This window comes from Sciurus carolinensis, chromosome 13, assembly GCF_902686445.1.
Source record: "Sciurus carolinensis chromosome 13, mSciCar1.2, whole genome shotgun sequence".
Lineage (NCBI taxonomy): Eukaryota > Metazoa > Chordata > Mammalia > Rodentia > Sciuridae > Sciurus > Sciurus carolinensis.
Window position 1 is genome coordinate 88,133,554 of NC_062225.1, and position 141,579 is coordinate 88,275,132.

General features: G+C 42.0%; 5 protein-coding genes and 2 non-coding genes across 17 annotated transcripts in view; 3 read left to right on the plus strand and 4 right to left on the minus strand.

The window, feature by feature from the left end:
• The first annotated feature begins 9,069 nt into the window (after positions 1-9,069).
• On the plus strand, positions 9,070-63,630 carry Adam17 (ADAM metallopeptidase domain 17). 3 transcript variants are annotated; one of them, XM_047521890.1, is made up of 19 exons: positions 9,070-9,366; positions 24,183-24,315; positions 31,376-31,506; positions 32,654-32,742; positions 37,305-37,473; positions 40,621-40,754; positions 42,708-42,797; positions 45,005-45,118; positions 47,679-47,823; positions 47,996-48,084; positions 49,646-49,798; positions 53,342-53,541; positions 54,515-54,618; positions 55,259-55,393; positions 57,755-57,885; positions 58,680-58,758; positions 59,570-59,658; positions 61,271-61,321; positions 61,836-63,630. In XM_047521890.1, the coding sequence occupies exons 1-19, from the start codon at positions 9,270-9,272 to the stop codon at positions 62,184-62,186; spliced, it is 2,484 nt and encodes an 827-aa protein (XP_047377846.1). In that variant the 5' UTR covers positions 9,070-9,269; the 3' UTR covers positions 62,187-63,630. The 3 variants fall into 3 exon arrangements, with proteins under 3 accessions (XP_047377846.1, XP_047377847.1, XP_047377848.1); XM_047521891.1 differs by lacking the exons at positions 9,070-9,366; positions 24,183-24,315; positions 31,376-31,506; positions 32,654-32,742 and having other exon boundaries at positions 37,339-37,473; positions 40,601-40,754; XM_047521892.1 differs by lacking the exons at positions 9,070-9,366; positions 24,183-24,315; positions 31,376-31,506; ... (1 more) ...; positions 37,305-37,473; positions 40,621-40,754 and having other exon boundaries at positions 45,000-45,118.
• Trnag-acc (transfer RNA glycine (anticodon ACC)) lies at positions 17,675-17,747 on the plus strand. The gene has a single exon. It is a non-coding gene; the product is annotated as a tRNA-Gly (tRNA).
• Positions 52,031-52,136, minus strand: LOC124963784 (U6 spliceosomal RNA). The gene has a single exon (XR_007104820.1). It is a non-coding gene; the product is annotated as a U6 spliceosomal RNA (small nuclear RNA).
• An 89-nt stretch (positions 63,631-63,719) lies between the features above and the next one.
• Positions 63,720-76,416, minus strand: Iah1 (isoamyl acetate hydrolyzing esterase 1 (putative)). 4 transcript variants are annotated; one of them, XM_047521895.1, is made up of 6 exons: positions 76,223-76,416; positions 73,972-74,064; positions 69,998-70,146; positions 67,680-67,841; positions 65,304-65,425; positions 63,720-64,089 (listed from the first exon to the last, which is right to left on the minus strand). In XM_047521895.1, the coding sequence occupies exons 4-6, from the start codon at positions 67,783-67,785 to the stop codon at positions 63,907-63,909; spliced, it is 411 nt and encodes a 136-aa protein (XP_047377851.1). In that variant the 5' UTR covers positions 67,786-67,841; positions 69,998-70,146; positions 73,972-74,064; positions 76,223-76,416; the 3' UTR covers positions 63,720-63,906. The 4 variants fall into 4 exon arrangements, with proteins under 4 accessions (XP_047377851.1, XP_047377849.1, XP_047377850.1 ...); XM_047521893.1 differs by lacking the exon at positions 76,223-76,416 and adding an exon at positions 75,377-75,487 and having other exon boundaries at positions 74,012-74,064; XM_047521894.1 differs by lacking the exon at positions 76,223-76,416 and adding an exon at positions 75,377-75,391.
• A 3,423-nt stretch (positions 76,417-79,839) lies between these two features.
• Positions 79,840-113,552, minus strand: Cpsf3 (cleavage and polyadenylation specific factor 3). 3 transcript variants are annotated; one of them, XM_047523499.1, is made up of 18 exons: positions 113,357-113,551; positions 109,794-109,857; positions 108,580-108,677; positions 107,309-107,437; positions 105,305-105,482; positions 103,667-103,756; positions 102,219-102,369; positions 99,096-99,271; positions 97,872-98,030; positions 96,666-96,812; positions 93,334-93,486; positions 91,705-91,813; positions 90,026-90,124; positions 88,882-88,976; positions 87,075-87,162; positions 85,116-85,185; positions 82,275-82,371; positions 79,840-80,148 (listed from the first exon to the last, which is right to left on the minus strand). In XM_047523499.1, exons 1-18 carry the CDS (start codon positions 113,404-113,406, stop codon positions 80,047-80,049), a joined length of 2,055 nt encoding a protein of 684 aa, XP_047379455.1. In that variant the 5' UTR covers positions 113,407-113,551; the 3' UTR covers positions 79,840-80,046. The 3 variants fall into 3 exon arrangements, with proteins under 3 accessions (XP_047379455.1, XP_047379458.1, XP_047379457.1); XM_047523501.1 differs by lacking the exon at positions 79,840-80,148 and adding an exon at positions 80,538-80,595 and having other exon boundaries at positions 113,357-113,552; XM_047523502.1 differs by lacking the exons at positions 108,580-108,677; positions 109,794-109,857; positions 113,357-113,551 and having other exon boundaries at positions 105,305-105,354; positions 107,309-107,360.
• Positions 113,553-113,641: 89 nt separating this feature from the next.
• Itgb1bp1 (integrin subunit beta 1 binding protein 1) lies at positions 113,642-124,348 on the plus strand. The gene is made up of 8 exons (XM_047523503.1): positions 113,642-113,799; positions 116,848-116,957; positions 118,047-118,148; positions 119,232-119,310; positions 120,974-121,110; positions 122,949-123,041; positions 123,498-123,647; positions 124,068-124,348. The coding sequence occupies exons 3-8, from the start codon at positions 118,077-118,079 to the stop codon at positions 124,137-124,139; spliced, it is 603 nt and encodes a 200-aa protein (XP_047379459.1). The 5' UTR covers positions 113,642-113,799; positions 116,848-116,957; positions 118,047-118,076; the 3' UTR covers positions 124,140-124,348.
• A 381-nt stretch (positions 124,349-124,729) lies between these two features.
• The window catches only part of Asap2 (ArfGAP with SH3 domain, ankyrin repeat and PH domain 2), a 126,975-nt gene continuing 110,125 nt past the window's right edge, over positions 124,730-141,579 (minus strand). For 2 of the 4 annotated variants that reach the window (XM_047523496.1, XM_047523495.1), the window contains 7 exons: positions 139,343-139,595; positions 137,089-137,223; positions 135,207-135,372; positions 129,634-129,683; positions 129,190-129,281; positions 128,700-128,822; positions 124,730-127,138 (listed from right to left, as the gene is read on the minus strand). In XM_047523496.1, coding sequence (XP_047379452.1) covers positions 127,064-127,138; positions 128,700-128,822; positions 129,190-129,281; positions 129,634-129,683; positions 135,207-135,372; positions 137,089-137,223; positions 139,343-139,595 — 894 coding nt within the window. In that variant the 3' untranslated portion in view covers positions 124,730-127,063. The remainder of the gene's footprint in view (positions 127,139-128,699; positions 128,823-129,189; positions 129,282-129,633; positions 129,684-135,206; positions 135,373-137,088; positions 137,224-139,342; positions 139,596-141,579) is intronic. The other 2 variants (XM_047523497.1, XM_047523498.1) reach the window with 1 other exon arrangement.

Sequence of the window (141,579 nt, forward strand, 5' to 3'; positions counted from 1 at the left end):
CTCAAGGGTGCTTAATATTATTAGAGTCCAGGTCAGCTTTTCTGCTAAGAAATCTTGTGGGTTGTACTGTACTGTTGTTTCGTAGTGTGGCACACCGCCTCACGCAGTATGCCTCAATAAATGTCTATGATAACTCTACCTTCTTTTTCTGCTTAGCAAATTCCCAATTTATCCTTCAAAGTCTCGTTTCCTTAAAGTAAAGAACATTTAGCCTTATGCTAGCTGGTCATACTTATATTCAGTATTGCCACTAAGATGCAAACCATCTAGTCATCAGATAATTTTAACATCCTGAGAGAAAAGAAAGGATAGAGGTGAACAGTATATCGCACACCGAGGAGAGTCACATAGCCCAGGGCTAGCAGTCAGGGTCATTTGATTTTCCTGGAAATGTTGCTCTAGGTGAGTGTTAAAAGGGGAGTAGAATTTGGTCATCAAAGAAGTGAGCAGCGGGGAGAATTTTCAAATAAAAACATAAATGCCTGGGCAAGGAATTTAAAGAGGGAATGGCAGGCCGTTGAGTGTTACCGGAGGAGAGGGGAATAGTAATGGGGGGAGCAAGTTGGGGAGAGCCCTGTTGGCAGGCAAAACAGCTAGAAATGTACCTTATGGATGATGCAGAGCCAGGAAGGGCACTTAACTAGGGTCTGGAGAGCTCACTAGGATGCGCAGAGGGGCCACACTGGAGGTAAGAAGACCACTCACGTGACTGGCAGGTGAGAGAAGATGGTCCCACCTGGGACACTTGCCTCCTTCCTCGCAGAAGCCCATACCCTGTTGCTCCCACAGTTAATCACCCCCCACCTCTTGTTGTGGTTCTGGGCATTGAGCCCAGTTCCTTGTGCTTGCTAGGCAGGTGCCCCAGCCCCGAGCCCCAGCCCCAGCCCCCGTTTTGCTCCCAGGCTTTCTACCCACACCCACCCTTGTGGCTGTCAGTTATCATGCGAAAGAGTTCAAGTCTCTCCCGCATGAGTGAAGAGTTTTTTAAGGATGGAGACTGTGACTTTCTTCTCTGTGTCCTCGACATGTACCATGATATATGTTCGGTAATTTTATTTGCTGAACGGAACAACATCCTGAGCTATGAGATGCTGCTTCAAAGTGGTTGACCTAAGAATCTTGTATGTATAAGGTGCCAAATAAGAGCACATTGATAAAAATGACTGAGAAAAAAATGCTCAAAAGACAAAAGAGACATTTTCTCAATGGAGTGTTTTTTTTTTTTTTTTTTTTTTTTTTTTTGTGGTGGTGCTGGGGATACAAACCCAAAGAGACATTTTCTGATTCAGACATTCTGTAGGCAGCCAAGTTTCTTTAGAGACTTCTCTTTTCAAGCTGTGAAGGCAATAAAGATTCTCTTATCCAACAGGTTGTTTTTAGCTTATGCACAACAAGTTGGCATGGAGGTTTGGCATCCTGGCCCCTTCTTAAGTAGCTGCTCACTTAAGTCCTTTTCAGTTCTGGATGCAGATCTGGGAGTGCCCTGGAAGGAGCCAGTGCTGTCGGATTTACAAGAGGAGCTCATCTGTCTTGAGGAAGTTGATGGGGAAACTTCATTCATTCAAAGACAGCTAGAAGTGCGCAATTCCTTGTGTAAAAAAAATGTCCAAGAAATGGATTCTTATGAGATTTCATCTTGACATTAGTCTCCCTTGGTGTTGGAATGGTTTTGTACAATTAGACCTTTGAGAGATGGTTGTGAGACAGTCAGGGACTATGACAGGGTCAGAGGGCACTCCCGGGGCCTTAACTTATGCCCTTAAAAGTACCACAAAACTAGACAAGCCCAAGCCCTGGCTTATAACAGAGACTTAGCTGCTTTTGCTAAAAAGTACCAACTCCTCACTGGGGCCTGCTGATGCCCAAGAGGTAACTGAAGAAGGATGAAAACTGGCACTGCGGTCTCCATTTTGTACCTGTCTCCTTTGTCCTAAACTTTAGGTCAGATTCCTGCTTAGCTCTGCACATAGGCATGCTAATGTAAGGAATGTTTATCTTTAAACTGGTCATACAAGGTTTATTAGTCCTAAATTTATCTGACCTTTCCCCTTCAAGACTGAGCACACCAAGATAAGAGTGACTAAACTATTTTCAATATTTGCAGGGACACTCAATTGCCAGCTTTGACAGTGCCCTGTTCCAGACCCCATGGAGTGTGCCTAGAAGTCTTCAGTCATTGTCTCATGCCTTCCAGGAACAACTGAAATCTGCCAGCAGACCACCCCGGGAAGACACTGGCCTCCTCCCCAAGCAGGAGCAATCACCCATGACGGGAACGATGGATGCCCTTCCTAAGCAGAATCATCTCACAGGAACCAGATTGCCGCCTTGAGTCACAGGACTTCTCCCTAGCCCACCCTAGCAACCTGTTAAAAGTCATGTCCTTGCTGGGCATGGTGGCACATGCCTGTAATCCCAGTGGCTCTGGAGGCTGAAGCAGGAGGATTGTGAGTTCAAGGCCAGCTTCAGCAACTTAGCGAGGCCCTAAGCAACTGAGGAGACCCATTCAAATAAAAAGTAAAAAGGGTTGGGAAACTTCAATCCCTGGCAAAAAAAAAAAAAAAAAAAAAAAGACTTGTCCTTCCTTTGTTCCAGGAGCAGCATGATCTCCCCCTTTTTCCCCCCTCTCCCCATATCCCTCCCTCTCCTTTTTTCTCTCCCTTCCTCTCTTCCTCTCTCTCTCCCTCCTTGAGTTAACAACTCTCCCCACCCTCACCAATTAAAGCTTTGCCTGTGTGTTCTTACTTTCTGGCCTAGTTTCTGCTGTCACTGGGTCAGAAGTTCCCCTCTCTGGCATTAGTTGGAGGAATTCACTAGGGCAGGATTTTACTTCATAGTTTGGTCCCAATGGTACTAGTTAAGTTATTTCTGGTTTTCCCCATTTTCAGATCAATAGGCTGTGAGACTTCAAGGTAGAAGTGGGCACTGGTCATAACTGCCTGTTAGCATCTGAAAACCCCCTATGCCTCACTGTATGGATCTTGGTAGGAGATGGAGCCAGAATTCTCTTGGTTAGCTGCTGGAGCACAGGCTTGTGACCTGGGTCAAGACTCATGATCCAGAATCCTGCAGAAAAGCTTAGGGATTTGTTCTTGGTGGCTTAGATGGTCCAATGGTGACATGAAGGTCATGTTTTGTAGCAGCAGGTGGTGATGTCCTTTCATCTGCTGGGCATGGCTTTGGCTGAGTCACACTGTCCATTTCCCTTGATTTGCAGGGTGAGGTGGTACATACCTGTGATTCCAGCAACTCAAGAGGCTGAGGCAGGAGGATCACAAGTTCAAGGTCAACTTCAGCAACTTAGTGAGACCCTATCTCAAAATAAAAAGTGCAGGGGATGACTGGGCAATGTAGCTCATGGTAGATCACTTACCTAGAGCACTTGCCTAGCATGCATGGACCCCTGGGTGAAGATTTTTCTTTATTCTTGTTTTCTGCATCTGACTTTTCAGTCTTCTCATCAACTAGGTGAACTACTAGATGGTCAATAAACTCCTCTTCTACTTAGCCTGAGTGGTACCTCTTGTTTTCAACTAAAAGGCCTAACTGATAAAGAATTTGGAAGATTCATCCTGCCTTTGACTTCTCAGTCTTCTCTAACATCCTTCCTGTTGCCCAGACAGAATGAGCAGCTTCCTTAAAGCTAAAGAAAACGATTACTAGTTTGTTCAGTTCAAAGTGAGGAAGGCACCTCACTTTTTACTTTTGTTGTTGTTTGGGGATTGAATCCAGAGGGGCTCTGCCATTGAGCTACATCCCTAGCCCTTCTTATGCTTTGATTTTTCTAAATATACATTAGTTGTAGATGGACACAATATTTTATTTATTTGTGTTTATGTGGTGCCTCACGTGCTAAGCAAGCAGCTCCACTAGTGAGCCATGACCCCAGCCCTTAGGCTTCGTTTTGAGACAGTGTCTCATTAAGTTGCTGAGGTTGAACTCAAACTTGTGATTCTGTTGCCTCAGCCTCCCAGGTAGCTGGGATTTCAGGCATGTGTCACCATGCCTGGCCATATATTACATCTTAGGTAGAAATTGGTACTAATAATTTTTCCTGTCCTTCATGGGTTCAAATGAGATAAGATTACGTACCTGAGTTACGTTACCCTCTCCCTGTTTTTCTCTTCTTAAGAACAATCTCAAAGGCAATTATTTCTTCTACCTCTCTAAGAGTTAAGAGCACTCCACTATGTAAGAGAGCACTGTACTCCCTTCTCTCTTCCAAAATAGATGTCTCATTCCTTTGAATGTTTCCTTAAATGCTCAGCTTGAACGTCCTGCTATTGAGGCACTGGAGGTAGCAATTAGGGAACGACTGGCTTCCCAGCTGTCATGTATTAGTACATTGTACTGGGTAGATGATCCCGTTATCACCAGCTGTTGGATACACACTCACTGGTCAGAAGGCAGTCAAAAACTAAACTTGCTGTCTCCTCTAGGATACATTTTCAGGAACTGTCTGCAGAGATGTCATGGTTTAGGCAGAGGTTCGCCAGACTGGGATCAGAAGTCCTGGGCTGTCATTCCTGTCACAAACGTGTGTGCTTTGGGAAAATATAAACTCCAGGAGGAAGAAATGATTCTGCAAGATGATCCAGAAGTACTTCAAACACAGTGGTTGTGCTTTACCTGATTTTATGCATTAAGACTGCAAAAGATTTCTTTTGGACATGGAAGTGCTACAGCCAAAAATGACATTAATAATAAAAAAAAAAAAAAGAAAGAAAGTAAGTACACCTTAAAAGAACTTGAAAACATCACTGAACTTGAAGACAACCACATTCCTTTGTATAGTTCAAATTCACACCTTTAGGCTGTGGGTATTGCTCAGTGGTAGCAGGTTTGTATAGCATGTGTGAGGGTCTGGATTTAATTTCCAGTACTGCCAAAAAAAAAAAAAGGGAAAAAAAAAGAAATTCTAAGCCAGGTTCGGTGGCACTCACCTGTAATCCTAGCAACTGGGGAGACTCAGTGGTAAAGCACCCTGTTAAAACACACACATACACACACACGTAAGAAAGAAAAATATAAAAGAAAGAATTAGGGGACTCCCGAACCAGACAAGAGCAGAGAGAGGCACTACTGGATGGGATATGTGCACAGTCTCCACAGCATGGAAGCAAGAGTGATTTATTTTTTCTCTACTGTTAATTCTGAAATTTTCATAATTTTCATAAGCATATCTCATTGGTCAAGATTCTGGGCCCTGACTTTTGGGCTTCCTGCAGGGATGCCACACTTAGCTTGTAAACTGCACAGGTCAGGGGACATTATCTACAATGCGATCCCCCTCCCTCCCATTGAGCAAGGGAGTCTGCAGCACCAGATATCTCACCTCCGATCTCCTCTTCTCCTAAAGTCAACTTAGCAGCAAATGATCCACTCTTGTGCAAGATGAGTGGACTTGTCAACATTAGTCTAAATCTAAATTTGTTTCCTTGTTTAATGAGTTTATTGAGCACTACCTATGGGCGGAGCATCGCCTCTCTGTTTCTAAATCAACATCTCTGAAAAATTTCTGAGCCATGTCAAAGATAGAAATCTACTCCCCAAAGATCCTGACACGTTTTTGTTCAGCGCATTCTTACCTAGGGTTTTGCTACTATTTTTTGGATCCTCAGTGTCTCAGCTTATGACACAGGAGAGGCTGTCTGACAGCGGGCAGGACTGGAAGAGAAGGGGAAGGAGGCCAGATGCACAGTGACTTGATAAGAGACTTGGCAAAGAGTTAGAGGTTAAATGGCTGGGGCAAGGTGACAGTTGGACATTACTTGTGGGTTTATTGTTCTCCTTTAAGCAAGAATAAACTGAAATTTGCCAAAAAGCAAAATGCAAATCTTTCAAAATTGTTAACCAGTTATTTTATATTCCCAGGACAGATTCATGAAATAACACCCTTTAAATGAAGTCAGTCCTTGCCAGGCATGGTGGCACATACCTGTAATCCCAATCAGGAGGCTGAGACAGGAGACCAGCCTCTTAGCAAGACTTTAAATAACTTAGCAAGGCCCTGTATCAAAATAAAAATATTAAAAAAAAAAAAAAAAAGAAAGGGCTGGGGGATATAACTCAGTGGTTAAGAACACCTGGGTCCAATCCCCAGTACCAAAAGAAAAAAAAAAAGGTGTATATAAATACAATGGAGTATTATTCAACTATAAAGAATGAAATTAGGCCCTTTACAGGAACCTGGATGAAATGGGAGGACATCTTGTTAACTGAAGTCACCCAGACTCAGGACAAGTCTGTTTTCTTTCATACGTGGAAACTCAAAAATAAAAGAGAGAGAGAGAAAGAGAGAGAGAGAGAGAGAGAGAGAGAGAGAGAGAGAGAGAGAGAGAGAGAGAGGCTTAAAAAAAAAGGGAAAAGAAAAGAAAAGAAAAAAAAGATGACCTTAAAGAGGAAGAGGGACTTTCCAGGGAAGAGGAAGCTGGGGTGAGGGCTAGGTTGGATATGAACAAAGCACACAATACATGCATGTATGCAAATGACTTGCTGAAACCCATTAATTTGTACAATTAATATGTATTAATCATTATGATTACAAAAATCATTTGGGGGCTCAGTTGTGGCATATGAGGCTCTTGCCTGGATCCCAAGCACCACACATACAATCATTACAGATGTTAAATGAACCTAGGATCTAGATAACTGTTTATAGATTTTTTTTTATACAGATGATAATGGTTGCGTTACAAATTACCCCTAATTTTGAAGTTTAGAACAACAACCACTTCTTATCTCCTATGGTTTCTGAGGGTCAGGCTGTGGGGTTGGGGGCTATTGTGATCTCCATGTTTGCCTGGAACTAGAGAATTCCTTCCAAACTCATGGTCTTCTGTTCCTATCAGCCTCTCCACAGGTTTCTCATGACATGGAAGTTGGCTTCTGCTGTCTGTGTGAACTGAGAAAACAGTCAAGCCAGAGGACACCTGAGATGGAAGATGCTGTCTCACAACCTGATCTTGGAGGTGATCTACCAATACTTCTGCGGTGTGTGTGACTATGGGTCCCACAGACCAACTGTGGTCCATTGTGGAAGGGGACTGACTATACAGAGGCTGGGTTATCTTGGAGGCTGCCACAGAAGCTATGAAATCCTGAGGTATTTTTATTCCTTTGGAAAAATGTTAAAGAATGATGTGACCGTTTAACCAAGTGTGTTTACATTATGCTGGAAAATATACGCTTTGCAACAACTTAAAACTTACAATGAAAAAATTTAAAAATCTATGTAGGGGGTACTTTTTTTTTTTTTTTTAATTGATTGTACTGAGGCTTGAACCCAAAGCCTGTGCATCCTAGGCAAGCCCCCTACCACTGAGTTGTATCCCCAGACTGTGGCACATATTAAAAGAAAAACAAAACAAAAACACCTTTTGATAGTAAGAGAGTTTGAAGACCAGTGACTTAGACTGCCAGTTAGCTCTACCAGTAGTCTTTACTAGTATGTCCTTCTTAATATGTTCCCCTGGCTCTTTTTGTTTTTTTTTTTTTTTTTTTTAGTTGTAGATAGACACCATACCTTTATTTTACTTATTTATTTTTATGTGGTGCAAAGGATCCAACCCAGTGCCTCACACGTGCTAGGCAAATGCTCCTCCACTGAGCCACAACCCCAATCTCTTCTGGTTTATTTTCTCCCCCAGCTCTTTATCTCCCCCATGTGGTTTTCTTTTATCTTAAAGGCCAAAACAATTGATAAAGGGAAGATGACTTCAAGCTGGAATTACAATGTGGGTCCTGGTTTGTGAATGGGAAAGATTACCTGAAATTCACATTGCCCCTAAAAATCTGGGGCTTCTGGTTATGAGAAAATGGATTAGGAGTGCCCCCCGACCTCTACTCTTTCGGTACTGGGGAATGAACCACATTACATTCCAGATTTTTTTTTCCTTTTACTTTAAAACGCGGTTTCGCCAAATATCCCATGCTGGCCTAGCACTTCAGATCCTTCTGACTCAGCCTCCTGGGTTGCTAGGATTACAGGAATTCACCGCCAGCCCACTGTCAAGTGGAAAATGTTTGACCCTACTTGGGCCAAAGTGAAATAATAATTAGCCCCAGAGCGGTAGCACAAGCTTCTAGACCCAGCTGCTAGGGAGGTTGAGACAAGAGAATCACAAGTTGAAGGCCAACCCGCGCAACTTAGGCCGACACAATCTCAAAACAAAATAAGGCTGGTGGTGTAGCTCCGTGGTACAGCACTTGCCTAGTAAGTGCAAGGCATTGGGTTTGATCCCCAGTACCTCAATCAAACAAAAATTTACAGCCAACCTTTTTAGAATGCTTTATTCAGCTGTCTAAACACTAAACTTCAGAGGTAAAATTCTGCAAAGGATTGTAAACTGCCCGTCCAAACTAAACAAGTAGAGGACTGAACTGTAAGACTTTTGTGGATGGATTCTGGCCCCTGGAGTCACAAGGCTTAGGATTCCAGCTCCTGAAAATGCTGCAGATCCTTGCCTGAGCAAATGTGCACCCAGAAAGCGCTCAAGACTCTCCCCAAGACTTTTTTGAGACAGCGGAGGCACGGAGCCCTGGGCTCCGGCAATGAGACCCGGAGCTGGACACCAGAGTGGGCTAGTGGTGAATGCCAGGCGCCGCCTTAGTCCCTAGGGCACTGCGGCTGGTCTCACGCTTCCGCCTCCCTCCCGCGCACTCCGCGCGGAGCCTGCGGCGTCGAGCCAGCCGCATCCCGGTCGGCCTCTGAATGGACTTTACGGCTCCTTTCACTGAAGGACTGACAGGAGCCCTAAGTACACGTGGGCAGCACGGTGAGGGCAGCGGCCGCACGCGCCTGAGGGCGTGCTCGCCAACTCCTGCCGTCCTTCTCTGCAGTCGCCCGGGTACGGGGGCTGCGTCGAGTCAGGACGTCGCGGGCCGCGGCCAGTCAGGCCGACCTCCCGCTCGATGAGCCAGGCAGGCCGCGAACAGGGCAGGCAAGAAACCCGGTGGCTCGGAGCCGAGCCGGGCCGGGCGGGGCGAGCCGGAACTCCCGGCATGCCGCGCGGCGCCCGCTTCCGGCTGTGGGCGGTGCGGGGGTCGGCGGGGCCGGAAGCGGGCAGAGCCGGCGCTCCGAGCGCCGCCTGCACTTCCGGGGGCCTCGAGCCTGGCTCTGGAGTCTTCCCGGTAGGCGGCGCGGGAGGGGAAGGAGCACTGAGGCGCCGGGCCGGGTGGATCCCTTCCTCCCCCAATGTGAGCAGTTTTCCGAGTCCCGTCAGGCGGAGGCGGCCGACAGTGGTGCAGCCGGTGGCCGGACCGGGAACATGAGGCAGCGTCTCCTCTTTCTGACCAGCCTGGTTCCTTTCGTGCTGGCGCCGCGACCTCCGGACGATCCGGGCTTCGGCTCCCGCCAGCGACTCGGTGAGACCCGGGGGCGAGCCGGCCTCGGCCGCCGAGGAAGCGAGGGGAGCGGAGCGGTCAGGTGTTCGGGGCGGGGTGCGGGCGCCGCGGCGCGTTCCCGGCGGTCCGGGTGGGAAGGGGGTGTGGCGCCGCGTCCGGGAAGGGATGCCGAGACGGGCTCGCCCGCCCGGGCTGCGAGGGGACAGGCCCGCAGGAGCGTTGCTGGAGGTGAGGGTCGGCGGCCGGTTTGGAGCAGAAATCGGGTGTGTGGTGCGCGGCCACCGGAGGCAGGCCCGGAGCCCCAGGGTCCCTCGGCCCTCTGAGCAGCGAGCTGGAATTTCTTCTGTGGGAGGCCCGGAGTGCAGGAATCTCGTTGGAAGGCGGCGACTGGAGTGGTTTCGATTGCAGTTTCTGACGGAATTTGGAGTTTTGCAGCTGGGTTTTGCCGTCATCCTAAGCTCGTTCTTACTGCAGTTGTAGCTTGTTGGCGGCGCTTGGGGAGCAGGGGGGAGCCAAGACCTGCCGGACCAACTGGGAGTCTGCCGCCGGGAGTGCTCTCTTTACAAAATTAAAAGAAATGATCAGGGAATGACCCGTTTGATCAGTTTTGAGCCCATAAAATGAAGGGCCCCTATTAGGTTTTCCAGAAAGATTGGATTTCAAGGAGGGGTGCAAGTTAGTTTGTGTGACTTTATACTGTCTTAGTGTCCTTTATCTCTTAAAAGTTGATGCAATACCATTCGGTTAATTAATAATAAGAAAATGTGAAACCATATGTTTTCTTATTTCATGGACAGAAATTATAATTGACTGATGGCATTTCCCCTCTGGTACTGGGGCTAGAACCCAGGGCCTCGCATGTGTTGGGCACTGCTCTGCCATCCCAGCCCCTGGTAGGGGTATTAAAGGTGTTGAGTGTTCTCCCCTGAATAACCTTGTGGTTGTCTCATACGAAGTGACTGTTTAAGAAAAGGAGCGAGGGAGCCAGTTAGGAAGTGCTAAGTCAACACAAGTTGAAGGAAAGTTTTGAAGTATGGGTGATCAGGATGGACAGGGTAAGAATCTGCTTAATTTTAAGGATAAATGTTAATAAAAAGGAAAAAACATACATTTTGAGATACTAAATTTATATTTTCATCTGTCTGACAACTTTTTACTTTTTATTCTCCCGTTCTCAGGTGTGAAAAAATAAGCATACAGTATAGAAGAAAAGGCATTACTTCTGGAGTGATTCTCAGCAACATTTGCAGATTTTTTTAACCAAGTGGGTTTTTTTAATTACTAAAGTGCAGACCATCTGTGCCAGAAAACTGCACAGACTTACCCATTTTTTTCATTAAATGTTTGAAGCACTCATACTGTTGGCCAAGTATTATGCATGACATCAGAAATACAGATATCAGATTATGTTCATCTTTAAAAACTTATGGCATAGGCTGGTGTGGTAGAACACACCTGGGAAGCTGAGGCAGGAGAATTGCAAGTTCGAGGCCAACCTGGGCAACTTAGACCCTGTCTCAAAATAAAAAGGACTGGAGCTATAACTCAGTGGTATAGTGCCTCTGAGTTTCACTTCCTCCTACCGAGGGGAGGAAAAAGCTTATGGCATAGCAGAGTAGAGACTCATACAGAGATCTAAACAGACACTTCTAAAACAACATGGAGGAGAGTGCAGGGTACTTTAAGACAGATATTATCAACGTGAAGAGGGTACTGGATGCAGTCTAGGAAGGGAGGCAAGGCTGCCTGGGGTAGGGTTAGTTGAGCCAGGACTTTAAGGTTAAATAGGTGAGGAGGAAAATAAGGGCACTCCTGATAACAGAATGAGAGACTGTTAGAATTTAGAGACTGTAATGAAACTTAGAGATTGTGTCTAGTTTTTTTAATAGGTAGAAAAAATGGGTCTTAGAAAGTTATAGGGACTTGTCAGATTTACATAGTGATGAACACATATGCCTTGTGGGTATTTGAAGAATTGATTCTTGTGTATGTTGGACAGCACAAGATGTTTGACTGCTCAGGATGACATTTTTTGCTTAACTCAAATCTTACTGAGATTAAGTTGATCAAGACAAGAAGCTTCAGAGCATGGCTTATTGTTTATTAGCCAATTGTCTGCAGATGTTACGTACTATAGCACTCAGTATTGATTAGGTATATAACATTTTTCTTTTTGTAAATTTCTCTATTTACTTATTTTGTGGTACTGGGGATTGAATCCAGGGGCTTACCACCAAGCTGTATCCCTAGTGATTTTTATTTTGACATAGGGTCTTGCTAAGTTACCAACACTGGCCTTGAAGTTGTGATCCTCCTGCTTCAGTCTTCTGAGTTGCTAGGATTTCAGTTGTTTGCCTCCATGCCCAGCTTATAACATTTTTCAGAAGGGCAGAAATACATATAATAAACAGAAGCCATTTGTAGTACTCCATAGGTCACCAAAAATGATTTCAATCGAACTGTTATGAATTGCATAATTTAGGAAAGTTATGAATCATATGAGCTTAGTCATGATGATATCTTGTTGAAGTTGCAGCTGGGGTGTATAAGTCTTACTTTGATTTCAAAATTGTTTTCTCTTTGTGTTACTTTGAATGAAAGAGGATGTAGTGGGTGGAAGGAAAAAATATAGGTCACAGATGAGGGATGAACATTTGTATTTGAAACATATGTTTTGAAACTTGAGGTTATTGGCTTGGTGATTCTCCATATAACAGTGCTCATTAACAGCTCAGTATTCTGACATCTAGATTCCTCTTTTCATGTTAATTTTGCTTATAAACTGCATTCTTTTGAAATCTAAACATTAACAATCCTAACTGATATGAGAGAGATTAATATAACTCTGTTTTGTACTATCAAAGAAATAAACTAGGATAGAATGAAGAGTTGAGCAGAGCTGGAATAGGGAAACTGGAGAAATCTTTTTGACTTTCACAGAATATTCCAGAACATTAGGTGTGTCCTGCAAGGCCAAGTTTGGTTGATTTTTGGATCCTTCATCATTTTCTATTTGTGAGAGAATCTAAGTTTATATAACTGGAACTATAATTTGAAGAAAGCCTGAGAAAAGTTGGTAGGGAAGGAGGAACAGGGATAGGTGTCACGGGGGTAGGGAAGTGAAATGAAGGACTTTTCATATACTGTATTTCTTAGTTCTGAAATCATCCAATGAAATGGGTACCTCAGTATCCACATCTTTCCTCTTTTCTCCCTTTTAAAATTTTTTTTGTACTGACATTGAACCCAAGATTGCTCTATCACTGAATTACTTTCCCATCCCTTTTGTTTTTTATTTTGAGTCAGTTTCACTAAGTTGCCAAGGCTGGCCTTGAACTTGGGATACCCCTATCTTAGCCGCCCAAGTCACTGTGGTTACAAGTGAGTGCCACCATACCCAGTGGTCAAAAGCTCTCGATGGGGAATTAATTAGTGGAGGCTACTGAAACTCCATTTCCCCTTACTGGTAAAAACCCATAAAATTACATTTTTAGTTCCCAGGCTCTGGGGCTCCTGACGTAGAAGAGAACACTTCTCTGTTTTTCTTATCCCTTAAATTCAGGGAGGGATTCATGTGTGCTTAGGGCTTATTTCATAACCTGGTCAGTCTGCTTCCTTTCCTCCTCTGTATTTTCCGGGGTGCTGAAGAGCTGGTCTCATTGTCTTCTCCACAGGTTCTGTAAATACTTCCTAAGCAGTCCTTTTCCACTTCTGACATCAGGAGTAGATGCATGACAATTATGGTGTCATTTGGGGGGAATCTTTTGTATTTCATACAGCAGAGCAGTTGGAGTGTGAGCAGAGTACTATAAGGGTTCTTCATTACACTTGGAAGGTTGTATTCTAGGAATATGCAGTTTGCTGCAAAAAAGAAAATGTAAAAGGCCCACAGATGTTTCCTTTTAACAATTTATTTACATAACTCTCAAATACATGGGGATAATTATCTGTATGTGTATATGCATGTGTATATGTATAGCTATACCTGTATTTATGCTTATATACTCACAAAAATTTATATCCTTTTGAGGTTTAAAAGTAAGTTTTAAGGGACTGGGGAGATAGCGCAGTTGGTTGAGTGCTTGCCTTGCAAGCACAAGGCCCTGGGTTCAATCCCCAACACCACCAAAAAAAAAAAAAATTAATATCAACTCTAAGTTCAAAGAAAGAAACTTGGCTGTACTTTAGGTCATCAGACTATGGTCCTTGGCCATAAAAACTTATCCCAGATACAGAACAATTCAGGTATAAGAAAAAGATGGAGTCTCAAAGGTTTATCAAATCTCTTGTAGGCAACTCCACATGTGCATCCATAGAGCTGGTTATCACAGCCCTGAAAATCCTAATCCTGCTTTTTCTTTATTCTTCTTTCAGAACATTTAGAAGAAGCAAAGTATTAGCTGTTTTTTACCACTGATGTCAGTGTTGAGAATCATAGTATAATATAGTTTTGCTTTGCTTTCTTCCCACTTAAAATTGCTGTATGACTTATCAAGTAACACAGATGAAAATACATGATGACTTAACGCAAAAGAAGTCCTATGTAAGTGAGCAGTGTAGTTGAGAATTATATATAATGAACAAGATAGACTCTGCCACTCTAGTCTTTCAGCATCCAGTTGCTGACCCCGCAGTGGCGCCCCCACCACCCCAATATCTACCTAGGTACTCAGGCCAGAAACCTAGGAGTCTTCTGGTGATCTCCACCTGATTTCCTCAGTATCTTACGTATTGATTTCCCAGATTCCAGTTTTCTTCCTCTCTGGCACATTTTCCACACTGAAGTTCTAATGATATTTTTTAACAACTGTTGTCTTTGTCCAAAGTCCAAAATCCTGGATTTTGTTCCATGGTCTTTTTCTACAAAATATTTTTTAGTTGCTGAGGGACCTTTATTTAATTTGTTTATTTATATGTGGTGCCGAGAATTGAACCCAGTGCCTCACACATGCTAGGCAAGTGCTCTACCTCTGAGCTACAACCCCAGTCCTGTTCCAGGGTCCTTTAACCTGATCTCTGCCTGCCTCTCTAGCCTCATACCTCATCTTCTTTTATTTTTTCTTTTTTCCTTTTTCGATACTAGAGACTAGAGATTGAACCATTGAACTGCATCCCCAGCTTTTTATTTTTTTTATTTTGAGACAGGGTCTGGCTAAATTGGCAATACTGGCTTCCAACTTGGGATCCTCCTGCCTCACCTTCCTGGGTTGCGGGGATTACAGTAGTGCGCCACTGAGCCCAGCCACCTCATCTTATTGCTGTGTTTTTCTGCACAATGACTCACCGAGTTGCTTTCACTTCTTTAAAGTATTATGTTCTCCCTTTCGTGTGCAGCATATGTGCTTAGAATCTCTTCTTTTTTTCTTCTTCTCTAGACTGCAACCTTATCCTTTTGATTTTAATACAGCTTCCCTGGGAAAGCATCCTTGGTTTACCAGGCAAGAACCCTGCCCCTGCTGTCCTGTAACTTCCTATAACTGCTCTTTCATGGCAGATGACACACTTTATTGTAATTTTGTGTGATCTCTTCCCTAAGTGTGAAATACTGGAAATATATTTCTGTTTTATTGCCAGTGCCTGAATAATAGGAGGTTCTTAAGGTATTTGTTGAATAAATGCATAAATGGAATCTGTTGGAAAAGAGGAAAAAAGTGTAGAACGTGGGTGTAGGAAAGGAGAAGTGAAGGTGGGGTGATAAAGATACAAAAGCAGTAAGGAAGGGTGGGATCTCTAAGCACCAGTAGATAGGAAGGCAAGCAGGGAAACTATAAACTGGAGCACTTGACAGAGAAGAACAGGGAGGAGTAGATAGGGGACACCTATGTAATAAAATTCTACAGTCTGATCTTTTCAATTAAATTGTCTTTTATTTTCTAATTTGTATTTGTAGTTGACTGAAATGAGGAAAATCTCAGTTATTTAGGGTGATGGCTGAGTCAACTTGTAGAAATTTATACTGCTCATTCTAGAGAGTAATCAGCAGCCATTGTAGAATTTTTAAGAGTCCATGACCAGATGCTGAGCAAAGAAAGATCATTTGGTAACATAGTATTTAGTACTAACTGTAATAAACTCTGTTGTAAGAAGTCTGGTTGTTTATACTTGTTTGTTGAGAGATTTAAATATAGAAAAGAGAATCTTTGGGGAAGTACAGGGAGGAGGGACAAATTCTTTTGAAAATACTGTAGAAAATTGTGATTACCAATGGTTAAAATTTTGAAAGTGAAGTGCAGTGGAATATTGAGTATCAGAGAGGGTCCTTGCTCATGAAAGAAGACAATATCAAGAGCAATAAGTAGCTCCAATTTAGCTCCAGAGACATCTGCTTTTACTAGGTTGTTTTTGATGGCTCCAGGACATCCAATTTGAGATCTCTACTTATTAAAAGAGAATACATTGCAATGCAGACATACTTGTTAAGTATTTTAAAGTGTGTTTGGAAGCTACATTTAAAAAGTGCTTATTATAGAAAATACAACCAAAATAACTAGTAATGTTACTATTGTGTCTTTTTTTTTTTTTTTTTTTTTTTGGTGCTGAGGATTGAACCCAGGGGTGCTCTGCATCCCCAGCCCTTTTTTAATAATGTATTTAGAGACTGGGTCTCACTAAGTTGCTGAGACTGGCTTTGAACTCATGATCCCCCTGCCTCAACCTCCCAAGCAGCTGGGATTACAGGCGTGTGCCGTACCTGGCTCTTGTCATTTTTTTAAGGCTTGCTTTTTTTTTTTTGGTGGTGCTGGAGATTTGAACCCCGGGCCTTGTGCTTTCAAGGGAAGCACTCTACCAACTGAGCTATATCCCCAGCCCCAAGGCTTGTTTTTATAATTAAGGTATGCAATATGAACAGTTTTTTTTTTTTTAAATATCTCTTTGTTTCATTAACATAGCATAAGTATTTTTCCTTTTTTTTTTGGGTACAAGGGATTGAACCCAGGGTCACTTTACCACTGAGCCACATCCCAAGCCCTTTTTATTTTTTTATTTTTCAGACCTTAAAAAGTTGTAGTAACGGGGCATGGTAGTGCATGCCTGTAATCCCAGTGACTTGGGAGTCTGAGGGAGGAGAATCACAAGTTTAAAGCCAGCCTCAGCAACTCAGTGAGGCCCCCAACTTAGTGAGACCCTGTCTCTAAATAGACTGTAAAAATGGGGATGTGACTCAGGGGTTAAGCGCCCCTGGATTCAATCCCTGCTACCAAAAAAAAAGTTGTAATGTACAACATTTTAAACGGTTGCAGATTTTTCTCCATCATTTGAAGTTGTAGAACTTATCCAGTTATTAATTTCTCTTTTTCTTTGTTTTAAAAAATAATGCAAAAATGAATAATGAATATCCTTGTGCTTAAAGGTTTTTTTCCTTCACTTTGACCCGTTCCTTACTTTAGCTTAGTTAACTTATTTAAGTGGTTTTCTTTCTTTTTCTTTTAATAAGAGAGTGTCTTGCTGTGTTATTCAGGCTGCCTGGAAGTTCTAGATTCAAATGATCGTCCTGCCTTATTCTCCCAATTAGCTGGGGCTTCAGGCAGGTGCCAACATGCCTTGCTTGTACTGTGGTTTTCAGACTAGAGTGCATGAGACTCTCCTAGAAGTTTTTTTTTTTTTTTTTTTTTTTTTTTTTTGGTACTGGGGATTGAACCCAGGGCCTTGTGCTTGCGAGACAAGCACTCTACCAACTGAGCTATCTCCCCAGCCCCTAGAAATTTTGTTAAACAGATTTCTGAACCCCATCCTGAAGATTTCTAACCGAGTGGGTCTAAGGGAAGACCTTAAAACTTGGATTTCTAACACATTCCCAGGTGATGCTGATGCCACTTGTTGGGGATTATATACACTTTGAAAACCACTAAATCATGTTATGATAATGAAACTACAATACTGAGATTAAGTTTCTAAATCAGTAGAAGTGATTATGATCTTGAATGAAACTGAGTTCATGTACCAACTTGTGTCAGGGTGGTTGAAGGGCTGAAGGATTGTCCCAGCGTCTCAGCCCTGAGAATTGGTGCAGTTTGTTTGTGTGAGTGTGGGTAGGCGTAAGGTTCTGTGCTGGGTGTTGTGAGGCAAAGACACAGTGGTGGATAAAACACAGCTCCTTTTTGGCCAGTTTTAGTCTGATGATGAGATAAGTATGTCATGACCACAAAACACCAGAAGAAACGTATAAACAAAGGGATTTAGAATTCAGAGGGAGGGGGCTAGGAATATGGCTCAGTGGTTGAGTGCTTGTGTTGCTGGGTTCAATCCCCAGTACTACAAAAACAATTCTGAAGGAAGCAAGGTCATATTTTTTTTGACATTTTTAAAAGTAGGATACCAGGGCTGGAGTTGTGGTTGTGGCTCAGTGGTAGAGTGCTTGCCTACCATGCATGAGGCACTGGGTTCGATTCTCAGCACCACATATAAATAAATGAATACAATAAAGGTCTGTCGACATCTTTAAAAAAAAAAAAAAAAAAAAAAGTAGGGTACCAAAACGTAGAAAGTTCCAGGAGAACTCAGTGTTTTTAGAGGAGTTTCAAAAGTATCACATCAGTAGAACTTGAGGAATTCAGTCAGCAGGATAATGTTCAAAACCTAGTTCTGTGTCTGATTAACTTTACGAAATTAGATAAATTACTTATCCTGTTAAATGAGGATAATATCTCAGGGAAGATACTATATTGAAATACCCAGCATGGTACATTATAGGGAACACTTAGAAATGGGCGAATAAATGGTAAGCTCTTGAAGATTTTCTGTTCATGCCACTGAGCATTATGACTAGCTGGGTCATCAGATGCAGTGGTGCCTGCCTGTAATCCCAGCAGTTTGGGAGACTGAGGCAGGAGGCTTGCAGGTTTAAGACCAATCTCAGTAACTTAGTGAGAACCTGCCTCAAAATAAAAAAATTTTTAAAAGGGTTGGGATGTAGTTCAGTTGTAAAGTGCCCCTGGGTTCAATTTCTTGTACCAAGAAAAAAAAAAATTCCTAGCAGGATTGATTCACCAACAGTTAGCATTGGTAGAAAAGTGATTGATCCCTTCTGAAACAGCTTTCCTCTAGGTTAAATTTTAAGAGGAAAATTTGTTAATAGAAAATGGGTGGTATCGGTCAGTTGTGGTGGTGCATGCTGTTAATCTCAGTGACTTGGGAGTCTGAGTCAGGAGGATCTCAAGTTGGAGGCTAGCGTCAGCAATTTAGCCAGCCCTATCTTGAACAAACAAAAAGGACTAGGAATATTAGTTCAGTTTAAAGTGCCTTTGAGTGCAATCTCTAGCACCAAATCAAAAAAAAACAAACAAAAAAACCCTAAAGGGTGGTATCTAGCAAGTGTAGAAATTACTGCTACTTTATTTATTAAGTTAGAAGCTTGAATAAACTTTTATTAAATTGACTTCCGTTCGGTAGCAGTGAGTCTGTCCTTAACTTTCTTCAGTGTGTTTAAGTATTGTGCAGTGGCGAGGCACTGTTCTGCCCTTGACCACTAAAGAAAACTGGCCTTACCCATTTCTCTCTTTTATCTTGCTTTAGTGTCCTCAACAATGCCATATTTTTTGTGTGTGTGCATTGTCTGGGTCTCCCACCCTAAAATGAGCTGTTAGGCAAGGACTTTTCTGTTAATGTTGTTTCAGCTTTTGGACAGTGTCGGCTGATAGGGAATGAATGAATGAGTGAACTGATTGAGAATATTTAGCTGAAGGGAATACTATTGAATTGATTCTGTTTTTGATTTTTTAAAAATTTTAAACTTTTTATTGACATAAAATAATTGGACATGTTTATGGGGATGATTCTGTCCTTTAAAACTTAAAAAAATTTTTTTTTGTTTGTTTGTGGTACTAGGATTTGAACCTTGAGGGCCTGTGCATGCATTGTGGGCAAGCGCACTGCACTGAGCTGCATTCCCAACCCTAAAACTTTTTAAAGCATATTTTATATCAGTCACAATAAAGATGTATTTTAAGTTCCTGCTGCTGTTTTTGAGAACACTGAAATAATTTTGAATACCATTACTTCTGCAGTGATATTTGTTGAGAGGAAAGGAAAACATCATCTCAAATATTTCTAGATAGTTTTTTAGAAATTCTTCTATCTCTTTTTAAAGAGATATTGTCTTCTAAAAATCCTGATTTTGAAGGAGGTAACAAAGTTTCTGTTGATGAAAGATCATTTATAGGTGTAGCATGTACTTTATTGTAGTTTCTTTTATTTTTTAAAAAATATTTTTTTAGGGCTTGGGAGATAGCTCAGTTGGTAGATTGCTTGCCTTGTAAGCACAAGGCCCTGGGTTCAATCCCCAGTTGTTGATGGACCTTTATTTATTTATATGTGGTGCTGAGAATCAAACCCAGTGCCTCACACATGCTAGGCAAGCATTGTACCACTGAGCTACAATCCCAGCCCTCTTTGTTTTTGAGCCAGGGTCTCACTAAGCTGCTAAATCTGGCCTTGAACTTGTGATCCTCCTGTATGAGTCTCCTGAGTTGCTAGGATTATAGGTGTGTGCCATCATGCCCAGCTTATTGTAGTTACTCTTGCTTTGTATTGAAGTAAAAACTTATTTTTGCTTTTACTGATGTTGGGGACAATGTGTCTTTGCTTTTTCCTACATGATGACTAAGTCTGGTAAAATAATTCATGTTGAGTTTTTTCTAGGGATTAGTATAGTTTTATGGATCTACTTCCTAATATCAATAGATCTATACACTGCAGTGATAGGGATACTTCTATTTTTTTTTATCTTTAATTTGGGATATATGGTTTTTCTGTATAAGATTCGCTTTTCCAGTTTTGGTTTCTTAGGCCATAAATACATTTATTGCTCTTTTTTTTCCCTACTTACCAGCTGATAAGGAATTGATGTAGCACCATTTAGCAATGGAAAGATTGAGTCAGCCACTGTGTGTGTGTGTGTGTGTGTATGTGTGTGTGTGTGTGTGTGTATGTGTGTATGTGTAATAACATAGAGCTTTTTATTAGCCATATTAATAGTTAATCAAATTAAGAAGATATGAGAAGCGGGACTGGTGTTGTGGCCCAGTGGTAGAGCGCTTGCCTGGCATGTGTGAGGCACTGGGTTTGATCCTCAGCACCGCATGTACATAAATGAATAAAATAAAGGTCCATCAACAATTTAAAAAATTCTTAAAAAGAAGATGGTTTAAACATTTTACATAGTAACATGATAGCAACATATGTGTATCTTACTGTGCCAGTTTTTAGTATTCTGGATAGGGACTTTGGATGGCATATTAAGCATTATAATGTTATTTAAGTTGGGAATTAGGGGAAATTCACTCCTCCACTTAAGGTTTTCATAGGTACTGATCCATAACTTTATGTATGAGGAAAATGCTTCCCCTTTTGTCTTCATCTTCATAACAGTATTCTTAATATTTGAGTATCACCATTTTGTCCCTGTATTGCATGTGTTTTGAAGAAAGTGGTCCACTCATGGAGGCAGGTCATAAGGAGCAGCATATCCCATTTTCCCCTAGAAGCAACACGGCAACACACCTTCCTCTTGCAAGTGGTTCAGCAGTAACGAAGCATGCTATTGTGATAAAACTGTTTAGAAATAGGGTGCTGTCCCTTGAAGCAATTTTTCTGTTTGCACATCAAGTTCCACAGTGAAGGGAAAATCCTTCTTGTTACATTAACAGAGGAGGGGGGCTTTGCATATGTCAAGGGTCATGTACTTTAGTTTTGTATCCATTCTGCTATTAATGATCCTTTTTCTGATTGTGTTGGAGAAATTAATCATCTTTTAAAGTCAAAAATTTTGTTTCTAAAATGCAATTCAATGATTTCACTATCCTTTATGAACAAAATATTACTCGTCTTTTAAAGAATAATGAAAATTGAAGTTATATGTCTTTGTCTTGATAGGCTATTTGTTAGAATATTTCATATCATAATAGAAAAAGTAGTTTTCCCACAGGAAATCATGAGACCTGTGTTAAGAGTTCAGACTCTTTAAAATTAACATTTATAATGCATTGCAATATAATAGAGGCTTGTGGGAGGGATGAGTGAAATAGTGTCTCAGTTTTCCTTCTGTAAATCGAGAGGGCTGGGCTATTTTATTTATAGCCTCTATTGGCATTTAGGATCTAGAAATTCTAATTTAGGGCTCAAATATGTGATGTTGCCATTTAGAGGAGTCAGCATCCATGGTGGTTAATAGTAATTCTTCTATTGTAGCTTATATATCAAAAAGAAAAAGATACAATAAAACTCATTTTAATGAATAAAAATTAAAAATATTATCTTTATGCATCATATAGAATTACCTGATATTTTTATGATTGAAGTAGAATTTTTAAAATACTGTACTTATATGCTGTCCTTTCTTTGGCATTACTTGCCTTGGCAATTTTACAACTGTAGGGATCTTACAAGTATTCTTTTTTTTTTTTTTTTTTTTTCCTGAACCCAGGGCCTTGTGCTTGCAAGGCAAGCACTCTACCAACTAAGCTATCTCCCCAGCCCTACAGGTATTCTTTAATAAATAGAAAAGAATAAAAGTGTTTTTGAAGTTTGAACAAATACATTCTCTCATAATTCATCCAGATTATTTAGCTCATCAATTTCTACAGAGTTTTAAAGAGCTGAGTCTGATACTACACAATAGTACATCAGTGCCCTCTGATAGTACTACTAATACATAATTTTAAATTCAGCAAAGAAAACCTTTATTATAATGTAAAATGATCTGTAGTTTTATGAGCTATAGAAATATAAAATAAAGAGAAATTCAGCATTTGCCTGTAAATATTCATTACTAGGTTATAAAAATATATAACATTCTTCACATAAGCCCTTCAAATGAATTTTCAAGATTTTCTGTGATAATCTTTTTTTTTTTTTTGGGTGCTGGGGATCGAACCCAGGGCCTTGTGCTTATAAGGCAAGCACTCTACCGACTGAGCTATCTCCCCAGCCCCCGTGATAATCATTTTGAAGGCACTGAATCTGTAAGTTTAAGCAAAAGTTTTTATATGTATTGAAATTCAAACAGATACAAGGCTATGCAGCACAACTATAAGCAGCTAGGTCATTTTATAAAGGAAGGAATTATGATTGCAAATTTTAATATTAGAGATGTATGTAGGATTTTTACATGTCATGTGTATATACCATTTAGATCTGTATATATATTTTTAGACCTGTACATATTTTTTGTGGTGCTGGATCTTGAACCTAGTCCCTCACACATGGTAGGCAAGCACTTTTTCCACTGAGCTACACCCCAGCCCTAGATCCATATTTTAACTATGAAAAAATAATAAATCACTTCTTATAGGAGAGCAAACATAGGAAAGTAAGAATTTAACGAAAGGTCTGACTAATTTTTAAGCTTGAAAATCAAGTTTTTCCAACGTCTTCAGTATGGATTTGGCACTGCACTTAAGGGCTCTAATATTACAAAGTTTGACTCTTCCTGTATTCAAAGAGGAGAAACTAAGGAATTACATTTGATTGCAGATGTTGAACAACTATTGACAATAGACTCTCCCATTCATGTTATACTTTATGAAACTGTCCATTTAAGACCACTTGCTGGTAGAGGCCCAGAAGTGCTGATTTGTTTTACTATTTTTGCCTTTTTCTTTCTCTTTTCTTCCACAAATTGGACATTCAAAATTCCCTGAGATGCAGCCTCCTTTTGTCTTCTCTCTGCAACCTTTGCAATATTTGCTCTTTTCCAGGTTGGACGTGGGAGGAGAAGACTCCCTGTCTAAGGGAAAATAGCCCCATCGGAGACACCCAAGGGGGCTGGGGAGATAGCTCAATTGGCAGAGTGCTTGTGTTACAAGCACAAGTCCCATGGTTCGATCCCCAGCACCCCCCTGCCCCCACAAAAAAAAAAAAAGAAAAAAAAAAAAGACACACACAGTGGGTCCCAGAACAGGCAGTGCTAAAGTCAAGTCAGCAACTTTTATCTTAGAAATTCTAAACATAGGGCTGGGGAGATAGCTCAGCTGGTAAGTACAAGGCCCTGGGTTCGATCCCCAGCATCGCAAAAAAAAAAAAAAGAAATTCTAACATACAAGCCAGAAATGACTTATCTAGAAGTTACCTCATTGTATAATATCGTACTCTTTGATCTATCAAAATTAGTATCTTAATATGCAGTTCATGTTCAGATTTCCCTAATTGTCTCAAATATCTTCCCACAGTTGACTTGTTTGACCTAGAATCCAAAAAGGTTGACATATCATGATTGCTTGCTGTGTTCTTAAATCTTTTTTGTCTCTACCCCTCCCTTCTTTCTAAAGTCATTTATTTCCTTTAGAAATTGGGGTCATTTGTTCTGGAATTCTGCATTCTAGGTGTGGCTGATTGCTTCCTCCAGTTGTTCTTTAACTTGGCAGCATTTAAAATCTCTTTATGTCCTAAGAACTGGAACTTAAGCTCTTCATTATATTCAGGTTTAGTTTTGTTATATTACTCCAGGATTAGGGATGTAACTCAGTGGTAGGGCTCTTGCCTAGCTTGTGGAGTACTGGGGGAAAACAATACGTGTAGTGGCTCAGGACACTGAGGCAGGAGGATCTCAAGTTCAAACTGGCCTCAGCAACAGTGAGGTGCTAAGCAACTCAGTGAGACCCTGTCTCTAAATAAAATACAAAATAGGGCTGGGGATGTGGCTCAGTGGTTTAGTGCCCCTGAGTTCAATCCCTAGTACCAAAAAAAAAAAAAGAAAGAAAGAAAGAACACACTGTTGGTTGTGCAGTACATTTAGTTGCTTCATAATGTATCAGTTTATTTGGCATTCTCATTTTAGTGATAATGTAGCCAAATGAGTAGGTTTAGGAGCTAATAACCTTTTTACCTTTTTTTTTTTTCAGAGAAGCTCGATTCTTTGCTCTCAGACTACGATATCCTCTCTCTAGCCAATATCCAGCAGCACTCGGTAAGGAAAAGGGATCTACAGGCCTCGACACATTTGGAAACACTACTGACTTTTTCAGCTTTGAAAAGGTAACTTGAATTATTCATAGAAAAATATTGGGACGGTGGGGGGCTTGGTTTGGCAAAAGCAGAAAAGATTTCTGTCAAAATCTTAGGAAATTATATCTTAAAGATTTGTAATTGATGTAATTATAGTCCATCATGTATGATTCTTGTTCTGAAATTCACACTGATGAGTATTTGTTTTAAAAAGTGAGTGTTGTAAAGGTATTAATGATGGTATTAATGTTTATGAAATTCTAACTTAGGAACTTTAATTAGGATTTTTTGTTGTTGTTTTTCAGGGGAGGAGTTTTTTTTTGTTGTTGTTATTTGGTACCAGGAGCACTTAACTACTGAGACACATCCTCAGTCCTTTTATTTTTTATTTTAATACAGGGTCTCACTCATTTCTCACTCAGTTGTTTAGGGCCTTGCTAAGTTGCTGAGGCTGACTGTGAACTTGTGATCCTCCTGCCTCAGCTTCCTGATTGGAGCTAGGATTAGAGGTGTGTGCTACCATGCCCGGCTAGGAATTTTAATCAATTGAAAGCTTATAATAATAATACTTTACATTTTTGGTACAACTTTAGCACCATCAACCAGGTACTAAATATATCTTTACTTTATGTGTGAAGACACTGAGGTTTAGAGATTAGGACTCCACACATAGTCTGCTGTTGCACTAGGTCTAAAATTGAGCTCCCCTTCATACCATAAATTGTCGTGCTTGATTTGGCTAGTGATTTTAATTCATGTTGTTTTGCAGATTTAAACTAGTTCAGTAATTGTAGACCTCCTTCTAGGGTTGTTAGGAAACAAGTATTAAAAAATCCAATATTAAAAAATAAGTCCTAAGAGAATGTAACTGGGCTGAATTATGGTTTATTCATAAGACAAACTTGTATCACACTTTTTAAAAAAAGTAGTATGTGTGCCTGGTTTAAAAAAACTGCATAGGTGCTGGGCATAGCTGTCCATGCCTATAATCCCACCAGTTTGGGAGGCTGACACAGGAGGATTACAAGTTTGAGGTCAGCCTCAGCCACTTAGTGAGACTCTGTCTCAAAATAAAAAATAAAAAGGTGTGGGGATGGAGCTCAGTGATAAAGTGCCCCTGGGTTAAGTCCCCCATGCCAAAAAAACAAACTAAACCAAAAGCAAAAACAAACAAAAAAACACAACCACATAGGGGCTGGGATTTATTTCAGTTTTAGAACACTTGCCTAGCATGTGTGAGGCCTGGTTTCTATCGCTGGCACTGACAAAAATTAAAAATACTAGAGAAATTTTATTGTTTTCACTCTTTCTCAAAACATTCACATTTCTGTAACCATAAGGGTGTTCTGTGTAAACTTCTAATAATTTTTTTTTTTTTTTCGGTACTGGGGATTGAACTCAGGGCCTTGTGCTTGCGAGGCAAGCACTCTACCAGCTGAGCTATCTCCCCAGCCCTCTAATAATTTTTATTGCATGTTTTTATGTATGTGGATCTTTTGCACATGGTATGTGTAGGTATAACTGACCTTCCACATCTGAATTCTGCTTGCGTGGATTCAATCAACTATGGATCAGAACTCTTAGAAAAAAATTTTTCTTTGTATTGAATATGTACAGATTTTTCTTGTCATTATTCCCTAAACATTACAGTATTGTATTATTTGTATTTCTATGTTTTATCTATTTATTTTTTGTGGTGTTGGAGATCAGACCCAGGGCCTGTGTATGTTAAGCAAGTTTTTTGTCACTAAGCTACATCCCCAGCCCTTTTTAAATTTTATTTTGTGATAGGTTCTCCCTCCGTTGCTCAGATTGGCTTCATTCTTGTGATTCTCTTGCCTCAGCCTCAGGAGTGTCTGGGATTACAGACATGTGGTACCATATCCAATTCATTTGTTCTATTTTTCTGTGAATTGTACAACTATTTATATAGAATTTACATGTATTCGGTATTATAAGTAATTTAGAGATGATTTAAAGTATCTAAGAGTTTATATATAAACACCATGCCATTTTATATTAGGAATTTGAACATCCACAGATTTTGTTATCTGCAGAACCTCCTGGAAACAATCCCTCACAAATACTCTGGGGTACTTACTATATGTGATATCCACAACATAGATTTATATTACTATAAACAGTCACATAATTTCCAGTGCATAGAATTATAACAACTTTTGACTAGTACTTAACAAATGGATATTTAATTAAAAAAAATTTTTTTTTTCTATAACAAACAATGCTCTAGTGAATAGCTTTGTAAATATACCTCTTATGGTGTTGTTTTTATTTGGGATGGGTTGGGGAAATTGAACCTAGAGGTGTTTTACCACTGAGCCACATCCCTAGCCCATTTTAAAAATTTTAAATTTTGCTGGGCATGGTAGCACATGCTTGTAATCCCAGCAGCTCGGGAGGCTGAGGCAGGAGGATCACTAGTTCAAAGCTAACCCCAGCAATTTAGCGAGGCCCTAAGCAACTCAGCAAGACCCTGTCTCTAAATAAAATTCAAAAAGGCCTGGGGATGTGACTCAGTGACCTAGTACCCCTGAGTTCAATTCCTGGTACCAAAAACATTTTTTTTGTTTTAAATTTCGAGTCAGGTTTTCACTAAGTTACTTAGAGCCTTGCTTAGTTGCTGAGGCTGGCCTTTAATTTGCAATCTTCCTGCCTCCGCTGCCCAGTTGCTGGGATTACATGTGTGTGCCAACATGCCCAACTCTTTTGGGTGTTTTTGAAGGATACATTCATAGGATAATTACTCAGTCAAGGATGTGAATGCTATATTTATTGATAATGCCATGTTTTCTTCCAAAGAGATTCAACTCATTCTTCCAGTAGCAGTATATGAATTTACCTGTTTCCTGCTACCCTTGCCAATATTAGGTTTTATTAACCTCTTGCTTTTGCCCTCTGAAGGGATGGTATCTCAGTTTTGATTTTCATTTTATGTGAAATTGAGTATCTTTTCATTTATTTTATTTTTTAGCGATTGACTTTTCATATTCTTGGACCATTTTTCCATTGGGTTATCTTTTTGGCTACTGAATTGTAGTAGTGCTTAGAACATTAAAGAAATTGGTCCATTATTGTGCATTACTGATATTTTGTGCAAAATTATTTTGCTCTCTTTTTTCTGGTTTTTGCCATAATCCTTATATTAGTTTGGAATACCTTCTTTTTATTAGATTTTATAGCAAAATATTACAATATTGATTATCTAGTGTCTAATTTACAGCAAATTTGAGCAGAGTGGTAGTAATAGCTATAGTTGCTAGTAATAATAGTAATAGCAGCTGTAGTCCATCACATGCTTATTTTGTATATTCTGCTAGGTGTTTTGCATAATTTATCTCTAATTCTTACCATACACTGTGTAGTTATTCCCACCCCTTGGTACTGGAATTGAACCCAAGGGCACTTAACCACTGAGCCACATCCATTGTCCTGTTTCTTTTTTTTTTTTAATTTTGAGACAGGGTCACACTAAGTTGCTGAGTCTGACCTTGAATTTGTAATCCTTTTGCCCCATCCTCCTCAGTGCTGGGATTATAGGCAATTAGAGGCACGTGCAACCACTCCTGGCTGCTGTTATTCCCCTGCGCCCCTCCCCCCCTTTTTGGGAGGAGGTACCGGGTACTGAACTCAGGGACTCTCGACTACTGGGCCACATTCCCAGCCCTATTTTGTATTTTATTTAGAGTAAGGGTCTCACTGAGTTGCTTATCACCTCACTGTTGCTAAGTCTGGCTTTGAACTTGAGATCTGCCTCAGCCTCCCAAGCCACTGGGATCACTGACTGTGTGTGTCACTATGGTCAGCTCCTGTTACTTCCTTTTTGAAGACACAAAAAGAAAAAAAATAAAAGGTTTGTAGACATTAGGTAATGCATCTAAGATCACTCAGCTAGTAAATGGCTGATACAGAATTTGAACACAGGCCTGATTCCAAAGTTTGTGTTGTTTTTGCTGTACTGTTGAGAGCTCAAGAAGAAGCGGATATGATAAACTGCAAGAAATAAATAAAAGCAAGGGAAGAGGAGAAAAATAAGAACTCAAAATTTAGCTTTCTGACTTTCTATTAAAACTTGATTTGGGGTGACCTATAAAATCCTTTCCATAGGGGCAAATACTTGTATACCTCAGATATTTCTCTTTCATGTCTCATAGATGACACTTATTCATTAAGAAAATGTTGGGCTGGGGATGTAGCTCAATGGTAGAGTGCTTACCTAGCATGTGTGGGGCTCTGAGTTCAAACCCCAGCACCACAAGGGAAAAAAAGAAAAAGAAAAAACATTAAATAATATGTGGAAGTTTGTAATTTGTTTTCTATAGTTTTGATCTTAAATGTTTAATGGGAAATATGTCTGCCAATTTATGAGAATTTTGTGCTAGGTTCTTTAAAATAGGTTATTTAACCTTCAGACCAGTCATTAGTAGATATTTTTGCCATTTGTAGATGAATGCTTAGGTTTGGAGATTAAGGCCAAAGTCAAAAAGTGAGAAGTGGAGAAGATGGAATTTGAGCCAAGTTTTTCAGACTCAAATCTGATAGCTTTCCTTTTTCTATTATATTGTGTTACTGAAGCTTAAAAAAATAATAACTGAGGAGTTGAAATGATGCGTTTATATTATGGCTACCCTCACCTTTGTGAATCTACTTATTACTTGGTGGTAATGGTAAAGAGATTATTTTTAAATAGTAATGGAAGGGAAATAATTAAACCAAGGTTACATGAAGTTAGAGGTTGGAAAGCACGAGATGCTGAGGGACTGTATGAGTTAATTTTGTGAAGAAAGGAAATGCTTAAAATTTGCATTTAAGTTAGCTTTCCTGGGCTGGGATTGTGGCTCAGTGGTAGAGCACTTGCCTAGCATGTGTGAGGCACTGGGTTCAATTCTCAGCACTGCATAGGAATAAATGAACAATTAAAAATGGTAATCACCATCATTACTATCAACAATTAACCATCAACAATTAAAAATATATATAAATAATTTTTTTAAGTTACATTTTCTCTTTGGTATACATCAAGAAATACTTATCTAAAGTAATGAAAAAGCTGCAAATATATTTTTTTAATTTATATTTTTAGTTTTCAGTGGATCTTTTATTTTATTTATTTATATGTGGTGCTGAGGATTGATCCCAGGGCATCACACATGCCAGGCAAGCACTCTAGCACCAGAACCACAACTCCAGCCCAGGTTTTGTTATTTTTTTGATAATGTTATCAGAATTTTTTTTTTTTGTAAAAAGCTTAATGTTTTTCCTAAAGGTGAAATATCTCAAATTATTTGAGGAGGGCTAGGACTGGGGGAAAAAAATGAAAGTAATATGCATGACAAGCTGGACCATTAAGAATATAAAAATAATGATTAGCACTAGTCTGTTATCATAGTAAATTCTGAAATGAAAAGCAAGATAAATGTGAGGTTTTTGTCATTGTTGTTACTGGTTTTTTTTTTTTGGAACCAGGGATTGAACTCAGGGACACTTTACCACTGTGCCACATCCCCACCCTATTTTGTATTTTATTTAGAGACAGGGTTTCACTGAGTTGCTTAGCACCTCACCATTACTGAGGCTGACTTTGAACTTGCAATCCTCCTGTCTTAGCCTCACGAGCTGCTGGGATTACAGGCGTTGCGCCTCTGCGCCTGGCTATAAATGTTTTTAAGTAAATAACTTTACATAACTTTAGGAGGATAAGTTAAGATAAATTTTGATATTTCCTGTTGGAGTTTTTATAACTCAAAAGCTACGATTGGAAAATTTGTAAAAACCATAATTTTACCATTACTTGACCTTTAAAATCTTTACTCTAGAGCAGATGTATAACATTGAAAATGAAAAATGCATTTTTTTTTTTACTTTTTCAGAAAGAACTTTAAATATATTATGATTCATAGAGAGCTTTAAGTAATAAGGTATTTATAATAGGAATGCTTTTCACAGTTCTCAGCATAACTGAAGACAAAAAAAAATCATTACTGAGAAGGTGTGGGAAGATACAGTTTTGGAGAGCAGGAGAAAATGTTCTAAAGTTTTAGGAAATAATATTTCGTTGTATCTCTTTCACTCTAACCACTGAAAACCACAAGCAAACTAAAATTACCTCATGTGCGCAAAAAGTTAAAAATATTTGTTTCCACGGAGACTGTTCTTGGCTACATTTCTTCCTGGTAGTTCAAAGACTTAAACAGACCCATGGGGAAGTAACATTTCATATTTTCAACACCACAACTGACAAAATTTGTTCCTGTGGCTTAGATGAATAACATACCTTTCTTTGCCTTTGGTGTTCATGGACACATTGAAGGGCTCCCTAAATAACATTGAAAAAGTCTTGTTTGCCATCCCAGTTTTTATGTCCGAAGAACAACTGTAGAAAACAAAAAGCCATCTCTAAGATCTGGAGAGCATATTTTAATGTTTGCATTGGAGGCTTTGTATTTATTTTCCTAATGGAATTTCGGGTACATATTTTTCAAGATACGTTCCTTTGAAGTGGAGGAAAACATGAGTGCTTTTAAATATTAATTTGTACAGCAATAGCAATTTTCCTGTAGGACACCCAGCTTGATTGCTAGAGGCAGCAGAGTACAGGGTTGTGAAATAAATGGTCACTTTCCAGTTTCACTGTTTACTAGCTGTGTAACCTTGTGTTTGTTACACAGTTTGTTGATTAACCTCTATGCCTCAGCTTTGACTTGTGTGGAGATGACAGAGTATGTAACATTGAGTAGTTATTCAGTTAATGATATATAATATTGGTCTTTAGTAGTAATTTTTCGAGGTAAGCAAGACTTCAACTTCAGGTATCCACATGCATATTTCCTTATTATCCAATTTGTAGGAAAGAGGAATGCATAAGCTCTTTGAATCCCCCCTCCAATTACTTTCTTTTGGTCTTTTGCAACTAGACCATAGTTCATTTGTCTTTATAGGAGATAAGTTGCTTTAAGTACTTTAGTTATAACTTGCATAGTGTTTTTTTACTGTCAGCTTTTCCAGAATTTTAAGAAAGTTTATGTTTTTTTTTATATGCATAGAGTGAACTCTGAATGCATTCTGTCTTTAGGCATTTTAAATTGTACCTGACATCAAGTACTGAACGCTTTTCACAAAATTTCAAAGTTGTGGTGGTGGATGGTAAAGAGGAAAGCGAGTATGCTGTGAAATGGCAAGACTTCTTCAGTGGACATGTGGTTGGTTAGTAGGAAACTTGCTGCTCTCGTGTCTGGGGTGTTAGTTCTCCAAATCTAACATCTCTTCTGGTAGATGGGTGGGAGAAGGGCTCTCCTAGCAGTGATATTCTGCTGTGGTTTTATTTGCCCTGTATTAAGTTTGAAAGAAGAAACATTGTAACAGGAGGAAATGGGTGTTACCTAGCATGTCATGCTAGCTGGCTGATTTTGATGATTAAAATTGATTTCTTTCTTCTCAAATGATACAAATTTATTAACCTTTTCTTGTCTTTAGGTAAGGACTATAGACTTTCCTTAATAAGACTTAAAACAGGGAAGCTAGGAGAACACATAACTTACTTTTTATTATTATTATTATTTTTGAAACTGGGAATTGAACACAGGTGCTTTACCACTGTGTTACTCCACAATTGTTTTTATTCTTTATTTTGAAACAGAATCGTGCTAAGTTGCTAAGGGTATTGCTAATATGCTGAGGCTGGCTTTGAACTTGAGGTTCTCCTGTCACAGCCTTCCGTGTCCTGGGATTACAGGTGTGCACCACTACACCCAGCCAAATAACTTACCCATATATTTATTTGAGAATACATATATCAAACAAGCATTTGCTGTTTTTTGTTTTGTTTGCAGTATTAGGAATTGGACTCAGGCCTTTTTATTTTTTATTTTGAGACAGGGTCTTGCTAAGTTGCCCAGACTGACTTTAAACTTGTGATCCTCCCTCCTCAGGCTCCTGTGTAGCTCAGGTTACATATGTGTGCCACCACATCTGGCTGCAGTTTACTTTTAAACTTTTTCCCACGGTTAAAAAAAAAAAAATGGCATAGAACAGAAATGGCACAGTACAGTTTAAGATCTGTTTATTCCAGATCATATTTTCTGCCTTCTCTTAGTTCTTTCTCATCCAAAATTAGCTAAAGTTTTTCTGGAAGAATAGCTATGAACTTTTGGGTATGTTTTTGGGAATTTGATAGATTTCAAAGTTTAGACCTCCTTACTAGGTGAGAATTATCTAGCTTCTTTCTGGGGCCTTTGGTTTTTGTCGGCAGAACTCTGAGTACCATGTACATTTCAGTCTAATGAAGGTTTAATGTATAGTTTATTATTTGATCTGTTTTTTAATACTAAAAAATATTACTTTTTCTTTCAAGGTGAGCCTAACTCTAGGGTTCTAGCCCATATAGGAGATGATGATGTTATCATAAGAATCAACACAGATGGAGCAGAATATAACATAGAGGTAAGTCTACATGTGATTTTTTTGTAGTAGCTTATATCTCTGTTAGTTGTTTTAAGATGGCAAAGGTGAAAATTTATTTTCTCCTTGAATTTAAAGGGATTTTTGTTTGTGTTTGGGTTTGCTTTTTTCTTTTTTCTTTTTTTTTTTTTTATATTTTTACAGACTGCATTTGGATTCCTTATACACAAATGGGTTACAACTTTTCATTTCTATGGCTACACAATGTAGATTCATACCATTTGTGTAATCATACATGTACAAGGGTAATGATGTCTGTCTCATTCCACCATCTTTCATACCCTGCCCCCTCCCCTCTCTCATTTCCCTCTATGTAATCCAAAGTTCCTCCATTCTTCTCTTACCCCCCACCCCCCCGTTATGTATCATTGTCCATTTATCAGGGAAAACATTCAGCCTTTGGTTTTTTGGGATTGTCTTATTTCACTGAGCATGATATTCTCCAGTTCCATTCATTTACCTGCAAATGCCATAATTTTATTCTTCTTTATGACTGAGTAATATTCCATTGTGTATATATACCACAGTTTTTTTTATCCATTCATCTGTTGAAGGGCATCTGGGTTGGTTCCATTATCTAGTTATTGTGAATTGAGTTGCTATAAACATTGATGTGGCTACGTTACTATAGTATGCTAATTTTAAGTCCTTTAGGTATAAACCAAGTAGTGGATAGCTATGTCAAAAGGTGGGTCCATTCCAAGTTTTTTATATCCCCAGCCCTCTATAGGCTCTCTTTTTCCCATTATTGATTGTTTTCTTTGTTGAGAAAAAGCTTTTTAGTTTGAACCCATCCATTTATTGATCCTTGCTTTTATTTCTTGCGCTTTAGGAGTCTTGTTAAGGAACTTTGGTCTTAAGCCAATGTGATGGAGAATCAGACCTACTTTTTCAGGGTCTCTGGTCTAATTCCTAGGTCCTTGATCCATTTTGAGTTGAGTTTTGTGCAAGGTGAGAGATAGAGGTTTAATTTTATTTTACTACATATGGATTTCCAGTTTTCCCAGCACCATTTGTTAAAGAGGCTATCTTTTCTCCATTGTATGTTTTTGGCTCCTTTGTCTGGTATGAGGTAACAGTATTTGTGTGGGTTTGTCTCTGTGTCTTCTATTCTGTACCATTGCTCTACCTGACTATGTTGGTGCCAATACCATGCTGTTTTTTGTTACTATTGCTCTGTAGTATAGTTAAAGGTCTGGTATTGTGATACCTCCTGCTTCACTTTTTCTGCTCAGGATTATTTTGGCTATTCAAAGTCTCTTATTCTTCCAGATGAATTTCATGATTGCTTTCTGTATTTCTATGAGGAATGTCATTGAGATTTTAATTGGAATTGTGTTGAATCCGTATAGTGCCATATGGCCATTTTGACAATATTAATTCTGCCTTTCCAGCAGCATGGGAGATCTTTCTTTCATGTTCTGTGGTTTTCATTGTAGAGGTCTTTCACCTCTTTTGTTATATTAATTCCTAAGTTTTTTTTTTTTTTGGGTGCTGGGGATCGAACCCAGGGCCTTGTGCTTGCAAGGCAAGCACTCTACCGACTGACCCCTTTATTTTTTTTGAAGCTATTGTGAATGGAGTGGTTTTCCTAATTTCTCTTTCATCACTTATGAATAGAAATGGATTAGATTTATGTGTATTGATTTTATATCCTGCCACTTTGCTGACTTTTTTCTGGTTACAAAGAAGAAAGTAGACGATTTGAAAAGTAAGGATGAAGCAATGTGCGGCGCACACCTATCATTCCAGCAAGGATGAAGCTGAGGCAGGAGGATCCGAGGCCTACCAACTAAGCAAGGATCTAAGCAACTTAACAAGACCCTGTCTCAAAATAAAAAAAATAAAAGGGTCTGGGGCTGGCAATGTGACTCAGTGGTAAAGTGCCTCTGGGTTCAATCCCCAGTACCAAAAAAGAAAAGAAAAAGAAAAACTTTCTTGTATGTCTAGGAAGCTGTCATCAGATTTACCCTCTATTTCTAAGTACCACAATTGAAAGAGGCACATGTGGGGTGGAAATAGGAAGAGAAAACGTTCTTTCCTGATGCATTTAAAATTTTTCTGTAATAATCGTACTCCAGACGTAAACATTCTCAAAGATAAAGGTGAAATTTTATCCATATCTCTGGTAGCTACTCTGAACATGTTAGATCAGTAAATGGTTATCATTCATAGTCTGGTAAGTCAATAGAGAAACTCAGTCTCTGGCCACTCTTCCACTGAAGCATTAATGGTAGAAGTCAGACTAAGGTGACCATGTTTACGTCAGGCATGTATCTGCTTGTCAGATACCAGTCTAGACAACAAAACCTATGCTGGCTGTGGTGGCATGCACCTGTCATCCCGGCTGCTTGGGAGACTGAGGCAGGAGGGTTGGCAGTTCAAAGCCAGCCTCAGCAAAAGTGAGGTGCTAAGCAACTCAGTGAGATCCTGTCTCTAAATAAAATACAAAAAAAAAGGGCTAGGGATGTGGCTCAGTGGTTGAGTGCCTCTGAGTTCAATCCCCAGTATACCCCACCTCTGAAAAAAAAGAAAACAAAACATGTGCCATTTATCTGTGAGTTGAAGTTGATTCCATGTTTTTTGAAAAATAGGAATACCTTGGGTAGTGGAATATCATCACCAAAACAGATTATCTGTGGGAAAATTAATTAAAGTTGGTAAAAATGAAATTTTTACTGGGATATAGCCCAGTTGGTAGAGTGCTTGCCTTGGAAGCACAGGCCCTGAGTTCAATCCCCAGCCCCGCAAAAAAAAAAAAAAAAAAAAAAAAAAAAGAGAGAGAAAGATTTTCAGGTGTATCTGCTGGAAGGGTTAAGCCAGGGTGCTGGTTCTATAAATATTATATTTAAAAAATACATCCAGACTATGTGACCATTAGTCTTTTGTCTGTCCATCAATATGAAAAAGAAATCTCTGACCATGCAATGTTATAATCTATTAATGTTTAGACTTTTGTCTTAGTCCCTTTACTGTTGTCATAACAATATCTGAGATGGGGTAATTCAGGTGTTTTTTTTTGTTTTGTTCCTTTTGGATACCTGGGGTTGCTTAACCATTGAGCCACATCCCTAGCCCATTTTATTTTTTATTTTGAGATAAGACCTCGCTTAATTGCTTGTGATCTCACTAAATTGCTGAGGCTGGCCTTGAACTTCCAGTCCTCTTGCCTCAGCCTCCCAATTCACTGGGTTTATAGGCGTGCACCATCATGCCTAGCAAGAACAGAGGTTTTTTAGCTCATGGTTCTGAAAGCTGGGAAATTCAAGAGCATAGTGCTGGCATTTCCTTGGCCTTATGGTCTCCTTACTTAGAACAGTATTCTCAGGGTTCATTTATGTTGAAGCATGTGTGTACTTTATTTCTTTTTGTTGTTGAATAATGTTTCATTGTATGGATATAAACTATTCATTAGTTGATGGACAATTAAGGTGTTGCCACTTTTTGGCTCTTATTAACAGTGCTGCTATGAACTTTCATGAGCAAGTTTTCAAGTGGATATATTTTTCATATCTTCTAGGTAAATTCTAGGAGCAGGATTGCTAGATTATATGGTAAATTCTGTTTTGTATAAAACAGTTACCGTATGATCAAGCGATTGTTTTCAAAATGACTACACCGGTTCACATTTTTGTCAACATTTATGAGGGTTCTGGTTTCTCCACATCCTTACCAGAATTTGTCTTTGATTATAGCCATCCTAAAGGATATAAAGTGGTGTCTCATTGATTTGTTTCCCTGATGGAGAAACAAGTTTGTTTTGTTTTTGCATTGCTAGAGATCAAACCCAGGCCTTCATGCATGCTAGGCAAACGCTGTACCAGTAAGCTACATTCCCAGCCTGACATTTTAAATTCTTTTTTATACATTCCCCACAAACTGCCTATTTCTGATGAGACCATTGTCTTTATAGGTAACTGTTTTGTCAAAACAGAAGCATCCTTTTGGCTTGGGAAATCTTTGGAACCCATGAGTTGTGATTTACTGTAAATGCAGATTTTTATAAAATAACTTTCCTGAAACCAATAATAAATTTCAAGCATATTGTTGCAAGCTTTCAGTCATCTCTCTCAAAAATATTTTATTTCCATTTTTATGCATAAAAGCTAACATGGCAGGCATATGAAATATCTTAATGTTAGAGGAAACTAAAATGGAAATTCCACATGCACAGAAACTGTGTTTAACTTTTATTGCAATATTAGCACCCCTTCTAATAGTGCCAGTATACAGTTGGCATTACATAGAAATTTTTGAATAAATTAATGGAAAAGTATAGGCTTCTCCTCTTCTGGATCTTCTAAAAGAGTTTGTAACTGTCACAAAGTAATGCTTTTTTTCCATGTACAGATAAAATAATGAGGAATATGAATTTATCAGCATAGAAATTCTATATTAAAAATAGAAATGATTTATTTTGGATAGAATGTCTGGTCAGTTTACTTAAGCTAGATAAATGTTGTCTAAGAACAAGCAAAGAACATTGTAAGAATTTAATATTAAGAAGTTCTTTTTTTTTCTGTCTTGTCATATATATGTTTTAGCCACTTTGGAGATTTGTTAATGATACCGAGGACAAAAGAATGTTAATTTATAAGTCAGAAGATATCAAGAATGTTTCACGTTTGCAGTCTCCAAAAGTGTGTGGTTATTTAAAAGTGGATAATGAAGATTTGCTTCCAAAGGGACTGGTAGCCAGAGAGCCACCTGAAGGTAAGACTTAAAAATGTATTTTGAGCTGGTGTGGCGACACATGCCCATATTCTCAGCTGTCTCAGGCCAGCCTGGGCAAGTTTGGGAGACCCTGTCTTTTGATAGATAGATAGATAGATATCTCTAAATAAGTAAATAGAAAGAGTTAAGAAAGAAAGAAAGAAGAACAAGTGGACTAGGATGTAGCTCTGTGGTAAAGCACTTGTCTAGCATATGCAAGTCCATGGGCTTAATCCCTAGAACTGCAAAAAAAGAAAAACAAAAAAAGTCATACATGTATTTTGAATGAGAAGTGTATTACAGTTGTCTTAAATTGGTTGTTAATGAAAAAAGAAAAGATTATCAAGTAACTCTAGTCTTTGGCTTAAAAATAGAGTTGTTTAGAAATACTTACATTAATCCTTTTTCTGTAATGTTAGAGTGAAATGGGAGCAACAATGATTGGACTTAAGAGATTGGGATGGGAAAGTTAAATGATCTGAGGGAAAATTCTTTATTTGAAGATATTTAGAAATGAAAAAATAATACTTTAGAGAAATTATAGGTTATAAGAAATTAGTTGGGCAAGAAGAGAAGTTTTATTTCCTTTTTTATGCATAAAAGCTAACATGGCAGACATATCAAATATCTGTATTGGGTAGATAACCAAAAAGGTTGTTAGCCTTGGGACAGGTCTAGTAGTCATTTAAAAAAAAATGACAAGCTGAATGTTGTGGTGCAGCCCTGTAATCCCAGCAATTCAAGAGGCTGCAGCAGTAGGATTGCAAGTTTGAGGTCAATTTCAGCAACTTATATTATGTATGTCCTAAGCAACTTAGACCTTGTCTCAAAATAAAAATGTTTGGGGACCTAGCTCAGTGGTTAAGTGCCCCTGGGTTCAGTCCCCAGGTAACAAAAAGAAACAAACAAAAAGACCCAGTCATTTTAGGTGTCCTCCTTCTCTTCATTGTTACTAATTTTAATTTTTTTTTTTTTTGAGGTGTTGGATATAGAACCCAGGACCTTGCATATGCTAGGTAGCCAGACACCACTGACTGCCTTTTTGGGGGATGTGGGGGAAAAGTCCTGGGGTTTGAACCCAGGAACACTTACTTTATCCCTGAGCTACAGCCCCAGCCCTTTCTACTTTTTATTTTGAGATAATATCTCACTGAGTTTAGGGCCCCACTAAGTTGCTGAGGCTGACCTTGAACTTGTGATTCTCTTGCATTAGCCCCCTGAACCACTGGGATTACAGGCATGCACCGCTATTCCAGGCTTACTGTGCTACTTTTAAAGAGACATGGTCTGCCTGTGTTGCCTAGGCTGGTCTTGAAATCCCAGGCTCAAGAGATCCTCCTCCCTCAGCCTTCATAGTAGCTGAGACTGCAGGTGCATGCCACCTTGCCTGGCTTACTGTCCTCATTTATGAAGACCTAAGACAATATTACTTGCATAATAGTATATACGTAAATTCCTAAGCAGTTTATTTAGTAAGAAAGATGTCCTATTAATGCAGACTAACTTTTTAAAGCTTCTTATGTTACAAAGTTAAAGGTTTTAGCTATGTGTGTACACAATTCCATAAAAATTGATGGCTTTGCCTCTACTTGATTTGGTAAAGTATCCCAGACTGATGAGTGGAACCACATAGGCACAAGAATATATTTCTGTATGTTACATAAATAAAATACATATGTGTATGATTATGTATGTGCTTCTACATGTTCTGTAAATATACTTCGCCTGTGAAGATATATAAACATTTATCATATGGCTTATTTGTCTGGAGGAGGCCAGGTAGGTCTCAGTCTAGCATTGATGGCCTTACAAACATCTCCAAATCCCCACAGTTGCTGATTTTTAATCTACAATTATCTTGTCTTTTTTTTTTTTTTTTTTGGTACTGGAGATTGAATCCAGGGGTGCTTAACCACTGAGCAACATCTGCAGCCCTTTTTTTATTTTGAGACTTGATTAAGTTGCTTAGGGCCTTACTAAGTTACTGAGGCTGGCTTTGAACTTGCTTCAGCCTCCTGATATCTGGAATTACATGCCTGTACTACCATGCCTGCCTTGACTTTTTTTTTTTTTTTTTTTTGGTACTGGGGATTGAACCCATGTATGCTTACCACTGAGCCACACCAGTAGTCCTTTTTATTTATTTATTTTTATATGGCGCTGAGAATCGAACCCAGTGCCTTATATGTGCCAGGCAAGCGCTCCACCACTGAGCTGGTCTTGAACTTGAAATCCTCCTGCCTCAGCCTCCCAGATTACTGGGATTATAGTCAAGTATCACAGCACCCAGCTCGAGATATGAGGTTTTTAAAATTGCAGCATTCAACTCCAGCCCATTATTGTTTACTTTAAAACAGGGTCTCACTAAGTTACTTAGGGTCTTGCTGAATTGCTAAGGCTGCCCACCAACTTGTGATCCTCCTGCCTCAGCCTCCAGAATTGCTGGGATTCATAGGTGTGCACCACCATGCCTTGCTTACCTTGACATTTTTACTGTTAGATAGCAACAACTTCATAATAATTGTTTTTTTCTGTTAAGTACTTTTTAAACTTTTTGTATTTAAAAATTAAGGAGGCACTTTTTCTTAGTTTTGTGTGTTTTTTTTTTTTTTTTTTTTTTTTTTTGTGACGGAAAGAAATTGAACCCAGGACCTTAAGCATGCTAGGCAAGCATTCAACCACTGAGCCATGTCCCCTGTCCCCTTGGTTTTGAATGCTGCAATTTTAAAAACCTCATATCTCGAGCTGGGTGCTGTGATACTTGACTATAATCCCAGTAATCTGGGAGGCTGAGGCAGGAGGATTTCAAGTTCAAGACCAGCCTCAGTGTCTTTGCCCCTCAGCAATGTAGTTAGAGTGTCTCAAGAAATAAGAAGGAGTAGTAGCCCAGTGGTAAAGTGCCTCTGGTTTCAGTCCACAGTGCCAAAATGACAAAAACAAAACAAACAGGGGGAAAAAAAAACTCTCATATTTTCTTTTACTTTTCTGCTTCCTTCCAAATTGTTTTTTTTAATTCAAGATACCTTTACGGTTCCTAAGCTCAAATAATGTTTGTTTCAGAAATACGCTAGATTTGAAGTGTTACTATAAAAAGCCCTCCTTGTTTTGATGAATTTTGATTTAATAGTGCATACAAATTCATATTAGAGTTTGTTCATCGAGTGAAGAGAAGAGCTGATCCTAATCCCATGAAGAACACATGTAAACTATTGGTGGTAGCAGATCATCGCTTTTATAAATACATGGGCAGAGGGGAAGAAAGCACCACTACCAATTACTTAGTAAGTATTTGATATTGCATGAGATAATTGTACAAAAAATTTGTGTAAGTGGGTAAATTTCTTTAAGAGAAGACTCCTATAATTTGCAACTTAATATTTCCATTTTCTGAGGTTCTTACATTACTACATGGAAACTTTACTTTCCAATTTATGAAAACCTGTTTTTCTTTTGAACTAATACTTTCTGCACTTTGGAAATTTTATGCATATTGAGGAAAGTTCATAATGTGATATTTGTTTATACAAATGAGCTCTTTTAAAACATCACTGCTATAGTGGTGTGAGCCTGTGGTATCACATTTGTGGATTTATTCTTGTGAACCTGTATTTTTTTTTTCTTTTCCTTATATGTATATTTCAGAGGAGGTCAGTTTTGTTCATGTCATGTTAAAGAGCCAATTGTATAAGTACATGAAATAGGTGGGACTTTCATGGGCATAAATAACTAGAACAGAGATATGAAGGAAGATTAAAGAAATGTTGATACTGAATTTTGTAGTTTTTCCAGTGCTGGGGATCAAACTCAGCTGGGTGCATACTGGCCAGTGCTCTTCCACAGAGCTACATCTTTAGCATGACTGTGAACTTTTAAGCATTAAATGTGTAATTTTTAAATCAAGGGAGTCATTTTTCATTGACATTTTTTGTTAGTATGACCTCATTCATCATAATAACTCAGCATTGATCAAAGTTTTATTGAGGGTATAAAAGAGAATGGGGCTATTCATGAACCAACAGACTAGGCAGTAAAGACATCTTTCTTACTGCCTTGCGTTCCCTGGTCTTTCCATTTTATTTATACCCTCCCTCACTCTTCTTTCCCTTCCCTTCCATATCAAGTAGATGAATTTATTATGAGAGTATTAGGAGTCATTGCTATTCTTATTCTTCAGCAAGAGAAATCATTGGAAAAGCTGCTCTCTTAATCTGGGTTTTGTATTAAGGACCTCCTTGGGTCTCACTTCTTGTTACATTGTGAATGAATACAATGAGAGGTCTAGTGTTTTAAAAATTATATTTCTTACAGTTACTTATAAGCAAAGAACAGTTTCTTAGACCTGTAACTTGCTTTACTGTTGCTGTAACTAACTTCATCAGTCTGAATTTTGAACACTAGAATATTCTCTTTGAGAACAAAGATAGGTAATTAGCATTTTGTTCATTCCCATGTAGTCATCCTTGGTGATTGTGCTCCTCCTTGAATCTTTCCAAATCAGAGTAGAAGTAGGAATGATCAGTATACCTCATTCCTCCTGCTCCTTCACCCATTCCCTCAGTGCCAAACTTTGTGGGATAGCAGTTTGCTATCGCTGCCTTTTTACCCTGTTCTGGGAAGGCATTTAAGGTACTTGCCAAGGGACAGAATGAAGGCAGACTACTTCTAAGAAGGGAATATGTTTAGGCAATCAATTGACTTTTAAATTTCATTTTCAAAGGTGGTAAAAATGGTAGGTTGTTCATTTTTTTTTATGATACTGGGGATTGAACCCAGGGGTGCTCTACCAATGAGCTATATACCCTTAGTTCTTTTTATTTTTTACTTTGAGGCAGGGTCTCTCCAAGTTGCTTTGACTTGGAGTACTCCTGCCTCAGTCTCCCAAGTTGTTGGGATTATAGGTGTGCCCACTGTGTTTGGAAGGAGTGATAGATTTTAACAAGGTTGATACTCGTATTTCAATTCTATAATGCAGTTGATTACCTAAAATTTGGGATAAACTGTACTGTTGTTTTATTCTGGCAACAGCACTTTAAGTTTAGGGCTAAGAATAATTTCTTTGATAGATCCATCAGTGATAAAAATTAACATCTTAATGCTAGTTTCTAGTTTCTATGATTAGTAGAACTTTGTGCGAAGGCATTTTCTCTAAACTGAATTTATCCCTGAACTGTTTTGTATTACATTACAAAAAATGGTAAAGATCTACACAGTGTCTTTTTCTTTTATACACACAGATAGAGCTAATTGACAGAGTTGATGACATCTATCGGAACACTTCGTGGGATAATGCGGGTTTTAAAGGTTATGGAATACAGATAGAGCAGGTATTTATCAATAGATAAGGCCTTGTGTTACTCGGTGAATTTATGATATAAATAATTGTATTCAAAACCCCAAAATTTATCTTTGACATTAATCACAAATAAATATTCTCAAATGCCAGTGATTTTTTTCTGATAAATTATGTAGTTTTTTAATATTAATTCAAGATTATGAAATTTTCTGTCCTGAGACTGTTTTGTCAAACTTTTTATACTATTACACTGCCCCTTCTCTCAATTTATAACTCTCTCACTCTCTTTTTTTTTTTTTTTTAATGCTGGGAATTAAATTTAGGGCACCTTACCACTGAGCTACATCCCTAACCCTTTTTATTTTTTGAGACAGGGTCTTGCTAAGTTGCTTACAGCCTCACTTATTTGCTGAGCCTGGCTTCAAACTTATGATCCTCCTGTCTCAGCCTCCTGAGTTGCTGGGATTACAGGCGTGCTCCAATTTATAACTGTTATCCCCTGTAGTGTTATTCTTTTTTTCTGATTATACTTCAGTCTTTAATTAAAATTCTAGCATATATATATATTTTTTTTTTAGTCAGAAAAACTACCCAAAAATACTGTGTAAGGCATTTCATATAGAATCATTAGATGCCATTCCCTAAAAGCTATTAGTAGTATGTACAACGTTATACTAATATCATCTTAATTATATCTTATGGTAAAACAAATTTTACAAATTACTAAGTGTAATTAAAGAAACTTCTGAAATGGAGTACTGCTTTGTACAAAATAGGTATTTTATAGGTAAATTATGTGAATTGTATCTATTTTTCCTAGGCTGTTTGTACTAAACTGTATTCTTACAGGTTTTGTAGTATAGAATTAAGAGATTTTTTAAAAAAAACTTTTGAATTTATGTGCCATATTTATAAATGTTTAACTTTGATAGTACTTGTATAAAACTAAGAATTATTTTTCCCTTTTCCATTCTTTTACTATTTTGCATTTTCTTTTTAAGTTGTCATTTGAATAGGTAATGTATACACAGTACACAAACCGTGAAAAGTAAGTCTCTATAACTTCTCTTCATTGTCAAAACAGTTCCTTTCCCCAGAGACATCCACATCACTGGTTTCATGTGCACCTTTCTAGAGATGTTGTATGTAAAAGTTGTATGTAGTATGCAGTGTGTGTGTGTGTGTGTGTGTGTGTGTGTGTGTGTGTAAGTCTGCATTTGACATAGTGGCAGTGTGCTGTACCCTTTTGTACCTTGTTTTTCATTTCTCAGTTTATTGGAGATTATTCCACATCGGTACATATAAAGTGGCCTTCCTTATTTTAAAATGGCTTTATCGAAAGAATGAAGGAATTTCAGATTCTGCAGAGGGGAGAAGAGGGGTGGGGCGGTGGGGATGGAAAGGATAGTAGAATGAGGCGTTATTACTCTAAAGTTCCTTTTTACCTTTGGAACTTGAAACCAATTGAAGAACATAGGAGTAAAACAGGAGATAAAAATGTCAACTTCTTTAATCCTTAAAAAATGGGTTGGAGGATGTGATTTAGATGTGCAGTCCTGTTGGGCTTCCAGATAGGTTGTTCCTCTTAAGAGTTGACCTTGACCACCCACTACCAAAGCTGAGATCCTCTCTCTAGTAAACTTACCATGTGGTGGTAGCGCAGACCAGAATGGGCTTCTCTATGCAAACAGGCAGAGAAGAGAGACACTCAGAAACCATTGAGCTGAGTATGACTTCCTTCTTTTTCCAAAATTCACTAATCATACTGGGTTCCTTTCTTTCCTTGCTAGATTTAATATGAATGTGTCTGAGATGCATATACAAAAAGGACATGTTCTTTATAGTCCTTTTTTCCTATGGTGTACAAAGTGATGCACATCTTATTCTTCTTTTCTAAATTATTTACTGTAGTTGTAATAAATATTTGGGCTAATTTTTTTCTGAATAAATGTAGAGGAAAAAACAAACACAAAAAAAACCCAGAATATAGAGAATATGAAAATTTAGTACATTTATAACTTTTTTATAAATAACTCATTGACATGCATGTTTTCCATATCATGCTTTTCAGTTTGATTTAAACACTGAATAATAGAGCTGAAGGATTTTTGGAATGTTGGTTCTAAAACATTTTTTCCAGCATGGTAGACAGTCTTTTGAACAAATAAAATAGTGTAGTATCTAGAGTGTTACAATGTTTTAGGAAATGTTCTAAGTATGTTCTCTCTTTAAGTATAGATTCGCATTCTGAAGTCTCCACAAGAAGTAAAACCCGGTGAAAGGCACTACAATATGGCAAAAAGTTACCCCAATGAAGACAAGGATGCTTGGGATGTGAAGATGTTGCTGGAGGTAGGTCATGGGATCCTGACATGATCCTTTTAACAACACTGGGATTTCTAATATGTGAATTGTATCTGCACTAGAGAAGGGACAAACTAGAAAAGAGTGGTGAACTTGGAGCAGCCACCCCAGCTGATCCAACAGTGACCAGCTTTAGTATGGGGGATTTCAACTGGCAAAAGAATCTGAAGAGGAAAAGTGCTATGAAGCAATGCCTTTTAACCTTAATATCATCCCAGATCTAATAAGTACAGTGACTCTTCTCTAGGAAGTAGCATGAATACCCAATATACAGATTTTTTTCCACACTGTGTTGTTAGCTTAGGTCTCTCTGAAGTTTGTTAATGGATCTCTTATGGCAGTAATTATCAAATAGGCTGTGTACATGTATTGAACAGTAGAAGTATAACTTGGAAATCTGAAAATTTTCTGTATAAATTTAAAATTTTTATTTTGTTCTGGTAATACATTTAGATAGTTAAATATTCTGTGTAATATGGATTCATGCCTTAAGATTCTGCTACATGATTCTGCTGAGTTTGTATTGTTGCTTTGTTGTAAACTGAACTATGAAGTGATAGTTTTATCTTTTAATGTACTAGGCAATGTATTAGTTTCCTACAGATTGTGAACCATAACGTACTGTATCTGTAGAGTACTCTCAACATACCTTATCTAATTTGATCTGCCAACCACCCTGAGAGGTAGGTTGAGATCCACCATTACTTTGTGAAGAGGTATAGCTCAGCATTAGTAATGAGTCAACTTCAGCTGCTGTAATAAGCACTACAGGCTGGCAGCTTAAATAATAGTTTTTTATTTCTTCAGTTCTGGAGGCTGCAAGTTCAAGATCAAAGTGTTGTCTGTGTTGGTTTTTCTGAGTCCCCTCTCCTTGGCATTTAGATGTTCTTTCCCCATGTCCTCACATCATCTTCCCTCTGTGAGTCTTTTTCCTAACCCCCTTCTTTATAAGGACCCCAGTCATGCTGGATTAGGGCCCATTCATATGACCTCATTTTACCTTAATTGCTGCTTTAAAGGCTCTCTGTCCAAATATAATACATTCTGGGTTATAGGAGGTTACGACTTCAATATGTGAGTTTTGGAGTGGCTGCAGGTCAGCCCATTGAACCAAGTTAAATGACCTGTCCCTGTTAGCAATGGCAGAGCTGGATTTGAGCAGCCATATCTCCTGACTACTGCAACAGCCTAGTCATGCACCTTCCTGATTTTCTTGGTTCTCTGGACAGCCCAGGCTCTAGAGGATCCAGAGGGAAGCACGACTGTTCATGGATGGTCCTTTCCAGGGCTCTCCCCCAGACTCTTGGAAGAGTTCCAAAAGTCGCACCCTCTTACATAGAGCTCTCAGAGTCCCGGATTATCCGTTCTCATTCCTCATACAGGCTTTCTTACCTCTTACTTTAAATGTTTTAGAAATCTTTTTTTTTTTGGTACTGGTATTGAACTCAGAGGCGCTTAACCACTGAGCCATATATCCCCAGCCCTTTTTTTAAAAATTAAGTTGCTAAGAATGGCCTCAAACTTGCAATTCTCTTGCCTCAGCGTCCTGAGCCACTGGGATTACAGGCATGCACCACTGTGCCCAGGAAAATCATGATTGTTTTAAACTTAAAGAGTCTTTGAACTGTTATGGTAGAAATTTGTACTGAGGATTGACCTATATCCCCAGTCCTTTTTTTTTGTTTTGTTTTTGATATAGGGTTTTGTGAAATTGCTGAGGCTGGTCTTGAATTTATAATGCTTATGGTATAAGTTTTTAGAGTAGTGTGATAAACACCTTTGAATGAAAGGAGAAAAAAACCTTCATAGACCTACAGTGTTGATTAAATAAATTTAAATTTTTATTTTAGAGCTGGGTATGGCGGCACATGTCTGTAATCCCAGCAACTCAGAGGCTGAGGTAGGAGGATCGTGAGTTCAGCAAAAAGCAAGGTGCGCTAATTAACTCAGTGAGACCCTGTCTCTAAATAAAATACAAAGTAGGACTGGATATGTGGCTCAGTGGTTGAGTGCCCCTGAGTTCAATCCCCAGTACCCCCCCCCAAATTTTATTTTAGTAATGTAAAACTAGATGTTTATGCTTTCCTGTTTTTACTTGTAACTCTTTTATCTTATAAAATTTAAAAAGTTAAAAATCCTCCCCAATCCAAATAAATGAGTAAAATATAAGTTCCTGTTAACAAGTAGAAGAATTCTTGAAATACTTTAGAATTGTTTGTTGTGATATGGGTGCTGCAGTCAGTCCCCCTGTAGAGTTGGAGCCCCTTGGGTCCTGGACTGTAGGCCTTCATACTCTGTGGAGGAGCAGTGAGTTCCGAAAAGACTCCCAAGCTTGTCCTTTGTCTCCTCCCTCCTCAGATGACAACACCTGTTTCCCAGCTGCGCAGATGGGTATGAACCCCAGGGAAATGGTGGTGTGCTGCATGAGAGTGTGGGTGTTCATACAGAACTGTGACCAGACTTGATGCTGTGCTGCAATATATAGTTGTGATATCCCTTAGTTAGATATAATTGTTAATTTAATGCAGAACTTTTTTTCTCTTTGAAGCAATTTAGCTTTGATATAGCTGAGGAAGCGTCTAAAGTCTGCCTGGCACATCTTTTCACATATCAAGATTTCGATATGGGAACTCTTGGTTTAGCTTATGTTGGTTCTCCCAGGGCAAACAGTCATGGAGGTGTTTGTCCAAAAGGTAAGTTTTCCCATTGGCTTTGTGAATATATTGCTGAAATAGTAAACTGACTGGATTACATTATTATCCTATACTTAGTAAACAATTTTCCTTTTGCTTTTAACTTAGAAGAGTAAACTTGGCTACATTATTATTCCGTATTTAATTTTTATCTGTTTCCTTTTGCCTTTAGCTTACTATAGTCCAGTTGGGAAGAAAAATATCTACTTGAATAGTGGTTTGACCAGCACAAAAAATTACGGTAAAACCATCCTTACTAAGGTGTGTCCTTTGATCTTTTTAAAAGGATAGATTTGGAGTTTGGGGGGAGGGGTTAGAACCTCAGTTATATATTTACACAAGTATCTTTTAAAAATTTTTTTATCGTTTGTTCTATTTAGTTATATTGATAGTAGAATGCATTTTGATTCATTGTACACAAATGGGCTTAAGTATCTTTAAAGAGATAGGGTATGTAATGTTTTTAATTTCTGCCTAAAAGAAATCCATGTTTTCTGGAGAAATATGAGAATTTAAGAACTATATAAAGAAGAAATGACCTGTCAGCTTCTTTCAAGGCACGTCAGGACCTTGGTTTCTTAAACACGCCCTCTCCAGCCCTTTGTCCTGCCACTTTCCTTAGGGCGCCTGTGTTGGGCTTGCAGAGCAGCCGTCATTTTCAGGCACCCTGTGCGCTCTTGTTTTCTGGACCCTGTGCCATCTTGTTTCCTTGATCTGTGCCATCATTTTGTTGTATTATCAAGGAGCCTCCTAAGAATAGGTCTGTGAGATGCAAATTCTTGGGATTTTGTGTGTACGAGAATGAGGTTGCTTGCATTGAGCGTGGTTCTTCATGTGGCTGGGTGTGTTTTGTTCCTTCAGCATTTGAAAGCCCTGCTCAGTTGTCTTCTGGTGTTTGTGTTCCTGTTAAAGGGTCTGAGTCTTTGGCTTTTGCATGGTTCTATTTTTCTCTAGAAGATTTTTGTATCTTATTTATGTGTAAATATATCTGTTCAGAGTTTGTCTACAAATAACAGAAAACTTAAAAACTGTAGGATAAATAAGGGATTCTTTGTCTCAGTGAGAAACAGTTCAGAGAGTCTTCTCCAGGTGGCATTGCAACTGAGAGGTGCTTATGGGAGCTTTGGGTCTTTTGACTTGCTGCTTTCAGCTGTTCTCAGCGTAAGTCCTTTGTCCTCGTGTTTGTCATCTTATGGCCACAGATGGTTCTCTCCTGTGTTAGAAAAAGGTGGAGAAAGAGATCATAACTAACCAAATCTGTCCCATTTAAAAAACTTTTCTAGAAATCCCATCCCCTGGCTTCTTTTCTATCTCCCTAGACAAAACTGGGTTCCATGAATGCCCACAGTCCTAGAGCAGTGTGGCTGTTTTAGCTGAGCATATTGCTGCCCAGAACAGAATTAGGATTCTTTAGGGAAGAAGGGGAGAATAGATATTGGCAGAAAAATATCAGTTTGATACACTGATATGTTGTCCATAATGTAATTGGTATATGGTGCATGTTATTTTTCTCCACTGTGCTGGACAGATGGGCCCTTCAATCTGGAGACGTGTGTTTTTATGTAAAATGTTCTTGTGTTATTTCTTTGACAAATTTTGTCTCCTCCCCCCCTTTTAATTCCTTTCCATTGTCACGTAGGCTGGCTTCAAACTCCTGTGCTCAAGCTATTTTTCTGTCTCAGCTTAATTTCTACAATTGATAGACTAAATCATAGTCAGTTATTCTTTTGTAGCTCTAATTAAAGGACTCAGTTTAAGATACTGTAGACCCAGGAGACAAAAGTAACTGATGTTTAGTATTTTCTTTGCATGATCCTTAAAGGAAGCTGATCTGGTTACAACTCATGAATTGGGACACAATTTTGGAGCAGAACATGATCCTGATGGTCTAGCAGAATGTGCTCCAAATGAGGACCAGGGAGGAAAATATGTTATGTATCCTATAGCTGTGAGCGGTGATCATGAGAACAACAAGGTACGTGTGATTTGGGGATTTTTTTGTTTTGTTTTGTTTTGTTTGGTACTGGGGATTGAACTCAACCACTGAGTCACATCCTCAGCCCTGTTTTATATTTTATTTAGAGATAGGATCTCACTGAGTTGCTTAGCACCTTACCATTACGAAGGCTGGCTTTGAACTCGTGATTCTCCTGCCTCAGCCTCCCAAGCCACGGGGATTACAGTGGCACCTGGATTACACTGCACCTGGCTTACAGCTAATGTTTACTGAGCCCTTAATATGTGGCATGGTTATAAGTGTTGACATCTCTGTGTTGGATTTATTACCAAAATAATATGCACCCAGCTAGATTATTTTAATGTGGGTAGGAAAGGAAGAGGTTGTGTGGTCTTCTCAGAACGGGAGCTCAGGGAAGTATTCCCTTCCTAGGTGTTTACCTGGGGATGGAGCTGCAACTTACACAGTACCTTGATACATGGTGTTTTTGGGGTGAAGCGCATGGTCCACCTATTAAAGCTGTCATTTGAACAATTTTTTGTTGTTTGGTATCATTGGGGATTGAACTTAGGGGAACCCTGCCACTGAACTACATCCTCGGTCCTGCCCTTCCACCTTTTAAAAAGTTTTTATTTTGACACAGGATCTCCCTAGGTCTTTGATGCTAGCCTCAAACTTGCATTCTTCTTGCCCCAGCCTCCTGAGTATCTGATTTGTACTATTATATCAAAGTTTATCATGTGTAAGTTTGGATTCTAAAAAAATTATTAATAATAATGACTTTTGTGTGAGTTCTAGGATTCAGGGTATTGTGAGCTCTGGCTTTAAGTTAAAGTTTACCTGTCATTTCATTTAAACTTTGTTGCTCATTTTAACTCTGTGGTACTTCACAATTTGCATGTTTTCATTAACGTTTGCAGTGAAACACAGTTTGTTGAATTATAAGCCTCTTGTTTGCAGCTTTATCTGCAGTCCTAGTAGGAGTTCCTGCATAATAAATAACAATAATCTAGTGGTTCCTTGGTGTCTGTGGGGGAGTTGGTCCTGAGACTCCTGACCCCTCAGATACTAAAATCTGCAGATGCTCATGTTCCTTCTATAAGATCAGAGAGTCTTTACACATCTTCCTGTGTACTTAAATCAGCTCTAGATTACTTGTAAATGCTGTATGAGTTGTTATACTGCATTGTTTAGGGAATAATGAAAAGTCTGTTCGTGTTCAGTACAGATGCTTTTTTCCCCTGATTTTCTTTTCTTTTTTTTTTTTGACTGGGGCTTGGGGGTTAACCAGGGATTAAACCCACTGGTGTTTAACCAGCGAGTGGCATCCCCAGCCCTCTTTTATATTTTATTTAGAGATGGGTCTCGTTGAGTTGCTTAGGGCCTCACTAAGTTGCTGAAGCTGGCTTTGAACTCACAATCCTCCTGTCTCAGCCTCCCAAACGACTGGGATTACAGGCGTGCGCCTCTGTGCCTGACTCCTGAATATTTTTGATCCATGGGTTCAGAACCCATAGATATAAGGTCCAGCTGTGCTAGTTGATTTGGGACATTGTGAACAGTTTCACAGACTTTGAGACTGTTAACTCCTAGAGTCCATACTAAAAGAGGTGCTAACAGATGTCTGGTCCTTGCATTTCATCCTTTTATCTGGAGCTATGCAGCCTAGGCAGTGCTGAGGTAAAGAGATGGAGAGGAGTCTGAGTCTGGTCGGGAGAAGATGGTAAAGTAGCTCCCTGGCTCCCGGTTCCTGCCTTACCACTTTTCCACTCCTGGCCTCTGCACTTCTTGTGATCTTGAGTGTTGCAGCTAATTGTTTGGCTGTCATGAGTAAAAATAGTCTGTCTGTTGCTTTGCAGTGCTACATTTTATATCTCTACTTGACAGCTTGGGCCTGAGAGACATTTTCCTACCCCTTTTATGCTCACTTTTCCAAATTATCCAAACTTTAATTCTCCTGCCTTTTTCAAAGATCATCTGTTCATTTCTAATCATATACTCTATAGTTAGTGTCATCTGATAGGGCTTTCAACAACAATGGGAATGTTCTAGATATATCCGCTCTCTATAGTAGCCACTAGCCATGCGTGGCCATGGTGCAATTGAAATGTTGATTAGAGACTGTGGAATTGAATTTTAAATTCCGTTTTATTTAAATTTAATAGTGCTTTTCTATATTTGCAGGTAGAAATAAGCATTAACTATAAAGGACATGGCGACCTTATTGGAAGGATGAGAATCATCTTTTTTTAAAACGAGGACTACTTCGTGAATTTGCTTGTCTTCCATGTGCAGGGCCATGCTAATCTTCTCTGTATTGTTCCAATTTTAGTATATGTGCTGCTGAAGTGAGCACAGGATAGGAATATTCTAAAACTGATTATGGCGATGGTTTCACTACTTAATAAAGTTATCATGGAAATCATGGACTTTTATCTTAGAAATGGATGAGCATAGTTGGGTGCAGTGCTGCACACTTATAATCCTGGCACTTTGGGAGGCCAAGCCAGGAGGATTGCAAGTTTGAGGCCAGCCTCAGCAACTAAGTGAGACCCTGTCTCAAAAAGGGCTGGAAAAGGACTGGGGATATAACTTAGTTGGTAGAGTGCTTGCCTTGCAAACACAAGACTTTGGGTTCAATCCCCAGTACCACCACCACCAAAAAAAAAGACTGGGAATATAGCTCAGTAGTAAAGTGTCCCTGGGTTCAGTTTCCATTACTACCAAAAAAATAAGAAAGAAATGGATGAACTTTCTGATACATACTGTGTCTCAATAAACCTGTTAAAAAGCAAATAACAACAACAAAACAATGTAGAAGCAGAGGAAAAGTGGTAAAGATATAGAGAGTTCCTGGAGACTTGAGCTGGTCAAGGTGGAACGTGGTGAGGGGCAGTGGGCAGTCCCGATTCCATTCTCCACTTAGTAGAGGCTAGACGTTTCTGTTTTTAAAAAATAAATAAATAAGTAAATAAAAAAGTATAAAATACATGACAAGAAAAAAAGTCTCAATAGCTACATATGGCTAGTGACTGCCATGTGGATAGTGCCCCTGTAAGTGACAGGTTCCTTGCTCCTTGGTTATGAGGACAGAGTCAGAACTTTCAGTTTGTCGACTCTGCCTCTGGGACATGCATGGACGAGTGTGTTGTTCTGCCTTTCTGCTGCAGGTTCTTCCTAAGAGGAATATCCTCTTGGGCTCTCAGCAGGCCAGTCCCATCTGGTGGGATCCGTGAGCTCCCTATTCTGCTAGACTGCTTGTTCCCTTGATGGGATTGACTGGAGTGTTTGGTCCCATTATCAGAATCATTTGCCTTCATGTGAAAACTTCTAGTCCTTAATCAAATTCACAGCAGCCACTTAGCATCCTGTAAAGGAAGATAACTCAGTTCCATATCAATGACATTCAAAGGTGACTGAGACCGACTGACATAGCTCTACCGTGGCTCTGATGGTGTTTTTTACACTAAGAATTTGTCCTTAAAGAAGCAGCACAAACACTTCATGGGGATAAACTTTAATTCTGTTATTTTGGGCCCTTGTGGCTTTTTCTCTCTCAAGATGTTTTCAAACTGCAGTAAGCAGTCCATCTATAAGACCATTGAAAGCAAGGCCCAGGAGTGTTTCAAGGAGCGCAGCAACAAGGTGTGCGGGAACTCCCGCGTGGATGAAGGAGAGGAGTGCGACCCCGGCATCATGTACCTGAACAACGACACCTGCTGCAACAGCGACTGCACGCTGAAGCCAGGCGTGCAGTGCAGGTGAGAAGTGCTCCCCCCGGAGTTTGGGGGGTCGGTGATCAGTGTCTGTGCAACAGAAGATTGAGAATGCAGGATTTTTAATCTGTGTGTGCGTGTGTGAGAGAGAGAGATGCTTTCTGGAAAGCAGTTTTACACTATGTAAAAAAAAATCCTTGAGGGCTGGGGATATTGCTCAGTTGCTAGAGCACTTGCCTCGCAAGCACAAGGCCCTGGGTTCAATCCCCAGCACTGCAAAACAGACAAACAAACAAAACCCTTGACTCCCATGCTTTTCCGCAGCAGTGCCACAGTTCAGAGGATCTTTTTAAAGGAAGCAGAGATATAGGAAGGAGATACAACAGGGCCGTTGATGGCTGTGTCCTTATATAATAGCAAAATATTGAAAACAACCAGCTGCTATCCTGGAATATAAATTAATTATCATGTATCTGTACAATAGAATAATGTTGTAGAATACTGTTTAAAGACATAGACTAAATATGGAGAAAGCAGGTTACAAATAAGAATGTACCTATTTTCCATATTTATGTTCCCTTGATAGACTAGAGCCTGGCTGAGGAAGAGACTTCAGTTTATGGTGAAAAACTAACTGGACTGTGTATTATGGTGTGTGCTGGTGCTCAGTGTAAGTGCTGACAGGGAGCAGGGCTCTGGCCGCCTCGTTTCATAGGTGTTGATCGCCTGGTGGAACTTTTTTATTTTTTCTTTCATTTAATTAATGCATTAATAAAAACCAAGGACACCAAGATGTTGTAAAGATGATCTCTCTGTGTGCTTATTCTTTCCTACTAAAGTTGATATCGATGCTGCCTTATCTACATTAGGAAGGAACAGAGAGTGGGCAGACAGGGAAGTCTGACTATGCAGGAGTGATGAGTCAGTCAGCGGGTCTTCTCTGTGATGTTGTGTAACACCAGTGTAGGTGTTGGATGTGGGCTTGTCACTTGAATTGTCTCTGTCTATTCTTCCACAGTGACAGGAACAGTCCTTGCTGTAAGAACTGTCAGTTTGAGACGGCCCAGAAGAAGTGCCAGGAGGCTATTAATGCCACCTGCAAAGGCGTGTCTTACTGCACAGGTAGGGCTCTTGCTGCTTCTCTTGGAATATGGTGGTTCAAGTGGGAATGTACGTGCTTGAAAGACCATTGATGTTTTGTTTAAAGAAAGCAACCCTGTAACTCTTAGTGTTTGCCATGTGCTCACTTCTGTTGAGAAACACTGCTGCAGTGTAGAACTGGTGGACCTGTGTTTTAGTCAGCTTTTTTGCTGCTGTGACTAACAGATCTGACCAGAACAATTTTAAAGGAGGAAAAATTATATTTGAGGGCTCACGGTTTCAGAGGTCTCAGTCCACAGAGGGCTGGCTCCATTCCTCAGGGCTGGAGGTGAGACAGAACATCATGGTGGAAGAGTCTGGCAGAGGGAAGCAGCTCACATGTTGATCAGGAAGCAGAGAGAGAGAGGTCTCCACCTGCCAGATACAAATATGTACCCCAGAGCCACGCTCTCAATTCCCACCTCCTCCAGCCATACCCACCACTTCAGTCACCACTCAGTTAATCCCTACTAGGGGATTAATTCACTGATTGGGTTAAGACTCGTAAAACCCAATCATTTCTCCTGAACCTTCTTGCATCGTCTCGTGAGCTTTTAGGGGGCACCTCACATCCAAAGCGTAACAACCTGTGACTCTTGTGCTCATTGGTTTTTGCCTTCAGGGAACAGCAGTGAGTGTCCACCACCAGGAAATGCTGAAGATGACACGGTTTGCTTGGACCTGGGCAAGTGTAAAGATGGGAAGTGCATCCCCTTCTGTGAAAGGGAGCAGCAGTTGGAGCCCTGTGCGTGCAACGGTGAGCCTGGGTTAGCACTGAGTGCGCGGCAGGAGGAAATGTGGTCTTTGCCTTCTGACTCCCTGTAGAAACCTGGCATGTCAGATGCTCACTGCTGGTAAAGGTAGTGATGAGAACCAAGCCAGTGGCCAGGGGAGCAAGAAGGCAGGGCAGTAGCTGCAGTATCTCTGCACTCAGACTGGCTCTCTACCAATCTGCATGAACTGGTCATCTTGCTCCGTTTTTAGACCACGTGGCAGTCTTTGGGGTGGGATAGAAGACTTTGGGGGATGGGTGGAGAACTGTGTCCTCACACTTCTCCCACACACGGATCATAAAAGCAGCAGAAGCTGTCTGCATTCCGTTGCCATAAACTAGTAAACTCCTTCACAAGCTCAACCAGAGAGCTCATTTCAGAATCTGAACCCAGTGGGTGGAATTTCTGTTGTTGTCAGAAGGTCCTGTTCCCCTCTGATTACTGTGGAGGAGCCTGGAATAGGAACCTTATGCTGGCCTCACTGTCCATTTTCCTTAGGTTTCCATGCTGTGTTTTTAAACCTTTGGGTCTGAGAAGAGGTCTTAAGAATAGTCAGGAACTGACTGGATTCTGAGCTTCCCACCCCATTTCTGCCATGGAGTAGGCAAAGAAGAGAGCTGGATGAGGTGTACACACCTAAAGTCCTAGCAACTCAGGAGACTGAGGCAGGAGGATTGCAAGTTTGAGACCATCCTCAGCAACTTACTGAGGCCGTAAGCAACTTAGTGAGACCCTGTCTCAAAATGAAAAGGGCTGGGGATGTGGCTCAGTGATGAAGCACCCCCAATTCAATCCCCAGTACAAAAAAGGAGAAAAGCCAAGGATGTGGCTCAGTGATAGAGTGTTAGCCTGTCACGCATGAGGCCCTAGTTTACATCCCCAGGACTGCAAAAAATAAAACAGAAATCGCTTTGTAGATGCCAACTAAATGACTTATTGAGTAAATGGTAACAGGCTTGGGGGGCCTTGAAGAATAACACCTGAGACACAGTAAATGCCCAAGAATTTTTCTTATTTTTTTTTATTTTTTAATTTTTTTGTGCTGGGTATTGAACCCAGGGCCTTGTGCATGCAAGGCAAGGACTCTACCAACTGAGCTATTTCCCCAGCTCCAAGAAATTTGTTAATGATGAAAAGAATGATTTGCTTTTTGTATGTGTTCTAGTTGATTTTTCTCCTGAGGATAAATTTGGGCTTTTCCCTAGGTCAGATTATGACTCTTCCCATGATGCAGTCCTGGGTTAATTTTTGGCATTTCTGCTATTCCAGTGTGCATCCAGGTGGCTTATTTGATGCCTGGCATTTTATTTCTGTGCCCAGTGCTGTTTCAGTGGCCCATGTTAACTGGCAGGTTGCTCAGCTCCCCCGCCTGCCCTGCGGGCGGACAGTTCTGCCACTCTTGCTGGAGTCAACATTGGCTCTACAGAGTGGACTTTAAACTGAGAGGCTGCTTGCGCTTGGTGGCACACACGTGTAACCCTGATGACTCAGGGAGGCTGAGGCAGGAGGTTTGCAGGTTCAAGGCCAGCCTGGGCAATTTAGTGAAACTGTCTTGAAATAAAAAGGGTGGGGATATAGCTCAGTGGTAAAGCATCCTTGGGGTTAGTCCCCATTACTGTCAAAACAAACAACTCTGAGAAGCCAAGGATTAAAATCTGCAAGGTAACAATAATGTTAGGTTTAAGGGACACATTTAAAGAGTATTTCTGAGCACAGTGGCACATGCCTGTAATCCTAGTGACTAGGAGGCTGAGGCAGGAGGATCACAGATTCATGGTCAACCTCAGCAACTTAGTGAGATCTGTCTCAAACTAAAAATAAAGAGGACTGGGGAATGTAGCTCAGTGGTGGAGTGCCCCTGTCCAAAAAAAGGCTGGGTTTTCTGAAGGGTTACAGCAGAGGAAATTCTTTATCTTTGTCTTTTAAGAGGGCTTTTAAATAGATTTCGCTCTTGTGGCTTGAGGACTCGAACTTAGAAACTGTGAGGTGATGAGTTTGGCTAGTGTTACCTTTTGTGTGTTGGGCACACTCACGCATGGTCTAGGGTGAAACCAGAACCTTGTATGTGCGAGGCAAGTGCTCTATCACTGAGTTACGTCTCCATCCCCAGGTAGTGTTAGCTTTTGAAGTAAAAAACGTGTTTGGGGACTTAGGAGATAGCTCAGTCAGTAGGGTGCTTGCCTTGTAAGCACAAGGCCCTGGGTTCGATCCACAGCACCAAAAAAACAACAACCAACCAACCAATCAAACAAAAAAAAAACGTGTTTGGGAGTAGGGTCAGGGAAGAGAAGAGGAGGGAGGAATGGGTGGGAGGACTCAGTGTCAGGGGTTGTGCTCTGTTTCAGAAACGGACAACTCATGCAAGGTGTGCTGTAGGGACCGTTCTGGCCGGTGTGCACCCTATGTCGACGCCGAACAAAAGAACCTATTTTTGAGGAAGGGGAAGCCCTGTACAGTAGGGTTTTGTGACATGAACGTGAGTATTTATGTGAAGCTTGTTTTGTAACAGACTAGAAGTTCTTACATCATATTTAATTTTCCAAATGACAGGGAATCCAAACACAAATGTTGCTACGTCTTTCTAACCCACTGCTTGCTTTCATTGGGGTTTAAAGTTTTGTATGGGGATTGCTTAAGAAGAAACAGCCAAGTGCTCTCAGTTCACTGGAGCTCAGACTCCCTGTAGACTAGTCTCTGAACTCAGGGAAGACCCTCGGTGGGGACTTTATGGTAAAACTGGTTTCAGGCCCTGGGTCCTAATCATCTGTTTTCCTAGGTTACTTACAGAATTGACTAAGATTGCAAAATTGTTCAAGGTGTGATTCTGAAGTAGGTACTGAGTGAGTAGAAAAGACCAAGGCTGCTTTACTTGCCAGTCAGAAGCTTCATTTTATTTGTGAAGAATGGCAGGCAAGAGTTCCAAGGAAGGTTTAGAGAAGCTTCTCAGGGTACCTGGTGTTTCTCTCTGACCACTGTATACGTGATCATATTATCCTTACCAGAAAATTCCTCTCTTTATCAAATTGATTTTCTTGAGTTTTCTCTTTCAGTAATTCTGGTTCACTTATAAAACTGGACTAATTGTGAGAATGTCATGACAGCAGCATCCTACCTTCTTGGGTATTCATTATACTGAAATTATTGTTTTGTGCCAAAGATAGGCCACTAAATGATTTTAATGAAGCCCTTACCATGCCCAGTATTTTTTAAAATGCCATATTGCTTCTAAATATATTGCTTTAGGAATAATGCTATGTTTTCCCTTCATAGGGCAAATGCGAGAAACGAGTACAGGATGTAATCGAGAGATTTTGGGATTTCATTGACCAGTTGAGCATCAATACTTTTGGTAGGTCATTTTCCCAGATTTCTCTTTTCCCTCCCACCCTCCCTCCCACTTGGGATTGAACCAAGGGGTGCTTTACACTGAGCTACATTCCAAGCCCTTTTCACTTTTTATTTTGAGACAGTCTAAGTTGCTAAGGCTGGCCTTGAAGTTGAGATCCTTCTTCCTCATCCTCCCAAGTTGCTGGACATAAAGGCATGTGCCACCATGCCCAGCTGAACTCAGCTGATTTCTATAACATTAGAAAAGAGTGGTTTCAAAGTTCATGCTTTCATCCTGCAGAAGATGCAGATATCACTTTTGTTATCAAATGACTTTGTTGACCAGGACAATTCACTTGTTATAGATCTGTCCTTGTGTAGCTTGGATATATGAATTTTCAAAGGAGGGACATACTTACAGTGTAAATCTGTATCCTGTTTGATACAAGATTTATTTATTTAAAAGTGGGTATCAGATTTTGCAAAGCAGTGGCATGTATTATGTTCTCAAGGGTCTCTAATTTAGAAGTCATTCTCAAAAAAAAAAAAAAAAAAAAAAATCCAGGTGACAAAAACATGGTCATCTCAAGAAAGTGCTACCAGTAGTAGCACTCTCAGTACCTAGCACCTTGTCAGTTACTCCCACTGCGGCCTCTTCCTCCACAGGTGTGCCAGGCCTGCTCCTCTAACAGTGTGGAGTGGAGACGGTTGGGTCTAGTGCAGGAGGCAGAGGTTCCTCTTAGTACTGTCGGCAGTGGGATCCAGCATAATAGTCTAAGAGCATTCCCTCGTAAAGTTCTTGGTCAAGACATTCATCTTTGGAATTTTCACAGGGAAGTTTTTAGCAGACAACATCGTAGGATCTGTCCTGGTTTTCTCCTTGATATTTTGGATTCCCTTCAGCATTCTTGTCCATTGTGTGGTAAGTCACCAATTTTTAAGTAATCAAGCATTTTATTAAAATTTTGAGCAATTCCATGTAACATGTAACTTTTGAAAAGTTCTTGGCAAAGTCAGTCCTAATGTTTCCAATGACATTTTTTGGTGTTTTCCTAGGAGAGCCTGTTGTGTAGACACCTTTGCTGGTCTTTAAGAAAAACTTATTTTGTGTGGGTGTTTTACATTCATAATTTCTTAGGAATTTTACACTTTTACATGCAGGGGCTCATTTAATTGGATTTGCCTGGGACCTTTGAGGAAAGCTTTTAAATAAGAGCATTTTTAGGTTGGCACAGTAAAAATCAAGCATCAGCATTTCAAAGATATTCCCCATATAGTGTCCATATAGATTCCTGGCAATGTACAGGGTATTCACACATCTTTCCAACTAAATTAAGAGTGAACATTTTTTTCCTCTTGGTCAAAATGAGTAGTAGTTACATGTAGATTTGGGTTTTGTTTAAGGATTTCCAGGTACTTGATGAATTTGAGCCTTTTTTCAAAATTTTCTTTACAAACCTGTTCACCTGACATCTATGGGAAAAGGGGTTTGCATGCCATAGAGATGAGGAAGTCAGACTCAGGCTTCCAGACTTGTTCTCTGACCCTCACGTGCTCCTGGGAGCTTGAACAGTTCTCACATAGCTAGCTGGCATAGCAAAGGTGCTTTTCCTACCTCTGCTTTTCACTGCGGGGCTCTCAGACCCTGACCACCGTCTCACTGAACAGCTCTCCCTCAGGGTGGAAGCACAATGGGTGGTACAGGAGAAAATCTCTGGGAGCACTTCTGCTAAAGCAGAGCTTTCTTGAGTTATGTCCTTCACAGTTGCTTTTACTCGAGTGTTGAACCTGTTTTGTTTACAGTGGAAGTTGTACTGAGGACCACACAGCTCCTCTTGATTTCAGAAGTGACATGAGGGTTGTTAGGAATGGCTCGTTTCTAGCCACAGAAAACCATCATGGCAGCAGATCTGATTTATGGTGCTGCCTTGCCTTTGCCACTTGTTATGCTTCAGCCACACACAGGAACCAGAAGAGAGCAGATGGCTTTGTGTTTACTCTTCTGCAGAAATATAAGGATTGAGGCCCAGTTCCTCCAAGTTTGGTTTCTGTGAATACAGCTGAGAAGAGTGTGAGGCTGTGGGTGGGGCAGTGTGGGGGCCAGGACTGGGGGGACCAGCATAGCCATCTTGCTCTCCTGCCAGCTGCCCTTGCAGCCAATACTGGTGCATTGGCCTTTTGACTTTGTCCTCAAAATGCCCCTGGTATTGTGCTCACAGGGTGAGAGTTCTAACCCTGCCTTTTCATGTTAATACCAATATTTGTGCCGAGTAAACATTTCCAGTCTGCTGGTAAGAAACATGTTTTCATTCAGTGCACCCTGCTACGCTTTTTTGCCAGGCTGAGGAATGGAACCCAGGGCTGCATGTGTGTTAGGCAAGTCCCCCACCTTGGTGCCATATTCCATTCCCATGCTGCCATGTTACAGTTCAGTTTCTGAGTTCTTCATTTAATCTTAGGAGGAAAGAACATGTATTCCCTGAGGGGTGTGTGTGTATAGGAATTGTTTTTTCTTACTATTCCTTTTTTTCTAGGATAAGAAACTGGATAAGCAATATGAATCCCTGTCTCTGTTTCACCCCAGTGTAAGTATACCAAATGAAAAGAAAGAATTTTCAGTTGCATTTTGAGATCCTGTTAAGCAAAGATCTTCAGTTGACATCTAGCAAGAGCCCCTGTCTTTACTTCTCAGCCCCTTTGGGCTAGGAGCAGGATCTAAGTTGCATGTGAACTCTCCTGTTAGCAGTGGCATACCCATAAGTTGGGTAGATGGAGATTTAGAGGAGAGCTCTCTGCTCCCCTTCCCCACAGCTGTGTGGAGTGCTTCAGCTGTCCAGCACTGAGTTGTTTTGAGGTCTTTTCCTGTCATAGATCTTCATAGTTGAGTTCTCTTTGGATCCCTAAGTGGCAATTGTCAGGACGTCTGAAAGGTGTTTTGAACTCCTTGGGTTGAGTGAGCCTGATCTAGCACAGTGTGTCTAGTGTGCCTGATTTACCACCAATGACCATAGTGTCCACAGTACTTGGTGGGTGAGGTTGGAGGTTGAGAACCTTTGATTCATCTTTTATTCCTGTCAATTGAAACCCGCATCTTTCTAGAATGTTGAGATGCTAAGCAGCATGGATTCAGCCTCAGTTCGAATTATCAAGCCCTTTCCTGCACCCCAGACTCCAGGCCGCCTGCAGCCCCTACAGCCTACCCCTGTGATGCCACCAGTGTCTGCTGCTCCAAAGTTGGACCACCAGAGAATGGACACCATCCAAGAAGACCCAAGCACAGACTCACACATGGATGAGGATGGCTTTGAAAAGGACCCCTTCCCTAACAGTGGCACAGCTGCCAAATCCTTTGAGGATCTCACGGACCATCCGGTCACCCGAAGTGAAAAGGCTGCTTCCTTTAAACTGCAGCGTCAGAATCGTGTGGACAGCAAAGAAACAGAGTGCTAGTGAGGCGCATGCCCTAAGTGCTTTTGACTTGTGTGTGCGAGATATTTTTATGAATTTGACCTAAAATCATGGCATATATTTTATGAAGATGGGAGGAACAAAGAAATGACTTAATGGCAGATGCTGGCCACGTGTTTGAGCTTCCTTCTCGTAAGCAATGCTGTATAGTTAGGTCCTCTTCCTTTGAAGAGGTCAGGTGAATCTGGCTTATTTTCAGGCTTCAGGTTTTAGTGTTTTTGAGTTTCAAAATAGCTTTTGACCTGTGGTGCAAAAGCAGAAAATACAGCTGGATTAGGTTATTGTACATTAACCTTTATATTGATAACAGCACTGATTAGGGAGGTGATCAGTTTTTCTTTTTTATACACTGTAATGATCCTGTGAGGCATTTAGCAGTTATTTTTGAGGACAACTGGAACAACTTTTTTTCTTTCAAGTAAAGGAAAAGGAATGAGATAAATCTAGTTATTATCACCAAAATGTGGGTATTTCTAGGCACTACCCAGAGTTTTTCACAGCAGGGAGAAATCTTTATCTAAACTTACAAATAATTTGGGTTAATAGGGCCTTTCCTAAGGCTAGTACTTCTGGAATTAAAACGATCTAGTTTACAGGGAAGTTTACAATAGTTAAATTTATAGATATCCTGTCAGTTTCTCAGGTCTCCAATTTGCTGGGTAGCTTTTCTGTGTTTTGTAAGTATCTTCATACAGCCCTCATATTATTTGCCATGCTCCCTTATCCACAGTACTACAAAATATGATCCAAAAAAACACGGTTGCCTATTTCTAAGTTAGCAGATAAGAGGGTAAATGAAATACTTTTAACCAAAGAACAGGTTTGTTTTGAGGAGGCCAAGATGTGATGAGCTGGGACAGGGAACGCTGCCTGCCTGGGGCAGAGGGCTAGCCCTATCAGAGCCGGTACTTCAGAACCCCTTTTTAATTACCCACAAGTAGACAGTCACATGATTTCTTGCCAAGTGCTTCAGGATTCTGTATGGTCTGTTGTTACCGTGTGAAGGATAAAAAAATCACAGCCTGAATTCTAGTCTCCATAAAATTATAATTAAGAGCTTATTTTCGCCAATGAATTAAAGTGTACTTACCAGCCAACACATTTTAACCAAGATGCCTTGTAAACTTTGAGGGCAGTTAACCAAACTTGTGACAAATCATGCCTCCTCCTCCTGTAAGGACACTTGTTACTCACATATTTGTTACACTAATACTTGAATTTGTACCTTATGGTATTTGCTATCTTTTAACTTGTCACAATATTCTTATATTTTAGTTCCACTTTCAGAATTTGATATAAGGTGAGTGGGTGTATGGATGAGTGAAATGGTTCTCAGCAGAATGTAAGAAACCTTTTTTATAAAATTGTGACTTTTTAAAAAAAAAAAAAAATCGCGTTTCCCTTTTTGCCATCTATAGGATTAACACCAGCTGCTCAGGATGGCACTGCACGCATGCCACCTGCACCAGTCAACAAACATTGAATATCAGAACATAATGTGCTCAACTACAGAGCTTCCCTGAAGACTCTCAGAACTTTTATTATAACATTTGTGGCAAATGTTGGGGTTCTTGATCCAGCCTAGTGAGTAAAAATTTTAAGCTTGAGAAAAAAATATTCTGCACTCAGTCACTTTGGAATCTGTGTTATTACCAACTTCAATCTATAAATTAACAACCAGACTCGCATTTCCTAGGGTTGATTAATGGTCTCCATCTCCTAGCAGACTTAGTTCAGGTTGTGCTTCTGCTACATCCTTCCAGTAAGGAAGCAGCAACGGCAGAGAAGAGACCTTCTTCTCTATCAGAGGCCAGAGGTGTGAAAACAAAAATTCATTTCCCTTTGGTGATAGATGGAGTCCATCAGATAAGTAGGATGAGAAGTCCTATAGAGAGAGAAGTCACAGTCAATTTGTGTTATTTTTCTAAGTGCCAGTGTATGCTTTCCTTCCAGTATGGCCCTGTGACAGAAAGCTCACCAAACCTTTGTGTTTCAGGCATTTGACCTGAACTGTCTCAGACCACAGCAGCAGCACAAATCTGATATATGCCCTGTGCTCTCTGCATCAGACCTGAGCTTCATAAAATCATTACTATTATGTGCCTGAGCTGGGACAGCACTATAGGCAGGCCTTTGCTCTAATGTTATCAGCTGAAAGAGGCTTAAGGACTGAATGAATCTTTAAACAAACATGAAAAATTTATCGTTTAAAGCTCTGGGTCTGGTTGGGGATGTAGTTTAGTAGCAGGTGTAGCACACCTGAGTTCAATCCCTAGTGCCAGGAAAGAACAAAATACCTTGGGGTCCTAGCAAGTCAACATCCTGTGACTCAGGCGAGGTTTTAGGGGGAATGACTCTACTATTCAGCCTTAGAATAAGAACAGGCTGCGTCCTGTCTCACTGCCACGCCCCTTAAGAGCCACCCGCAGAGCCATTTCTCCCTTGCAGAAAACTCTACCAGGTTAGGGGCTCTTGCCCAACCCACATTAGAGTGGGGCAGCAGATGAGCTCTGTGGCCTTCACAGACTAAGATCACGCCTCTGCTGCACCTGACAGCGCCTTCTACCTCTGCCTGGCTCAGTTTACCACCTCGCCCTTGGAAGGACACACAGGTGGATGTCAGCTTTGGGCCATTAAGCCTGTTGCTGCTATAAACAGCTATCTGCTAGGTTTATGGGGCGCAGTTTTCATTTCTCTGGGGTACATACAGGAAGCGATGGCTGGGTCCTCTATTAATGTATATGCAACTAAGGAACTGTCCAGCTATCCTGGACCATTCTGTGTGGGGACTAACTTTGTATCTTTTATACTTATAAATGGGGTTTCAGACTTTAAGACAAAGTGATTTAATTAGAACTACATGTCTTAGTAGTGAGTAACCTTAAGCTGTTTTACTTGTTAATGAGCTTTAACTTTCTCCCACCCACTCCGTGTAAGACCCTAATGTCCCTAAACACTAGATCCTAGCTGAGGAACCAGGCCAGACAATTCATGGAACCCCTTCATTTCTCCCAGCTGTCCCAACATTTTCGCTGAAAGGGCTGGCTAGCTTCTGTGTGATTCCTCTCATCCTGGGATAACTGAGCAAAGTCACTATACCTCATTGTCTTTCTGCATCAGGGTCCACAGGTCAAGGACATCAGTCCCACAGTCTTGGGCCACTTGTAAACACACATTGGCATATTCACCAACGACCGAGTTCAGGCGATTTAATTTGCAACCTATTGGAGAGAGGAAGTCCAAGGGGTGACTAATGAGTGCAAGTGCTGGTCCTTGTGCAAGTTGTGATGACCCAGGTAGTTCCTAAGTTCCATTAATAATAGCCCCTCTTGGGTCTGGTTACCACAGTGATCGGTCTCACATGCTACTCTCATGTACTACTCTACACAGAGGAGGACGAAGTTCAGTGGGAAAAAAGGGAGCCATTAGTGGTAACCAGAGCCTTCTGAGAAGCTCAGGAGGATGTTCTAAAGGACACTGAACAGAGGTGCAAGGAAGGAAAGGCCCAGGGAACTGGGGCTGCTGGGCTAGAGAGTAAGCCAAAGTTGAGCTGGGCTGGGGGCTAGAAAGGCCTCATGAGAAAGAATGCCAGACCATGGAAGATGCAGCAATGAGACCCATGTAATACAAAGCCACTGCAATACAGTAGAAAAAGTCATCCTCTGAGGCTGGACAGACTGCTTACAATTGTGAACTGCCCTATACAGAGCTGTGTGATTGACCAGCTTGCTCAACCATGCTGAAGTTTTCCCCCTATGATGACAATGCCTACCTGATCACAGGAACAGCAAGACTACTGGAAGACTAGACTCTTGCAAAGCATCTAATGCAGAGTATTGCTCTCCCCACCCCTTCCCCCATGCCTTTCTTGATACTGGAGATTGTCTAGCATTCACAAGGTCCTGGGTTTGATCACCAGCACCCAAAAAAGCAAAAAATAAAAAAGACTAGTGATGTAGTTCAGTGGTAGAGTACCCCTGGGCTCAAACACTACCACGGAGTTACTCCCCAGCCCCATCATGTTCCTTTTTACTTTTTTTACTTTTTTTTGAGACAGGATCTCACCAAGTTGACTAGGCTGACCTCAGCCTCCCGCATAGGCTGCACATAGCTGCCTGTGCATATTAAATAATATGGGAGTGGGTACTGGGGGATTGAACTCAGGGGCTCATGACCACTGAGTCACATCCCTGGCCCTATTTTGTATTTCATTTAGAGATGGTCGCACTGAGTTGCCTGGCGCCTCACTTTTGCTGAGGCTGGCTTTGAACTTGCAATCCTCCTGTCTCTCTCAGCCTCCTGAGCGGCTGGATTACAGGTGCGCGCCACGGCACCCAGCTCTGCCTGTGCATATGTGCATCATGCTTCTTCATCCTTTCCCAACCAGCTGATTCAGAAGAGAGTGGAGCTAGAGCTAAAGCCGAGGAGGAGCTCGGGAGGCTGCCACAGCAGAACTAGGGGGTAGGCAGGACAACCAGAGCTGGTGGAGCAAATGGGCAAATGGAGCTGGAGATAAAGGAGTCCCTGTGCTGGCCTGGGTTCCTGTCTGAGAGAAGGAAATATAAACTCTTCATCCAGGTTTTGACAAATCACCTGTGTTGCAAATCTTCTGACTTGTTCTAGGATAACCAGTTCTGAGTTTCAGGCAGCTTAGAAAAATTTCATAATGCACCTTTTCAGCCAATAAAGTATGTGTAAACATGAAACAACAGCATCTTTACATAGAACAAACAGTGAAGAGATTTTACACTATTATACTTTCTCTTTCAAGTGATGAAGAATAGGAGGAAAAAAAAAAAAAGCAAGAGTCTGCATACAGGCACTATAGAGAAAGGCCATCTCTCCTGGCCCCTAATGATGGAGAAGGCAAAGCTAGCAGCTGCAAGAACCTCTTGATGCCAAGACGTCATGAAAAACACCCCAAATATCAACTAGGTGCCCAGGATACATCCAGCTGTTGGTCTCAGCATCTCAAAGCACTGCAGCTCGCCTGCCAGTTGTATGACACGCACCCAGGCTCTCTGCACAGTTCTGGTTTTTTTTGGTACTGGGGACTGACCTCAGGCACTTGACCACTGAGCCACATCCCAGCCCTATTTTGTATTTTATTTAGAGACGGTCTCACTGAGTTACTCAGCACCTCGCTTTTGCTGAGGCTGGCTTTGAACTAGTGATCCTCCTGCCTCAGCCTCCTGAGCCATTGGGATTACAGGCATGCACCACTGCCCTGAGCTTCTGCACAGTTCTTAATGGGCTTCATGTACAATGGAGCTTGGCAACTATAAAGGCCAGGCCAGTGGTTCCCTCCTGACTTACCCAAAGCCAGAATCTCTTTTCCGTCAAAGTTCTTGGTAAGACATGCTGGAAGTTGACTGAAAACAGACTGATACAGGGCCCACAAGCAGGAAAATCTGTCCTCCCAGTTCTTCCAGTGTTCACATCCAGGTTTGATGCCACTGTGCATGGCTGGCTTACCTTGCATGATGCACTCCTTTTCCCAGGCTGTTTCACAAAGTGGGGGTGGTGTGATGAGAATGACGCGGTGTTCAGGGACATCCACCGACTTTAGGTACTGCACCATGCTTTTTAAGTTAGCAACATACTCTTCCAGGGGAATGTGCTGCTTGGGATTCTCATCTGTTCACGAAGGACAAATTCTTTGGTTCAAATGCATTTTAAATGTAAGTGGCAATGATTAAAATGAAACCACTTCCATGCATGCACACAATTCATGAAGTCACTGGGGAACTGTTAAGTTTTCTCCCTTAAAGAATTAAAATACACAGTTCTTGCTGGGCACGGTGGCGCACACCTGTAATCCCAGTGGCTCAGGAGGCTGAGGCAGGAGGATCGTGAGTTCAAAGCCAGCCTCCGTAACTTAGTGAGCCCCTCAGCAACTCAGCAAGACTCTGTCTCTAAATAAAATGGAAAAAAAAAAAGGTCTGGGGATGTGGCTCAGTGGTTGAGTATCCCCGAGTTCATTCCCCAGCAAAAAAAAAAAAACCACACACACACACACACAGAGTTCTTCATAAAACAGACATCAAAGACTCTGGCTAGTACTCAGAGTACTCGTCTCTGGTAGGTGATGGAGTGAGAAGGCCCCAGTTCTAATCCTGGCTTTGTCACTGAGTAGCCACATAACCTGGATAAATAGTTAACTTTTCTGTATCTGTCTCCTCACTGGTAAAATGAGGATAATGACAGGGTCCACCTTCAGGTGGCTGTGAAAATGAAAGTAGCTAAGCGTGTAAGGGCGCGCAGAGCCGGTGCCTTCACAAAGCAAGCACTCAGCAAACGCCAGTGACTGCCATTCCCACTACGCAGGCTTACTTTCAGGTAGGCTGTCACACAGTGTGACAAGGCGCTCTGCAGGCCCCCTGCAAACCTACCATCTAGAAACCAGCTGCTGGCATTTGGATGTTATCCTGTTCAGTCTTTTCTGTTAAGACATGTTACACTAAAAAATGAGATCACGGGCTGGGCTTGTGGCTCAGTGGCAGAGTGCTTGCCCTGCAAGTGTGAGGCCCTGGGTTCGATCCTTAGCACTACATATAAATAAATAAATAAAGGTATTGTGTCCATCTACAATTAAAAAGTACTAAAAAAAACAAGATCACACTCAAGACACATCATGACTTCTTATTCTGCCTTTTCCACATATCGAGCATTTTTGTCCATGATACTTCTCAAAAAATGTACTTAGTTGTAGACAACTATGATTGATGTTTTGATTTCCTTACTTTATGACATTTTGATTGTCTGTTACAACAATGCATAGAAATTACGACATCTCTGGCTACAACATTGTGTTTTCCCTGAGGCAGAAATTCTAGATGTGGCCAGCCCCGGTGCAGGCTAGCTTTCCAGGATTACAAGATGTCCTGCCTTAGTATTCTAAAAGTTCCCTCTTATTCCATGTTTGTCAGCTCTACACATTGCTGTTTAAAACTGCTTTCTTGAGTCTAAAAAATCAAAATTCCTTGTTTTAGTTTACATTTTTTGATAATTTGAAGTTTTCACGTATTTTCAAACATGTATGGGCTAGTAAATGTTTCTTTTGGGAATTCTCTGCTTTTGCTTTTTCCATTTTTCTATTGGAGTTAGTATATTCTTTTTGATGTCTACATTAAAGACATTACCTTTTTGTCTGCCATAATTTTCCACAATATGCCACTTTCCTCTTCTTCTTCATAGTTTCGACACCAAGCTTTCTATTTTTTGTGGCTCGGGGCTGGAACCCAGGGCCTTGTGCAAGCACTCTCTGCCAAGCTCCACCCCCAGCTGCTACATAAGCTGTGTCAAAACTTAGTAAACAGGTTTTTCCTTTGCAACTTTCTCCATTGCTTTTATGCTTAGAAAGTATTCATCCTTATTCTACATTTGATTAAAATTCACCATTAAAATTTCTTTTAAGATTTTGGTTTATTATAAAATGCAAAGGGAGTATTTATTTTCCCCAAATAGTTAGCTTACATCCTTTCTCACTCGTGAAATGCAAAGTGCAGGGTGCATCTTAAGTCCCATTGCCAACTGCATCCACTGAAGAGGAAAACACCAGAAATACAGCACACCACCAATGGATTCCAGAAAAAGTGCTGCAGTTTCAGTCCTGCCAACAACGGAGGCATGGGAATAAAACCACCCACAGCAGAGCCAGAGAAATCCTTGTAAACCAACTCAAGGTGAATGTTCTCTATCAGAACATAAGTAAACAGTTGAAGTATATAGATGCAAGTTTGCTCTAACATAAAATGACTAAAAATCAGCTAGAAGAACAAAAATGCCATTACCTTTTAGTGCACTGTCATTGGCACCAAAGAAAATTGTAACTGCTACTGGATTGTCCAAACTGTTCCCTTTCCTGATTAATCTTGGTAGAATAATTTTGGCCCATCTGGTATTGTAACCTGAAAATCCACGATTCAGAACATCACATTTTCTGAAATGAAAGATTTTTAAAAGACGTAATTGTGAGCAAAGAACTGCTTAGTCTTGGCAGCCAAACTTTAGCAAGGGTGTACTCTCTGGGCTTCTAATTCTAGCACGTGGTTTGACCCAGTCCATCTTTCACTTCAGTAAAATCGAGTACAAGACTGAAACATGCTAATCTTTCTTAAGTCAGTTCTAGGACATAGGTGCATGCACGATATTTCTCAGAGAGAGTTTATAAATTACATGCAAAAGGACTGATTTAGTCTGAAGACTTCCATGGTAGTACAGGGGACCATTTTAAAACTGTTTACAATGTATGGATACTAATGTGACCAAGTATAGTACCTTAGAAAATGACTAATAAGGTGTTTGGGGTGTTTAGAATATTTTTGAGACTTTTTGTTTTCATTAATTTCATTACTAGTTTTAAATAGTTCACTATCAGGCATCTCTTCCCCACCCCTTAAAAACAGTTTGACTCAAGCTTCATCTGAGGTAGAAGGATTGCAAGTTGAAAGCCAGCCTCAGCAACTTGGCAAGACCCTGTCTCAAAATAAAAAATAAAAAGGGTTGAAAATAATTTGGCTGAGTTCTATACGATACAATGAAGGAAAAAAAATACACAAAAATACACCCATGGCTCTTGAGCTAGGTTGCCTGGGTTTACATGCCAGATCCATCCCTGGCTAGTGTGTCCCTGAAACGAGGGTAATCCCAGTTCAGGACCATACTAGTGTAGAACTTCTTAGATGGTACAGTCATGACAGGGTCTCTATCTTAAAGTAATCTTGGTAAATAATATCAGAATAATTCATGGTGGGGGAGGATGGATGGGATTGTTATATTCTTTGCTTCCGTAGATGATTAAAAGTTGTCCACAAAAGCCGTCTTTAGGCTGGAGGTGGTGGTGCACACCAGGAATTCCAGCATGCTGGAGGCTGAGGCAGGAGAATTGTGCCCCCCTGGGTTCAATTTCCAGTGCCAAATAAATAAAATAAAATGGTATTTTAAAATAAAACAAATCTGCAGGTTCCACTTATGATTAGCAAACTGATGTTCATTTTGGTGTATGGTTTAAACGCTGACATAAAACTATAGGACCAGTAAGTGAAGGCTACAGTGCCAGGCAGCAGATTCCAAGGAAAGTGGCAGGAGGGGGCTCATTTTCATGGTCCTACTTTGAAAGCTCTCAAGTAGCATTTTCATATCTTGGGAACAACAACAAACAGCCATATTTGTAAGTGAACCTGAATGTTTTTATTTGGTAACAAGTCATTTTAGACTCCAGTCACAACACTTTAAAATGGAATTCTCTAGAATTTTGGGAAAGCGGGTCTGTCTTACCAATGACATGGTCACTGCAGCACTTCAGAAACAAAGGGTAGAGCTCAGAATGTATAGCTCAGTGGCAGCGTGTATGCTTAGCGTGTAGGGGCCTTGGGTTCAATTCCCAGCAGCCTCTCCCCAGGACACATTCTTTTTAAGGGCCAAAGTTTCCTAGGACAGGGGCATAGGAGGACAACCACAAAGTCTGGAATCTTGGCAGCTATGCCTGGATTTTCCCATCCTTGACTAACAAGGAGGCATTGGCCATGGACTTAACTGCTCTGAGTCTACCCAGACACCAGAGATAAACATGAAGTCTCATCTGCTAGGCTGAGTGAAGATAATATGTAAAGGCCATACACACATAAGGAGCTCAAAAAATGGCAACCAGTATAGACTTTTAAAAGATCATTATTATATGGTCGTCTGGGAATCAAGGACAGGACAGAAGTGCCAGAGAGGCCCAGGGTCAAAAGTGCTGAACATTCCCCTTTGAAAGAGAAGTGTATCTGAATTTCTCTGGGTTGAATAAAAACTCAGTAGTGCCTACGTTATTCAAAAGGCTAAAGAAACAAGAAAATTAAAAACTTGCTCATAAAGTCATGGATAGTAACAAACTTACATCTAGATGAAGATGAAAAAAGGGTGTGAATTAACTAGATTCCTTCTAAAACATCCAAGTCCTATAAATTGCTTTCCACACTGGGTGCACATCTGCTGAAGCAGGAGGATCACAAGTTAGAGCCAGCCTGGACAACTTCGGCAGGACCGGTTCAAAATTAAAAGGGCTCAGGGTGTCCAAATGCCCTGGGTTCAATTCCCAGTGCTATGAAAGGAAAAAAAAAAAAAAAAAAAAAAAGAAAAAAATCCTGCTTTTCAGGGGCAGGGGAAGGAAATTAGGTGCTTTATGAATGACAGTAGACAATCACACATCTTGAAAAGAATCGGCAGCTTTTAAAAAAACTTTTGGGTGAGTTTAACTCTTTCAAGTTTAGTACTTTGGGTTGCAGAAAATGGATATGGCTTAAAAAAAATCAATGAAAATCTATCAATAAATTTAAAAAGGATTTAGGTGGATTTAAAATTGGTTAAAATGCTTTTTAAAATATTTTTGTCTTAGTTGTAGATGGACACAATACCTTTATTTTTATGTGGTGCTGAGGATCAGTGCCTCACACATGCTAAGTGAGTGCGCTACCAAGCCACAACCACACAGCCCCTGTTAAAATGCTTTTTGTAATGAGTTTACAGAGTTTGTTTAATAATTTATGGATGTCACTATGGGCTGAAGACTGTACACTTAATTCTGTGTTTTAAAATTCATTAATGTCCATGGAGGCAGTATAGGTGGAAAGTTAGAATAAGGCATCTCTTAATAAAACTAGGTTAAAGCACCAGGAACAGTTCAGGGTTGTGCAGAAGGCCGAAGCAGACGCAGGAGAGCTCGTCTGGTATGAAACAGAAGCCTCTGCCACTGTAGTGTCACAGCAGACCCCAGCCACCTGCCAGTACCTCCTTTCCAGGTTCTTGTCTTATGAATTTGAAGAATGAAATTCTAACAAGAAAGAGGAAGAGTGGGATTTATTCAAGTGGGAAGAGTCAGAGCTCTGCAGGGCAAGAGGGGACCAATAGGGTTTGCCACTTAAATGTACTAGCTTAGGGGCTTATACAGTTACTGGGTGGGGACACTCTAGCTATACTCTTCAAATCTTATAAAAGTACTAACCTACTGGTCAAAACTCATGCAAATCAGGTACTAGAAAAGTACCGATGCTACTGGTCAAAATATGCTACACTCATACTGGAAAAACATCAAGGCTCTTGGTTTGGCTGGTGACTCCCTAATTGGCTGTGCCCGTTCAGCCCTTGAGTTTGAACTTTCTTGTAATCTCCATTAGAGCCCACCCTCCACTTCCATTTTCCAACTTCTTTGGGACTGGGTTTGGCCAGAATGTTTCTGATTATTTTCATGGAGTTGCCTTTACATTTGAAAAGTCTTAATTGGGGGTCCATTACCTTGCCTGACCATTTTACTATCTATTCTACCTTACTTAGGATCTGTTCTGGTGCTAAAAAAGGACAGAGGACTTGAATTTTTGCTGGTCCCATGGCAGTGAATGGAGATGACTCCCAGGCTAACACTTGCTCACCTCAGAGCTTTCTAGTTTCTGAAAACTAGGAACTAGAACATGGGTTCGGTACACCATTCCATTCAAAGTGAATCCAACTTTGAGTTTAAGAAAATAATTTTTTTTTCTATTGAACTTCACTAATTATCATACCCATCATAACTGAAAGAAATGACTGGTTTTCTTTAGATGGCAAACAGCCAAAATTTGTTTCCGTAATTTTTGTGTTTGATTTCACATGGTGCCAAATTTTTTGCTGAACCCTGGGTGCCTGCCCTTTTTTCTCTGTTCCTCTCCCTAAGTATACACTGACTAAGAAAAGGAAGTAGAGATGAACAAAGAATTCGCAGTATCACTCTTACTGAGATGACACTTACCATCAGTAAATCCGAGTATTAATCTAGAAACTATTCTCACCTGACCAGTTTGTCAGCCAATGATGCTCCCCATCCACCCTGCTGAAAAGAAAACTGAAGAAAGAAAAGCCCATTACTATAGACAGAACATTAAGCATGGGAAATTGGGTCAGCAGCTCCTCTAGTTTTCTCTGTACTCCCTAAATTCTTGCCCTTCTCACTTGGGGAGGACATCTTGGGGCTTACTGTAGCTTCACCGGGCAGTACTCCAGGAGAGTGTATTTTTCTTCATCAGTTGGATTTGAGCCAGTCATCTACATTTTACTGACCTAATATTGGAGAAATCTGTTACCTAAAAAAGGTACTTAAAGAAAAAAAATCTAGCCACGGGGTGGTGACCCATGCCTGTAATCTCAGAGACTCCGGAAGCTAAGGCAGGAAGTCGAGTTGTTCAAAGCCAGCCTCAGCAGTTTAGTGCAACCCTGTCTCAAAATAAAAAAGGCCAGGGGTGCATGGAGTGAGGGTACTAGGAGGTAAAATCAACTGTGTGTAGCTTAGAATGGGGTTCACGCTATACCATACAAAATAGGGAAAGCCACTGCTTTTTTAATGCTATAACTCAAGATGAACACTTGTATGATATACATTCATATGGTACTTGAAAAGTTCTTACTGCCCTGATGCCTAAAATTCATGTTCCCGATTACTGGTGTTTATACACAAAAAACTGATTTAGTCTGCGCGTTGGGATGGGGGGAAGCTACAGGAAAGTAGCTTTCTTTCTGAAATAACGTATCTAGAATAACTTCCCTTTGCCGGGCGCGGTGTCGCAACCGTAATCCCAGCGACTCCGGAAGCTGGCGCAGGAGGATCGAAACTTTAAAGCCAGCCTCGGGGGCTGGGGAGAGAGCTCAGTTGGTAGAGCGCTTGCCTCTTAAACACAGGCCCTGGGTTCAATCCCCAGCATCGCAAAAAAAAAAAAAAAAAATATATATATATATATATATATATATGTATATATATTTATACATATAAATAAAGCAAGCCTTGGCAACTAAGCAAGACCCTGTCTAATAATCAAACCCCAGTTATTAAAAAAAAAAAAAAAAAAAACTTCCTTGGTGGGCGTTGAAACGACATCGGATGAACACATTATCTTTTCCTGCTTTACTCTGGAGGGCGTTTTATTTTCAAGATCAACCCACCAACTACTGCGCGCCTGTTCCTCGCAGGCCCCCACAAGACGCCAAGGCCAGGGCGCCGCGCCCCGACCCAGGTCCTTCCGAGAAGCGGCGGGACGCGGCGCCGGCTTGGCCTGGACCCTCCCGCGCTGAGGCAGGGCCCCGGGACCCGCCGCTCAAGAGACCCGCGCCAGGGCGCCGCGGCCGAGCGTCCGGGGCGTGCGGGGCGTGCGGGGAGGCGGTACCTGGGTGATGGAGTCCCCGAAAAGCAACACTCGAGGCCAGAGCAGAGAGCTCCCACCAGACACACCGGCACACACCGCCATGGTACTACCGCTAGCCGCACGCCCAGTCCGGGCCGGATATCCGGAGGGACCCTTGGGGGCGGGCGCTCGGGGGCGGGCGCTAGGGGGCGTGGCACTCGGGGGCGGGCACTCGGGGGCGTGGCGCTCGGGGGCGGGCCCTCGGGGGGCGGGCGCTCGAGGGCGGGCGCTCGGGAGCGTGGCACTCGTAGGGACTGCCATTCGTGGGGCCGCGGCGCTCAGGGGTGGGGTGCTCTGTAGGCGGGCGCTCGGGGCCGGGCCGCTCCGGGGACTGGTGGTAGGGAGGCGGGCACTCGGGGGCCCGGACGCTCGTGGAGGTGTGGCGCTGGGGGCGGGCGCTCCGGGGCGGGCTGGGGCCGGGGCGCTGGGGGGCGGGCGCTCGGGTTTCCGCACAGAGCGCTGGCGGCAGCGGGCACGGGGATGTGTGGTTATGTGCTTTTTCGAAAAGTTGGGCCTCATGTATCCCGCGGGTGCCGATGGGATGGGAACAGGCCTTTCCCCGGCGCCCTTGGCAGTTCCCCCAGACAAACCCCGAAGGACAGCAGTTTGGCGCCGCCCGCAGAGCCAGCGCCGCGCTCCGACGCGAGGCAGCACAGGGCAGCAGTGCGCAATAACGAAACGGGGCCCCTCGCACGGCCACCGTTAAGGACAGCTGAGTCGCGTGTGGAGCGTTCCGCCCCGCCGAGGTGGGAACGGGGTAGGGCGTCCTGCCACCGAGCTGCAGGTGCCCAGGGCGGGGCGGAGCGCAGCAGCCGACAGTTCGCCTACCTTGTGCCCAAGCGGCCCAGGACGCTGGCGTGCTGCTTAGCGGGACAAGCCTCAGGCTTCCAGCTGGCGTCCTCTGGAGAGCTTTAAAATCAAGTGCTGAGTGCGAACCCTCATTCCAGTACGCCTAAATGCATCTTCTTGGGGCCGGACTAGGGCATCACGACGTTTGTAATGTGCGCAGGGGATTACCGCGTGCAGCCGGATGGAGAGCCCTTGCTAAGCCTGAAGGTGTTGACTTCACCCTAATCACAAGGAGCAAGTCCTGAAAGACTTTAAGCTGCAGCAGAGGGCAGATGTGCTATTTTAGGAACCAGCTCTGGGAGAGAAGTTCAGAAAGCTGAGCGCACGTGGGACAGGGCAAAGTCCCAAAGCAGTTTAAAAACCTCACTAAAATTACCTAGGCGTGTGGGACTAGGGGAAAGACACCTTCCTTCCTTGCATAGTCTGTTGTTACAGTATTACAAAAAGTTTGTGATTTTTGTAATAATGTCTGCAAGTTTATCATAATATCTTAATCATTTTGTATCAGGGATTGGACCCAGAGATTCTCTACCACTGAGTCCTTTTCATTTTTGAGACAGCGTCTCACTAAGTTGCTTAGGGCCTCTAAATTGCTGAGGCTGACTTCAAACTTTGCGATCCTCCTGGCTTAGCTTCCCCAGTGCCACTGGGCCCAGAAAATCATAAAATCTTATGTGACACATAAAAGGTGACTGCCATGTCCAGAGCTACCAGCTTGTGGGTTCTGGTGAGGTGTGATGGGGAATTAGAAAAAGACTCACAAACACAGATTTTGAAGATTAAGTTGGGGTCAGGTGGAATGCTGCTCTCTGATGGATATGCAGAGCTAAGGAGTTAAACCAGCAATCTTTTTTTAAAAATATTTTTTCAGTTGTCAATGGACCTTTATGTGTGGTGCTGAGAACCAAACCCAGTGCCTCACACATGGTAGGCAAGTGCTCTAACACTGAGCTACGACCCCAGCCCCCACCTGCAATCTTTGTTTATATGTGTCTCATTATCAGGTTAAAGACTATGCATGCATTATTCTTTTTATTCAGGAAAGTTACAGAAACTATGGCATCTCTGTAGCTTTTCCACAGTTGCAAAGTACAATGTTAGGAGCTTTGTGTAACTTTCAAGAAAGGCTATTGTTAAAAGTTACTGTGAAACCTGCAAGCTCAGAAGAAGCAGAGCTGGTGAAACACTGTGGTTGTCTAGCATAAGAATTCCTCTATTCCCAGGAGCTGTGTGCTGGAGATCAAGGCCAGAGCTGACAGGACTCTTGCACAGAGCCTCCAGGCATGCCACAGCCATGTGATCATCACAGACCCCCCAATCTCAGCCACTGCTCTCCCATCCTCTGTCACTGCTCTCCACATGTGACTGATAGACCTTTGGTATGGGCTGAATACTATAGTAAGTAGGCTCTTTTAGGCAGTGTGTGGTGGCCCATGACTTAAAAACCAGCTAGTAATCTCAGCTAGGGCAATTTAGGGAGACCCTGTCTTCAAAACAAAAACAAAAAGGGGCTGGGAATGTAGCTCAATGGCAGCACCCCTGGGTTCAATACAGGGAAGGGAAAAAAATAAAATAAAAAAGCCAGGCATGGTGGCACACACCTGTAACCCCAGTGACTCAGGAAACTGAGGGAAGAGTCCAAGTTCGAGGTTAACCTCAGCAATTTAGCAAGGCCCTGTCTCAAAAAAAAAAGGGTTGGGGGGGGGGGATTGGCTCAGTGGTAGAGTGCCCCTGAGTTAAATCCCCAGTAACAAAAGTAAACAAAACAAAAAAAGTAAGTAGTTTATTTTATAGAAATGAATCTTCCATTTTAAGTAACAATCAAATTTACACACTGAAGGTGGTTACCAAAGCACAGAAAGCTGTAGAAGGTTGTATCACTAAGAGGAGAAGCAAATGAGCATGAAATTGTGTGGGTGGCATTTAGTGACTGGACAGCTGATGACTGACTGTAGGCTGTGAGGTGAGATGCCGGCTAGCAGTGCACCTGTTCCTTGGGTGATGTATCAGTCAGGCCATTTTCACTGTAGAGGCCAAAGACATCCCTGGCAGAGCTGAGCTGCTGCCCCAGCTGCAGATACTCTTACATGGTTATTTTCTAGTAAACTGAATATACCTCAGGAGATTAGCCGCATGAGCTAATTTACACAAGAAACAAATCAACAACTGCCAGCTGAACACATTTGTCATAAAAGCTCAGTATTCCTGACCTGAATGTATAGATACTATATGAGTCTTTAAAGTCATAATTTTACAAATGTATAAATTAAGAATTTGAGATATTCCTTTCTTTCACTATCCCTTTGTCCTTCCAGAGGGCCAGGAGCCCACCTGACCCCCAATCAGTGTTCCTGTATGACACTGGATTCCTAAAACCAGGCTGATGAGCCTGGTTTTCACATTTGCGGGTTGGTTGGCTACCGCTGGGTGGAGTGCCACCTAGAAGTCCTTTCTGCACTGTAACCTCCACCTGCCTGCTGTAGTCTGTCCACCTGCTGTGATGGGCTGACAGATCTGGCTCCATGAGAACGTTACAGGCCAGACTCTAAGGGAAATGACTAAACAGACCCCATTTTGCTCTGAGACTCCATGTTATGTAGGAAATAAGCTTCTCCCATGGGAACACCCCGCCTCTGTGCCCATCATCAGTTACTTGGTGTGACATGTTTAATAATATACAATGGCAACTCCTATATAGTAAAGAATTGCTCTCTCTTGATTCCTATTGCTCCTAAATGTACCATGTGAACAGTGATTGTGTGGATGTTAGCAACCATTCTTTAGTTTGTACCTAGGTAAGGGTCATTCTGACCCACTTCCCCCTCTGTCGATGATCTCATGATGTTAATGTGTAATTTCAGATCATAGCAAGACACTTATGATTAATGTGATTTTTGGTATAAGAACCCCTACAACCCTGTGGTCAGGGCTGTTCTCCCAATAGCCATTTTTTGGGGCATTGTGTGAGACAGTCAGCTGGCCAGCTTAATAAAGACTTTCAAATTTGGACTTCTCAGTGGTGATCGGTCTGTTCTTAAGTTGCGCCCCGTAACATTGCCTTAGTTTCCAACATACTTATTATTGAGATTTCCCTTTAACCCAGAGGCCAGATCCCCAGAACATGTAAGGCCAAGGTAAACCCTTCATCCTCTCTCCTCTGGCTCTGTTCCTCCAGCTTCCTGACTGGTCCTGGGTCCCAAGGATAAAGGCTCTGAGACCTGAGAGCCTCCCTGCTCCACTCTTGGTCACATTGGCTGAGGGAAGGGCTACGGCTGGGACCCTTTGTGGGATTTTACACCCTGCCTTGGAAGAAGCTGGAAGTGAGTCCTAGGAAAGTGGGGGTAGGGGCGAATGGGGGTACAAACAGTGGGGCCATAAAAAGGAATTTGGCAAGTGTCAGCAGGGAAGTAACAAATGGGTTTAAAACTTTTAAGTCATAATCTACTTGCAAGGAAATTCAGAATATGGATATGAAAATACAAAACACTATTTTCTTTCCTTAGTAAATATAATAAGACAGATTCTGACTCAGCTGCTATGAGCATATCTTAAAAGGTTTCAGTGGAAGCTGCATACATTCCTGGAGGCAGAATCAATTCTAAAATAATGAGCAGTTTATTTAGTAGTTAATCCCATAAAAATGGGCAGATTAGTTGGTAATTTAATGTGTTGTTGGAGTAAAACCCATTTGATATCAAAGGTAAACAGGCTACCCCCAAAAAACTAAGGTATTTTATTTGAAATAACAGAAGTAGACTCAAGTATTTTAAAAAAGTCTTAACATACACAGTGATAGAAGGTTGTCAATGAACTGGCGTAAGGGCCTCATACAGCCTCTGTGCAGCCAGTTCCACCATTTCCCGCAGGGATTCATCATCTTCACTTCCTTCTTCACATTCTACAGTCTGAAAGTGAAAGCACAAACATGGCTTTCGGAGTCTGCAGTTATATGGAGGATAAACAAATAGTCCAAGAACAACCATCTCCTAAAAGGGTGAAGGGCACTGGAAGTTGGATGACCCAGAGGTAGAACCCTAGTCCACATACCTAGGGACAGGTACCAGGGTACCAAGCACTTCCTGACACTGTACCTGGCCCTAATTAGAGGTGAGCCCGGGGTAGGGACATACTGAGCAAAGTCTAGAGAACTACATGGAATTGCCACATGTGGACCAGGAAATGCTCGTCTAAGGAGGCCCATCGGTGCAAGAATTACTTGGCAAGCAATGGATGAGGCCATCTACTCAATATTTGTTATTAAATTTGATTTATTTAAACTGGGGCTGGGGATATAGCTCAGTTTGTAGAGTGCTTGCCTGTCAAGCACAAGACCCTGGGTTCAATCCCCAGCACTGCAAGAAAAAAAAAAAAATGATTTAAACTAATAATCTTAGTTACTTCTCAAAGCTCAACTATGAAACACTATGTTGTTAAAATGCTTAAAGTCATACTATAGTCTCCATTTAAAAATTTAAGAAAAAACAAATTCTCAATTCTATGATCGAATCTCACACACACTTAAAAAATATTAATTGCAGACAGACACAATACCTTTATTTATTTATATGTGGTGCTGAGGATCAAACCCGGTGCCTCACAAGTGTAGGCAAGCGCTGTACCACTGAGCTATAACCTCACACACACACACACACACACACACACACACACACACACACTTTTAAAAACAAAAATGGGATAGTTTATCATACATGCTGTCATAACTTTTTCCCCCTCACTCTAAAACGTACAGTGGACAACTCTGTACATTAATGAATCTGCACCAACTTTTTTTTTTTGGTACTGGGGATTTAACCCAGGGGCACTTTACTGCTGAGCCACATCCCCAGCCCTTTTTATTTTGAGACAGGATATTGATAAGTTGCTTAGGGCCCTGCTAAGTTGATGAGGCTGGTCTTGAACCTGTGATCCTCCTGTCCCAGCCTCCTGAGTTGCTGGGATTACAGGCAAGCACCAAGCTCAGCTGCCAACTTTCTTGATGGCTGTATATATGGAACTTCAAATATAAGGATATGTCATATATACAATTTATTTAGTTATTTATTATCGCCTACTCTTGGATTTAAGTTTCTTACCATTTTTTTTTTTTCTTTTAATAGTGCTGGGGATCAAACCCAGGGCTTTGCCCACACTAGGCAAGTGCTCTGCCACTGAGTTACACTCTCAGTCTCTTACCACCTTTTTGCTTTTGTGTGGTGCTGGGATTGAACCCAGGGCCTTGTCTAGGCTACATAAGTGCTCAATCATTGAGCTACATTCTCAGCTCGCCCCTCACCATTTTTTAAAATGCTAAACCCTGCTGTTCTTCTATTTCTGCTCACTTAATTCTTCTTTTTTTTTTTTTTTTAGTAAAATCCAATAAGTAGAATTGTAGATAAAGACCTTACTTCTTTTTACATCTTTTTTTTTTTTAAATATTTTTTGGATATTGATAAACCTTTATTTTTATTCATTTATGTGTGGTGCTGAGAATCAAACCCATTGCCTCACACGTTAGGCAAGCACTCTACCACTGAGCCACAACCCCAGTCCCAAGACCTTACTTTCTTAAAGCTTTTGATGCCAAACTACCTTGCAGAACTATTAGATTTGCATTTCCTGTATTTGTTTTTAGCTTACTGGCTATTGATACTTCTTCCCTAGTGAAGTACATGTTCATGTCTATTTTTTCTACTAAGGTAAAATAAATTAATGCACTCTATATAGTCATATAAAAGAAATTTAAACCCCCACACCCTGAAAGCCAAGGTTTGGAAAAGCCATGTGTATCTTGCTGGATACAGAAGCAGCTTCTCTGAAAAATCCAGAATCAACTGGATGCCAAAGTAGAGAAAGGCTGAGATGAATGAAGGCGAGCTGAAACACTCTCCCTATAGGAATATGGGGAATACACTGGGAGGAAATGCCAAATGGAAAAGGCAAACAAACAAAAATGCACGAGGTGTGGGATCAGAGATTATCTCTATCCTCACTTTATTTCCCAAATGTTTTGAAATGTAGAACAGTTACGTACCCGTGTATCCAAGTTAATGTTAGCTGTTTTCCCATCCACTGTGACGCTAAGGACAGAGCCATCTTTTACACTTACACAGTCTTCTCCAAATATGTCCCTTAAAATAAATAAAGAAGAAGTGTTAGCAGAAAAGTCCTGCTTTGTATATTTGGGGAAAAAAAAAATTGAAGATAAGTCTTAGTTCCAAAGTGTAATACTGATGGCTACTCCTGAGGAGGTATACTTATTATTTACCTTGATATAATTTATTAGTTTTTAAAATTGGGTAAAATACACAGCATCATTTATTAAGGATGCTCCATTGAGCAGGCCTTGTATTAGGAACTTTTATATACATTAGTTGACATAAAATGATTTTGGAAAGGATCCTTTGACAATGAGGAATAAAAGACGGAGGTTACTGATTTGCTAAAATCCTCAAAGCCAGCAAGATTTTGAGTTGGAATTCAAATCCAGGAATGTGGGTGTTACTGGCTCCCAAGTTCACTAGCTATCCACTTCTTTTAGTCAAATGCCTACTTTGTACTAATGAAGTTCAGTTTTGACTGAGCATCTTCTATGTGTCAGATGCTGAGACAACTGCTGGGGATACTGAAACCACTAAGATACTATTTATGTCACTGAGGGGCTATAGTTTAATCTTTAATTTCAACACTGTTACCATCAGTTCCACGGGTATTTGTAAACAGCAGTCCAATCAGTAGACTGGAAGTAGATAAGAAAAGGTAATGCATATAAAAAACCCACAAAACAGTCCTCTGACAGAGTCAAGAACTGACAAAACTGTATTGAACTGGCAGTGGGGAGAGATCAACTGCTTTTTCTTTCAGATAGTAAATATTAATAATGTGTTTGAATCGCTGGGCACAGTGGCGCATACCTGTAACCCCAGCAACTTGGTAGGCTGAGGCAGGAGGATCATGAGATCAAGGTTAACTGCAGCAATGTAGTGAGATCCTGTCTTAAAATTAAAAAAAAAAAAAAAAAAAAAATTTCTGGGGGTGTAGCTCAGGGGTAGCATGCTCCTGGGTTCAATTCCCAGTTCTGTAAAAAATAATATATTTGAATAAACTTGTCTGGGTAACTCAGTACAGGAAAAATATGGTATTTCATATTTTTTTCCTGTGCTAGGGATCAAACCCAGGACCTTGGGCATGCTAGGCAAGCATTCTACTACTAAGCTACCAGACAGTATACTTTAAATACAGAAATATATTAAAAAAGACAGGAGAACAAACCGTAATTGTTTTTCATGAACTGACTGATGGGTGGTCAAAAGATACGGGAGAGCCCACCACGTCAGGGAGCCCCAGGTTCTCTGTTCCTGCAAGCCCGTGGGGGTCCAGGACTGCCTGCTGCAGGACCCTGCACAGACCTGGAGAGCAGGACACCCACCTCAGCAGGGCTCTCAACCTGGGTCCCAGGAAGGCTTTGGGGAGGAGTCATTCGACCCCCTTGAAATCGAAGGTGGAACTGTGCATGTCCCTCTTCTCCACGCGCCGGGGAAAAGTCCCACAGCCTCAGCAGGCTGGCAGTTCAGGCTTTCAGAACTGCAGAGTGAACCCCCTGCAGGAAGAGGAGGACTCTCAGGGCTGCCTGGCCACAGGGCTGGAAACTGACAGGCGGCACCCTTTTCAGTGGCAAAGGCAGAACCTGCTCCTATGGCTTGTCTAGTTTGTGTGACGAGGGATGCTTCTTAAAATCAAAATGGCAACACCAAGAACACTCCTTCTGAAGATATGTGATGGCTTCTGTAAGCAAAGGCATCATTTAAAGCCTGTTATCCACTGGGTGGATAAGCTGGGTACAGTGGATGTGCATGCAGTTTCAGCTACTGGGGAGGCTGAGATTAAAGGCCCACTTGAGCTCAGGAATTTGAGGCCAGGCTTGGCAACATAGTGAGGACCAATTTCTAAAAACACAAATTAACAAACAAAAATCCAACTGAAGCTTATTCATTTTTTTAAAGGCCACGATTATCAAGCATGAAAGTGGTGAAAAGAATGAAAGAAATAGAAATGCTAATGCAAAAATCTTCCAAACATGCAGAACACCTTATTTTGTTAAGATGTCAAATTAAACAACCTTCAATTTAAAATGAGAAACAGTCATTTTTTTTAACAAGTATTTGAGAGATGACCACATACAAAGGTCACTGTGCTAGATGCTGAAATTATAAATCATAGCTATCCACTAGGAAGCAATATTACATGATTTTACTTGGAAAAACATTCCAAAATCAGGATTAAAGAATACTTATAGAAAGGCAAAAGACTTAATTATCTGGTGTTTGGAAAAATATCAAGTTGAAAAGTATTTCATAGGTACAGATTTAGTATCTGAGAAAAGTCTAAAAGGAAACCCCTTTTATCAAAGAATTCATATTTAAGAAGCAAACAGCTATGGCCGTGGTGTGCACACCTGTAATCCCAGAGACTTCGAGGTTGAGGCAAGAGGATCGCAAATTCAGTCAGCCTCAGCAACTTAGTGAGTCCCTAAGCAACTTAGCAAGATGCTGTCTCAAAATACAAAATTAAAAGGCTGGCGATGTGGCTCAGGTGTAGAGCAACATTGCATTCAACCCCCAGAAATGCGGGGAAAAAAAAAAGCAAATATAAAATTATCCTTCAAGGCAGTCAGTGGAGTTGAGGCATCTGTAGCTGCTGACTATGCCGGCCTGGTCAGCACATCCCAAGGCACCGTGTTGCATGAAGGTAAATGGCCAACCAGGCAGGTCCCACACCAGGAATCCAGCACAGCGAAGCATCACACAGTGGAGCTCAGGGCTCCTTCCACCCCATCCCCACTTCCCGGCTGGGCGATGCTGAGTGAGAGACTTACTGGAGCATGATCTCCAACCTCTTGCTATAAATGTGCATTTCTAATTTCTTAGAAGCCTTTTGTACTGCACCTGGGGGAAAAAGGACAGAGTTCAATTTTTGAATTTCTATTCTGACAATTCCAAATCCACAATCAGTGCTCAGCTAGGGGGCCTCGAAGTGCAAGCACAGTGCATGCCACCTGTCAGGCTGGCCTGGCTTTGCCTCGCTGTTTTGTGTTCTTTCTTTTTGTGTGTGTGTGTGTGTGTGTGTGTGTGTGTGTGTTCTTATTTAAGATCACAAGATGAGACTTAAGATTGCTTTCAGTCATCATCATTATTACTATCACCATTGTGTGCACTGTGGACGGAATGCAGGGGCATTCTACCACTGAGCTGCATCCCTATCCCTTTTCTGAAAGTTCTATTTTGGGACAGGGTCTCACCAAGTTGCCGAGGCTGGCTTTGAACTTGCCCATCCTTTGCCTCAGCTTCCTGAGTACAATTATTTTAAATTTTATTTCCAATGTTTCCCAAACTTGCCATCTGTGATCAGAGGTGAATAAAAGTATATCTCTAAGAGTTCTAAGAACACATCTAAACTCAAAGATCCCAGAAATCTTTTGCTTTATCTAATTTATATAAACTTAACATTGTAGTACATATAATATGCCTGAATGTTTTAATAAAAATACTTAGAATCACCTGTCTGTTAAATTACTTAGTTTTCCTGCCAAAATCACATAGCCAGGCAGTGCAGGAAGATGAGCCATCCTTAGTTTGGAGGTTCAAAGAAGCCCTGGCACACCCCTAAAGACCTGCCAGTGTATCCCAGCAGCAAAATAATATAGAATGCAGAGTCTGGTGGTTCCTCAAAAGCTTAAACAGAAGTTAACAAGTTAACCCACGAGTCCTACTCCTAGGTACAAACCCAGGAGAAATGAAAACCTGTCTACAAAATAAGCTTGTTATTTATTTATTTATTTGCAGGGCTAGTGATTGAACCCAGGGCCTTGAGCATTCTTTTTTTTTTTTTTTTTTTTTTAAGTATGGGGATTGAACCCAGGCACACTTAACCACTGAGTCATATCCCAGTCCTTTTTGTATTTTATTAGAGACAGGAACTTGCTAAATTGCTTAGGGCCTTGCTAAGTTGCTGAGGCTGGCTTTGCACTTGAGATCCTCCTGTCTTGGGCCTCCTGAGCTTCCGGATTACAGAAGTGAGCCAATGAGCCCTATAGGGCCTTGAGTATTCTAAGGCAAATGCTCTACTCCCAAGCCTACACAAAAACTTACATACAAATATCTACAGTAGTGTTATTCATAGCAGCTGAAGGCAGGAACACCCCAAATTTACCAGCTAATGAACCAATGGGTGAAACATGCTATATCCATAGTGTGGGAAATTATTTGGGTATAAAAAAAATGAAGTACTTATTCTGTTAACCACATGGATGAACCTTTAAGACATGGTGCAGAGTCAAAGAAGGCAGTCACAAAAGATTCCATTTATGCAATGCCATTTGTATGAAATGCCCAGAGTAGGCAAGTCCAGAGATAGCAAGCAGGTTAGTGTTGCCTTGAGGTAGTGGGGAGGGATTACAGGATAACGGTTGCAGGACAGAGGGTTTAAGGAGTGATCAAATGTTCTAAAGGCCATGGGGATGGCCGGACGCCGTGGTGCATGCTGCAATCCCAGCAGCAAGGGAGGCTGAGGCAGGAGGACCATGAGTGCAAAGCCAGCCTCAGCAAAAAGCGAGGTGCTAAGCAACTCAGTGAGACCCTCTCTCTAAGGAAAATACAAAATAGGGCTGGGGATGTGGCTCAGTGATTGAATGCCATGCCCCTGAGTTCAAACCCCGGTAAATGCCGCCCCCCCACCAAAAAAAATTAGATTTAAAGTTCTAATTTATGACTCTACTTCCTTTTAGTTCACAGAAATAGGAGAAACGAAAGAACTGATGAAAGTAAAAATTCTGTACCTTTCCTTATTTTCGGATTTGACTGAACTTCCAGTATCACGGTTGTTACTGTGTCAGCATACATGTCATTCGAAGGGTTTGCCAGCCACTGGAAGGCAAAAGGCAGAGTTAGGAAGGCAGAGCTCTGGCGTCCGCCCAGTCATCCAGGGATGTACTGGTGGGGCTACTAATAATGTTGGACACCCCTAATTTCCTTTTAATCCTAAAAGCATGCTAAGCACTTTCTTTAAGGCAAGATGCTTTATACATATTATTTAATTCTCATAACAAATAGTACAATTAGGGGCTGGGGTTGTAGCTCAGTGGTACAGCACTTGCCTCACATGTATAAGGCACTGAGTTTGATCCTCAGCACCACATAAAAATAAACTAAAACAAAATATTTTAAAAAATAAGTACCATCATTCACTTAATTTTATAAAAGAGAAAACTGATTCTAAAGTAACCTGTATAAGGTAATTGCTGGTGCTGGACTCCAACTCCAATTCCTAATAACTATCGGAAGCACAGGCAGCATGGTCACAAGGTAAGATGTGTGTGCCTGGCACTGGCGATGGAAGCCAGAGCTTTGCACACGTGGGCACATCTCAACCACTGAGCTATACTCCTGTTCCCTATGGAGGGACATCTTAAAATATTTACTTTTGCTTCTCGAAGGAAGACTGAGATTCCCCTGACACTCCTTTCATGTGTCCAGTGTTCCAACAAAAAGCTTCCCACGCATCCGGGTTAGTGAAACCAGGTGCCTTCTTTCAGGAATGAGTGCACTCCCTAACTTCTGTCGCCTCTCCAAAAAGCACTTTCATAGGCAACAGCAGGCACTTGGAAAAACTCTCTAAGATGTTTCTGATGTGTTAACTCTAGAAACAAAACTATATTCTCTAATAGTATTTAGTAGAAAGAGCTGAATCAGTGTCTCCAATAATTTCTCCTTTTTCTGATCACATTTTACATATTATTTTATGTAACTTTATGCTAGGAAAATCTATTCCTTTGACACTTTCTTTTTTTTTTTTTTTGTACTGGGGATTAAACCCAGGAATGCCCTACCACTGAGCTACATCCCCAATCCTAGTTATTTTTTATTTTGAAACTGGGTCTCACTAAATTGCCCAGGCTGGCCTGGAACTTGTGATCCTCCTGCCTCAGCCTCTGGAGTCACTGGGATTATAGGCACGCACCACAGGCTTGACACTTTCTTTCATTGTTTTTAGCCTTCTGGATCAAATTTAGGCTTAAATTACAAAACTCTATAAGGATCAGAGCTGACAGATCTTTTTAAACTTATCTGAATCTTCAGAATTCCACATTTTAAGGAGTGTTACTAGAAAAGTTTGTATGCTTTTATTTTTGACACAGGGTCTTGCTAAGTTGGAAGGCTGCCTTTGAACTTCCAACTGTACCACCTCAGCCTTCCAAGTTGCTGGGATTATAGGTGTACACCACCACACCTAGCATGTTTGTGTTTTAACAGAATTCAGTTTCTATCTTATGAATTTTAAGACCTTTTTATCTAACTGAAATATCCTTGGATACCACAAAATCAGCTGAGACTCACATGGTGGACTTATACTTATTATACACAATAAAATTTAAGCCTTATTAGTTACATCTTTGCTATTGTAACTACATAGAAAATGTCCAGTTATGTTATGTTTAAAGCTGATCCTGGAAAGAAAAACATAAACATAATTTCCTATTTTTTTTTTTCCCCTGAATTGGAAGCAACCAATTTTCTCTATAATTGCATGTGAGCATTTTTAAAACTTTTTTTTCCTCCTTGTTTAGGTAAATGATTTTATCTTACTTCTAGTACCACCATGCCTGGTTCCTGAATTACAGTAATATTTTTGAATACTTTCAGAGCAGGTTTTTCTTGAATTTCTAATTCTTCTACATCACCTGGAAAAAAAAAGAATTACATGAAGTATATAATTTTCTAATCATCTTTCAGAGGCATAACTTCATTTGCTTATAGAGATGGATTAAATAAAGCTGCTAAATAATGGAAAATTAATATTCATTTATATAGTCAAACAGCTAAGTTTTATTTTAATTGCTTGTAGCAATTAAAGATATCAATACATATTATAAAAATTCATATAACTAGGTAGGATTTACTCTGGACATTAAAGATTTTATCAATAACAAACTTAGGTGATGTTCAAACATGTATGTTTGTACACCAGATCTGGTCTTCTGCTAGAATCTTAACACAATCAGTCACTTTACCGCTGACTTCATAAATTTATTCACTGCACAGGGACATCCTATTGTTTAATATCAAAACTTTCTGGTCTTCCTACTGTCCTCTTAATCCAGGATTAATTCAGACATATTTTATTAACTTTCTATGTTACTATCCATAATCCTAGTGTGAGAGTTGGAAGTGAAAAAAGATTTTCCTTCTCGTGGTTTGTTTTATGGTAGCATTTTCCTCTGAAGAGTCTATTAATGGAAAGCAATTTTATAATTTGAAGTGTCCTTGCTTTATTAGAAAGAGTCCCTGACTCTCTTTATGTTAATACACAAAAATCTTTAACTCATAAAGGTGAAAACAGATTGAGTGGGCTTATTCTCAATGGTCTTTGGCCAAAGCCCATGAACTCTTATAAACCTGCTATATAAATTAGTACTGATGAAAGTGGAAAAATTGTTTTGACTGAAGCAATAGAAAAAAAAGAGATAAAATTTTAGAGATAGATTTAAACATAGGAGCAAAGCCTACTGATATTTTTAGAGTTGTAAATACATCAGAGATAAGAGGTATCATGGGATTCAAAAAATTTTTTGAGTATATTTTCAATTTTCAGCTAAAGGTGATAACATGACCATTTGAAATATAAATAGACTTCTGAGACAATTATTGAAGCTAAATAAAATCTTTCCTTAGATATGAAATTACCTTACTAAAAGAGATAAAGCAATTACATGAATTTCAGTAAACACACCTGTCAATTTCTGCAGCTGATAATAGAGCAAATTAAAGGGCCCAGTGTATGGTATGGCTTGGGTCTGTTTCACAGTGCTCATGGCCAAGTCGGTGTAATCTGAAGAGAAAATTAAGGTAAATAGAAAATTATATACTTTAAGAAAATGATAAAATATGCAAACACAAACCAGTGGCTAAAAAAAGAAGTACGAGCAAAGTAAACAAGAACACACTTTGAAAGCTAGCAAGGTGCTCCTACAAGTCCCTGCTTATGCCCTTTGGCCCCCTCGTTAACTTGGGTTCCAAGCGCGGGAAAGCAGCCCCACCCTCAGAACCATTAGTTCTTGGACTTGAAGTGCATCAGCTGTTTTCCACCTTCTTTTCTGCTTGGCGACCCTAATAGTCTCATCACTGGACACAAGAACTACCTGATGTGCAAGGCTCTTGCCATCACTGCAGGCCGGCTCCCCTCACACCCTGCACTTCTGCAGCTGACTTCCGGTAAGCACTTCCTAACACTGCTTCTCTCATTACTCTGGGCTGTAAAGGGTTGTGACTCTTTTTAATAAACCTAGTCCTAAGCACCTAGCCCAGTGCCTGGGCTAGAAGTAGGAGTTCTCCAGGTGCTGAATGAGGGAACAAGTTACACACTCACCTGTGATGCTCTGAAAGCTGACAGTTGGCCTGCCCCATAGATAAATTCCTAATACTTCCACTATTTCTTATTCCTTAGCAAAGTACTTAAAATTTATTAGTGTTATACAAATAAAAGCGAGCACAATATTTACTTTAAGATAGTATTATTGGGAAAGTAAGTTCTTATCAGTGGCTTAGAATTCACACCAACACAGGGGCTGGGGTTGTATCTCATTGGTAGAGCACTTGCCTAGCATGTGTAAGGCATATAAAAATAAATAAAGGTATTGTGTCCATCTACAACTAAAATATTTTTAAAAAATTTACAGGAACACAGAACTCACATGGAAATGTTTATAAACTTCAGGAAAAAAAACAACTTATAAACTTAAATACAATCTTATCTTTGTGCAAATCTTCATTTTTCTTTACAATGAGCCTCAATATGTATACACTACAGTCTCTAACCATATGGTTGATGTTACTTGGATGAGGCAAGTTTTTCCCTTTTAAAATTATAAAAGATTTTGTTTTCTTCCTCCTGATCGTTGTTTTGGAACGGCAGATAACAAACAAGTCCAGCAAGGATGTAGAACTATAGATTCATTAAGAGATGAGTGTAGTTCAGTGGTTGAGTACACACTTTACCATGCATGAGTCTGGGTTTCATATCCAGCAACCAAACAGAACCAACCAACTCTACAGATGGTTAAAAACAAAATGCTCATCTGATAAGCACAAAGTTACTTCAGAAAATAAAAGCACCATGCTCTGATGTAAATAAAAGGTAGAAACCAGTGGCTACAAAGTCAGAAGGAGTGGTTAACCTGAGAAGTGAATTTGACCTCAATTAAGAAAAGAGTGACTCTGTGGATCATTTAAATGTTTCAGTGGTCCAGGGAAGATTTTTTCCTTCACAAAGCCATTTAGACTACTTTTATCTATTCTTATTTCATTATTTTGTTGTTACTTAAAACAAGGCCACTAAATTAAGAGAATTTTCATAGATTTTTCTTTCAATGCTGAGATCAAATAATATCTGATATTGAACAGTATACTTACTAGACAGGTCACAAGGAGAAAGTATGTGATAATTAAAGTTTCTTTTAACAAGTATTCCTGAGACCCGCTGGCCTTGTTCTGGTTTTTTGTCCGCTAAAAAGCCCATGACCTATTAAAAAAAAAAAAAAAAAAAAAGGAGAAAATAGAATCTTGTAAAATGCAGATATATTCAGGCAATCATTAATGAATTAATGATAACCATTAGAGCTTTTAACTACAAAAACAATATGTGAATTTAACTTTGAAAATTATAAAATGCTATATTTTACATCTCTGTGGCCAAGTTTTATTTATATATTTATTTATTTATTTTATATCTCAAGCCTACCAAGTTCTCAAAGGGAAGATTCACAGGGACAGATCTCGCAAGAATGGCTGGGTTCAGTTCAATTCCAATCAGCTCAACAACAAAAGTTAATGCTTTATTTATTTTTTAAAAATTTTGTGATATTGGAGATTGAATTCAGGGCACGCCAACAAGTCTTCTACTACTAAGCTACACTCCAAACCTGCTAATGCTTTTAAATAACTAAAATTATTACGAGAGAATACTCCAATAAGAAGTTGAGCTTTTTGGGCTGGGGATATGGCTTAGTTGGTAGAGTGCCTGCCTCGAATGCACAAAGCCCTGGGTTCAATCCCCAGCACCAAAAAAAAAAAAAAAAAAAAGAAAGAAGTTGAGCTTTTCCTGATCTCAGTTCAATGTGGCTTCCCTTAAATTATCTGGTTGCAAAACTTTTTTTGTGTCCCTATATCTTCGCCAGCAGAGTTTGAGAACTACATTTCTAGATTGTTCAATTGAATATATTTTTTCTATAGACAGAAGAGAAACATCATTATACTGGCCCCTGGAAGGTTTTGTGAACCATTAAGATTCAGGCATAGATATAACACTTGCTCTTCTTTGGGAAAGTCTCACATTCTAACTTTTGCTAATTTTTGTTTCTCCTCAATTCAGCTATAAGGAAGGCTATTCCTCAGTTTCTTCATATCTGGCTCATTATGTATTAAAAGAATGTTGTAAAGTTAACATATGTCTGATATCTAAAATTTCACATATATCATTTAAAAGCCAGCCTTAAAAGTATCTTCAAAAGATTTTTGATCAACAGAGGTAAAAATGCAGGCTTCTTGCAAAGAATCCCCCTACCACCCAAGGTAATGTTTTCTTTAACTACTTCAATTTTAAGTTCTAAAAGTATATTTCACCATCAAAAATGATTAATCCTTAAAAAGACAAAATTTTAGTACTTCTGTTATATCTACATAACCATGTTTAGAGAATCTTTAGCTTCTTAGGGAGGAAGACAAGGGGAGGGCAGAACCCTGCAGCGTCCCGGCGAATCACAGTAATAAGTGTGCTTACCCTCAAACACAGCAAGGGAAAGAAACTAGGCCTGCGGATAGGGAGCTCTCAGATTCCACTGCACCAAGATCTGACCTACCTGGAAATTTTCCATCTGAAGAAATAACTTAGTAGAACAAAAAGAAGCCTAAAAAGCACCTGGATAACATCCTTGCAGTGTACTAAGTAGACGGAAAGGAGCACTTCGTCTTGACTTCATTAAACAAGGTCCATTTTCTTAAGAAGAAAACACACAGCCAGGATTAGGAGTCACTATCCTTTACCTTGGCTAGTTTTTCTCCTCTGAAGTTTAAGGTCACAGCCTCAGTATTCCGAGGATTGTGAACCTCTATGTGAACTTCATCATTATCTTCGTATTCTCGAATCAGCGCTGCTTTCAGTCTGGCCATTTCATTCTGTTCTCCATGGACTAGAATCTACACAGAATAAATTTTATTTATTTTTAAAAATATTTTTTTAGTTGCCAATGAACCTTTATTTATTTTTATGCAGTGCTGAGAATCAAACCCAGTGCCTCACACATGCTAGGTAAACGCTTCGCCACTAAGCTACAACACTAGCCCCAGAATAAATTTTAAAAGCACAGGAAACATCCTCTGTTGACATCAATGATGGTTCTTGACTTCATTAGCTAAATTCATAAACCAGAGACACCCCTGAAGTTCTGAAATATCACTACTTTTAAGGACCTCCAGTCAAACTTATGCAGACCTACTCTGAGAATAAAGAAACTTCTTTTCTATGTCACTAGTAAGATACAGTACTTTTTCTACGTTTCTAGGTGTGTCTGTGCTCACATTTCTAAAGAGCTAGACCTCTGCCACCTTTAGATGCACCTGGTTCTTGTATAAACTACTGCTACTCCTGCTGTCTCAGGAAGTTTTCTTCAGGTTTCTTAATGTGAGCCTCTATGTTTGTACTGCAGTACTGTGGATTAAACCTGGGGTGCTCACCACTGAGCTGCACCCCAAGTCCTTTTTTTATTTTTATTCTGAGACAGCAGGAGAGGGTCTCACAAGTTGTCCAGGCTGGCCTCAAGTTTCTAGAGTCACTGGAATTATTGGCATGGGCCACCACGCCCAACTTAACGTTAAGACTTTCAAATGAAGCTTTTGTGAAGGAGGGGGGGAAAAAGCAGCTTCTGATATTCTCTTCTGTTTTTATTAAAATAATATCAAATAAAAAGTTTCAGAACTAAATAAAACATTTTAGAGGGATATTTACAATGATCATACTGGCTACCAGTCTCTTTCTGTTGACTTTTGTAAACTATTTTCCAAGACAGGTCACTCCTTGCCTCTAGAGCAAGGGTTCTTGTCTGGTTCACAGAAGCATGGCCAATGTCACTACTGAGCATGTTTAGCATCTAGGACATGAACACAAATCTTGGCACTGTTGCTTACTATCTGTGTATCCTTTGCCAAGTTACTCAGCATCTTGGTTTCTTATTTATAAAACAGATATTGGAGCCGAGTGTGCTAGCACTTGCCTGTAAATTCCAGTTACTCAAGAGGCCAGCCTCAGCAGCTTAGCCAGATCCAATCTCAAAAAACCAACCAACCAACCAACCTCCCCCAAAATAAACCAGCTCCCTCCCAACAAAACAAAACAATCAGCAGTTGGTTGTGATAGTTAAGCAAGTGGATGCATAATATGCTGGGCGTGGTGGTGTAGCGTGAAATCCCAGTGGCTTGGGAGGTTGAGGGAGGAGGATCTCGAGTTCATGGCCAGCCTCAGCAATTTAACAAGGCCTTAAGCAACTCAGTGAGACCCTGTCTCTAAATAAAACACAAAAATTGGCTGGGATGTGGCTCAGTAGTTAAAAACCCAAAGTTCAATCCCTGGTACCAATAAAACAAAACAAAACGAAACACTAATATGGGGCTTGGTATTTGGCAAACATTTAATGAATGCTAGCTATTATCAACTACTGCCACTGACACCACAAGTATTATCATTTTATCATGTAGCTATACTTTTTTTTGGAATTGAACCCAGGACCTTGTGCATGTGAGGCAAGCACTCCACCATTGAGTTACATCTCCAACCCATAGCTATACTTTTGCTAGAGCTGGTTATTGATGAAGGGAGGTATCAATTTCAACACAAGAACTTAAACTGAAAGCACAGACAGAATCTGAAGTGTGATGAAATGGGGCTGAGGACAAGGTGCTGACAACAGAGGAGGAGAATACAGCTTTTCCTCCCAGGCGTGAAGGTATGGGGAATGTCTACGAAGCACAAACACCAGAAAACACACAGGTGGCATCTCCGCTGTACTCAAATTCTACAGGCTACATACTAAGGAGGTGAGTGCTTTTCTCCATCAAAGAATCTGTTCATTCAGGCAAATTCCTATGAGGATGATCATGCTAGAAAGAACTAAAAAACTAACGAGAGTACACAAAGAGATGCTCTCTGTTTAGTTGTTGGGGAAAGAAAACTCAAAGTTGCAAGGTGAAAAACCCAAGTGTTCATCAATCCATCAGATAAATGGATGAACAAAGTATAAGTTCTAATAACATGCTACGACATGGAAAAATCTTGGACACATTCTAAGTGTTGTGTGATTCCTCTTACATGAAATACCTAGAATAGTCAAACTCAGAGAGACAGAAAAAAGATTAGAGGTAACCTGGGGAGGAGGGGAGAAAGTAACTACAAGTTGTAGTTTACTGGGTACAGAGTTTCTGTTTGAGGTGATAAAGTTTTGAAAATAGAGAATGGTGATAGTTTGTAACACTGAGAACATGGTTAATGCCACTGAATTAAACACTTAAAAAGGTTAAAATTGCAAATTTTATGTTATATATTTTTCCCTAAAAAATAGTTTAGAACAAACAAAAAAACCTAACAAAGACCCTTTTCTCTAAATTACTTTTCAATATATTCATGAAGGGAACTTTATTTTCTACAGACACATGTTCCACAAGTATTCCTCCATTTAAGCATAGTTTTCAGTTTACCCTCTAATCCCACCAAAACACATAACCATTACTTGTATGATTACTTGAAACTTAAAAGAGTTATACTAATGAGCTATATGCAGCAATGTGTTTAATATCTATTTAAATCCTGAGCTTTTACTATTACGACTTGCCTTTCTCTTCTCTCCAAAGTATTCTTACACTACTCAGTATTATTTTGGCCTTTCTGTGTGCCAGGCACTAGGGTGGATGCAGCAGAGGACATTCTCTCAGTCTTCACAGAAGCCTTGTGAAGTATTGTATCCCCAATCCCAGGGAGGTTAAATACTTGCCCAGGGTCACACAGCAAGCAGGGGATGGAGAAGACTCAAAACAAGCAGACACACTCCCAAGCGAGGCTCCACAGTTTTGTGGGAGATGGCAGAAAGCAGGAAGAACGCTGGAACTGGGGCTAGTGGGTGTGAATGAGAGTCAGCACAAAAGGAGAAGAATGAGAGGGTGCAGCTCCCCTGACTATGAGAGGACACAACCATGCCAGGTGTGAACACTCTGCCCAGAGCTGGTGCCGATCTGTGACCGCGCAGCACAGTGTGTTGGGTTTGCTTTTTTCCCCCATGAATGTTATAAATCTCCCCCATAAATATTATAAATCAAATTCAGAGACTAACCACATGAGGCGGTTTCAAAGCACGAATAAATTCACTGGTTTGCTGGTAATCTGTATGAGCAGAGAAAGAAATGTAATCAACAGACATTTTCAGTGGTAACTTCTGCCCAGACATGGTAGTGATCTCTTCAGGTTCAGACATGATATGCTGTTAAAAACAAATACAAGAAAACAAAACAAACTATCCAATTAGAAAAAGTAAAGGTACACTTCCATTTTTTTTCACCCAGCCACAAACTCTCATGCTAATAAGCACAAAAATTATTCTAACACTATCAACTTAGTAAGTAATAGTCATTTGCTTGGTCACATAAACATTTAACCAGGAAAGTAAGAAGAAAAAGTAAGACTCAATGTATTTGGAATGTTGGCAGTGAAAATTATTACTCTTCTGATCAGAAAGACGAATTTGTATTCCTAACTCTCTTGCTGTCCAGTCATTTCATATATCAGGATTTGTATAAGGTAAAGTAATGAAAATGATCGAAATGAGAAATCACACTATATTTCTTTAGAAAAAATAGAAATTAATGGTAAGAAAAAAAATGGGATGCCTGGACATTCATAAATTGCCTCTGAAGTTTTATACCCATTTTCTCTAACGTGTACATCTCTAAAAGCTAACTTCAGCCATTTTATGCCAACAGGAAGACAGGCAGTCAACCAGGCACATGCTTCATCTTTATGAACATATCACAGGTCGAACATCCCTACTCTGAAAATCTGAAGTGCTCCAGAATCCAATACTTTTTGAATGCAAAAAATGCTCCAGTTGAATGCTCAACTGGCAAAGTCTATGCAAATGTTCCCAAATCCTAAAACTCAAAGTCTTAAACACTTTTGACCCCAAGCACTTTGAGTAAGAGATGCTCGGTCTGTGTTAGTGAACCTCTTCAGTAGATGAGGGTCTTCAGGCAGTTGTCTAAATGGGTTCCCAGCCTTTTTCTTTGCTTGTAACCAGCTAAGCACTTCTCACATTTTAACGTATGCCCTCTTCTCTTCAGGATCTTGTTATGACATCGTGTCTGCTTAACTTTTCATCCTTCAAACATCTCTAGTCACCTACTCCTATCCTTATTTTTTGAAATCAAAACTTGTATTAAAGAACTATTCCAATGGAATAACCCATGAGGACATTGCTACCTTTGCAATTCTGATCAGGAGTTAGGGCTACAGTTAGGGTTAGTACCCTGAGACTATGACTGACCTTGGCAAGTGTCCCCTCTACACAGTACCCTGCTATAATGACACCATTCCTCTTATCAGTACACCAGCTTTCAAACAACTCTCTGGATAAGCCACTCTGCATCATGCCCGGGGAGGCCATTACAACACTGGGACCGATGTCATCAAAGTGGTCCATGCTCTGAAAAAGACAAAAGGTGGCAAAAGCACTTAATGCCAGGTTTGACAAAGTGCTCTTCATTTTTAAAGAATATGAGTAAGGGGAAAGACTAGTCATACTATGGAAGGGACTTGACAAGACTAGAAAACATTTCAAGTCCCAACTGCCAAGCTCCTAAACTTCAGGCTAGAAAAGAGGAAAACAAAGTAATAAAAAGCAGCTGATCTTCAAAGTTTGCTATGTGTAGCTCGAGGGTCAAGAGGACCATTTCCAGTGTGGAGGCAGGCAGAAATGTAAGAGTCAAAGGGTTTCTACTCACCCTGGAAAAGAACACTAAAAGAATTTTGCAGAAAACTCATAATACTTTTTACATGCTTCATGAATATTTTGAGTATGTTTGGAAATCTAACAAAAAGTTTAACATTGTTTTTAGGGGAAATGTGGCTGTAATTTTTAAAGAAATTACCTTAGAAAATAAACTGTACAAACGAAGCCTATTTAACACTTGAAGACCATTTACAATTTAAATTATTTTGAACATTGATTGCATTATTATGATGAAAGTACCAATTTGAATGAAACAATATATTTTAAATTAAGCCAGATTTTATTCAATGTTCTTGAAAAGTGCATATATGGGAATTTTCATATATGGAATTGGTAGTGCAAATAAAAAAGATGATTAGGGGCCTGGGGATGTAGCTTAGTGGTAAAGTAACTAACTGCTTAGCATGAGCAAGGCCCTGAGTTCCATCCTCAGTACTGTTTAAAGAAAAAAAAAAATTACATTTGAATGAATACATAACATAGGATTTTGTTTTTATCAGAATTTTTTATTCCTATGGCAGAAGAGATCCAAGTTATTCAGTAATTGCAAATACTGAGAACTATGGAGACCAGGGGCAAAATTTGCTTAAGCAAAAAATGAATGCCAGTTGCACAAGTTCTGAAGCACTGCAGGGAAAGGCAGTCTGCTAGAGAAGAGCCAGCCTTCTGCAAGAGGAACTCGTGGTTGACCACAGGCCCGCCCAGCACTGAGGACTGACCGTCTTCTACCCATGGGCCCTTCCGTCCACAAGCACTCACCTTGAGGTTGCTAATGTGTTTGAAAACGAAGGGATTATTGATGTTGATCTGCTTTCGGATTTTGTCATTCATGGCATTCACGTATGTCTGGTACACTGCCATACACTTCTTGGCCAGAGACGATGCATAGTATATGGGGATGTCATGTAGTTCTGGGTGATTCTGCCAGTACTCGTCTGCAGCCGTCGTACAAGAAACATTGCTTTGTTATGTGGGAAAGTAATTCAAATAGTACATGATACCCTTAACCAATTTTTAAAAAATCACACAACCATGAAATAAAGTACACATAACTATATTTAAAGAGTTTGAGAAAAAACATCGGAGTCCTACTAACTTAAACTTAGAAATCCAAAACTTATTTCTTTTCTAAAACTTACTTCTAACTACTTGTATTAAAAAAATGCTGTGATCATAGACCAAAGAAGTGGAAGATTTTACAAATGATTTGGTGTGAGTTTATACTGAAAAATAAACCATTACTTAATACTCTAGAGAGATACTAAATCCTGTTATGGTTTTAAATAAAACTGTATTAATAGTTCAAACAGACTTATCACCTGCTAATTACAAAATATGACTTCCATAAGTAATATTGATTGATTACTGATTTTAAACACTTAAAAAATTATAATTACACTATCATTTAAAAAAAAAACTAAGAAGCAAACCATTTCTGGAAATTAATGAAGCTGTGGGCAGTACACCTTCAAAATAAGGCTTATTTTAAGGGAAAACTCACGAAATCTGACAATTTTATAAAGGCAATATGTATGGTCAACACATCATTCACTGTACTAAACGCATCTACATTTTGGAAATGTCTTAAATGCCAAGTATATGATTTATAACTATCATTTTTAAATTTTCAAAACTTAATCTCCATTTTACAGATAAGGAAAGTGAGACTAAGAAAACCCTGAATAGTTGGCAATGTTATTTTTTTATGTGTCTTACTGGTACGTCTACCTTGGGATGGGGAATCTTTCTGTAATTTATATTGTAAACATAGTTCCTGCTTCATCCTCTGGCTTAACCTGTTTGGTTTTTAGATGTAACTAAAATTTTTAATAGCGTCAAAGTTTTCGACATTTGCTGTATGATTTCCCACATACTGTGTAAAGCAGACTACGCCTCAAGATCACATAACAATGTCTTTGTATTTTTATGAAAAAATTTTGAATACTGAAAAAAAAAAAGGTTGGACAACTTGTCCCAGGTTGAATGGCTGGGACATAATGATATGTGAGAGCAGTGATCGGAATGGTTGTCCTCTTTCCACTTTGCCTCACTACCTGGGAGGACAAGGGGCAAGGCACCCTACACCCAAGGGTACTGGCTCACGGGTGCCTCATGAGGCAAACTTTTTTTTTTGCAGTGCTGGGGACTGAACCCAGGGACTTGTGTTTGCAAGGCAAGCACACTACCAACTGAGCTATCTCCCCAGCCCATGAGGCGAGCTTTGACTTGACGGAGCAGCTGCCAGATGAAAACACCAAACACCCACTTAACCTGAACTTCAGAGAAACAACAAAAGATTTTCAGTATTAGAATATACACTGAATATATGAACACCCACACTGAAAGGTTACTCTTTATTCATCTGAAATTAAAATTAAACTGGACGACCAGTTTCTTTGCCACCACTGGTAATCCATGGTGAGGGTGACACCTTGTTTTGTCCCTAACTCCCCTGCTCTTCACCTCACTGGTTATGAAGACTTCTCATTTCAAGTCCACTAAGGACTGATTTGACATGCAGTTAGAGGACCAATCAGGACCAAAAGAAGACCAAACTGGATTAGGATTTAGGAAAATCAGAATCCAGAAAGTCAGGTCTCTGTTACAGATTTGCCTTTGACTTGGGATCACTGATTCCATCTTCCCTTGCTTGTCTCTCTTTCGGCGTAACATATTCGTCATCGCCATCACAGTGACAGATCAGGAGGCAACCCACTTCTAGTTCTTTTCGAGAAGCTATATACACATTATCTGTTGCACTCTGCTGGAGTACTCTCCTCAAACAGAATCACAGGGGGTGTTACAAGTGACACCCACTGTTCCTCTTATTACAAAGTCACACGTACTCACTGCAGTGCTTGGAAAACAGGGAAAAGCAGAAAATGAAATCTCATCATTTTCCCACTGTCCAGATTTAATATCTATTTTTTTATTATTTGTTAATGAATCTGTATTTAATTTATTTATATGTGGTGCTGAGAACTGAACCCAGTGCCTCACACATGCTAGGTGAGTGCTCCACCACTGAGCCACAACCCCAGCCTAAGAGATCTTTCCAGTCACCTGTGTTTCCTAGCTAGCTAGCTAGAGTCAGAATACATTGAATCTTACATTTTGGTTTACTTAATACACTATGTGAAAATATGTAATAATAACTCTTCAGTAATATAATTTTCTTTTGCCAAAAATATGATATTTAAAAAAATTATTTACTTACTTATTTTTATAGACTGCATTTTGATTCACTGTACACAAATGGAATACAACTTTTCGTTTCTATGGAACCAGTGCACGATGTAGATTCACAAAATGATATTAACTGACATGATAGTTCTTTAAAAATACTAAAATGAATATTCTTACTGACAAAACTTTCTGTACATCTTGCTTATTGCCTAGAAATCAAGCTGCTGTAGAAGGGCCTGCATACCTTAAGACCTCTGATACTGATGGCATCCAGAAAGGCATGCTGCCAGCCAGCCTAGTCCCAGTGTGAGAGAGCTGCTGTTTCTCTGGGGTCTTACCAGCACCATATCCTCACTTTTTTTTTTTTTTTTTGTACTAGGAATTAGACCCAGGGGCACTTAACCATTGAGCCACATCCTCAGACCTTTTTATATTTTATTTAGAGACAGAGTTTCACAGAGTTGCTTAGGGCCTCACTGCTGAGGCTGGTTTTGAACTCAAGATCCTCCTGCCTCAGCCTCCTGAGCTGCTGGGTTTACAGGTAAGTGCCACCCCACCTGGCATCAAATCCTCACTTTTAAAAGAAAGAAACTAAAGCCCAGAGAGGTCAGGTAACGTAGATGAGGTCATGTCATTTGTCTTGGTAAAACGATGTAAGATTCTGACAGACACCCAAGTGCAAAGGAAGTGGCATACCTAGAATCAAGAGCAGCTCCTGAGCCCTTCCAAGGGCAAAGACAGGAATGAGCCCTCTGCCCCCTCTGTTTACAATGTCATGGACAGTGTTACAGAATCTTGCTTCTCGCTCCTCACGTTTCTCATGGATATGGGTCCCATAAGTAGATTCCTAAATAACACGTTAGATATGTGAGACCAAGACCAAAGATTCCCAAAGAATTCAAAAGTTAAACATTAAATGAAATTCTGAGACAAAGAGATTCACTTCTCCATTAACATGCCATTTACTTGAACATATATATATTAATTAGAAAAAAGAGCAAACAAGAATGTAAGAATTCAGATCTAAGTAATAAAGAGCATTTTGGAAAATGAAACCAGGGAGAGGTCCACATATATACAAAAATGTATCTTCTCCCCTCATGGTAATTTTGCTATGATCTCTCTTTCCCTCCTCTGAGAAGTTCAAGCTTTAAAGTCAGAAACAAGCACTGTTTCTTATACTCCTACTCAAGTACATGCCCTAATGCCTTACCAGTGTGACCTATTAGCATCCTGAGACACAAGAGGAAAGCACAATCTCAGGGCCCAGCCTAGACTCACTGAATCTGTCTTTATGACTGTCACCGGATGATCCATGAGCGCATTAAAGTTCAAGAAGCACTGCTCTAAAATACCAGATATCAGAAGAATAGCTACTTGTTCTGAGATTTAAAAATTTAGTTTGCCCTTAAACTAAGGTCAGTTTATATGCTGAGCAGAGTGTGAGCTAAGTCCCATCTGATACACCCAGCATGTGGTTCTGGAACTACAATGGGCACTGGTCCTTCATAGTTGGGAAGCTGGGAGCTTCTAGAAGTGATGAGGGAGAAACAGTTCTTTCACTCCAAACCAAATGCACTTGATGTTTTTATATATATCATAGGCTCAAAAGCTCTCTCCCATTTCCTGACACCATCATCACCAAGACACATCGATTAATTTGCACCCACCAGGTCCTCCCAAAAAGTTCCTGCACACAGTTCATTTGTCTTGCTTTCTTGGGTCTTACAACCTAATAGGCAGACAGGACACATGATGAACAATGTGACCAGTAGCCTGAGCCAAGGACCAAAAGACAATTACCATGGCAAAGGCGGTGCATCCACACCATTTCTAAAACAATCATAAGATGATCTACAAATTTGGGGGAACTGACATAGGCAAACTACTTAGGAGGCAGTGAGGGAGCACCAAGTTAGAACATCCTGAGCAGACATAGCCTAATGTCACTGATATTAGACCATAGCTAAGGCATGCAACAGATGAGAGCAGAAAAGAACTACAAAGACTAGTCAAATAAATTCTTATACTATAAGCCCATAAATTTATATCCCGTAACATTATGAAAATGAGGTTGTTTTTTCCTCACTAGAAAAAATTCTGCTTATGTTACACTAATTACAACACATTGACTTAATACTTACAATGATAAGAATATCAGGTTTGATATTAGGAATTTCAGCTGCCATTAAGTGTCTATCTTCTTGTCTGGAGAAATCACCCGTGTACAGAAGCTGTGAAAAGATAATATATGGAAGTCATGATTTGGGAAAGACTTCATTTTGTCTCTTCCATCTTCTCCTCCTCTCCTCCTATCTCCTCTTTCCCTCCTTCCCTCCCTCCCTTCCAATACTGGGGATTGAACCAGGGACACTTTTTTTATATTGAGACATGGTCTTGCTAAGTTTCCTAAACTGGCCTCAAACTGGAGATCCTCCTGCCTCAGACTTCTAAGGTTCTGGCATTACAGGAATGCATCACCATGTATAGCAGAGAACACTGCATTTTGCTAGTGAATATTTTAGTCTTGTGAAATTTAATAGTAAAATTAAATTTAATTTAAATTTAATTTAATTTCACTATTAAATTTATAAAAGTCTGTACCTGGTAAAATTTGGATACAATGCTTATGTCTAATTCAAAACATCTGATTTAGTTAAATCACTAAACCACCTGTATTTCTATTATTCAATCTAATTCATGTGAATAATATATCCAAGAATTATTCCACAAAGATAACCTATATAAAGTAGACTTGAGAAGGCTCTGACCTTCTTAGAGAAAAGGGGACATGTTAGTATAGAAAGGAATCTCCAGAGGTACCTGGGAACATTGTCTAAAATAGAAGATGAAGTCAAAGAGCATACACATCAAATTCCAAATGAAAATTCAGATTTCTACTTGCACTATTTCCTGCTTATTTCTAGTGGCCTGGAGCAAAGTGCAAGAATGAGCAACTTGATAACTTATAAAATTCAACATGCAAAAGTTTCAAAATATTTAGGACATGACACCAGAATATTAGTTCTCAAAACGGGTTGTAAAAAATCATCTAAAAAACTTAAAAACAGGGGTTGGGGATATAGCCCAGTTGGTAGAGTGTGTGCCTTGCATGCACAAAGCCCTGGGTTCAATCCCCAACAACACACACACACACATACACACACTCACACACAAAACTTTAAAAACAAAAAGCCAAGTCCACATCTCCAGATTTTATGCAACAGGTTATTTTTAAAATGTTCCCTAAAAATTCAAATCAAAACTACACAGAGATTTCATCTCACACTAGTCAGAATGGCAGTCATCAAGAATACAAACAATAAGCCTAGAGTGGTGGTGCACACCTGTAATCCTAGCGGCTCTGGAGGCTGAGGTAGGAGGATCAGAAGTTCACAGTCAGTCTCAGCAATTTAGTGAGACCCTATCTCAAAATAAAAAATAAGGGCTGGGGAAGTAGCTCAGTGGTTAAGCACCTCTGGGTTTAATCTCTGTACCAAAAAGAAGATGGCTCTTCCCTAACCAGTTTCCTAATGGTGACTGAAAAGGAATCAATCCTGTGGTGTGCTAGGGAACTTATTCTTAGAGGTGTTTATTTTACTCTGTATTACAATGGAGAAAGGACCTATCATATTTAAAAGGAAAAATACTGACTTACTTTTAGTTTATGTTTCAGTGTTCTGGCACCGTGCAAATCTTAGGGAATTTTTTAATACCACTTGTTGGCAAAAAGTTCTGCACTGATAATCTCTTGTGGAGAAAAGGCAGGAGCCAGAGAGTACCTTCACGCCTGCGATCTCAATCATGAACATGGCGGCTCCCAGGACGTGGCCTGCATGGTAACACCAGAACTTGATTCCCGCAACTTCCTTAACTTCGTGAAAGTTGATAGTTTCAATTTTGTCCATGCTTTCTTCCAAATCTGTCTCAGTATACAGCATGTCGTCTGCTGATATGTTACTAAATTTTTAAAGATGCCAACAAAAGAATTAAGGGTTAAGTTTTTTTTTAAGCTTTTTAACTAAAAGAAATTATCTGTAGATAACATAGCCATAAAGATATCCTAAAAATTTAGTATATGGATCATGCTACTTAGAATCTGTCAGATATTTTATGTATTTTTTACTGTGATTTTAGTAAAAATATTTAGTGTAATAGCTATAATGCTTGAGGTAAAAGCAAAGCACACAGTAAATTCAGAGTACTGTTGCCTCTTTTCTTTTTTTTTTTTTTTTTTGTGTGTGTGTGTGGTGCTGGGGATTGAACCCAGGGTCTTGTGCTTGCTAGGCAAGCATTCTGCCAACTGAGCCATATCCCCAGTTCTGTTGCCCTTTTTGTTTTGAAACAGGGTCTTGCTAAGTGACTTAGGGCCATCTTGGTTGCTGAGGCTGGCCTTGAACTTTCAATCCTCCTGCCTCAGCCTCCTGTGTCACTGGATTACAGGTGTGCACCACCACACCTGGCAAGACAAAATACTCTCTTAGATTGCATAATCTCAACATTTTTTTTCTTTCTTTTTTTTTTTTTTATCTCAACTTCTTTTTCTGCTCCAACATTCCCAAGAGATGACATGCATGTATGCGCTGACACATGGCAGAGGTTCTTTGTGTTTGGATGGGAAAATAATTCTCTGCAAAGTCTACTTAACTTCTTTTTTCTGAAAACTATGTTAATGTTATTTCCAAAAAAAAAAGACAATAGTGGTTAAGAACACAGACTCTGGAGCCAAATCATCTTTTACTATGACCACTTTAGGCAACACTTAACCTTTCTCTCAGTTTCATCTTCGTTAAAATGGGATTTCTCCATACCCTAAATTGGTGTAAAGATTAAATGAGTTTATAAATTAAGAATGGAGGGGCTGGGGTTGTGGCTCAGTGGTAAAGCACTTGCCCAGCATTCGTGAGGCACTGGGTTCGATTTTCAGCACCGCATATAAATTAATGAATAAAATAAAAGTCCATCAACAACTAAAAAAAATATTAAAAAAAAAAAAAAAAAAACTGAGGACTGAGCCTACATGTCATAGGCATTATTTGTTAACTAGCATTACCATTACTAAGGATAACGTTTCCTTTCCTGTGTATTTACATATGAAGAACAACAAGGAGTGTTTTAGTTACCCTTGAATGAATCAGTTTTTGAAGGTTAGTGATTTGTATTGTGGGCATCACAAAAATGCTCTGAACTCTGGCAGAGAAGTAAACGTCACTCTTACAACCAGTAAGAACATCCTCTGGGAACATTTTCATTTAAGTTAGTCAGTTTTTGCTGGGTGTTGTGGTACATGCGTGTAATTCCAGTTGCACAAATTCAAGGACAGCCTGTGCAACTTAGCAAGATGTCTCAAAATTACAAGGGCTGGGGATGTAGCTTAGTGGTACGGCACTTGCTGAATATGTGCCAGGCTCTCAGTTCAATCCCTAGTACTAAAGGGAAGAAAAAAAAGTAAACTTTCTGACATGATAATCCAGAGTAAGAATTCAGTACATATCATTGCTTAATGTATCTAGTCTTAAATTTTAATAAAATTAAGCAATGCTGTTTATAGAGCATTTTTATCATACCTTATGATTTATAGCAGTTTAACAAAGATTTAAAAGAATGTAAAATCTATATAAAGTCTTTAAAGTCAGTAAGGTACTGATGATTCACAATAGGTATTCAATAGCTTGTTACTGAATAACTAAATTACTGCCATCCTTATGAATAAAGAGTGCCTTATTTCAAATACAAGATGACCTGTGTATTCTATAGGGCTTGTATAATCTAATAAAGTAATTTACCTAACTTTGACATAATCTGAAAGAAGCCATCTATAAATAGCTTTTGTGGCATGAGTCATAAATGTTCTTCCTTTGAAACTTGTCTTCTGTAGAAACCAGGGCAAAGCTCCACAGTGATCCAAATGGAAACTTAAAAAGAAACAAAGATTGTGTTAATTCTTAATATCTTATTCACCAGGTATTACACATAATGAAATGTTCACTGAACAGAAGTTCTGTCTAATAATTATATGAGGATCCTTTCAAACAACCAGAAGTAGGTATGTGCATACAGTTCTTTTTATAACTTTATTTTTTTATGAGGTGCTGAGATTGAACCCATTGCCTCACATGTGCTATGTAAGCACTTTAACACTGAGTCACAACCCCGTCCATGCATACAGTTCTAATAAAGAAAAAAGATTTTAAAAGCATACATATACATATATGTATATATCTGGTACTGTGGACTGAACCCAGTGGAGCTTAATCACTGAGACACAACCCTAGCCCTTTTTATTTTTTTATTTTGAGACAAGGTCTAGCTAAGTTGCTGAGGCTGGCTTGGAACTTGCAATCCTCCTGCTTCAGTCTCCTGAGTGGCTGGGATTACAAGCACGTGCCACTGCACCTGGCTTAAAAACATTTTTAAAAACAGCAAAAAACTTTTATCAGTGAATAATTAAAAGAAGGGAGAAGAATAGAACCAAACCAACTCCTTGCACCAGAATTATAACAAACACTTTAATGGAATAAATTGAAACTTCACTGTTTATAAATGAAGTTCTTATAGAAGAATGTGATAAAATTGTGACCTCAAGGAGATGTCCTATAAAGGAGATGTCCTATAAAGGGGCTTTCTTTGGCCCAGGTTTGATAACAATTTAAAGTGAGTATCTCTTTCCCACTCACTGGATTACAATGAGTTCTCTAGACTGTGATGACAAAACAAAGGGTTGGTTTAGATCTAGATATCTGCAATATGCTTCCTAGTGGAAAATATGTGGTGTTTTTAAAAATCAGGTGCAGTGGTGCACACCTATAATCCCAGTGGCTCAGGAGGCCGAGGCAGGAGGATTTCAGGTTCAAAGTCAGCCTTGGCAACTCAGGGGACACTATCTCAAAATACAAAAAGGCTGGGGATGTGGCTCAGTGGTTAAGTGCCCCTGGGTTCAATTCCCAGTATGGGGTGGGGTTGTTGGGGGGGGATGAAATCTTATAATCTGGTACAGAATGATCTTGACAGTAAAAGTTCTAAAAAACCAGTATTGTTATTAAAGGAAAAAACTTACTGACTAATTAATAGTAGATCAATCTCAGCTGGGTCAATCAAATCAATATAAGGAAGAGCATCCATTCCTTCTAGGCCAGGGTGGATCCCACAGTCCAGCTGAAAGACAAAAAGAGACACAATCTCCTACATTTTATGAAAACTCATTCAGCAAATGGACAATAATTAAACTGATCGATTCTGTATGCCAGAACTTGGAACACATATCAGCACTTTAAAAGTGGTTTATGTGCCATCAGCAACTCTAACTTCCTTGAAAGGACCTGGTTCAACGCCCAGCACAACAAAAACAAAAACAAAAATTTATTAAATCTAACTTCTCAAATTTAAAATATAGCTCAACTTAGGGGCATAAGATGCAAAATACAAAACATCTTTCTAGTTACTTTTAGTGTTTACCCTAAAAATGAAGTCTTTTTCAAGAATTCAGAAGATGGTGGGCATTTTAAAAGCCCACAGATGTATTACTACCAGGTCTGACTGCTGTGAGAAGAAAGTAGAAGTGGGGCTCTTCCCTGGCCAGGAAAGGCATTAGAAGATAAATTCCTAAGGGCAGGTCATTGGGGGTTTACTTACTATACAAGGTGTTCCTACCAAATTAACACAATGCATGATTAAAAAGGTGACTGTGTCTGACTACACCCATTCTTGTAAGTCTGGGAGGAGCAGAAAAGAGAAACCGAAGGAACATGCAAATGAGCACCTCAGAGCCATCTCCTCTAATCCCTCTACCTCTCAGGCAAGGAAGTGGGCTCAGAGAAGCAGAGGGGCTAACTACTTAGGTAACGCAGGGTTCAATCATCACAAGCTGCACGGGAGGCCAGAGCTCTGTGCATATTCAGTGAAGTCTGTTCCTTGCTGTCTTCCACTGGGGTGGGGCAGCTGGCTTGGCCAGACAGTCTGGGGATGGAAGCGGGGCTTTCACGATACAACGGTTCATCAGATATAATTGACAGTTTTATAATCTTACAATATATCTTCTTAGTTTACTTAATGTTTTGACAAATTACCTAGTAAAGTGTGTGTAAGTTCTTTTCATTAACATTATTCACTGTAGATTACATACACTATTACGTTTTTCTGGGAGCTAAACCAATAACTGGTCTACTAGAAAAGACCTAATATCCAATACAGACAGAGCCACACGCTAAACACATGCTTAGCACGCACAAGGCCCCAGGTTTAATCCACCACCACCACCATTGTCATAATTACCATTATTTTTCTTCCTTTAAATTCCAGAATAATACATGATCTTCCCACTTCTTGCCCAGCTCCACTGCAAACATTCAAGAAGGAGAAAAACAAGTGATAAAAACAAACAAACAGAGTTCAATAAATTTAAACTTTTTTATAACTTAAACTGCATCCCAACTGTTGACAGCATTCCCTTAAAAATTTCAAGACAGAGGAAAGTTCTACAAACCTACAAAGTGAGTAAAGAATAGTGTCCGCTTAAGTAAAGATGAAAAGTAATCCTCGGAAGTTTAGGGATTCTGCAGTTGTCAAGAGTGATATAGTTCTCAGAAACCTGAAGGTTAAATTCAATCTTCTGAATGTTAGGATTAACTTATGATGTACTTAAGACGTGAACTAGCGGCTGTGTAATTACATAATACTTTTAGAATGAGCATTTAAGTATAAAGTCCTAGCACTTTAGGCTCCTTCATTTTCTGTAAGATCATATAAGCATTTACCAAATAACTTAAATTTACATATTAATTTCATTCCTACTGTGAATTTCCATTCCCTTTTCTTCTACCTTGTTATTTCAGTATATTTTATACCAATGCTTTAAATTACTCTCATTTATAATGTCACAAAGCAGCATAATTTCCCATCGTCACTAGGTACACCTTAAGCCAAACCTCACCTTCCTCAATTCCCTCAGGTTCTTTGATGCCTTTCCCAATCACAAGTTCTCACAGCTCACTCAATCCTCAACAGTGAGACCGTCCACTTGCTAAGCACTGTCCGAATGGCCTACAGTACAGAAATGCCTTCTACAGGGACCCTGGCCTCAAGGAACTCAGTCTCTTAGACAGACATGAAATGGATCTACCCAAGTTGGGATCCTACCTCAGAGCCAGCCAATAAAGAAAATCAAACCACACATGGGAGTGACCATGAATTCCTGACCTGCCACGTTGCCTCTTAAGTGGTCCTAGCTCAGTTTTCTCTTCTGGTTTCCAGCTAGTTGAAAGTTTCTCCCCTTTCCTAAATTTTCCAACCCTCTACTACCCTCTTCTTCACTTGAGGTATGGCTATCATCTGCATTAAAAAAAAAAAAAAAAAAAAAAAATACCATAGAATCCAACTTCACTAGCCAGTCCACAGATATCTGTTTCCTCCCTCTTAGAACAGGCCTCTTTCTAAAGTGAATCGTCACAGAGTCTACACTTGACATTCTCTTTCCTTCTGGACTGAACACTGCTGTTCCACTGACATCTTCCTCACTGTCTACTACATCTGGAAAAGTCAATATATAGAGAAGGAAAACAGGTTAGTGGTTACCTAGGAAAGGGAAGTTTGGGGAGAAATGAGTGGGACTGTTAATTGGTACAAGGTTTCCTTCTGGCGTGATGAAAAGGTTTTGGAATTAGACAGTGGTGATGGTTGTACAATTCTGCAAATATAACAAAAACCACTGACATGTATTTTAAATGAGTGAGTTATATGGTATGTGAATTATACCTCAATAAAGCTGGTAAAAAAACAAATTTACACCAGACTACCCTATCTTCTGTACTGCTTGAGAGAATAATTTGCCCGACCTAGGAATCCAATCATCCTTATCTGAATATTTCTTTCTGTTCTGCATTCCACAACTATCCCTACAGGTAACATCTGATCAGTTAGAAAATCATAAAGATTTCACTTCCATGCTCTCTCAAAGCCAACTCTTCCCAAACCATTTCTTTTCAATCATTTCAAGCCCTTTATCTCACTGATTAGAGGTCTCATCACTTTTACTTGGATTAGTTCAATTACATCCCAGTAGATTCCCTCCACTAATCCATTCTTTATTCATCTGCTACACTACCACAAAGAGTGGTCTAAAATATAATTCCCATTACATCCCATGCTTGCCTAAAATCCTTAGTTGGCTTCCTTTAACTGACATAATAAAAGCCCAAACTCTTTAATAGGTACAAGGGGTCCTTCATAAGATGGACCCTGATAGACCTGCTCTACATCATGTCCTAACCTATTAGCCACAGCCCTGAGGAAACTGGCCATGAGTTGTGAACACTCCTGCTATGTCATTTTTTTTTTTTTTTTTTTTTTTTGGTTGTGGAGTAACCAGGGACTGAACTCAGGTGCACTTAACCACTGAGCCACATCCCCAGCCCTTTTTTTTTTGTATTTTATTTAGAAACAGGGTCTTGCTGAGTTGCTTAGGGCTTTACTAAATTGCTGAGGCTGGTTTTGAACTAGCAATCCTCCTGCCTTGGCCTCCGGAGCCACTGGGGCCATGTCATTTTTTACTTGTGCCACTTCTGCTGTAACACCCTAGCCCCTACACTGTCTTTACCCATTCTTAGGTACATAATTCACTCATCCCATTTTCCAGGAATGCATGAGATATCTTTCTCTTCAATCTGTTAAAAATTTCTTTTCCTTACTCTTCCAGCAGTCAGTGCAAGTCTACCTGTGCTCTTGTATCAGCTATCATTTAGTAAGCAAGTGCTTTACTCCTAGCAATATGCATTATTATTATCCCCACAGAAACAGATTCAGTGCAGTCCTAATAAGTGGTGGAGACTGAATTTTAGATACGACTCCAAAGTAACTGTCTCCTATTTTTCTAAGCTCTCTCCAGTATTTTCCATTCTGCACTCCAGTTGCCTCCAAAATGTTGAAATCAATAACTCAGTCCTCTGTCTTATTTGTGTAATTTGTATCCTCAGTGCCTGGTGCAGTGCTTGACACTTACTGGGTGTTTGCAGAACACACAAGAAGACAGCATAAGCCTTGGGGCTGTGTCTCCAGTAGGGGACTTGACAAATCCTTATTGAATGAGGGTGTAAAGCAGATATTTTCTACCTTTTGAAAAAAGCACATCCGTTTGATGCTATCTACTTAATACTGAACAATAAACATGTTAGTGCAAATTACTCATCTATAGGAATAAGTTCTCTATGTTTACATTTCTCCTTCTAGTCAAAATCCCAGAATGCAGAAGGCCACCTCCACCGAAAGACCAGTTTTATAGGCAAAACAGGGATGAGTTTTTGTCCTTAACTCGTCTGTTTTTTACTCACGACCAACTTCCTACCTTATTCTGCCAGGATCTGAGCTTTGAAGGTAAAAAAGCACATCAAGTCCCTAACTTACTTCCTCTCTCTCACATCTTGGTACCATGTCAGGTTCTGGAGATAATAAAAAATAGATCTGGTTCTTCCTTGCACTGTCATGGCCTTATCCAGGCCCTCCTGTCACCTGTCGGTTCCCTCGTGGCCCGACCTGATGTGCGAGATCCTGTTTTGATATGAAGGTGCGCGGCAGAATGAATTAACTTTGTTTCTTTCTTTCTCTTCTAACCCCAACATACCCTCCCCTGAGACTGAAGAAAAGCAAATTCCCACTCAACCTAGCAGGCCCTTTCTGACCAACAGGTCTCCAAACCCCTGGGGCCTGGCCGGCCTGGCCCACAGCTGCGGACGTGGGTCGGCGGCGGCCGCGGGCCCGAGTGGGGGCGACAGAGGCCGGGCCCGGGACCCCTCCTCGCTCTCACTCGGCCCGCGGTCTCACGCCCGGTTTCGCTGGTCCCTTACAGGGGTCGGATCAGCAGCTGGTCGCTCTCTTCTGCAGGAATCGCAGACATCCTGGAAGTCTGAGGAGGAGCGTGGGACACGCCGCCGGAGCCTTTCTGAATTGGAAGCGCAGCGACAGCAACTACACAAGGAAAGCCCCATACACCTAGAGACAGCTTCCGCCACTCTGGCGCCCGCGGCACCAGGCCCCTCCCCTCGACTTCCGGTCGGAGAGCCGGGTTTAGAGTTCCGCGCCGCGCGGAGCCCGGGAACTTGGGGCGGGCCTTGAAGTCCGCGCCTGCGCACCCCTCGGGGGCGGGGCCTGGAGGACGTGAGCAGGAGGACTGGAAAAGCTGGCGCTGGAATTAAAACTGGAGTAGCCGCGCGGGTGCTGGTGGCTGGTCGCTCCAATTCCAACTCTCTGCGAGGCGCAGGCGGCCCGGCGATGGACCCGCGGCCGCGAGGTGAGAGCCCGGGGGCTCGGGGTCGGGCTCTCGGGCGTTGGCGGGAACGCGGCGCGAGAGCGGCGCCGACCGTCGGGACGGATGGGTGGGGCCCTGGGAGTCCGTGGTGTCTTGGGGACCCGCCCTCGCCCGGCGGTCCTGTCTGCGGGCGCGCGGGCAGGGGAGCGGCTGGGGAGGCAGGATGCGGGCGGTCGATTCTGTGGTGCAGAGCAGGCGAGGGCGCTGGGGATGGAGCGCCGAGCTGCGGGCCGGCTCCGGGCCAGGTCCGCGGTGCCGGGAGCAGGGCGAGGCGTGAAGCCACTGCCTTCTCGCGCGTGCTCTTCTCCCTTTGCACGGCTGCATTGGGGCAAGGGTTGTGCGTTTACTGTTGCATCCTTTGCACCAGTGACTTGTGCGAGGCAGGTGGATGTCTAGAAAGAGCTTTGAAGCCAGCTTTGTCTGGGTCCCAAACTTGGCCTGCAAGCTTTTAGCCTGGTGACCTTGGGCACATCACTGGATCTCTTGGCGCCTTGGCGACCTCTTGTGACACGTTGTCCTACTACAACCGCAGTGGTCAGGTGTAGGCGTTAGTGGCTCTTGGTTAGCGCTTACCAGTTCTCAGATTCACGTAGTAAGTCCACTGTTGTGCAGTGGCTGTACAGAGAGTAACAGCCCTGTCTTTGGCTAGTTTGGAGAGAGTTATAAGTGGTAGCAGATTGGAATGCTTTGATTAGGTTTATGTTCAAGCTGCGGGTCCCTTAGCTCAACCTGGAGAGCCAAGGTTTTCTAGAAAAGAAGCAGCCTGAGATGAACCGTGAAAAGTAATAGCCAGTGACTAAAAGGTGAAGAACATTCTAGGTGAGAAAATGGGAGCAAAGCGTGGGAACACGGAGCACAGTGCTGCGGAGAACCAGGCCAGCTTTTGGCTGAGACATGAACTACACGTACATCCAGTCGTGGAATGGGTCATGGAGGTCCATGCAGGTCCTGATGAAGAACTTTGACTTTAGTCTCTAACTGTAGGAGACCAGTGGAAACATATCAGGCATGCTAGTGGTCTCAGATTTGTGTTTGAAAGAAATCATTTAAATCTTTTTGACTGAAGTGTGGTGGCAAGGAATCCTGTAGGACAAAGCCCCTTCTCCATGAAATATCCTCAGCAGGTTTGTGGATTCTTTTAGTTATATGCCAAAGTCTGTGTACTTGTACATTTTGGAGGCTGAGGATACACCACTTTCATCAGATGTTGAAAAATTCATTGTGTAGTTGTGTATACCAGTGGTCTAATGATGATGTGGGGCCTCTTCAGGAAGCTGGATTAGAGAATTCTGCAGGTGTAAACAAGGGATCTTGGTGCCTGATTGGATATGGGGGCAGAAGGACAGAGCGATAATTTCCTGAGAAGAGGGAGGAGCAGATCTGGAGGAGAAGATCATGTGTTCGGCTTTAGGCGTTTTTGCATTTAATGAGCCTGTGGAACATCCAAGTGACAATCAGTATCTTTGGCTTCATTTTTATACATGAGTAATTTAAAGACAAGAGTGCTTTTCTTAAGAGCATGCACCAAAATAGAAGCAGATGTCAGAGACTTTAATAAGTGCTTCCCCCCCCCCAAACTGGATTAAAGTTGAAAACCAAGTGTTCTGAAGTTGCAAAGGCATTATAGTGGTGCCTTCATAGAAATACGTGTATATTATGTAACGGGCTCTCATATCCATGGGTTTCATATTCTTGGATTCAGTCGACCCCAGATGGAAAATATTTGAAAAATATTGCATTTTACTGACCATGTAGACTTTCTTGTCATTATTCCCTAAAAAGTGTGGTATAACCACTACTCCCCTAGCATTTACATTATATTAGGCACTCTAAGTAATCTACAGATGGTTTAGCACCTACCAGGAGCAGGATAAACATTGGTTATGTGTAGGTACTATGTTGCTTTACGTAAGGGGCTTTAGCATTGAGGATTCTGGGATTCACAGGGCTCCTGTGTTTAAATGTTACATACCAGCATTTTATCCACTGGGTGGAGACCACTTACGTGTACTTGGTGCTGCTGCAGTAGCCCAGTTTTGTGTTGACCTGGGAATAAGGCTCTCCTGCCATCTCTCCCTTGCTGAACAGCTCATGCGATGGCAAGGCATCTTCTGCAGCTTCCTGCAATATCCATCTAACCTGGTTGTTTTGCTCTTGTCCCGTGCAGTTACTTTCCCACCCGTGGCCAGAGTAATTTTTAAAAACAAATCTAATCATGCCCCTTGACTGCCTTTCAAGGGCCTCTACCCTTCCTATTAAGCCCAAATCAAACCACATTGTTGGCATGCCCTGCCAGGCCTCCTGTCCCACACTCCTGCCCAGCCATGTTGGCCTCCCGCGGTCCTCACACCAGCACACTCTGGGGATCCTTGTGTCCACCTATCTATGCCCCCATGCCCGGCAGCATTCCCTCCACTCGCCAGGCTGGCCCGCCTTCATTCAGGCTTCACCCGGAGGGAGGGTGGCAAGTTGCAGGCAGTCTAGGCAACACAGTGAGACCCTGACTCAAAATAGAAATTTTAAAAGCCCATGCAGAGGGGCGCAGATGTAGCTCAGTGGTGGAGCATTCCTGGACCCAGGGTTCAACCCCCAGTACCCTAAATAAAACAGCCCCCTCTCTTCTCTGATCCCTTCCCCTCCTCCTTAACCTGCTTTAACTTTCCTCATAGGAATGATTGTTCTCTAATATGTTTTAAGTTTGTTTTTCTTGTTGGTCCATCTACTCCCTCTAAAAATACACCCCTTGAGGTCAGGGGCTTGACCTTCCTCTCTCGTATACCCCCAGCACCTACTAGCTGCTCACTGATCACCCAGGAATGAGTGAATGAATCAGATATTGCTGCTCCATAAATACAGCAAAGTATAGAAAGAAGTGGGTGATGAGCTGATCATAAAAAGCTTGGGCTCGGTGGTCAGATAGCCGGTGACCTAGTAAGTGGACTGAGACTGTGTCCCCAGTACAAAGGAACCTTATGCAGGACCAGGGCTTTTGTTTACCACCCTGATTTCCTCATCCTCCTCCTTCACCAGGCACACTGCTCCTCTGAAAAGACTTGACCACGTCAGAATGAAAGGAAGCTGCCGTGCAGACTGCTCTCTGTGGAGCCTTTGAAGACGATAAAGTACTGTTCAAGTCCATAGTAAGCACATTTCCTGTTCCTTTTGTAGAGATCAATTTTTGGTAAAAATATGTTAGGCTGTTTTATTCATAAATTCTCTTGAAAGTTGGGTCACAGTTCCCATATCCATAAAATAACAGATTATGTCCCTGCTTCCTGGAGCCCGAGGCAGTCTGTGGCACATAGCTGGCCCTTAGGACCATCCGTGAAGCAAATGAATGTGTCACAGGTTGCCAAGGTGATAGGCAGACAGTGTGGTTGGACTTCTGTGACCTGCAGCATCCTGCAGGCTAGCGCTCCAAGAAGAATGTCTGCGGTTAGGATGGGAAGATGTGTCTCACAGTTGCAAGGCATTATTAAAAATCTAGATAGGCAGGGGGGAAAGATCCAGGTAGCAAGACTTAAAGTTATCTCCTTGCCTGGCCTTACTGGAGTGTGGAGGTGAGGAGTTGGCAGCTAGGAACGTTTTCACATCAGCTTTTACTTAAAGATTTTTTTCCAGACTTCAAGAAAACACTCATCTCTGTGCTTTGTTTTAGTCCCACCAAATACAGAGTGTGAACCTGGTGCAGGGGCTGAATCCCAGCACCTTGGTGGTGAGCCAGTGCAGCTTGCGTTTTGAGAACTTGAATCAGCTGGAGTGAGGACTGAGCTTGAGCACCAGAGGACGTGGTCTTACCTATGTCTTATCTATGCTCTCCTCGCCTCCTTCTAGGACAGCATTTCTGCCTCATTTTATTGGGTTAGATTTGTGTGTGTGTGTGTGTGTGTGTGTGTGTGGTGCTGGGATTGAACTCAGGGCCTCACACATGCTAGGCAAGTGCTTTACCACTGAGCCACATGCCCCAGCCCTGGGTTAGATTTCTGTAATTTTTTTTTTAATGTGGTGCTGGGGTTTGAACCTGGGGCCTTGCACATGTTAGGTAAGTGCTCTGCCACGCAGCTACTACATCCCAGCACAGCTTTTGTTAATGCAATAGGAAAAAAAGGAATGAAAACAAAAACAAAGAGTATCCGAGGGAAAATATGTACGTTTTAAGTAAACTGGTTTTCACCTCTGCAGTGCTTAGAGTGTCTGATGTTGCTTTGCTAATGATATTGTTCTTCTAGGCTCTTCTCTGGATCACACTATGGTGAAAAATGTTTCGGAAAGGCAAAAAGCGACACAGTAGTAGCAGTTCCCAAAGTAGTGAAATCAGTACCAAGAGCAAGGTAGGGGACCTGGCCTGGAACCAAATCATAAAGCAGGGAGGAGTTTCTTCCCTGGAGCCGCACAGAAGGCTTTAACCATGTGGTTTCCCCACAGCCTTCCAACTGCTTGAAACTTCATGTCCTTTTCTGCATTGTTTTTGGTTTAATTTATTATGCCTTGATAGATTTTTCTGAAATTCTTAAATCCAGTAAACTAGATGGGACACAACTAGGAATGGTCTCATCGAAACAAACACTGATTTAAAATTCTTTTAAATAATGGAAATTGTAGATACTGAGGGGCGTCATCTCTTGAATTCTAGAGTTTGTTGTGGATATAACAGTGTTCGCATAGCAATGAACTTGGTTAATACCTGTATACGAGACTTTTTAAATGTAGTTTGTAGGTGTGCTTAGGTTCAATTTATGCAAAACAAACCTTTTGAATCAAAGTTTTCACAGATGTTATTTCTAAGGACACGAAGCATACCGAGAATAGGTGTGCAGAACAAACTACTTGTGTCTGGGAATTTTAAACTTTGGCCTAACGGCGTGTGGGTCAGTAAACCCTGATGGTGAAGGCCCGGCCTGCTGGTGAACCTGGTACTGCTGTGGGCAGACCCTATTGGGGACACCACATGAGGAACAAGGAGACTGGGCTCAAGACCCTAGGGATTTACTAGATGTGATCTGGGGTCAGTCACTTACCTCTGGCCTCTTTCCTTGTTTGTAGACAGGGACCTTCCTCCCTGCCTGGCTTTCCTGATGGGGTTCATTTTGGGTTCCATGGAAATACTAGGGAAGCAGGCTGCAGGTCTTCACGGAGGACGTACACGTCGGGCATCTGGGAAAGAAGGTAGAGGGAAGGCTTAGGCTCAGACCCAGATGTCCGGTGCTGTGGGATGAGCAGCTGCACTGAGGTGTGTTTTGACGTTGGCTGGAGAGTATGTCTTCAGGAAAATCTCTTCAGTCTGCTGCCTGAATCACTGACCTGATTTTATATGTGTCAGCTCAGCTTAATAATCTGAATATGTTTAGTAGTGACCTCAGAGAACCCAGGGCTTCTCACTGTGCAGGCTTCTTGACTGGCTCTCTGCTTTTCAGTCTGTGGAGTCCAGTCTGGGGGGCCTGTCCCGATCCAGCACTGTGGCCAGCCTTGATACGGACTCCACCAAAAGCTCAGGTGCGTGAAAGGGATGATCCCGCGTGTCTCTGGCCCAGTGTAGCGGGTCTCATGCATTTGCAGTTTTCTTCTTTCCTCTGCCATTTTTGGGGGGCATACTAGATATTGAACCCAGGGTGCTTTACCACTGAGCTACATGCCAGTCCTTTTTTATTTTTTGAGACCAGGTCTCGTTAAGTTACCTAGTACCTTCTAATTTGCTGAGGCTGTCTTCCGACTAGTGATCCTTTTGCCCCAGCCTCCCGAGTCACTGGGATCACAGGCATGTGCCACTATGCATGCTTCTTCTGCCCCTTTTGACTAGAGCTTAGAAATGGACCAGAATTTGCTGGGATGCAGTTTAGGGTGTGGCATGGTTGGTGAAAATGGCAACCCCGAGCTAGGCTCAGGCACATGTGCCGTGTTCTTGGTGGGACCAGGAGCAAAAATGTTTGAAAACATCCTGTGGCTATGATTTAGAAGTTTCACAATAGCTTTTAAAGGAATAGAATGGCAGAAAGTGGAGCATATTGGACTCACACTGTTTATGAGAACAGAACAAATGTACTGGTGATTAAATGTTAAGGAGCCATTTACCTTGTGGGCTACCTGAGATACACTAGCTCACGAAGGTAATTAAGGGTAGCATCTGTCACAGACCCTCCCAAACTCTTCTGCAGGTACCAGATAGTAGTTCCTTAGAAATCAAAGTGTGGCTCCTACCCAAGCTCTATAAATAAACTGGTGATTAATTGGAAATATTTACATTCATTTTCTTATCTAAAGCAGGGTCATAATCATAGACTAATTCATCTATAAAAGAGAATGTTATAAAGTCCAATATCTTTACTTCTAGATACTTTTAAATTTTTTAAAATGTTGATATCTTTTTATTACACAACACAATCTAAGAGTACTCATATAATATTTACTTAGCATGGCAGATATCATAAATCACTGTGGTCACTTGTCTTGGTTAGATTTTATAGCACACACCAGTTGCTGTAATAAGGGACTTCCTTGTCTGGCATTATTCCATCTACTTAAAAAAAAAAAAAAAGTTGGTCTTCTCTGACTGAGTGATAGAGAAAGAGCAGGTATCCTGAATCAGGAGAGAAAGTTAACAGTGAAGAGGGAGCAGAAACCAAAAGTAAGCATCATTATGCATTATAATCAATCAGCTGGGCAAAGTGGCACACACCTATAATCCCAGCTGCTCTGGAGGCTGAGGCAGGAGGATCATGAGTTCAAAGCCAGCCTCAATGACTTAGCAAGGCCCTCAGCAACTTAGCAACACCCTGTCTCAAAATGAAACATATAAAAAGGATTGGAATGTGGTGCAGTGGTTTAGTGCTCCTAGATTCAATCCCCAGTACCAAAAAATTAAAAAGTACTCAATCATTATCTAGTTGACATTTGTTTTTCCTATTCATTGCTTTGAAATGAAGGTCATCAATATTACTTTATTCCTATTATTGAGACCTTTATACATTTAGTACACTGTGAGTTGCTTTTAAGTTCTCCCTTATTACATCAAGAAATTTTGCATCTTGATATTTTGTAATTAAAGGTTATATTCCAATGAAAGTCTATGTTTGATTTGGGAAGGGACTGAGGAAATCCTGCAAAGCAAGTATTTCTTTTGAAGTCTCATCAGTACAATTTTTTTTTTTTCCACCTTTAGGACAAAGCAACAATAACTTAGATACCTGTGCAGAATTCCGGGTGAAGTATGTTGGCGCCATTGAGAAGCTGAAACTCTCAGAGGGAAAAGGCCTGGAAGGACCGTTAGACCTGATAAATTATATAGATGTTGCCCAGGTAAAAAAAAAAAATGTTTTTTTCAGTTTAAAGACCAAACTGGTGACATGGCTTTGGAGAATATGTTTGCTTTTGGTCATTGGATGGCACTCTTCTGTCTTCTGGTGAAGTCACGATGTCATCCTGGGCTGGAGCTCCATGGCCATGGTTGGTTCAAGATGCCTTGGAGATGGAGTTGCACAGAGACAGTTTCTCTCTTCACACAGAGAGCGTTTCACTTCCCTGGGGCAGACCAGCATCCTTGTTGAAATGAGGAACTGATGTCATGACTGCTTCTACCCTGTACATTTGTCTTTGAAACAGTCTGGCAGAACCTTGCCCCACAGAATGAGTTTCATCTCTTGGGAAACTAATTCATAGCACTGTTGACCTAACGTGTCTGCTTATTCATGCCCTGTTTCCAACAAGAATGGAGGTGAGGTGGGTTTCAAAAATAAATCCAAGAAGATTAAAAAATAATCATTATACAGGAAAATTAAGAATGAAATTGAAGATAAATCAAAGCTATAAAGTCAATGCATAAAATATTGTAAGATCTGTATACTCCTGAGGTGGGTGTGGAAGTGGATATAGTTAATCTTAAGTATGCACGATCTCTTTAATTACGGGGGTATTAAATGTAATGACTCATATCTTCATGAAAGTAGTTATTTCTGTCTGAATTAAATGAGTGAATCTAATTTGCCATTTAACAGAGAACTCTTAGTAGTCTGGGCTAATCCAATTAGTTATCCCAACATTTAGCTTGGAATTTAAAGTCATTCCAGCCAGGCACAGTGGCACATGCCTGTAATCCCGGTGGCTCCAGAGGCTGAGGCAGGAGGATCGTGAGTTCAAAGTCAGCCTCAGCAACTTAGTAAAGCCCTAAGCACTCAGTGAGATCCTGTCTCTAAATAAATAAAGAACTAGGGATGTGGCTCAGTAGTTAAACACTTTCAATCTCTGGTACCAAAAAAAAGGTAAGTTAAAGTCATTCCAACAAAGCATAAACAAGTAATCTCAATAAAGTATCATGTGGAAAGATTGCTAATGTTGCCCCTCAGACGTATGATAGGGTGATTTTCATTTCTGTAAGGACCGCTACATTTCTCATAGAGCCATAGAATTTTTGCTTGTTAAAATGCCATTATTGACAATAGCATTACTATTATTCCATGTTTTGGTCTTGGAATTGCTTTATACATACTGTGAGATATGAATACTCTAATATAACATCATGAGGGCCCAATAGTTAAGGTATTTGGGCAGTTTATTAACTATGATTCAGTCTTCTGCAAAAACATTTACAGTACAGAACATCTGCTGACAATATTTATAGAAGACAAATTAGGTGATAAAACCAGGGAAGTCTGTTAGGGAAGTCTTCAGGCATCAGGTGCTATTCCACTTATTTCTGAACAGCTCAGTTTTTGCTAACGTATTTTGTGAGCCAGGTATCTGTTCATTGGCAGCCTCTCCTGAAGCCCCAGGGTGTGGGAGAGCCAGATATCTTGCCATCTGGGTAGGAAAGAAAATGATGAGAAAGATGATTTCTGTGGCCTTCTTCCTCAGCAGTCCATGTCCTGACCCTGGTGAAAGCTTTTAAGTATTTTAAAACCTAAATCAAGACCTTCATTTTTCTGATGTAAGCATTCTAAGCTCATCAGCCTCTGTGGAGTACTCATTTGGAAATAGGGTTCACATCAAGACACAGGAATGGAAGCGTGTGTGGGAAGCAGACTGAGCTGAATTTGTGGAGGGCTTGGGGTTGTGATGACCAGATATTAAAAGTAACTCAAAAGACTTAAGGCTATAACATAATTTTAATGTGTATCATGCATTTTATTTCTACTTTAAAGCAAGATGGAAAATTGCCTTTTGTACCTCTGGAGGAAGAATTTATTATGGGAGTTTCCAAGTATGGGATAAAAGTATCAACTTCAGATCAGTATGTAAGTAATATCATTTATTAAGGAAAATTTTTTCAGCAAATAGGGCATTCAGGCCTTTCAGTTAGGTCTTCTGTGGGCAGAGTGGCTGAGACCCATTTCTTAGGGCAAACAGGGGCTTCCTTTGTATCTTCTGTGTATACAGTGCCCCCGCCCCAGGGTCCTGAGGCTTTTTCAACTTAGGATCCCGTATCATTCAAGAGTGCTGCCTAGGAAGCCGGGCACAGATGAGAGTGGAGTTAGAAGACCTCATTCCTGTCTCTGGTTTTGAGTTAGGAAGGTGTGATCCTGAAGGCGCACTGCCTCCTAACTCAGCACACCGGAATGTCCCATGGGGTGAGACACCACACAGCTGCTTTCTGCCAGATCCAGGGATCCTGTGTTCTGCCTGGGAATGTCATTAGAATTGAGGCTTTGAACACAGCCACGACCTCTCTGAAGGCCTTCTGGTCTCTGCAGGATGTGTTACACAGGCATGCTCTGTACTTAATCATCCGGATGGTGTGTTACGATGACGGCCTGGGGGCAGGAAAAAGCTTACTGGCTCTTAAGACCACAGATGCAAGCAACGAAGAGTACAGCCTGTGGGTCTATCAGTGCCACAGCCTGGTAAGACTTGAGTTATTCGCCAAGTGCACGCACCCGGGAAGCGTAGGCCAGCCAGGTGTCCAGGTGTGCCGCAGGCTGCTAGCTTATCTCTGGCAGCACCGGGAATCACCTGGGCCTGGACATAACATTTTGAGTAAACAGGAAGTAGATGAGGAAGAGTTCGTCCTGTCACCAGAGGCTCCCTCCATTCCTCTGTTTGGTCCTGCCCTGCTCTCAGGCCACAGCACCTGTTTACTGTCCACACTCCTCCAAGGAGGACAGGGGTCCCGTGTGTGAGGGAGCTCTGGGACGGGCAGGTGTCGAGGTGAACGTATGGTTGGGAGGAAACCGGTTTAACGGGTCAGGTGATGCCTCTGCTGGTTGTCAAGTTCAGGAAGCGAAGTGTGTGCTCCACTTACTGTACCCTCTCATGCAACACAGGAACAAGCACAGGCAATCTGCAAAGTTTTATCCACTGCGTTCGACGCTGTGTTAACCTCTGAGAAATCCTGAACTCTGCACTCACATGGAAGCCAACCTCACGAGTCCACCTGTCTCCTACATCATCTGCTTTCAGTCTGCAGTGCTGGACTATTGTAGGAGATGAGGTGGTGCCCTGCTCCATCTTCTTGAAGTGCAATGTCTACACTATTGATCATTTGTTTTTGTATTAAAATGTGTCATATTAAACAGTGAGTTAACTCTCAATGAAATGTCTACTTTCTAGGAGTAAAAGAAACCCCACTGGTCATTTTAGAATGCAAATCAGCTTAACACTGAAGTGTCGTGGAAGTTCCCTCTGAATAACATGGATGACACTGCCCCATGTGGCTTCCCTGTGACATGGTACCACTGGTTTGGAGAGGTAGGCAGAGCTCATGCTGGCTTGGAACAGTGGCACTGTCAACTTAAGACACACAAAGTGAATTTTCAGGAGTGTTGGCAAGATGATAGTGTTTATCTCAGAGTAAAGAGCACCTTAAAAGATTACTACTCATGCTAAACTTACTATGTATTTAAAGGATCTCAGGAATAGTACACTAATGTACTTATTTTTTAAAAAAGGACTGAATAACACTTTAAATATAAAAAATAAGACCACATCCATTTAAAATTACTTTTTATTTATTTTTCCAGTCAAATGACTAGTTAACAAGAAGAGTAAACTTTAATTAAACATGCTCTAATTATACATCACTGCATTAAGGACAATGAAAATAAGAATCAGTTTAGGTCATACAATATATACAGTTGCGCTGCAACTAGACTGAAGTGATCAAGTGAATGAACTGAATATCCTACACCTCAAAACAGCATTCTAGGCTGCGTGTCCATATCCACCCTTAACAGGCCACACAGGAACGACTAGTCTGTGCACCCGTGAGTCGCCACCCCAGGAGTTAGATCCAATGGAAGGTGGCATGCCAATTGCCAGAATCCTGCAGCTAAAGTTCATGAAACATAAACTTTAAATAGATATCTACAGTATTTTCCTTTCTCAATTTTTTTCTTTCTTTTTTAGAATTTGCAAACAGCAAATAAGTAGGAAAGGTTATTAGTAGGGAATTAATAGAATTTCTCCTCTCTCAAAAATACTATTAATTACTGCACAATAGCACCACCAAGTTGTAGACTGGAAAAAAATTTCCTAGGAATTCCTTTTGTACCAGTGAACTTGATGATTAGTTTGGGTTTGGAGATCAAATGTTCTGTGAATCAGCTCGATTACTTAGCCAGGTCCTCAGAGGCTGATGATAAGGTACAGATGCGGGCTATTACCCGGTTAGGAGACATAGTGCAGAATGCACCTGCTCCCCCTTAAATCTATGAGAGACCGGTTAAGTGAAGGGGCCAAACAACAGAATTAATAAGTACTGAAAACAGATGTAGTGCTTAAAAAAAGAAAAGGCTTTAATTACAGCTCAAACACGTTTTTGCCTGGAACGTTGAAAGGCAAAAAGCAACTGCTGTACAACATCACAACATTCTAGGTCATTCTGTCTGCCTTGATCAGAGCCAACAAAAACAATGCCAAGAAAAAAGGGAAGGAAGCAGACTCCACACACTAGAGTCTTGTATGAAAAGGACAAGCTGCTATAATCAAATGTACCACCGTAACAAACGCAACAGGAGCATTTGTGCCTTGCTTTCCAAGCCTACGGATTTATTCCTTTACTTCTGTTCCCAGCCCAAGTGGGCACCACATGTCTGTTTATTCGGAAAGAGTGCCAAAATTTCCAATATTCCTACAACGAATCTTATGATTTCTAAATAGAGGTATGACAGTCAAGTTCATTAAACTAATGAGTTTTGTTCTATCATGTACAACCTAATTCCCACCCCTTCCCCAAGTAGTGTACGTTTAGGAGTGACAAGATGGCCTTAGTAGAACTGGGAAGTTCTGGACAATAGGACTGTATTACCTGGGACCTACAGATTTCTGACATATGCTCTTGAGTACAAACAAATGGACAGGTTAAATTTCAAGACTTACAGTGTAACTACCATTCCTGTTGGCATATTATATAAATACAAGACACTAAGCTGCATGGATATCCTCGAGAGCTAGGAAGAGAAATCAGTGACACTATAGGAAAGAGCTGTGACCGTGGTTCTGTTCCAGGGTCTGAGCCACAGTATTCTACTTTCTGAGTGATAGGGGAAGTTGAAGGCAAATTCCAAAACATCTACAGCATAGAAGCTAGTTTAAAGAACTGTTTTGCAATCCATCATCCTTAGTTTTTAACCAAATTCAGGAAATGCAGTTTATATAACTTCCTGGAATGGAATGAATTGCTATCACCGTTCATTGTGATAACCCATCAGTAGTTCTGCTAAGTTTGTTCGTGACAGGTCATACACACATGCAGACGGTCATGACAGCTGCAACCTCACAGGTTAGGGCTAGAAAGTACAAGGCTAATGTGTACATTTCCAAGTTGCTTTAAATTGACATGGGGTGGGTTTCAAAAGAATAGGTGTCTTTAAAAGTAAACGGATGGTATTTTATGGAGAGTCCAGGACTTTTGAAGCCTAGTTTACTTGGCTTCCTAAAATCAAACTGTGCTATTGATCACAGCTCCAGAATCAGGCTAAGGAAAGCACGAATAATTTCCAATATTTTTCATTGAACATCTTTTTAAGTTAAGCAGTAGATGCATCCTACAGATGCAGGACCTTGGTTATGTACTTAAAACAACTTCAGTTCACCTTTTAAGAAGTTGCTTTTCCTAATAAAATTAGAGCATGTTTCATGAAAACTACAAATTATAAAAACAATTCACTTATATATAAAAATTGCCTTTGAGTTTTTAAAACTTAACAGAGAGAAAATGGGCTAACATACAATTCATGAAAATGGTTGTCTGGCAAATTTGGTACCAGTAATGAAACAAGAATATGGCTGTTAAGGAAAAGGCTTTTGTTCAGTAGCAGGTTTAGTCGGCAATAAAGTGCACAAATGATACCGGGAACGCCCCTTTGCGACTGGGGTCTCCTTCGATGTGTCCAATCTGAAATGAAAAAAAATTGGGACTGTTAGAAAAATTCCAAATTGAAAAGCCCTGGAAGGCCTCACAGCACTGGAAGGGGAGACCTGCGTTTGGGATGATTTCTGCCGCCAAAGCCTGCCAGGGTAGAGCAGCTGCGCTCTGCTGTCTTTTCCCTTTGGCTCCCCTCACGTCTGCAGCAGAGCGTGCCTCCCCGGCTCAAGGGGCCTCGGAGGACCCTCAGATGTGGGGGTAATGCCTGGGGGCATGTGGGGTGCTGCCTGATCCCCACACTCCCCACTTGTCTAATTTTTAGTAAATGAAGAAACTGTCAGAAGTTTGTCTCAACCTTTTTTACTGTTTGGTGCTGAGGACCAAGCCCAGGGCCTGGAGCATGCCCTACCACCGAGCTTCTGAAACTGGCAGAAGATTGTTAGCTGCAAAGTCATAGGATATGGACAAGGTGTTCATTTAAATTTCACCATGCATTTGTGGAAAGCTTCAATAAAAATCCCATTTTTTTTCACTCAGGGTAAATTATATAAATTAGACCCAAGAATGATTTCAACAATGTAAATTATGTAGGCAAATAAAAGCTTAGAAGAAAATTGTCAAAATATAAGTGGTGGATTCTTTCAGGGGGACAAGCTGATTGTAGGCAACATTTTCTTTCTTCATTATACCTTTCTACATGCTCCAAGGTTTTGGAGATGAACAGGCATTTTCCACATGGCTAAGCCAGTTGCCTGGTTGGAGTCCCATCCATATGGTGGGTTGTAGGCAGGGAGGGGACCAGACCAGAACTGTTTCCTTCTGCCTGCTGGTCCTCACAGCACTGGCTCCTCACCCAGCCAGCCACACCCTGGAGCTCAGGTGGAAACAGGGGGGAGCGCTGCTAGGGACGGCAACCAGGGCAGTGTCAAAACTCGCCGTGTTCGACAAAGCGAAGCAACTGCCCTGAACCGGCTCCAAGGCATCCGCTGAACTGTTGGCATCTGAGCCCAAGCCCCACTGCGTAACCATGGGGGCAGAGGCCACCTGGTACCTTATGCACTACTTCATCCCAGTTATGAATCCTCCCTGCTTCTGCAGGGGTCACCATGTCATCTTCCCACAGTGCTGTGGGTAACTCCCTCTCACCCAGTTCATAAATGGCAGTGTCTGAATTCCCAGTGCCCCGAGGACCTGTGCCCACCTGCCTGCACCGGGAGGCCTTGAGTGGCCCACAGCTCTTTCAGGACCAGCCCAGACCAAGGGGCTCTGCCCTTGAGGCCAGTCCCACTAGACATCTCGCTCTCGGCTGCTCTGGCCATGGGGATCCTAACCTGGAAACTCGAGGTTTCCAAGTACAGGTCCTCGGGTGTGCTGTGGAAACTGAAGCCCAAGTGGCCTGCCCACCTAACAAGACAGGAGTCCCCCAGGGATAAATGAGGCCCCTCAGAAGTGGCTGCCCACAGGGAATGACACCTGAGGGTGCTGGGGCCTATGGCCTGGCAGTAGCACCAGGGCACAACCACCGAGCTGAGCACCTCGCCTGTGAGCAGGCCTCTTGGGCTCCCAGGCCTCCCAGGCCCACCTGACTCACCCACCACTCCTGGTCCTCCTCCCCGTCCACCACAATCACGTCTCCCTCAGAGAAGGTGAGCTCGTCTGGGTTGTCGGCTACACAATTGTACAGTGCTTTGACCCGCTTGGGCTTCGACTTGGTCTGTGTCAGGAGAAGGGTACAGTTAGTGTGGCCAGAGGTCAAAGCTCTTGGGCAGAGACAGGGCCCCTGCCTCCCTCTAGTCTCTGGAGTCTTCTCCCCAGGCCTGGGAAGCCCACAGGGACCAAGGGGGCCTTTCTGTCCCAGGGCAGCTCAGGGGCCATGGAAAGAAAAGGGTGAGACCCCAGCAGAGTGGGGAAAGGAAGCAGCCAGGGTCTGGGATGGTGGTAAGGCTGTGCCAGGGCTGTGGCCAGAGGGCCAGGTCTGCCAGGTGCCCAGGTCATGAACCACCACCAGGAAGAAGTCTCAGGGGAGGTGGGACAGTCCTTCTGGCCAAAGCAGGGGCAGGAGAGCAGGCATGTCTACTTACCACTTGTGACTTCCTGGGCATGGGTGCAGGGGGCTGCAGCCCCACAGCATTGGACAGAGAACCATGAGCTTCTGTTCCACAAAGATCCACTGCTTTAGGGCCAAAATGAAACAACTTTACAAGATGCCCCTCAATTGCAACCACAAGAGGTAAACAATGACTCTAAGCCACAGTGTCATGTCTGAAAGCAGATTTCCTCAGCTGTAACATGTTGAGGGAAAAGTCCCCTCAAAGCTGAAGAACTTCCTGCCTTTACAGTGTGGGACATGGGAACATAAATAGGACCCAGGAAAGAGGAGTGGACCCCTGCAGCAGAAGGCCCAGGCCAAGCATGGGATGGCCGTAGGTGGAGGGCAGCAGGGCCCTGCTGGGGCTGACCCCCTGTTTGGAAATACCCCCCCCAGGTCAAACAGAAAGAAACCCAGCCCCCAATTAAATTATTACCAGGTCCTCTGGGCTGGCCTTTGTTGATCAGTGGGGTCGGCTTGTCAGCCCTACGAAGAAGGGGAAAAGAGAATTTACTGATACCTGCCTAGGTATCCTGGTTACCTGCCCAGCCTCATTCCCTTCATGAGGACACACCTGTGTTCAAGCTGAACCTTGAGCAGACTTCAACTGTCATTCAATTATTATTATTTTGGTAAAATGAAAGCCTAGGGAAAGTGCCAGATCCAAGGTTCCTGATCCTAAAACCAGGGCTCTTCCAAAGCACCTCTGTCCATGTGGGCCTGAGGCTAGAAGCTGGCCCCTAACCATTGGCTCAGTCCCTTCCCCGTTCAGGCCTTGTCCCTGCATGTGAAAGGAGGGGCCAGATCTTAGTCTCAGGCCCAGGTGGGTCTGCCAGGACCTGCCAAGCACCATGGTCGGCACTGTCATGCCCCCCACCCCTCCACGGTCCAGCCACTGGGAGCCAACATGGCAGAGGGGGTCTATCAGCGCAGACGGGCCACTGGCAGACCTGGGTAAATGGGGTGCTGAGAACTGGCATTTCCACCAGCAGGTGTAACACCAGATATCAATTCTCAAAATAAGGACAGGAGGCACAAGTCTGTGGAGGGCTGAGAGAGGAAGCCCAGCTCCGGCGGCAGGGGTCTGACTGCACCCAGCGCGGAGCCAGGCGCAGGAGGGGACAGGCGGGGCTGGAGCAGCAGGAGCGCCCGGGAGGAAACCAGAGGCTGCATTCTTTCCACGGCGCACTCATTTCCGTCAGAGGCTTCCTCTGCTGCCCGGGATGAACCCACCACGGGCACTGGTGTGGCAGTCTCAGAATGAAGGGGGAGTTTTGCTATTATTTTCAGAGACGTGAAGGGCCCACCCACCTGAGAGTCTCCTCATTTATCAGCTCAGTCTCTGGTGGTAAGTGTCTCTACACCATCGGCTGAGCGCCAAGGCTCATGGAGAGTGTGTGTGTGTGTGTGTGTGCGTGTGCGTGCAGGCTTTCTCTTGAAAGGATCAGATGGTAACAATTTTAGTCTTTGTGGATCACCAAGTCTCAACCATTCCACTCAACACACACTTCCCTAGGGGAGTCGGACTCTGAATTTCATAGAATCCTCCTGTGCCACAGTATTCTCCTTTAGATTTTTTTTAACCATTTACAAATACAATGGCAACCGTTAGCTTGTGGATCATGCAAAACAGGCAGAGTTTGCCAACTCCTGCTCTAAGAGGACAAGTGGGAACACCCTGATTGACACTATGGTCAAAATAACAGGTGGGGCGGGTGCTTCTTTTCCTGAGGATCTGAACCTGTCTTGGACGCCCGGACTGCACCTGCTTTATCTGCCCTGCAACTTCCCTTCCAACCATGTTGAGACCAGGAAGACCAGGGGAAGGAAACCCATTCACAACCACTAGCTAGGACTCTGTGGGAACCAGGAAAGCAGCTGGAAAGAACCACAGGACCTCCCTTGACAGCGGCCACTGCCCTCAGCACTCCCTACCGAGTGCCAAGAACCAACTGTTTCTTGTCCGGAACTTTTAAGACATGATTTGGCCTCTTAAGAGCACAGCAGCGGGGCTGGGGTTGTGGCTCAGTGGTACAGCGCTTGCCTGGCATGTGTGAGGCACTAGGTTCAAGTCTCAGCACCCCATATAAATAAATGAATAAAATAAAGGTCCATCGACATCTAAGAAAATTAAAAATTAAAAAAAAAAAAAAAAAAAAAAAGAGCACAGCAGCTTGGAGAGAGCAAACCAGAGGCCATTGCAAGGAAAAAGAAAGGAAATGACACAAGCCTGGGCCCTAACAAGACCCAGGAGCAACACAGCCAGTGGTCATTTGGTTAAGGCAAGAACAACAATGGTACTTGAAAGCATATTCATTACAGCATCATTAAGCAACTCGTTAGGAGTCTAACTGCTGCTTAAGAACAGAAAGGCAGGGCTGGGCATGGAGGCACATGCCTGTGATTCCAGCAATTAATTAGGGGAGGCTAAGGCAGGAGGACCCCAAGTTCGAGGTCAGCCTCAGCAACTAAGCAAGGCCCTAAGCAACTTAGTGAGACCCCGTCTCAAAATAAAAAATAAAAAGGGCTGGGGATATGGCTCAGTGGTTGAGTCTCCCTGGGTTCAATCTCTAGTACAGAAAACAAAACAAAAAACCCCCAAAGAATGGGAAGGCAGGGATGCACGTTACATTTTAGAAAGGTGTCATGCAAAGTAGCACTTTAAAAGTTCTGGAAGTATTCTGGTTAAAAACGGTAGCCTGCAGGTCTCAGGGGTAGCTCAGCGGTAGAGTGCAGGCTCTGGGTTACATCCCAGTAGCACTACCCACTGAAATACATTTACTTCCACTTCCTCCCAAGGAAAAGGACTAAAAACAAAAATTCAAACCAAGAGAACAAAGAACAGAGGGGGAAACACAATTTTGGAAGCTGGAAGTGGAAGCGCGAAGGGTCATCACCTGGCTGGTGCGAGGAGGGTGATCCCAGCCAGCACCAGGAGAGCTGGAAAGCACCTACATGTCCTGCGGGCCGGTGATGTCCAAGGACCTCCGGAAGGGAGACAGCGTGGCACTCACAGAAGGATGTGACAAACTCCGTTGGAGGAGACTGAGTCCTGGACACCCACCCCACCCCGCTTACGGCAGAGGGCAAAGCAGAGGCCCTGGAATGGGACGCCAAGTGCGATTGTTGGAGAATCTCGTAGAAGAGGGACCGAGTACAAGCTTAGCTTTATTTCCTGACTCAACTCCCAGAAAACTGACACCCTTCCAGTAAGAGGCCAGGGAACCTGAGTAGTCCAAGAAAAAAAGGGCCAAATTCCAAGTTCCCCAACAGCCCACCAGACCACTCCTCAGGGAAACCTGTGCAGCCACCCTGTGCACCTGGTGCAGCTGGTTGGGGTTTTGTTTTTGAAGGACTGACGGGGATTGAATCCAGGGATGCTCTACACTGAGCTACATCCCCAGCCATTTTCTTTTTGGCTAAGTTGTCCAGGCTGGTCTTGAACTTGTGATCCTCCTGCCTCAGCCTCCCAATTAGCTGGGATTACAGGTATGTACTACCATGCCCAACTGCCAGTTGTTGTGGTTTTAAAAAAATTTTTTATAGTTGTAGATGGACAGCATGCCTTTATTTTATTTGTTTATTTTTATGTAGTGGTAAGGATTGAACCCAGTGTCTCACACATGCTAGGTAAACACTCTGTCATTGAGCTACAGCCCCAGCCCTGCCAGTTGGTTTTAAATGCCTTGTGTGCAGCAGAAACAGACACAAAGAACTGCTCATAGGAAAAGTATCTGCCAGGCAGAGGCCAAAACGATGTGGAAGAAACACTATGCAGCAAAGCACCAATGAATTCACACTTAACACTCCAAAAACCATCATTAATATTCCCAGTGAGACTGTGATCTCATGAAACAAGAACAGGGTACTATAAAAAAGTTTAACTTGGGAATTATTATATAAGAGCAGAAATGAAAAACCCAATAAAAGAATTGGAATATAAAACATAGAAAGCCTCTCAAAAGTAGATTTTAAGACAAGCCAGCAAACAAAGCAGGAAGGGAAAAAGATGGTGCCAAGAGGGTCAGCTGATCAGGGCAATCCCTTCCCCCACTACTGCACACAGTCAGGCCAGAGGCTGCTCTTCCAGACTGGCCTCTGGGCAGTGGGCCATGTGACTGGCTTTGGTGGTCAGATGCACACAGCTAGTGCGTCATTCCACCTGGTCCTTCAGAATGAACTCTGGGCCCAAGGGGCAAAGAAGGTGGCGGGCTCTGGGTCTACTCTTGGGTCTGGGATACACAGGGAAAAAGTTTAAGTGCCTCAGGGTCCACCCATGAGATTCGGGGGAGCCATCAGAAGTTAGGTTACTTAATGAAAAGAGAGAAGACGATACATTTAGAGGAGAGGTGAGTAGATCTGATGTCTGAAGAATGAGAAAACAGAAAAAAAAAAAAATAGAATTTAAGGCTTTTAAAAAAGAGTGAAATTTCACAGAATTGGAGGGCACAGTGCAGTTCCTAGCTGGAATGGCATCTAATGGAATGCCCATCTACGTAGCAATCTGGTGGTACAGACCCCACACAGGAGCCAGAGAACACGCCTGAGGGGAATCAAGAGAGCTTATCCCGGGAGGGTGGCCCGATGGGAGTGTCCCGTGTGGATGATGGGAGATAGTGACCTGGCAGGGGTCAGAGCCTGTGCCTTCAGGTGGGGTTCCTGGAACAGGACTTCACCCGAGCATGGAAAGGGGACTTCAGCCAAGGGGACGGGTGGAGGCGGAGGTGGGAGGGCTGTTCCATAAAGGGACACCAGTCACCTCCAGAAGTGTGGAACCAGGGTTTTCCTTCAGAACAGGGAACAGCAAGTGCAGAGAAGTAGAAAATCAGAACTGCCCCCAGTCTAGGGAGACGTGGAGTCTGTGGAGATACCTGGTGCCACGCCACAGCCCTCGCCCTCACTGATCTGGCTCTGTCGCTGCTTGACTTAGGGACAGCAATGCCGGCCAGTGTCCGGGGCCAGGTCCCCTGCTATGAGGAAGCCCACAGCACCTGAGAGACTGCGCATGGACAGCCTGGTCCAGCAGACACGGGCATCAGCTGCCAGACCTGGGCAGAGGAGGGCTCCCTGCCAGTCCACCGATGGTCAGCATCCATCTGACCCTGACCATGTGGAGTCTTTTTCAGCTGAGGCCTCACATGCCGTGAAGCAAAGACAAGTTAGTTACTGTGCCAAATAAGTTCCCGACAACGAGAGGAATAACAACGGCGTGTTGCTGCAGTCGGTTCTGGTGTGGTTTGTTATCAGAACAAGCGAAACTGGAGGTATCAGTCCGAACTTGTAGATTTCAAAATAGAAAGGCACAAAAGGCATGTGTGCGCGTACTTCTGCCAGTGCTATGAGAGCGTGCATGGACGTGCGCGTCCGCGTTTCCTGGTTCTGACCGAGACTGGGCCTATCCCAGCAAGGACCCTGTGCCCAGCACCAGGACCTCAGCTTCTCAGCAGCATCCCCATTAAATAGCCACCAACACAACAAACACTTCCTCTGTAAATACCCAGGTTGAGAGAGAGAGATGGGACTCCTCTGCGTAAAGGGTATTATTTGGACGTGTGGCAAACTGGAGAGTAGGACGGGTTGGTGGTTTCCTCAGACCAACGTCCTGATTTTGTTGGCTGTCCCAGGGCAAATGTCCTTATTTGTAAGAAACATGCCTTGCACTGCTGAGGGTCCACCTGTGCAAGATAACCTTTTGAACAGGCAAAAAACAGAACCTAGAGAGCCTCATGTCTTGAGGACTCTACCCCCCTAATCCCAGCATCTATACTAAGTGAAGATCTGAACTTGGTGGATTTAAGGTATACATTTATAAGACATTTTCAGTTAAAAAATTCTTGAATTAATTGTAAGACCCTCAAGAGCTGATGCGTGTCACGTGACCCCTGGCCTCACACGCCTGGGCACCAGCAACAGGGGATTTCCAGTGTTTGCCATTTGGAAGCCCCCCGAATGCAGGACACAGGCGCAGCCAGTGTGAGTGGGCCAGAGGCCAGGCAGGGGCGGCATTACCCAGGAGCAGGCTTCTTTTGAGGCAGGCGGCTAGGAGGCTGCGGTGGCAGGGGCGGGGGCCTGCCCTGTGAAGTCCCAGGCTGGGGAGGCTTGCCCGACTGGTTCAAGGCTTCTAGCATGCTGGGCGTCTTGGCCACAGGAGGGGGTGGCACAGGGGCCAAAGGGTCTGCAGAGAGAGACGGAGAGGAAAGAGGTCAGCTCCAGTTCCACACCCACCTCCTCCCCAGGTGGCTTCAGCCAGGGCTTCTCTTCCCTAGCCAGTCTCCAGGGGACACACCTGCTGCTGTTTCATCCTGCACTTCAGAAAACTATGAAGGGAGCAAGAGGGAGTCCTAGCCAAGCACACCAGGACGCTCCATCGTGATCAGAACTCTTCTGCTGGCCTGCCTTTACTCAGCTAGGCCCAAGTGGGGGAGGCCAGTGCCCTTTCCTGCCCCTGGCTCTGAACAGGCAGCAGGAGGCTGGGTGGGGCCAAGCCCAGGCCTGGCCTCTCTTAGCCTGAGCAGGCCCATCCCCAGAAGGGAAGGAGGCCCCACCCATTTACCGGGCAGCTGAGCAGGGTCAAGTCTGAGGACGGATCATGAAGACCGACTTGGTACAGGGTCCCCAGTCTGTGAGGTGGGCAGGGAGAAGGCTCTAGGATTGTCTGATTTTATAGACCAGAGACTGAGGCTCCAAGAAGCCGAGAGATTCTGCCCAGGGGCCAAGCAGGTGATTTTGGGTCCTCAGCCCCAGCCTTTCTTCCCCCTGTTCTTCTCTGACAAACAGCAAAGCACCAGGTCCTTGTCACGGGTGGTGACCTGCCTCCAGGTGGGAGCTAACACAGGAGGCCCAGGACAAGCCAGCGGGAATGAGGCTGACGACAACTAAAAGGTGGGGTGAGGAAGGTGAAGAGATCCAGGGTGAAGACTTTCTCTCCCTTTCCTCGGTTTCCTTTTCCCATTTTAAAGGAAAAGCAGAGAGGCAGAGTTGCGAAACCCCAGGGGTGTCTGCCGGAGAAGCCGGACAGGGGGCTTCTGGCCCACTGGGAGCCTCTGGCTGTGTTGTCTGGTGGTACTTCAGCAGGCTGATTTTAATTTGAACTTTTTCTTCTTCCTGTGGCACCGGAGATTGAATCCAGGGTGCTCTATCACTGAGCTACAGTCCAGCCCTTTTTATTTATGTATTTATTTATTTATTTAGTTAGTTTTTTTCAGGATCTCACCAAGTCGCCCAGGATGGCCTTGAACTTGGATCCTCCTGCCTTGGCCTCTCAAGTCACTGGGATTACAGGCATGTGCCATGGCACCCTGCTAATCTTAGCTATTTTAAGTTATAAGCAGGTCAGTCTAGGAATACTATCAATGCTCGGGAAGCAGGGAAACCTAGAGATGCTGGGTGCCCCCTGCCGGAGCCCAGGAGAGCAGCAGGCACAGAGGGCAGGGCCCTGGGCTTGCATCACCCACCTGGTGAGACACGCTCAGTTCTGCCCATGAGAGGAAGACCTCTTCCCACTGCCTCTCCCCACAGGCTTTGGGGACTTCCAACCACAAGCTGGTAGTTTAAAAAAACCCATGCCAGGTTATGCTCAAAAATGACTGTCCCCAAATATTGATAATCACCAACTGGCTGATGGAAATGGGGGCTCTGGGATGGTGTGTGAAGGAGGAAAAGCTGCTGGAACGAATGCTTTGTGAGAGGAAAGTGAGTGAGCTATGCTGGGCCTGCTGGGGACAGACAGGACCCGCAGCTGGAGGGGTGGAGGCTGGGAGGACTGAGGCCAGCGCGTGTCTGCCTGCAGGTCTGCAGCCCCTGTGCTGTCTCCCCAGGTGGCTGGAAGGCGCCCCCTGCCTTCCAGATCTATGAGGCCCACTGGCAAGAAGGAAAAAGGAAAAAAACGTACTGGTAGATGTCACTCGCAGAGGGGGCAGCGGTGGGTGGACAGCTGGCGGATCTGACGAAGATCGCTGCCGGCTTACACCGTCCACACCTACAGAGTTTGTCTTCCACAGGGTGTTAGCTGAGGAGGCTGCCTGAACTAAACCCACGCACGCGCGCACACACACACACACGTGCACACACACAGAACAAAAACAGAAACAAAACACTGCGTTATTAATCCTCTCGCTTATAAAATGGTCACTCTGACCCTTCTAGAGTGGCAAACAGACCCTGGAACTTTACTCTCATCTCTGGTATCTGGAAGACAGATGCCAATGTCTGCTAACCAGAGATGGTCTGGGGAACATTCCCAGCTGGCTTTTTCAATCTGATGGGGAAATGCAAAAATTCCTGACTTTATTTCATAAGGATAAATATTATTTGAAGAGGGACATAAATCATCACAATGTCATATTCGGGGACCATGGAACTTCTGCTCATCTCTGCCCTTCCACTGTATTCTGCAGGCTGTGGGAGTCACCCTGTTCCCAGCCCGCACTGGTGGGGCAGGGTACAGGTCAGCCACAGGGGAGGACCCTCTCCTGACTTCCTGCAATACTCTGGCTACAGATTGGCACAGAGGACCCAGCATATTCAGATGGTCCCCAAAGAGGTGGCATTTCCCTGGTCGCTTCGTTCCCCTGCCATCCACTCAAATGCACATTTGTGACCCAGAGTCCCTGGCTGTGTACAGCCCACGGGGAAGGCGGGCCTGGCAGTGAAGCAGCCTGCGTCCTCCCTAGAGGAAGCCTCTGCACCCCTCCTGTGGCTGGGCAGGGTCTGCCACAGCACAAGACGTCCGCTTCCGTCCTGTTATCTGCTGTGTGGGAACTAGATGACTAAATGAGAACAGGGAGAAGCAGGAGAGGAGTGCGATCTACTGCATCTGAAGAAAGAAAGAAGCTGAAGACAAGAGTGGAAGAAACAGAAAGAGAAACCCGAGCCCTGATTCCAGGAAAACCGGAAATGGAGATGAGTTTCCCCTCCTCTTCCACCACTCAACAGGGCAAGAGGAAATCTCTCCTCCCCGTCACAGCCAGCCAGGAAAAGCCTCCAACGGGAATGGAGGTGCCCAAGTCCTTTGGGTCTGAGCCTTTCAGAATAAACGCACCTCTCCAGGAAGTGGGAAGAGGCGAGGGGGGCACTGGTCAGCCGGGAGGGGGACAGGCAGTGGCTGGGCGACTGAGAAGACCACTGCACTCCTTGGTCACAGTTCCTCTCAAGCCCAGCATGGTGCTGTCTGGGAAGCACGGCACACGAGGGCCGAGGGGTGGTGAGAAAGTTGGCTTCTGGGTCTGGGGGCAGGGATGATTTAGTGGCCCATGGCACAGGCTCATCCTCATGATACCCAAGACAGTGGGGCAAGATGGGCGCAGTCGCACTGCCAAGGACATGGGACGTGAGCTGTCTGCTCACCCCTCCAGCCTGGTCTCGTGCTTCCCTCCCTCCAGCTACCAGCCACAGGCTCCACACCAGCGCTAGGGAGGCCCGTGGGCTCTCCAGGCTCAGCAGCCCTCCCTTCTATAGGAAGTCCTCAAAGGCCACAGCCCATGGCTGGCAGCTGCAGTCTCGGGTAAGCTGGTCACTTGGCAGGCCTGCCCTCAACAAGCACAGTGCCAGCTGGTCTTCACTACTCAATAAATTCCTTGAGGGCTTCAGTTGACATATTTGTAAACAAAGAATCTCACCTGTTGAGTACCCTGGCTATGCAGAGACAGAGCACCTGAGGTTAAGTCAAGTGAGCTTTTTACACTGAAAGCGCTGGAGGGGACGATTCTGTATTTTTATAATTAGGCTGGGCATTGTTCCCTGAATTAGTATTTTTTTCTCCTTCATTCCATGAAAATCATGGTGGTAAGAATGGATCACTGGCACTACGGGCTGGTCCTGACACAGGCAGAGGAGAAGTGAGAAAGGAGAGAGAATCGAGGCTAGGAAGGGCAGAGAGCAACCCCTGGCCCGTTCCAGGCCCACCTGGGGCAGCCCCACATCACCCAGACCACCAGGAGCCACGTCTCTGCCCAGAGTAAGAAGTCAGTCAAGATCTCCACCATTTGGTACTGTAAGAATGATGGAATTTCTTTAGGAAGCAAACAGAAAATAACTACAAAATAAGTGCCCAAGTGTCACCTAGTTGGGGGCAGAGCAGATGCAAACTTCCCAGCTCCTCGAACCAAACCCTCTACGTATCTGCAGGGGACCAAGAAGTTTCGTACCTTTGACAACATTTCGAGGTGGAAGTGGGGGGGCACTGGTAGTGGTGGGGACTGCAGGCTGAGACAGGGGTGGGCTGCCACTCAGGATGGCTCCGTAGGTCTCGTTCTGCACAATGCTGGGCATAAACCCTCTCTGCTTGTCCTTGGTGAGGTTGGCAGCATCTCTGGCCAAAGATGTGGCATTAGGCTGAAGCTGGCTGGATCCCAGCTGGTAGAAACTGACGGGCCGGTCCTCCCGCCGGTTGGGACTGGGCTGAGGAGGAATGTCGGACAGAGGTGTGAGATGCAGATGGGGCCTCTGGCTGGTGAGGGCAATGCAGTCGTTAAAAGCACACTTGCCCCACTTCTGCTCGGCCTGGGACTTGCCTGGGGCCTGAGAGCTGCAGGATTTTACAACTTACTCTTGTGTCTTGTAATTGAAACACACAAGCAGACACCCCTGCCCCAAAGCCATGACTTACAAGTTACAATTCTCCATTCTGTGGAGGATTTCAAAGATAAGCTATTTCATCTTACTGGTCAGAGCTAACTCTAACGAGCCCCTCCTGTCTGCAAGGTTTCCCTTCCCAATACACTGCCTTACATTTGAGAACGATGCAGGTGGCTCTGGCCACGCAGCTGCAATCACACCAACAGCACTTGCAGCCGACTGGCCCACACTCACAGGAACAAGGCTGGGGTCCGCCAGCCTTGGCCATGGGCTGCCCTGTTTTTATAAATAAAGTTTTATGAAGACATGGCTGTGTCCCATTGCTTACATACTGTCCGTGCCTGCTTTGGGACCACCCTGGCAAAGCTGAGTAGTTGCAATAAAAACCAATATTTTAGGCCGAGGAGCCTCAAGTACTTACTATCTGGCTCTTTAAGCGTTTGTCCACCCCTTCTCTCCCCAATGCTCTCCTGCAGACTAACGTATCCAGCCATGACTCCCTAACTTAGATGCCACTCATACTTCAAATCAGCCTCAGCGTACTAGCTACGATCTCGAGCAAATACCCTCATCCTCATCTGTTAAATGGGTACAACGTCCACCGTTTCTCTAGCAGTCCCAGGCATGTGGTAGGCGCTCAGCATCAGCCTCTTGCTCCCCTCACAGGACCGTCCACCCACCCCAGGCTTGGGTGAAATGTGGCTCGGTGTGCCGAACTTGGCAGCCAGCGGTTCTTTGCACAGATTCCTACATTCCAACAGAGCTGACGGCTGGGGGACAAAACACCTCACTCTCTCTGCTGATAATAAAGGGAGTGGGTGGCGGAGTCTGGGCCTCAGGATTTCAGGCCCAAGCCTTGCTGCTGCTGTGCTCTCCTGGGCACTGGCTGGCTCCACTGCTGCCCCAGGACAGGGAGGTGATGCACAACCTCCTCTCGGCAGGGGCTTCAAATTTTTTTTTTCTTTTCATTTTTAAAGGCAGGTTAGCATGAAACGTGTCAGTTCTTCTTGATTTGATGCTGTTTTGTATTAACTCAGTGAAGAAATTCCTTATTCTGTATGCTAAGAAATTTCAGTGCGGATGGAACAACAGCATGAGCAAGGGTTTTAGGAAAGCTGTCCAACCCCCTTCCACCTGTGCCAACCATCTCTGCCCATCCAGTAAATCCTCAATACACCTCAGAACATGGAAGTCATAGCCAGCCAAGAGAATGTGCTCAACTAGCGTTTCCTCTCATCTGAACCCTAGCCCTTCCCAGGGCTGCCTGAGCTCGACCCTCGGATGAGATCTGGGTGAAGGCGGCAGCCAACCTGGGCCCAGCCACGTGCCAGGCAGTGTGCGTGGTGAGAACGGAGCTGGACTGTCAGCAAGGGCCCTCCTTCTGGTTCCAAGGCCATCTGAAAATGCGTACTTCACCTTGGCCAAGGCCAGCTCTCTTGAGGTTTCAATGCCTCCATCCCCAAATGGAGGAGCTGGACTCAGGGAGATCTAAGGGCTGTGGACTGATTTCACTTGAAGTTTTTGAGATCAGCCAGGCAAACATGCCCAGGCAGATGAACACAATGACCTGGAACAGAGGAGACCTGGCTCCTCCGCCCGGGACTCCGCACAGCCCCAGGAGCACAGGCACAGAGCTGCCTATGACCGAGTTGGCCACTCTTCCCATTGGAGTGCAGGAGTGGGAGGCAGCGGGGAGTGGCAGAAGGGATAAGCCCAAAACCTACTGGGGGATGCACACAAAGAACAGCTGCATTTTCCCCTCTACAGACAGCCTTCTGCCCTGGCTCCGGACCAGGACCCACTGTGG

What these genes read in the sequence shown, in the direction of transcription:
- Adam17 (XM_047521890.1), top strand. Translation starts at nt 9,270, where the DNA reads ATGAGGCAGCGTCTCCTCTTTCTGACCAGCCTGGTTCCTTTCGTGCTG. An exon ending in CTTCAGTGGACATGTGGTTG is followed by an intron (nt 31,507 to 32,653) that starts GTTAGTAGGAAA and finishes TTTTCTTTCAAG; the next exon opens with GTGAGCCTAACTCTAGGGTT. An exon ending in GCATTCTTGTCCATTGTGTG is followed by an intron (nt 59,659 to 61,270) that starts GTAAGTCACCAA and finishes CTTTTTTTCTAG; the next exon opens with GATAAGAAACTGGATAAGCA.
- Iah1 (XM_047521893.1), bottom strand. Translation starts at nt 75,457, where the DNA reads ATGGCGGTGTGTGCCGGTGTGTCTGGTGGGAGCTCTCTGCTCTGGCCT. An exon ending in TTGGCTGACAAACTGGTCAG is followed by an intron (nt 70,147 to 74,011) that starts GTGAGAATAGTT and finishes CTTTCATTTCAG; the next exon opens with AAAATGTGATGTTCTGAATC. An exon ending in CAATGACAGTGCACTAAAAG is followed by an intron (nt 67,842 to 69,997) that starts GTAATGGCATTT and finishes CTTCGTGAACAG; the next exon opens with ATGAGAATCCCAAGCAGCAC.
- Cpsf3 (XM_047523499.1), bottom strand. Translation starts at nt 113,406, where the DNA reads ATGTCTGCGATTCCTGCAGAAGAGAGCGACCAGCTGCTGATCCGACCC. An exon ending in AACCTGATATTCTTATCATT is followed by an intron (nt 102,370 to 103,666) that starts GTAAGTATTAAG and finishes CGTGTTATTTAG; the next exon opens with GAATCTACTTATGGGACCCA. An exon ending in TAGAGGGGACACTTGCCAAG is followed by an intron (nt 96,813 to 97,871) that starts GTCAGTCATAGT and finishes TGTTTTTAACAG; the next exon opens with CATATCATGTCTGAACCTGA.
- Itgb1bp1 (XM_047523503.1), top strand. Translation starts at nt 118,077, where the DNA reads ATGTTTCGGAAAGGCAAAAAGCGACACAGTAGTAGCAGTTCCCAAAGT. An exon ending in AAATCAGTACCAAGAGCAAG is followed by an intron (nt 118,149 to 119,231) that starts GTAGGGGACCTG and finishes TCTGCTTTTCAG; the next exon opens with TCTGTGGAGTCCAGTCTGGG. An exon ending in TCTATCAGTGCCACAGCCTG is followed by an intron (nt 123,648 to 124,067) that starts GTAAGACTTGAG and finishes CATGCAACACAG; the next exon opens with GAACAAGCACAGGCAATCTG.